This window comes from Meriones unguiculatus, chromosome 14 (genome assembly GCF_030254825.1).
Source record: "Meriones unguiculatus strain TT.TT164.6M chromosome 14, Bangor_MerUng_6.1, whole genome shotgun sequence".
Lineage (NCBI taxonomy): Eukaryota > Metazoa > Chordata > Mammalia > Rodentia > Muridae > Meriones > Meriones unguiculatus.
Genome location: NC_083361.1, coordinates 7319317 through 7434440, shown reverse-complemented (window position 1 = coordinate 7434440; position 115124 = coordinate 7319317). Strand labels below are relative to the sequence as shown.

Sequence of the window (115124 nt, the reverse complement as noted above, 5' to 3'; positions counted from 1 at the left end):
AGGACCTGGATGAGTGAGGGAATTCTTTCCGGAGTTAATGCACTTATGCTCACTAACAGCGCTCTGTGGGAATCAGAGCATGGCCATACCGCAGCCCGTCAGGAACAGACTCATTCTCAGCGCACACCTGCGCCTTCCCTTTGCTGGTCGCGCTGTGGTCGCCAGGTAATTGCCGTTTCTATTTCCTGGCTACTGTGAACAAAGCAGCGGTGAGCATGGACAGGCAGCCATCTCTGCTGTAGCCCTGTACCTCTTCTTCCGAATGCTCTTCCACTCGACTTCAAGCAAGGCCCTCTGTCCTAATAAACCTCATGCTCAAAGGGTAATTCACGATTTATACGCCTCCTTTCTTTCATGAACCGGTTGTGCGTCTCTCTCTCTTTTCTTTCGAGATAGGGTTTCTCTGTGTGGCCCTGGATGTCCTGAAACTCACAGAGATCTACCTACCTCTGCCTTCCCAGTGCTGGGATTAAAGTGCTACCACTCGCGGCTGCTTTCTTTTTTCTTATAGTAAACCGCTAGAAGCAACTCTAACGGGCAGTTCTGTCCTTGCTGGAGGCCAGTATTGCCAGAAGCGTTTGACAAACACTGATTTGGATTCTGAGTTATTTCCTTTTTTTGCTTGCTTTCTTCTTCTTTCTGAATAGTCTCTTCTTAATTATAGGGATGTGTGTGTGTGTGTGTGTGTGTGTGTGTGTGTGTGTGTGAGTGCAGCACCTGGGGATGCCAGGAAAGGGCGTGGCATCCCTGGAGCTGGAGTTGCACTTGGGAGCTGCCCAACACGGGTGCTGGAAACTGAACTAAGGCCCTCTTCAAAGAGCAGTACATATTTTGTTGCTGCTGTTGGGTTTTTTTTTTTGTTTTTGTTTTTTTTTTTTTGGGGGGGAGCATGTTTTTGTTTTTGAGACAGAGTTTCTCTGAGTAGCCCTGGCTGTCCTGGACTCAACTCGTAAACCAGGCTGGCCTGGAACTTACAGAGATCCACCTGCCTCTGCCTCCCTGTGTGCTGGGATCACAGGGGCGTACTCCGCAGCACCCGGCTCGGCACACATTCTTAATTGCTGAGCCATAGCTCCATTCCCCTATTTACTATTTTCTTCCTCTTCTAGTTTTTTTTTTTTTTTTTCATTTATTACTTTGTGTGTCTGTGTGTTTGTGTGTGCAAATTCCTCACATGTGGAAGTTTGGGAACAACAGTTGGCTTTTTCTTACCACCATGTAAATGTTGGAATCAAAATTGGCTCCTCAGGTTTGGCGACAAACAGCTCTGCCCCCTGGACCATGGAGGATGCCCCCCTTGCTGCTTTTCTTAGCGAAGCTCCCTGGAAGCTGGGGTGGGGGGAGGGTTGTCCAGCAGTTCAGTCCAGACACTGGGAGGCAAAGGGACACAGACATTTCAGGACTGCCACAACTGGACAGACCAGGATTAAACCCTGGCAAGGGGCCCTGGCAGCAACCCTTCCCCTGAGCCTGCATTTGCTGTCTGGGAGCCCCTCTTGCTCCCTTCTCTTAAGCTCCCAACTGTGAACCTACACATTATAGTTGTCAGTTAGAAAAACACACCCTCCCCACTGTTCATGAAATTCAGTCCTCGGGTTCCTGGAAGCCTTGGGGCTGGGGCAGCTTTGATGCTCTTGGTTTTCCAGGATCCCAGCCACTGAGCTACTGTTTACCTGGAGAGAGAAAGGACCCCCCCCCATGCCGCTTTCTTTTATCAGAAGAGAGAACTAAGGCAAACCTCTTTCAAATTCTCCTTTTACTCGGGAATCCGGCATTCTCTTTAGAGTTCTTAGTCTCAGCGATAAGAAAAGAGTTTAAAGGTGGCCTCAGGAGGGCGCTCAAGGGCGACTTTCTCAGTGTTTGAGAGAAAAAGAAAAGTGGCAGGAAGAGGGAAAGACAAAGTCATGCCTTCAAAAATTTACATCTATTTATCTATCATCTATATGTGTATGTATGTATATGCATGTGTGAATGTGTGTAAATGTGCGCATGTATGCATGTGTGAGTATGTGTATGCATGTCTGAGTGCCATGACACTTGTGTAGAGGTCAGAGTCCAATTACAGAGTCAGTTCTTTCTTTCCACTATGTGGAAGTTTGAGGACAATTCTATTAAGGTTTATGAGAAAAAAAGAAAAAAAGAGAAAAGAAAAAAAAAACAGGGCAGGCAAGCTGTAATCTTGACAGCTGTCAGTAGGAGGAAGACGGAAAGCCGTGCTATTCGTAAGAAAAAAAGACAAGAGGGTGTGTTGCATCAGAAAGAGTAAGGAAGTCCAGGCTTTGAACTAGAATAAGAATAGAAAAATATTAAAAGTGAAGAGAAAGAAAAGAAATCCTGAAATGCAGGACAATCGGAGGCTCTGCAAGCAACCATCCAGGGTATGTTTTTCTGGGGAGGATGAGCACACTATCTCATTAAAGGGATAATTATTCCTCCCCTCTCCTTAGCATGTCCTCTGGTGAGCCAGCCTTCCTGAGGGGTGGTCTCCTGGCTAGGACTGACAAGCCCAACTGTATTAACTCCTAAGGAAGGAGAACAGAGAGAGTAGGTAATGTCCTATTTTTTTAGGAGCAGATCAGAATGTCAGAAATCTACTCAGGACCAGAGGTGGATTCTATTCTTTTGACCAGAAGGAAGTAGCTTTTTGTTAATGGTCCCCAACAGACCCCTGATACCCATCCTCTATGGCCTCCGAGTTCACTGTACCAGCTCCCCTCAGGAGATGAAATTAGAAGATAAACATAACTTGTAACCAGCATTTCGCTATTTTGTGGGTTCTAACACTAGATAGGAGAGGAAAAGGATAGAGAGGAAAGGGGGTGACACTATCACCAGACTACTTCCTGCTGATTGGGGCCATCGAGCTCCTTGGGGCAAATTCTATCTTTGCCATCAGGATATCTAATTACTCCTCTTCCTCCTCCTCCTCCTCCTCCTCCTCCTCCTCCTCCTCCTCCTCCTCCTCCTCCTTCTTTCTTCTCTGTGCACGACTACTTAACACACTGCAACCAACAACAACCAATAACCTACTATGGCTTCTTGGGGTCCTAGGATTCATATACACTCTGAAAAGTTCCCAGAATTCCAAATATCACACAGTCACAGAAACTATCTGCAGTTGGCAAAGCCATGCCTCTGCTAGAGCACGAGGCAAACCATATTCAGCTGCTTCAAAGCAGCTTCACATCCCCAGCCCTGGGATTTAAATAACCCTATGTTTTTGTAAGATCTGTTTTTTACAATTCCAAAATTCTCATGACAATAACCCTTTTCCACCCTGAACTTGGTTTGTGTGGTTCTAGGGTGGCTCAAGTTAGGGGTTCTATAATAAACACTGTGACTGTCTGAGGGTTTCTATCGCTGTGAAGAGACACCATAATTATAAAAACGTTTTAAAAATTGTTTTGTTGGTTTGTTGTTTTTTTTTTTTTTTTTTCTACAGGGGTTCTCTGCGTAACCCCTGGTTGTCCTGAAATTCACTCTGTTGACCAGGCTGGCCTCAAACTCACAGAGATCCGCCTGCCTCTGTCTCCCAAGTGCTGGGATTAAAGGCATGTACCACCATTGCCTGGCAACTATGGCAACTTTTATAATAAAGGAAAACAGTTAATTGGGGCTGCTTAGTCCATTACTCTCTGGTTTTGTGTGTCAACTTGACACAAGCTAGAGTCATCAGAGAGGAAGGAGCCCCGGTTGAGGAAGTGCCTCCGTGAGATCCAGCTATAAGACATTTTCTCAATTATTTATTGATGGGGAGGGCCCAGCACATTGTGGGTGGGTCCACCACGGCTGGTGGTCCTGGGTTCTCTAAGAAAGCAGGCTGAGCAAGCCATGAGAAGCAAGCCAGTAAGCAGCACCCCTCCATGGCCTCTGCACAAGCTCCTGCCTCTAAATTCTAGATTCCTACCCTCTTTGAGTTTCTGTCCTGACTTCCTTCAATAATGGAAAGCAATACAGAAGTGCAAACCAAATAAGCCCTTTTCTTCCCAACTTTTTTTTTTTGGTCACGGTGTTTCATTGCAGCAACAAAAACCCAGTCACGGTGGGAAGCATGGCGGCAGGCAGGCAGGCTTGGTGCTAGAGAGGTAGCCGAGAGTTCTACATCTGGATCAAGCAAGCAGCAGAAGAGGATGACAGTCGATTTGGCTTGAGCATCTGAAACCTCAAAGCCCACCCGCATACTTCCTGCAACAGAGTACCCCTGCTCCAACAAGGCCACACCTCCTAATAGTGCCGTTCCTTGTGAACCTCTGGGGGCCATTTTCATTCAGACCACCGTATTGACCGGCAGCAATTTGAAGAGGAAAGGTTCATTTGGGCTGGCTGTTCACTTGAAGTGGTTATTGGCTGGACTGAGGTTTCCTGTCCACCCTCCCCCCCCTCCCCCCCAGTTCTAAGAAGAGGTTTATTTAGAAGCTAGAGCTCCTGTTGACACCCCTGGTGTCCAGCAGCCACGCGAGCAAGGGCAGGTCTGGTTTCTGGCTAAGGACAAAAATGGAAGAGACTCTTTCAGGGCTCCTGTCCCCAGATCTGTCTAACCAATTCTACCTCTTGTCTTCACATGGACAAGAGATAGAATGGACTCACACACACACAATACAGTTCTTACTTCAAAGGGGGGAAAGACAGCTTATTCTGGATCTAAGAATGAGTGGTCTTGGCTTGAGAAACATGGGTTTGGACTACTCCAGATTTCTGTATTCCAACTGACAGCAATTTTTTGAGGTTTTTATAGTAATAGAACAAATTCTGTTGGTGGGTGCTTAGGCAGGGTTATAAGCAATGGAATCTCTGCCACAGGCCTTTGTTTTGGGTAAAATCTGAGGTGTACTGGGGTAATACGTTCCAGAAGGTTTCCTGGAGAACCAGAAAGATACTCCATCAGACACAGACTTTGGGCAATGTGTGGCTACTAAAGGGGCTTAGAGGTGGCCTAGGAACGTTTTGGCTCTGCAATCACAAATTCTGATTGTCCACAAATGGTGCAAAGGACACACAGCTCCACACCGCACCAGCCCACCACCGTCTGAGGAATTCTTTCCAGAGACAAAACTAGGATTTGATAAGGTGGTATCCCACTCTGGGCAAGGAGATTTTCATTTAATAATCCGTATCTTCTGGGAAAGCCCTGTCCTTTCGTGCAGAGTGCCCATGTTTAAACTCATTTTGTTGTTTTGTTTTTCGAAGACAGGGCCTTCTCTGTGTAGCCCTGGCTGTCCTTGCTCTGTAGAGCAGGCTGGCTGGAATTCACAGAGATCCTCCTGCCTCTGCCTCCCGAGTGCTTGGGGTTAAAGTTGTGCACCATCACCGCCCATCGGGTAGTTTTGAGAATTGTTTGAGGTTTTTGGGAGGGAGTACTCAATTTTGTGGAGGGAGTACTCATTTTGAACCTAAGCACAATTTTTAAAATTTTATATGGGAGCTGGAGAGATGGCTCAGCTGTTGAGAGCATGGCCATTCTTCCGGAGGACCTGGGATTCGGTTTCAAGTACCCACATAGCAACTGACAACTGTCTGTAATTCTAGGTCCAAGGGATCCGAGTGCCCTCTTCAGGCCTTCTGGGGTCACTACACTCTAGTGTTGCACATATGTGTGTTCATATATACATGTATATACACATACATTCAGGCCAACAATCACATAAATTTTTTTCGTATGTGTGGGTATACATGTGTGTGGGAATGTATTTGGCGGCACATGAGCACAGGGAAGAGAAGAGGATGCCAAGCATCCTTTTCCACTGCTCTTTGCCTCGTTCCCTTGGTATAGTGTCTCTTCATTGACTCTCTAGTTGCCAGGTTTTTGGCTGGACTTGAGGTAGGCAAGCATCGGGAATAGTTTAGCAATCTGAACTCCACTTGCTTTGAGCTATACACACACACCTCTTATAACCACCATCTTTGTTTGAAGTATCTATAAATATGGGCTGAGCAGTAAAGGAAGCTTTCCTTTCTCAGCAGCAAGGGCAGGTCATGTCCTGAGACACAAGGACCACTTCCTCTCCCAAACTTAATTTCCTAAGTCATCTCATTTCCCCATCTTCCCATTCCATCTCACAATCAGCCACCCTTGGATAGAGCATTTTTTTTTTCTTAGCTGGTTAATCCGTAATATCTGTAATACACTGTCCATGTGAGATGCAGCTGTACCTGACAGCTTTTCCTGGGTAATTAGGGCCATCAACTCACCACCTTTGTTTCTATCTCAGAAGAAATTAGGAAACAGATAGAGGGAGAAAAAAGATCTAGTTTGGCCAGACTGAGAAAAGGTCTTAGATTCTCTCTACTTTCCCATGGCAGTCTTACAGAGAGGATGAAAAAAAAAAATCCAGAATGAGAAATGTGTGATGATTTATCTCAGAGCTGTGCGACCCTCTTCCTGAAGGCAAGTGCCTCTCCCCTTGGTGCCAGAACTTGAGCCTTTCCCTCCTGGAGTTCTGCGAGAAGTTTCCACTCTTTAGAGGCTGTTGTTTTGGCCTCCCTGTTTGGCATCTAGTAGGGATTACTTGAAAACAAGCACCACAACATTGTGACAGACCATTAGACAGGGACACTAAGAACCCAGTGAGAGGCTACTGGACAAAGGGCTGCCTCTTCTGGGCATGAGGAAGGACCATTATGATGGTTGGTCTTGACGGCCAGCTTGAATTTAGATTCTCCCAGCAAACGCACCTTTGGGGCGTCACAGTGAAGTGAGACAGGAGGTCTGCCCTCAGCGTGTAACCTCCCGACAGGTGGCCCAGCAGCCAAGGGGAGGAGTTGCTGTCATTTGTTCCTCAAGCCTTTCGGATTCGGAGACAAGCACCTAAGGCTCCGGCCCAGGGCAGCCAGAGGGTTCCCTCTGGTGCAGGTCTGACCTGAAGCCATGCAGTGTGACCACAGCACCCCCGAGGCAGGCACAAGGCTGCTCTAGGTCAAACCTTCCCAAACTTGTTGAGGAGTATTCATTGCCAGCTCTTCAGATAATAAACATGGAAGCGTCTTTTCCTCCAGAGGTCAGCGTTTCGCCAAGGGGGAGAAGTGGCCTGAGTCGTGGACAGAGACATTCTAACTTAAATTCCAGGCAACCTAATGCCCTCTCGGACCTCCATGGACACCAGGCATGCGTGTGGCGCACAGACATGCAGGGAAAACATACATAAAAAAATAACACAAATCTAACAAAACAAAAACTGGTAAGTTACTTTAACAGATTTATTTAGGCTTTCGTATGTTGTTTTTCAAGTTCTTCCTTTGTGACACTGCACACATGCAAAGGTCAAGGCCAAACTGCAGAAGTCAGTGCTCTTCTAGCTGGTGGGCTCTGGGTCCTCAGGTTTGCCAGTGTCTTTCACCTGTTGAACCATCTCCCCGGCTGGAACAACCCAGGTTGTTGTTTCACAAGGGTCAAAGCAGGCAAATCCTCTACCACTGAATTAAAACTTCAACTTGGTTCCTCCATCCTCTTAGCTGAAAAACCTGATAATGAATTCTTGGCAACACAAGACAAGAGATCTTCGGACTCACAACACTAGGGAAACCAGGAATGTTAGGCACACAGGGTTGTTTTTTCAAGGGACAAGGTGTATGACCTATTTTCCACCCAGAAGGCTGGGAATGGGAGCAGCTAATAGCCTAGGCAGCCCCCACACTAGGGCCAGGCCATATCTCGCTCCCCCAAGGCTCACACAACCAGAACCAGAAATAGTTAATAACCTCCGTGCTACTGAGATCACGCCAGGTCCTCAAGGTCGTTAAGATAATACATATAGCTTATCTCCAGAAGCCACCTTCATGGAAGAAGTGACAGTGCTCTCACAAGTCTCTATGTAGTTATGCCTCACCCACCGTGCACACAGGATTGTGTCACACCAGGGAACTTTTTCTTCCGAATGGTATTCTACTTTATTATGCCTAAAGTGAACTGCCTGGTGTCATGAAGTCTGAACCAACACAAGCCACTGAGTCGCATTTCCTTCTTGCCTCATTCGGATGTTACTCTGTTGGCCATGGCATTTGCAGGGGTCCCCACAGTGACAAACAAAAACAGGTGGGGCTTGTTCAACTCGAGGCTAAAATAAGACTCACGTGGACTTAGAGAAATAGCAACATGACCTGAATGAATTTCCCCCCTTCTTTCAGAGTTTTAGGTATGTTCTGTTAAGTCATATAAGCGACTCATAGCCAAACTTTGGGCAGAGTGAAGGGAATCTTATGAAAGAAGGGGGAGACGGAAAGACCTGGACGGGACAGAAGCTCCACAAGAAAAATAAAAATCTGGGCCCAGGGATCTTTTCTGAGACTGATACTCCACTCAAGGACTATGCATGGAGATAACCTAGAACCCCTCTGCTCAGATGTAGCCCATGGCAGCGCAGTGTCCAAAAGGGCTCCCTAGTAAGGGGAACAGGAACTGTCTCTGACATGAACTCAGGGGCCTGCTCTTTGATCATCTCCCCCTAAGGGTGGGGGAGCATCCTTACCAGGCCACAAAGGAAAACAATGCAGCCACTCTTGATAAGAACTGATAGACTTGGGTCAGATAGAAGGGGAGGAGGACCTCCCGTATAGGTTGGACTGGGGGAAGGGCATGGGTAGAGAAGAGGGAGGAAGGATGGGATTGGGAGGGGATGAGGGAGGGGGCTACAGTTGAGATACAAAGTGAATAAACTGCAATTAATAAAAAATAAATTTAAAGGATACATTTCTTATTGTGAAGACAGCAGGGAAAATCTTTCAAACAGAATGGTCAAGTATTCTTAGCTGTGAAGTGTGCAACTCCTGTTATAAACAAAGCCACCCATTCCCTGGTGACCTGCTGGCACCCCACTCAGAGTAAGGACCGTGAAGAATTCCTGTGTGTCCTCGGTGCTGGGCCTGCAGCTGCTGGCACTGAGCCACCACACCGAAGAACAGGGTAGCACACTCTGAGAACAGGCAGGTGGGTACAGAGCCAGATTCAAACACTTGCTGGGTTTACGGCCCTAAGTAAACCATTATGATCTGTCTTCTCTTATCTTTTCTGGAGTTTTCCCTTGAAGTCACAGGTTGTTTTTGGTTTTGTTTTTGTTTTTCTCCCCTCTTTTCCTGAATTCAAATACTCTGTGACTTTCAGATTTTCTACTTAATTGTGTCGACTTTACTGCTGAGGTTGTTTTTGGCTTTTGTTCATAGCAGTTACATATATAGACACCCAAGTTGATGGAACATCCACCCTATTGCTCAACTTAAATGTTGAGCTAAATGTGACAGACGCCTTTGATGTTTTCTTACCGTTTTTAGATGGCTATGGCTGGGGTTGCAGCTCGGTGATAGAATTCTTACTTAGCATTTGGGAAGCCCTGGGTTTAGTCCCCACTGCCGAGGGTAAAGTTGCTGGACAGCCTCACTGCTCTTAATGCGCTCTGGTAGCCAGCCTCCCGGATGACCCCAGGTATCTCCATCTTTCCTGCCATTAACTGGGACTGACCCGAGTAACAGACTGCGGCAAGAATGATGGAGCATGACTTCCAAGGCTAAGTTAAAAGCATCAGCGCCAACAAATCTCCGATCTAGCTATCTTTCTTTCTTTTTCTTTTTTTTTTTTTTTTTTTTTTTTTGAGACAAGGTTTCTCTGTGTAGCCTTGGCTGTCTTGGACTCGATTTGTAGACCAGGCTGGCCTCAAATATATAAGACTGCCATGGACCGGCCCCTTCGGGTGCCCCACGTCCTCGGGAGAATCCGAGAATTCGGATATCAGGAAGGCACAGATAGGCGAAATGACAGTCAGACCCACACCTGGTGGTATTGGTTTGGATCTTCTGCGCTTTACTGAAGTCAAGCCAACACTTTTATAGTAATCTTACAAAGAAGCACCTTAAAGTTGACATATCCCCAGGAACATTTACAAAGTTTATATTTTAACTGAAAGAGTAACCTGGTAGAAGCAGTGTCTACAAAAAATCTTGGTCTAACAGCCTCTTAAGCAGAGCAAACACAGAACTAGTGACTTGTTTGCCAATTTAGCGAGTAGAGGGCCAGGGGCTTGTTAAACTTGTCTGTTTGCGTAGTTTATTGTTAGTTAATTAGGGGTTGTTAATAATCAGAGATAAGATACTTGAGCTAGTCTGTCCATAAACTTATAGTATAATACAAAACTTTTTGACCTCCTATGTTTGCCTATCTTCTTTCTGCCTTATCATAAATACCTGTGTTAGGTAATGGTTTTGTAGTAGCTTTACTGCAGTGGGAATATCCAGAGCATTTATCCTAACAGATCCTGATTAAACATTTTCTTTAGAAAGCCCTAAAACTCTTGTCCTTTTACTACCTACAATGTTTGGTTTTTCCACAAGCAATTCCTGATGCTGAATCTGATTTATTACCTCTCCTAAAATTTTATTTTCCTTCTACTCTTATTTGCTTAAGCTTTTAGTGATCTATTAGAAATGTTTCCTTGAATAGTTAACTGTACTGTTTCAAGAATCATAGAGAAACAGCAATAAAGGAGCTCATCAATTCCAGTCTTGTAACCAAAGAAGCGTGGGACTTAAAATACGTCTTTTGGCTTAGATGGCCATGTGAGGGTTCTTGCTAGGGACTTTCAGGAAGCTGATTCCTGTAGGAAACGTGTCTTCTGTCTGTTTGCATAATTTTATGCTTGCATAACATATTTTTATGCTATACAGATGGTTCTGGAGTTAATGTAGCATAAGACCATCCCCAGCTTCAAATATCCAATTTTCAATCAGCCAAATGGAAATACCCACATGGTAAGAAACTGAAGCCTCAATAGTCATGAGTCTCCAAAAAATGGGATCCACCAGGCCCGGGCAGATGGATGGCACAGTAACTGAAGTCTCATACAGAATAATTCTCAGTCAGAGCCACTCAACCAAGTGTTCCTAAATTCCTTATCCACAGAGGTATGGCAAATCCTTATTGTTTTAAGCCCATGGAATAGTTAATACATAATTGACCCTCTGAGATCAGAGGATTGGATCATATTTATATCTGTCTTGATGTTCAGGGACCACTCTTTGCTTCTGTTCTGATTCTTGGCTACAGTCCAGGATACTGATTCTGTCTCTGGTCTCTTACATAAAACTACTAGGCATCATTACAAAACCTACTGGGTAGAACAGCCAGAGGAGGTGGCTTTGGTTCTGTATTTGTTAAGATCCAGTTTCTTGACATGGCTCATGGTCAAGAGAGCTTGTTGCTCTAACAGAAGATCTGTGTTCAGTTTCCAGAACCCAGTTCCAACAGTTCACAATTACCTCTAATTTCAGGTCCATGGGGGACACACTCTAAAAGAATAATTAACAACTACAAAATACTTAACAAGTCCAGTTTCTGAGTGTTGCTGGTGCACACTTGCAATTCTAGGACTCCAGAGGCTGATGTGGGATGACCATGTGCTTGAGGCCATCTTGGCCTACACAGTTAAACACAGTCTCAGAAAACTACAGGCTGGTGATGCAGTGCAGAGGCAGGACACCCGCCCAGCACTGTCAAGGTGCTAGTTTTAACCCCTAGCACTACACAGATACAGAAACACCACTTCAGCTACTTTGCCCTGTACTCTAGGGCTTGGTCGGCTTGCTCTGGAGTGACCCAAATCTGGGGAAACCAGTTGGCAGGAAAACAAACACTGAGAGCCACAAAGCCATGGAGCAGTATTAGTGAATGTGTCCTTTCTTAATCTCTTGCATAAAAGCTTAGTCACCTGCAGTAATAACTTTCTACCTTATTGGCTGTGGCAAGTATTTCACAAGTAAACTGACAAAGCTCAGAGTGTCTCCTACCTGAAATCATCACTCCTAGATTTGAAAGAGCATCACACTTTAGTCCCTTAAGTCAGAACTTCTCCTCTTCCCCTCCTTTGCTCTGCACAGAGAATCACCATGTTGTGTCCTCTATTTCCTGAGTGCACCTTAAACAATTTCCCTTTCCCTGCTCTACTACCATTCTTTTCACTGAGGCCCTCACCCAGGTTCTTGCCTGGTATATTCTATGGCCTCCAGGCCATGCCCACCTAACTGATTTACTACGCAGTAGTGAGTATGGCCTTTGACGACTCAGGGGCCATCCTGTTAACACCTACAGGGGAGAGGATTTTTTTTTTTTTCATGCAGAGGGCTGGTGAGGGAGCTGGAGCTGGGGGAAGGTAATGGTAATGGCACTTGCAGCCACGTTCGATGCTAAGGGACTCCACTGTGGAGGAGGAGAGCTGACTCTTGCCAGTTGTCCTCTGGGCTCCACATTCACTCATCGGCACTCGCAAATATAAATAATAAATATGAAAACAAAAACAAGTTCCCATAATGACACCTGCGTTCCACAATAGCTTTAGAAATGAATTTCTGATCAAAATTCCTGTCTTGGTACGAAGAGCATGAGTTTAGACACGGGTGGTCTGTTGACTCACAGATAATGGCAGTTATCACAGTAGGGCAGGTGTTGCCCTTCCGGCTCTACGAGTTTCTCCACCTGTGCCCCACTTTCCGTTTCTCAACATGCAGCCAGTACACCGGCACATGGGGCTTTAGGCATAATGTTAACAACAACAAAAGTCAACTTGAAAAAATGATGATGGCGGCGCACACCTTTCATCCCAGCACTCAGGAGGCAGAGGAAGGCCGATCTCTGGGAGTTCTAGGCCAGTCTGGTCTTCATAGCAAGTTCCCCAAAAGCCAAGGCTATATAATGACACTTTCTCAAAACCGACCAACCAAAACACCCAACCAACCACAGAAATTCCATTTCAGACAGGTGTGGGTCCTCCCGTCTGTAATCCTAGCACTTGGGAGAGTTTGGGACCAGGCTAGCTAGGCTGCCTACCCATTCCAGACCAGTCCCTAAACAAACAAACATTTCCAAGCGGCTCAGCAGAAGAATCTTTTTAAAGAGTTACTTTTTATTTATGTGTGGGTGCCTGTCTGTCTGTTCCTGCATTATGTGGTTGCAGTGCCCACAGAGGCCAGAAAAGGGTGTAAGATCCTTTGGAACTGGAATTACAGGAAATTGTGAACCCCCAGACATGGGTGCCGGGAATTGAATTCAGGTCATCTGCGAGAAGCGGCAAGTTCTCTTAAATGCTGAGCGCTCTCTCTAGCCCCAAGAGTATAACCAAACTCATCCAAAAACCTAACAAATAGGTGATCGATGAGAATGGCATTTGCAAGAGTTGGTGACTGAGAGAGAGCTAAAGGGAGACAGAAACAAGCTGTTCCCCGCAGAGCAGGCATGCTGTTCTTAGAAGAGCAAGTTTTCCAGCCACCTAAAAGTTTATGGGAAAGCTCCTAGGCTACGATTAAACATCTCCCACAAAAAAAAAAAAAAAGGAATCACACTAAGATAATTTTCCAGGGTCTTCAAGTGTCCTGGCAATAAAACCCTTAAGACAAACTGCCCCGATGGACAGAGACTCACCAAAGACATTCAAAACTACACAGCTAACTTGGTGTCTGGTCCACCCATTCCTTCCTTTTGAGCACGGCTCGAGTGAGCTTGCGAAGCTCAGACACCTGATCCTGAAACTTCGTAGTCCAACACCCGTAAAGGTAACAGGCCGGATTACCAACGTAGGGGGCAAAGTCCTAGTCACCTGGGTTTAGTGGGGAAGTAAGGACTCAACTAGATTGCGGGTGCCATTCCACACCCTTCAGCAGTTCTGCTTAACGACCCAGCGCCCTCAGGTGGATCACTCTGTCCCCGTCGCTGGCTGGTGTTGGCAGAATGACCCTGACAGCGCCGCAGGGCCCTCGAGGAGGTGTTCTGGCTCGGGAACCACGCTCCTCCCACACTCAGACGCTCCGGAACCGCGAGGCAGTTCTTTCTCGGGCCCTCAAATTCATCGGGCTTCGGGACCTCACTCCACGATCCGGCCACACGGTAAGGGGCATCTGAAGGTCGCCGGCCATGAGCGGCCCGTTGCGATCCGGCCCGAGCAGCTGGCGCCGGGCGGCCACCGTGATGCTGGCCGCGAGCTGGACCCGCCCGTGCCCCGCCGCCTCTGCGTCCGCCGAAGGCTTCCGGCTGCTGTTCCTCCAGCGCTCGCATAAACAGCGCTTCCTGCCGGGCGCGCACGTCTTCCCGGGCGGCGAGCTGGACGCGGCCGACAGCTCGGCCGACTGGCTGCGCCTCTTCGCGCCTCGGCACACGCCGCCGCGGTTCGGCCTAGGCCCGGCGCCGCCTTCGCGGCACCCCTTTCCGGGGCTGTTCCAGGGCGACGCGGACGGCGCGGCGCTGCCTGATGACGTGGCGGTGCGCATCTGTGCCATCCGTGAGACCTTCGAGGAGGCTGGGGTGCTGCTGCTGCGGCCGCGGAGCTCGGCGCCGGCTCCTCGGGAGCCGGGCCTCGCGCTGCCCCCTCCTCCGGGTCTCGCCGACTGGCGCTCGCGCGTGCGCAGTGACCCGCGCTGTTTCATGCAGCTGTGCGAGCATCTGGACTGCACGCCGGACATCTGGGCGTTGCACGACTGGGGCGGCTGGCTCACGCCGTACGGGCGCAGCAGCCACCGCTTCGACACCACTTTCCTCCTGTGCCTCCTGCGAGAGACCCCGCGCGTGGATATCGACCTGGCCGAGATGGTGGGTTACAAGGTAAGGGGACCGCGGGACCCCCGAGATGCGCGAGCCTTACCCCAGACCAGAGGCGTTCCGATTCTCACCCTACGGATTTCCCTAAGCGTCGACACGGCAGTGCCTCCAGCCGTCTGTATAGGGTTCGCTTTCTTCTGCCGTCTTCATCCCTTCTCACTTTCTCCTTTTTCCCACTCCCTTTCTCTTCTCTTCCTCCCTCTACTTTTTTTTTTTAAATAAAGTCTTTAATAAAGGTTATAGATGAGAGGCCTCTACTGCGTCTTTCGATCTTCCTTCCTTGTATTTGCCCTTCTCCTTTCCTACTTACCGAGACTTGGCTTTCCTTTCCAGGATCTTCTTAGTCTTTGTCCTGCTTTAGCCTGATGATAACCGCCTTGCCGGAGTGGGTGGGTGCCCACGTGGACCGTATTCTCGTCGAACTCGCTCATTGTAGGTGGCATCCTTCTTGCTCTACACCTGTACCGCTTTGCCAGTCTGCTGGCCTTTGCGGACACCCCGAACTTTGGAATGGAGCGAACATTATATTCCGTCTCAGCTCTTTGGAAAGAGGGGAAGACATGATCTATCTCTGAAAGTGAGACGGTGCATTGAAATGCCGTTTGCGGTTCTTGCGTTGGTCAGAGGTCACGAAGGGGTTGAACTTCATTTTGTTACCTACAATCCAGCGATGCCTGCAAAAGGAAAGAGTCGCTCTCCTTTTACTTTCTTTCCCTCCTTTTCTAACCCCTTTCTCCGCCTTCTTGCTCCCTCTCTCTCTGTCTGTCCCTCTCTGTCTCCCTCCCTCACCTTCTGCCCTGCCCTCTCTCCTTTGTCTCACTAACATCAGACACAGCTAGACCTCAGGCTTAGACCCCAAGGTCTTGAGTGTGCCACCACTTCAACTTCATCTTCCTCTATTCAAATGTTTTAAACCTTCCGTTATTTTCTTTTTGTAAAACAGACAAAACGATTTACTTTGAATTGTGTGTCTGTGTGATTAGAAGTGTCTGATCACCTGCAGTTGGAGTTGAGGACGGTTGTAAGCCGTCTTGAGTGGCTGCTGGGAACTGAACTCAGGTCTTCTGCAGGATGGTTTCTCTCCACATCTCGTGGAGCCGTCTCCCTGGCTCCCCTCCCCTTGTTCTCTGTAACTGCAATTACACATTTGTTGGACTGCTGAGTCCACCATGGGACACGGATGCCTCATTCACTTGTTTCAGCCTTTTTCTTTCTGTATTTCATTTGAATAAACTCAATTGCTGGTTTTTGTTTTTTTGAAACAGGGTCTGTCTGTGTATCCCTGGGTGTCCTGGAACCGATTCTGTAGACCACACTGACCTTGAACTCAAGAGCTCTGGCTGCCTTTGCCTCCCAAATGCTGTGATTAAGGGCATGCACCCCCCTACCCAGCTTAATTATTGTTTTTTAGGTTTACACTTGTCTTAGGAAATGTCAACTGTAAATAGTGGAACAGCTGCCCGTAGCTCAAGTCCTAGAGGATCTGATGCCCTCTTCTGGCCTCCACAGGCATACACCATAGGTGGTGCACAAATGTCCGTGCAGGCAAAGCACACACATACAAAGAGTTAAGTATAAATTTAATTTAAAAAAATTTGTCTTTTATCATATTTTTTTCTGTTGTCATGTTGATATTTTCTTTACATCTTTGAACCAACGGGACTGCTGAGAACAGGAGCTAGAAAAGATAGTGTGATTGTCAACTTGTCGCAACCTAGAATTCCTTCCAGGAGCCCCGTGGTGCCAATGCTTATGGTATTTCCATGGCAAAGTGTGCAGAGCCTCCCTGTTTCTCTCGAGCCGCTCACAAAGGCCTTTTTCATCTATGGTTTCCTTTGAAGTACTGTCCAAAGCTTGGGTGTGCTTGCTCAGACTCTTGGGCTTTGTCGCTCTTTTCCTCTGAAGCCACTCCCCTATCCCCGATTCTAGCAGGTCACCAGCTAAGCCATAGCTGTCTCCCTTTAATCCACCTGGTCTCCCTTCTGCTAGCACCTGCTGAGATTGATGGCTTGAATACCCTTTGCTCCTAGGAAAATTGTCCTTGAGCTTCTCTCTCTCTTTTAAAGATTTATTTATTCTGTGTATATGAGTGCTCTAGCTGCATGTATGCCTGCCTGCCAGAAGAGGGCATCAGTTCCCAATAGAGATAGTTGTGAGCCACCATGTGGGTGCTGGGAATTGAAGTCAGGACCTCTGAGTGCTTTTAACCACTGAGCCATCTCTCCAGCCTGAGCTTCTCTTTGAGTCTTTTTTAAATTTATCTTTTTTAAAGAAAGATGTGTGAGTTACAAACCACATTTCCCTGTGCTTGACCTGTCCTGAAGTTTTTGATTGCATGTTAGCATTAGTTTTGAACTTTTTTTATTTTGGGTTTTTTGTTGTTGTTGTTTTGAGACAGGGTTTCTTTGTGTAGTCCTGGCCACGCTTTGTAGACCCCGCTGCCCTGGATCCGCCTGCCTCTACCTCCCCAAGTGCTGGGACTGTGGCACTGCGCCAGGTTTAGCATTTGTTTTTAAGTTGTTGAATGCTGGGTTTTGTTCTGCTCCTTTCAGTGTTGCACTTTTGCTGGCTGGCAGTTAAGTTTTTAGAGATGGACTTTATCTTTTTGAGGTTTATTTTAAATGGCTGTTTATTCGGAGCTCGTGGAGCTGTGATTGCATTGGGTGACCTTCTCTGGTCATTTTGAAGGCGCTCCTTACATTCAATTAAGGCATTCCCACTGGCAGGAATACAGTGCTGGGGAAAATTGGGGAAAAAATCTTGCCTCCAAGAAAGCATGAAAACTTTAGTCAGAAACCTTCCTGGTGGTTGCTCTTTCCTCAGTCATTGTGCACTATTGCAGAAAAGAGTCGTTATAGGGCTAATAATGTTTATTATTTGCCTCGTAATTATTACAGCGGTATTACCTAACTCGCTGTCATAATCAATAAAGACACGGAAGCCTGTTAGCTTTGAGATTTGCCTTGCTTCACCTTGGGCTGGGCAGATAAAATTTCACCTGTGCTATCTCATTACCTCCGAGCCCCCTAGCCCATGCCATCTGCTTTAATGAACATTCCTATCTGGACTACTTCCCACCCATAATCCCAAAATTCTTGCTTATATTCTCCATCTGGGCCGTTCCTTTCCACGCCGGCCACATGGTTCTTTTTCTATCCCACGGCAACTCTGCTTTCTCCTCTCTCCTCCACCTTCCTCCTCCTCCTCACAATCCTCTCTCCTGTAGAACCTTCGCCCTGCCCCAGTCACCTTTGCCTGGGCGTGTCAGCATTTTATTGGCCAAACTGGAAGGCAAGGTTTACAGCCTCTATGGGAGTACTTAAGTGTCTGCTTTAAAAAACAGCAGGCAGATGGGGGGGGGCGGTGGAGAGGGAGCAACTACCATTAGAATAAATAGCACCAGACCAACCCCCAACAGTGCACAGGCAAGGAGTTGGTAGAGTCCTGGGGTTCAGTTCTGTGTAGATTTTCCTCAAGTACACTGTTCACCAAATACTACCCTGTGTGAGCCTCCCAAATTTTGGTCTGTGTCTGCTCCCGTCAGTAAGAATGTTAGATGCGGGTGTCCTGTGGTGGCGCACACCTTTATTCTATTAAGCTCTTGTGAGCAAAAGGGGTTTTGGAATAATTGTTATTATTTTGTTAATTATCATTAATATCTTAATTAGCATCTGATAATTGTTGATACATATTATTTAATAATTGTTAACATTTTTAATAAGTATTATTACTTAATACTATTTGGTTGATATTATTTCTGTTCGTTAACAAGCGTGCAGATGACCATGGAGTCCAGAAGAGAGCGTTGGATTCCTTAGAACTTGAGTTATGGGTGGTTGTGAGTTGCCCAGCGTGGGTGCTGGGAACCCAACTCCGGTCCTCTGGAAGAGCAGCAACTGCTTTTGCCCACTGAGCGCTCCAGCGTCTAGTTCTTTCTTTGCGAGACAGGAGCTCACTCTGTTACCGAGGAGGGACCTCAGCTGCTGGACTCAAGCAGTTTCTCTGCTCCGGCAGTACAGTAGGTGTAAGGCAGGGTCGAGGCCTCTGAGTGCCCTCACTGCCTGGGAGAGATCCGGCGAGGCCTCTTAGGTCATTTTTCAGGTCACGTGGATCGTGTATCTCCACCCGGCTGCTGGCTGCCGACTGACTGGTCTCACAGCTTCTTCCCTTGTCTCCTACAGTGGGCATCCCCGACCGAGGCAACCGAACAGTTACAAACACAGAAAATGTTGCTGGCGCCCCCTCAGTTCTATGAAGTGAGAAGACTTGAAAACTTTGTTTCTTTCTCCGATCTGTGCAGATTTTGTTCAGATTGCCTGCCGGAAGGAGCTGAGAAGTGGCTGCCGATCATGCTCTCCACAGCTGACGGCTCCATCAACCTTCTCCCGGGTGAGTGAGGGAAGGGCCGGTGTCCTGAGTACTCACGTTTGGTACCTAGGCTGCCTGGCTTCGCCGCCCAGCAGAGACAGGAGTTACAACCTGCTTTATATCCTGGGCCTGTGTGTGGGACCAAGCTATGGCTTTAGGCCACATGTGCCCCCTGATAGCTCCGAACGCCGCCATCTACTACAAAATCATAAGCTTCCTTAAACCCTTGAGGGATGTTTTGTTGATTTTTTTAATTTTTCTAAGAATTTACTTTTACTTTATGTGCATTGGTGTTTTGCCTGCATGTATGTCTGTGTGAAGATGGCAGGTCCTGGAATTAACAGTTGTGAGCTGCCATGTGGATGCTGGGAATTGAACCCCGGTCCTCTGAAAGAGCGGTCAGTCCTCTTAACCACTGAGCCATTTCTCCAGCCCATTTTGTTTTTTGTTTTTTTTTTTATTTTAAATTTTTGTTGTTGTTCAGCCGTGGTTCTCAGGCATAAACTTTGTAATGTCAAGATATTTCCTGGTACTAATTAAAAGAAGGTCAAAGTGGCCCAGCATGGTGGCACATGCCTTTAATTCCAGGACTTGGGAGACAGAGGCAGGAAGATCTCTGTGAATTAGAAGTCATCCTGGTCTACAAAGTGAGTCCAGGACAACCAGGACTATTACACAAAGAAACCTTGTCTAAAAAAAAATAAAAAATCAAAGGGGGAGGGGGAAAAAAGGTCAGAGTCATAAAAATACATATTTCTAGTTTCACTCTGTTCCTATGACAAATACCATGACCAAAAGCAAGTTTGTGGAGGAAGGATTTTATTTTAGATCACGGGTTTTGGTCCATCACTGTGGGGAGCTAAGAGGCAGGAACTCGAAGGCAGGCTTTCAAGCATTACACACGGCACTGCTTCCAGCCAAGCAAGTTCTGCACGCGCAGTTGGGTCAGGAAGGGCTACACTTAGCGAGCTTTCTTATTGAGTCCCGGACTCGCTGACTAAGGAAGGGGCTGCCCACAGTGGGCTGCCCACCCCTCCATCAGATAACAAGCAGGTTAGTCCTTCCACAGGCCAGTATGATCCGGGCAATCCCTCAGTTGAGACTCTTTTTCTCAGAGGACTATAGTCCTGCCTTCATTACCCCTGTTCCGGGATCAGAGGTGTGCCACCAAAGTTTTAGTTTTATTATAACTAAAAATTCTGAATTTAGAAACATGCATATATGTAGACATGTATATTTTTTTCTGGACATCGTCAAAATTCTTTTCTCATGTGTTATCGCACTTTTACGTTTTTATTTTATGGGAACTTGTGAACTGTCAGCTTGTTTGAATTAGGGAATTTGCTGGTCAGTTACTGTTTGTCAAACTGATTTGTGTTGTGGCAGGCACTGCGTACGACCTGTCATAGTTTGTATATCCCTCTTTGGTTCCTGATGAAATTTGTTAATAACCCTATGGAAGAACAGTTTAGCAAGCTTTGTTTCTTAAGATTTGTTTTTATTTTATGTGTGTGTTTGCCTCCATGTGCGTATACACCCCACTAATGTGCCTAATATCCACAGAAGAGGGCATTGGATCCCCTGGAACTGGAGTTACAGTGATAGTGTGCTGCAGTGTGGGTCGTGGGAACTGAACTCACGTCCTCCGGAAGAGCAGCCAGTATTCTTAACCCCTGAGCCATCTCCCCAACCCCTAGGAGTTTTGATACAAATGATATTAAATCTGAATTAAGTGAGTGATTGAGATATGGCTCAGTAAGTACTTGCTGTGTAAACACAGCATGTGAATTCATATGGCCAGTACTCACATTAGAGGCCAGCCTGTGGTCATTGTAGTCCCGGCTGAACAGGTAACTACGGGAGATCCTTGGGGCTTCCTGGCCCGTGAGTCTCACTAAATGAATGAGTTCCAATTTTGGTGAGAGTCCCTGCCTCAAGGGAAAAAAAAAAAAAATAATAATGTTGAGAGTGATGGAGGAAGGGCCTCAGTGTCATCTGTGACAACTTCTGGCCTCCACGTCTGCACAAGTAAACAGTAAACAGAAGAAAAATTTTAAAATAAGGAAAAAATAGATTAAGATGATCAGAACAAACCCTTATGAAAACATCAAAAGTGCTGTTATTAAAGCAAATATTAATGTTAATGTTTAATAGGCTAAAGAGAGTCACGAAGTAGTCCAAAACTTTCAGATCTTTTGGCTGGACGTGAGAGTTGATGGAGTGCTCGCCTCCCTTGAATCAAGGCCTCAGTTTTATTAATTCTCAGTGCTGCTGAAATATGATAAAAGAATTATAGTTCATGATGGAGATACTATAGGCATCAATTAAAAAAAAATCTTACAGAGCTGGAGAGAAGGCTCAGAGGTTAAGGTTAAGAGCATTGCTTGCTCTTCCAGAGGTCCTGAATTCAATTCCCAGCAACCACATGGTGGCTTGCGATCTGGTGTCCTCTTCTGGCGTTCAGGTGTACATGCAGGCAGAACATTGTATACATAATAAAACAAATCTTAGAAAAGAAAAAGAAAACCACACTTTAAAAATATCTTATTTATTTTATGTATGAGTGCTCTATCTGCATGTATGCCTGCACACCAGAAGACAGCATCAGAGTCCAGTAGAGATGGTTGCTGGGAATTGAACTCAGGACCTCTGGAAGAGCAGACAACGCTCTTATCTGATGCACCATCTCTCCAGCCCATTCATCAGTTTTGATAGTGTGAGGGCCTGAGTTTGGATCCCTTGAACTGGTGCAGAGAGCCAGGCCTAGTGGCAGGCCCTGTAATCCCAGCATTGTAACAGCAGGATGGGAAGCCGTGACAGGCAGATCCCTGGAAGTTCATGGGCCAGCTATCCTGCCCCAGTCGGTGAAATGCCAGGCTAGTAAGAAACCCCATCTGAAACAAGAGGTGGAATGTTCTGGAGGAACACGTGGGATTGTCCTCTGGCCTCCGTTGAGTCCTCATGCTTGCCTGTAGTTGTGCACACACTCGGTAGAGGAAGAGACCCCAGTCTCTCTCTCTCTTTAAAAACATAAAACCGGGCTAGAGAAAGTCGCAGTGGCCAGAGGCTGTGCTGTTTTTCTCTCCCAGAGGATCTGAATTCAGTTCCCAGTATCCACCCACCTCAGGCAGTATACATGCACACAGATACCCACAAATAGATTAATAACAAAATAATTTTTTTTTTCCCAAACAGGATATCCCTGTGTTGCCTTGACTGTCCTGGACTCACTTTGTAGACCAGGCTGGCCTCGAACTCAGAGATCTGCCTGCCTCTGCCTCCCCAGTGCTGGGGTTACAAGCCTGCACCACCATGCCTGGCAAGAAAATAAATTTAAAAATAAAGTAGCAACAAGAAAAACAGCAACTAGTTGCCAACATCGAGCACATACAAAAAGTCCTGCTTTACGTCATTAATAGGTCGTGCCTTGTGGAAATGAATTTTTACTATTTTTCAGGAGATGAGCTGTATGTGAAAGACTCAGACTTCTTAGAGAAGAGTATGTCTACTGACAAAAAGACTGAAGAGATTTTGAAGGAAGGCAAGGTGGTTAACCGAGTTGTGTTTCATGGTCTCCAATGCTGTGAAATCCACGTGAATCTTCCATCCACGAATAAGCACCTGTACCCCAAGACCTACATCATGGATAAGAGCCATGCTGCACGCTTGTAAGGTGTTCTGCTTATGGACTGCTATAAGGAGGAGTGGCTGAACTTGTCTACAATCTAAGGAATACTAAATGCACAATGAGCTGTTTCTTGTGTCATGTGCATTGTGGGAGCATCTGCCATTCTTCAAATGGCACAGCACGCCACAAGTATAAAATATATGAAGTATTAAAGATCTTGTTACCAAGCAAAACATTTTCACAATGGTTGTTTTATTAGCTTAACATTTAAAGAGGGGTCTCCTGCCATCTTCTAACCATCCCATGTATTAGCAGGTTTCCTGGTATGCTGTGGAGACTGAGCCCTGTATCTCTCAGACTTTCTGTAGGAGCTAATGCAGCTAATTAGGCAGTGTTAGAGTTCAGATGGGAGGTGTCCCCACATCTCTAGCTACCCTAGCTGGTGGCACTGTTTTGGCAGGTTGTGAAAACCACGGGCTGAGTTTTAGCTGAGGTGGTGGGTGTTCCAGCAGAGTTGAATCTCTGGTTCCTGATGTGGGGAGGTGAGAGCTGGCGGCCTCAGATTTCTGCCTTTATGACTGTCGCATGTTTCTTTCAGGCCTTTGATCATAGTAAGGAAAAGTGTTAACACAAATAAACAGTGATTGAGACAGATACTCAGCTGGATAATTTATGTACAGTATTTAAAACCAAATGGCATTCATTTCAACATCCAAATCTTATTTTGTATTACTCTTATTTATGTGGGTATGCACATGCACCCGTGTGCACACACGAGCACACACACACACACACACACACACACACACACAAGTGCATCCTGTGGAGCATGTGTGGAGAGCAGAGAATGCCTTACAGGACTGTGTGTGGGTCCTGTGGATTAAGCCCAGGTCGCCAGCTTTGCTTGGCAAAGATGAATTTCAATCTGCATCTGAAACTATAACAAAAACATATTCTCCTAACATTTCTATGTTTAAAAGAACAAACAAACAAGAATTCTCACTATATTTCCCCCTTCCTGTTTTAAGCCATTAATCATTATGTGTTTAGTGAGAAATTATAAACAGACATTTTCAAGGAAATAAGTGCTTCCCTCTTCTGCCTTTTGAAAAGCTCCTGTCATCCTCCTCCGTCACAGTGTCTGAGCCCTTTTGTTCTCCTTTCCAGCTCTGCTTCCAACTCTACCCGCACTTTTTCCAACTGTGCAGCCAACTGTGAAATCCCTTCAAAAACGAGAGACTATCGTGACCCTTTTGGTTGTCCCATTTCATCCAGTTTGTTGATGTTTCTCAGATTCTTTCATTTCCAACTGGGAGCAAAGTGGAGGGGGAGAGGAGGCACACAGGACAGACCTAGTGGTAGCAGCCACAGTAAACTCTGCTGAAGTGAGATAGTCATCCCTTTGTCTCCTGCTGTTTCCTCTACAGCATTTGTAATCAGGTTTTCCATTCTGCCTAGCCACATGCCTGGGCACCACTTGTAGCCTGATTTTTTGGCTACAATAAAGTAACCCAATAAAGGGTTCTTTTATCTACCTCCCTACACGACCCCTATTCCTCCCAAGCCCCTAACACTGGGTAGGAAAGAAAGAAGGTTAGAGGGGAAAGGAGCTCCATACTCCCTGGTAATTAGAGGCATCAAATACCTTGGGACAAATTTGATCTTTTTCATCAGGGTATCTCCAACTAGCAATCCAGCAACCAGCAATAGCAGCAGGGTGGGGAGCAGCAGCCTCTCAAGAGTCCCCACAATTCCAAACATAAACCATCGTCAACTGCCAAAATCATGCCCCTGCCAGAGCACAGGACAAATTCTAGTCGGCTGCTGTGCACAATCTGAAGAAGCCTCATAGTCCACACCTGGGATTAAAACAAAAACATATTACCATAATGCTTCTGTGCAAAAAAAAAGAATTCTTAGTACAAAGATGAAGGAAGCCATGACCCTGGCCACCCGCCTAACGGAAGTCCCAAAGTTAGTGCCAAGCCCACCAAATAGCCTCCGATCCTAAATGGCCAATTGTGTTAAAAGTCAAACTATCCATCAATGAAAAATTGCCCTGTTGCTGTTGCCAAAGTCTGCCTATGTTTGAATGTGTAAAAACCCAAAGCTTTTGTTCCTCTGGGTCGCCTCTCCTCACGGTGCCCAATGGCCCAAGAGCGCTGGCTTCAATAAACCTCTTGCTGTTTGCCTCGATCTTGGTCTCTGTGTCTCTCTCGAGGGTCTTCCCCGGTAACCTAGGACTCCCTCGAGCCTTACAGTACCAGCCAGTGTAACCGAACCAGTGAGCACCGGGTTCACAGAAAGACCCCGTCTGTAAAGCAAAGTGGATTAGCCCCAGCTCCGCCTCACTGTTTGAGATTAGCTCTAGCCTTCATCAGAGAAGCCTCTTATTGCAAAAACCAACATCCGGCCAAAGTGCAGAGGACAAGAGCTGATGCTGAGCTTGGCCCTAAGTGGGACATTTGCAACACCCTCTCCAAGGCTCAGACATTGTGGAAGAGGGGCAGAGAGACTGCAAGAGCCAAAGAATGCGCAGCAAAACCATGTCTTTTGGACATGACATTACCATCACGCTCATGAACTCACTGCAACTGTGGTTCTCTGCACAAGACTTTATAGAACTCACAGCGATCCGCCTGCCTCTGCTAGGATTACAGGCCTGTCAGCATCTCATCACTGATGGGGAGGGGCCCCTCCTGGGGGGACTACTGGCAGTCACAGGTTGCTGGACAACATGGTGTCATTTTCTTCAGCAGTGCCCATCCACCAAGTAAACTCAGTGGGTCTCACCCAAAAACACAAGAGAGGAGGAGAAGGGCTTGTTGGGAAGAGGGGTTTCAATGAGAGAGAGAGGAGGATGGGAAAGGAATAAGGATTAAAATGACTAAAACTCACTGCATATGTTGCAGTGGCTAATTTTGCTTGTCAGCCTGACAGGAAAAGGGAGTTGCCTGAGGAGTTTCCTCCCTCAGTAGGCTTCAGGCACGTTGGCAGGCAGTCTCCTGGTTGCCTGTTGGTGGATGAAGGCCCATCCCACTGCTGACAGTGCTGGTCCTAAGCTAGCTAATGAGTAAGCCAGCAGCCAGGGAAAGCGAGCCACTAAGGCGCGTTCCTCCATGGTCTCTGCTTTCATTCCTGAGTTGAGTTCCTGCCTCGATTTCCCTCAGTGATGAATATGTGTAACCCATGAGCCAAACAAACCATCTCTTCCCCCAAGTTGCCCTGGGCCATGTTGTTTATCGAAGTAACAGAAAGAAAGCAAGAACTTACCTGTATGAAACGGTCAAATAAATAAAAAGACGTGGAAAAAGGTGGAAAGCAGTAAGAGGAAGACGGCCCAAATATCAACCTCTGGCTGCCACACACACACACATCACATACATGCAATTGCACACACACGAACATCTACACACGTTCATGCACACATGCACACACAGAGAATGTGCCAAGTGAGTATATGGTTATTAATTATACCTATAATTTCAGAACTTGAGAGGCTCAGTCAGGAAGGATGCTGAGTTTGAGGCTAGGCTAAAGCTAGCTTGGTCTATAGAGTAATTTCAAAGTCTGACTGGGATAGAGAGTGAGACCCTGCCCTAATAACAAAGAACGCATAAACAAAATAACTAGATTTTAAGGAACAAGAAGTGTTACAAACATTTGCAACCAGTGATGGGATATCTGGACAATGATGTAAAATGCTGGTAGGGGTATGTGCTTAGTAATAATTCTATATCTGTCTCCTATAAAAGCTGTAGAAATAACCATTTATATGTACGCTCTGAAAATCCTCTGTCTCTGAAAAAAAGTCACAAATACGAATTCCATAGATAACTGAAAGGTTAACTTAAGTTTTTTTGTTTGTTTGTTTGTTTTAAATAAAACACCTATATTTTGTGTGTGTGTTTATGTGTACCTGTTTGTGCTGGTACCCACAGAGGCCAGAACGGAACACTTGATCCCTTAGCACTATAGTTACTGGTGTTTGTAAGCAACCTAATGTGGGTGCTGGGATCCTAACGTGGGTCCTCTGAAGAGCAGTAAGCATTCACTTTATTTATTTTGAGACAGAGTTTCTCTGTGTAGCCTTGGCTGTCCTGGATTCACTTTGTAGACCAGGCTGGCCTCAAACTCACAGAGATCCGCCTGCCTCTACCTCCTTGGGTGCTGGGATTGCAGGCCTGCACCACCACTGAAAAATTGTTTTAAAACTCAATCCTGCAGCGTGGGACCTAGTCAAAAGAGAAAGTGATTGTCCTGCACTGCAAACCAAGAGAAGCCTGTTTCCTCCCACCTTCCTACCTGAGCCTTGTGGAATCAACCACGTGTGTGGTGTTTTTTCCCCCTGTCTTTTTTTTGGTCTTTTACCCTCCCGATGCTTACTAAGTAGAAGGGGCTTGCTGGTCATCAAGCCCCAGGGATCTGCCTGTTTCTTCCCTTTCAGCGCCAGGATTGCACCAGCTTTTGAAAAATGGAACCCGAGGATTGACTTGGGTCCTGCAAGTATGTGGCAACAAGCACTTTCCCCATTGAACTCTCTCCAAGCCTAAAACTGGATGCCATGTGCTTGTTGTTTTGCAAACACATGACCCCCTTTCCTTCAGTTTCCACACTTTCTCTTTGCCATCTTGATTCCCTTACCAGATGATTACAATTGAATACAAACTCAAGCCAAAAAAAAAAAAGTTTTTTTTTGTTTTTGTTTTTTTGTTTTTCAAAATTCAACCATCAAATAATTCTTTTGTAAAACTGTTTGGGTAGGTAGAGTCACGGTTCCTTTAATTGTAACGGGCTATTACTCCACTTCCTTCTTTGTCGACGATGCCCGAGAGAGCACTGATAGCTACCCTTCCCTTTCCTTCTGTGTGTCCTTTCCTTCATAGCGTGACCACATGTAACTTAGAACCACTATCTCAGCCTGTCCTAATACGAGATGAGAAAAATTGGCACTTTAAAGAACCCCCATGATGCCACAACAGTAAAATACAGGTGTGTGCAGAACCTGGCTCAGGAGGTGGGGGGCCTTTCCCGGAATGCGGTCAGGTGGAAATGATGCTGGGAAGCCACAAGACCCGGATGGCTAATTAGGAGACCTGGATGGCTAATTAGGAGACCCCAGCATAGCTGCAAACCAAAGTCAGGTACTGATATAGGAGAGAGCCGACGCAAGTGCTGGGATAGAGGAGGGAAGCTGGCCCGAGACGAGTGGAGAGCAGGGCTTCCTGGCAGACAACACTGCTGAAGACTTGGCTTGCAGGCAGCTGCTCCATCCTCGGGGGACCAGTAAGGCCCTGGACAGGTGAATCCTGTAGTTCCCCGCCCCGCCTCAGGGCGGCGCTGTGCGCAGCCAGGCCGTTATCCAGGCGGTTGGCACGCAGGGGCTTTCTAGCTCTCTCGAGCCCTGTGCGCAGGCGCGGCGTGAGCGCGGGCCGTTAAGGGTGCGTGCGGGCACACGAAGCCTTGCGAAGGCTGCTAGCGTGCGGGCCTCAGGCCTTCTTTGTCTGGTGAGGGACGCTCGCTCCCACTCGGTGCGCTGCTGTCTTCCGGCCTGTGTGGCGTGAGCTGCTCTGTGAGAGAAGGACGAGGACTTGCCTGCGGGATGCTCGAGGTCCTGGTCCTGAAGGTGAGGGGCGCCCGAGGCCTTCCTCGAGGAACCTTCCCCATGTGCGGCTGCCATCTTGGCTCGGAAGCCCGGGTGCCCTAGGCTCGCCTTCAGAGCAAGCGAGTGACGCAGTTGCACGCCCTGGTTGCAGATGGCGGTGGCAAATGCATTTAACACACTTAAGCTAGCCGATATATGAACTGGGCTCAGTGTAGCATGCAAGAATGTCGCAGTGAGTTCTGGGCCAGCCTGGGCTACACAGCGAGGACCTACCTCATCAACACCACCTCCCACAATGGAGTGTTCATTGGTGAACTGACCAACAGATCAGTTTAATTGTAACAACTGACTTTATTTATGTAAACTTTGCAATCTTGGGATAGTCACACATTGATTTGTGTGTGTTACCTGTGTTGGGAGTACATGTGTCTTGGTGCACGTATAGAGGTCAGAGGACAGCTGACCTGGACCTGAGGGTTGAACTCAGTAGTCAGGTCTGTTGGTAAGCACCATTTACTGAATCGTCTGACTAAATAATAAATAAGCCCGGCTTATTCTAACTAAATTGGTTTATTTTAGGGCTAACTAATAGGGCTTATTCTAACTAATTGGTTTATTTTAAGCAAGCTCTGTAGCCCTGGTTTGCTTGGTACTCCCTTTGTAGACCAAGAGGGCTTTGAACTTACAGAGATCTACCTGCCTTTGCCTCTCCAATGATGGAATCAAAGCTGTGTCCTGCCACACTCAGCATGTCAAGTGTCTTTTAAAAATTATTTTCTTATTATGTGTCTCTGTCTGGATATAAGCACATCAGTGCAGGTACCCTCGGGGCTGGGGTTCCAGGAAGTTGTGAGCCAACCAAGGTAGGTGCTGGGAACTGATGAGAACTGAATTTGGGTTCTCTGCAAGAGCAGCCAGCCACTCTTCACCACAGAGCTGTCTCTACGCCCATCAGTCATCTTTTCGTGTGGTTATTGGCCCCTGTATTAGCTTCACTGGAAAAATGCTGTTTCAGGTCCTCGGTTCGTTTTTGAAGTGGTGTGGTTGTTGAGTTGAGTCTTGGACGTTCTCCTTAGGTTCTGAGTATCAGTCCCTTACCTGAGAAGCCATCTGCAGCACACTCTTCCATGGTGTGCTGGTTACTTGGAATTGACCCAGCCTAGGATCACCTGGGAAGAGCGGCTCAATTAGGAATCGCCTAGAGCAGGATGGCCTGCGGACATGAGTGTGTGGTGGTTTTGTTAATTGCTGTGGGGAGGCCCAGCCCATTTGAGGGCCTTCGAATGCTTTGGGCCTGGCATCCTGGGTTGTATAATTAAAGTTATCGGAGTGCAAGCCAGCAAGGATCTAGGTCTTTTGTCTTCACTCTGCTCTTGACTGGATGTGATGGCTTCTCTTCCCTGCAGTATGAGCCACCGCTTGGAATTGGAAACCAGATAAGCCCTCTCCTCCCTTACGTGGTCTTTGGTCAGGGTCTTTTATCACAGCAACAGAAAGGAATCTAGGATGCATGGTTCACTGTTACATTCATAGACATAAAATACAATTTTGATAAGCTTAGTAGTTCATTTTTTTGCCGGAGCCAGCCAGCAGAGTCGAACGGTTCTTGAGTCGGGAGTGAGGATTAATATTAATAAAATAAACACACAGCACACAGGAAACATTTTTAAAGGTCCAGACTCGACAGCCACAGCAAAAGGCAGGCTGCTGCAGCAAGCAGCAAGTCTCAAGTCTCTGCCTCCAGCCTTCTGACCTCTTTATTTGTGAGGAGTTACTTTTAGCCAGTAAAACACCTCAGAACAATAGGTTAATTGGCACAAGGAGCCTGAGGAAGAGGTGTGACCCTCACAAGCTATCCCACCTGCTGTCACAAACAAAAGGAGATGGACTTGCAAGTTCTTCTCTGCCATTAGTAAAGGCCTCCTAAAAGCCATCTCTCCGCCGAGATTTAAATATCAAAGCAGGCTGCTGGAGTCACAGCTCCCGACAATTTTTTCTTTTGTTGTATCATAACCAAGCAGCCAATGCCAAATACAACATAAGGCTTTTGTATTATTTACTTCTAAGGGTTTTGTGTCAGACATCCTGCAATTAGGCCTTTGATACATTTTGATTTCGTTTTCTTTTTTTTTTTTTTTTTTTTTTACTGTATGGGTGCATTCATGTTAATTATGAGGAGGCATGTGCCATGGCATACATGTGAAAGTTGTAGAGTTAATTCTCTTCTTACATGTTTCAGAGCATGAACTCAGGTTGCCAGGCTTCCCCAGCAAGTGCCTATACCCTCTGAGCCATCCTGCCAGCCCCTTGAATTAATTTTTCTATATGATGCTAACTAGTAAGTTCATTCTTTGGAATGAAATATTCAGTTTCCCAGTAACGTTTTTGGAAAGACTATCATTTCCCCATGGAATGATTTTGGTGCCTTTGCCAACTATTATTGGGTCACATTGTCAAGTAGGTGGCCCTGGGATTTTTACTCTTCTGGTCTGTGTGTCTGAATTATTATAGCACCACACTGTTTTGATTATTGTGGGTTTGTAGTAAGGTTTGGAAATCTGGCATGAGTCCCTCTAGCTACTTTTGTTTTGATACACTGCAGCTGAGACTGGTTTCCACCTTCTATAGCCTGATGGGCTATGGGATTACAGGCACACACTACCATGGTCAGTTTTAGGTAGTGCTGGGGATTGAACCTTGGACTTACATAGCTCCAATACTAAAAAAAAAAAAAAAATTAGTATTTGATAATGATAAGAATTGAATCTCACTATGTAGCTCTGGCTTGCCAGGGACTAATTGTGTGGATCAGGCTGCCCTTGAACTTAGGAAGAGCTGTCTCCCTGCTGAGAGTGCTGTGCTCCAGAGGTGTGAGCTCTGCCTCTCTTGTACTTGACTCAGTTTCTTTTATCATAATTTTATAATTTTCACTGTGCTTTTAGTATTTTTATAGACTCCTTAGGATTTTCTGCATAGAAAGTCATGCTTATAAAAACTGGCAAGTTTATATTTTTGTTCAGTTTTCCTGACAGTCTTGTCTTACAGTGTTATCTAGTACACTCCAGCCAGTGTTAAATGAAGCAGCGTGTACATCACTATTAGAGTTTTATTTCCTATGTTTCACTTCCTGTCCTTTAACATAGATCCCATTGGTAAATACAGCTGGGTGTTGTGGCACACTCTTGTAAACCCTCTTGTAAGCACTCAGGAGAAAAAAAAACTGTGCTCTAGCAGGTTTGACGCTAGCTTGAGCTATGTGAGTTCCTAGCTAAGATTCTGTAGACACTTACTATAACCATCTGGCCTTCAACTTCTTGAGCATACTGTAAGAGCTACTCTCAAGCCCTTGCCAGTTGAGCATCTAAGCAGCCTGGGTTCCCTCCCTTCCTCCTTTTCTAGGAGATAGCTCTGGACCTTGAGATATTAGATGGGTGTGCACCACTGAGCTATATTCCCCGGCCTGGGGTCACTCTCTAGTGAATGTGTTATCTTGGCTATGTGTCATAGTTTATCCCATCCTGATTATATTCAGCATGAAGGTGATATCTCTGCTATTATGTGACTGCATAATCTGCAGTTACCAAAATCAGAATGACTGCTGTCTTCTTCCCCCAATTATTATAAAAACATTCAAACAGCCAAGCATGGTGGTGCACACCTTTAATCCCAGCACTTGGGAAGTGGAGGCAGGTAGATCTTTGTGTTATGTGGCCAGTTCCAGCCCAGCCAAGATACATAGTGAAATCTGGTCTTAAAAAAATCATAATCCCAGCACTTGGGAGGCAGAGGCAGGTGGCTCTCTGAGTTTGAGGCCAGCCTGGTCTACAGAGCAAGATCCAGGACAGCCAGAACTACACAGAGAAACCCTGTCTCAAAACAACCAACAAAATCAAATATTCAGAAGAGTAGAAAAATACTAAAGCAAACACTCGTATTTCTGCCCTCTGATGTGTAGGGTGAGGTAGGGTACACTTTTTAAAAATCAGTGGTAGTTTTAACTGATGTCTTTAATTTAAATTTAACTTTTTTCATTTTTTTAGCTTATTTCTAAAAATGGTACTTCTGTGGAGTTTTTAACTTTTATATGTGTGGTGGTGTGACTAAGGATGGCTTTCACAGGTTCATAGATTTGAATGCTTGGTCCCCAGGGACTGGTACTATTTGAAAAGATTGGGGGTGGTTTGGCATGGTTGGAGAAAGTGTGTCAGTAGGAGTCTCTGAGGTGTTCAGAAGCCCAAGCCAAGCCCAGTTGCTCTCTGCCCCTGTTACCTGGCGATCTGGACGTAGAACTCTGAGCTACTTCTCCAGCACCATGTCTATCTGTGTGCCACCATGCTTCCTGCCAAAGGCTGGGACATGGTGGCTGTGGGCACTCCGATGAAGCAGCACCAGCTAGGCAGCCAGCAGAATCTCAGTGAGTTCATTATGTACAGCAGGTGAATGAGGAACCCGTAGTCTCAACAGGAGTCTTTGTAGGGGAGCTGTCTGGGGTTGTAGTCACCCAGTGGAGAAAGTGTAGGTGATAGGTTTTCACACACTGTCAATGTCAACAGAGGAAGGCTTGCTAATTCCTCTGGGTCTGAGCCTTGGTTTCCTTGACATGCCTGTGCCAACAATACACATTCACATAGGATCTTACCTGCTCCCTATAGACTCACTCAGGGCTTCCGTGGCTCCCCACACTCATGTTCTTGGTGTTTTCTTTTTTGTTTTGTTTTGTTTTCTTTCATAAAAACAGGTTCTAAACACTGTCTATAACTTACTTGTTTGTGTCATGTATATTTTTTAAATATTGAAGATCAAGGGCGTCTTTTTGCGTTTTATGGGGGCAGAGTTTGGCTTTGAATTTGCAATCCCTCTGCCTCAGCCCCCTGAGTACTGCCATTACACATGTGTGTCACTGTGCCTGGTGCCCTCTTTGCCTTTTGAGTTGTACACATAATTGAAAATTGCTTGCCTCTTCTTGTTAGTGCATTTTCAGATATTATCTTCAATCAGACCTTTTTTGTTTGTTTGTTTTTGAGACAGGATCTCACTTATAAAGCTCTGGCTTTTCTGGAACTCACTGTAGATGAGGCTGGCATCAAACTCAGGTGAATGTGCCACCCTGTTGCCTTCATTTAAGACAAAGGTGCTTGTTAAGGACTTGTTAGATCACTTACGTTAGAAATATTTACTGTATTTTAAGGCTTTATATCCTATGACTCTACTTTTAAATCATACATTGTTTTGTCTTCTTAAAATATTACAGATTGAAGATCCAGGTTGCTTCTGGGTAATTATAAAAGGATGTAGTCATTTTTTGGAACAGGAAGTTGACTACCAAAAACTAAACAGTGCCATGAATGACTTCTATAACAGCATGTGTCAAGACATAGAAATAAAACCATTAATGCTGGAAGAAGGGCAGGTATGTTCCTAAATGTGCTTTGTTCTCAGGGTCTTAAAACAGTGCTCAAAATACAAAATATTCTGCATATAGATAGTAAAAGCCTTTGGAATATTATAACTGTGATTGCTTGGTGCTGGTTGATTTTGTACAAGCTAGAACCTAGTCTTGGATGAGGAATATTAGGCAAGGCTCTCCTTTCATGTTGGTTCTGGGGATTAAACTTGGGCCATTGACCTTGGCAGCAGGGACTTTTACTGGCAGACCCATCTCACCAGACTAACTTTTTATAACATAGGTGAAGGAGACGACACATGATCTAAAACAAGATGCAGAACTGTCTTTTGGGCCCAGCACATACATGCAGAGCCTTCAGCAAACAGGAAATGGGGTTTAAGTTGGGGCTGGTGTGTGTGTATGTCTCTGCCTACCTGCCACTTTGTCAGACTCTCTCTAGCTTTGAGCAATTTATGTTTCTTTATTCTACTTGTTCCATGTCCTGCCCCTCTGTGCTGCAGCATAAACTACCATTGTCTGCAGTCTGGCTTCTTTTTAGACCTTTCTCAGGAAAGTGAATTTTTATAATAGTGTGGTAAGAAAAGACTTATAAGGGTGTTTTGAGAAAAAAACTAGAAAACGTTTTGACTCTCCCCCCATTATCATTAGTAACATAATGTATTATTTTTCATGAAACATTGAATGTTAGCTTCAAAAATAAAACTAGGACAGTTAGTCTTTTTAAAGTGTATGTGTACACATGCGTTTTTATATTTCAGGTTTTTAACTTTTGTCCTTTATATTTTGCATAGACTGATAAGCAAAGCTAAATATTTTGGATAGATTTGGGCTCTCTTTCTCTCAGTAATATTTATGCTGTGAACTTCCTGTTTATTAAATGGAAGGTAAGACTATCTTGGGAGGGGCTAAGAAGCCAGTGGATTAAGGTTGTGACAGCCTGGTCTCAGCCTGGACTTTGTTACAAGTATTTTAGTAGCGGCCACCACTGCCTAGATCAGCTCTTTCATTTGTGTTTTTAACATAAGATTTTTCTCATTCCTTCTGCATCCTGAGTTAGGATTCATTTGTGTTGAATTTTCCCTCATTTATTAACTAATAAAGTATGAAGTAGTTAGCTGGGTATGGTGGCTCATGCCTTTAATCCCAGCATGTAGGAGGAGGCAGAGGGAGGCAGATCTCTATATGAGTTTGAAGCCAGCCTTGTTTGCTCTACATAGCGAGCTCCTGAACAGTGGGGGTTATATAAAGAGATTCTGTCTCAAAAAAACAAAACAAAAATGGAAAGAAAAGAAAAAAATAGTATAAACATTTAAGAATGAGTCTTTTTTTTAATTTTATTTTACATCTGGACCATAGTTTCCCTTCCTCCTCTTCTACCAGTTTTTCCTCTTCCTTCCCCATCCACCCCACCTCCCTTTCTCTTCAGAAAAGGGCAGACCTCAACGAATATTAACCAGCTATGCCACATCAAGTTGCTGTAAGACTAGGCGCCTCCTCTTCTGTTAAGGTGAGACAGTAGCTCAGTTAGGGGAAGGGTCCCAAAGGCAGGCAACAGAGTCAGAGACAGCTCCTGCTCCTACTGTTAGGAGTCCCACCAGAAGATCAAGCTACACAACTCTAACAGATATGTGCAGAGAGCCTGCGTCAGTCTCATGCAGACTCCCTAGTTAGTGGTTCAATCTCTGTGAGCCCCTGTGGGCTCAGGTTGGTTGATTCTGTGGTTTTTCTTGTGTCTTTGACCCCTCTGGCTCCTACAATTCTTCCTTTCCCTCTTCTGAAGTATTCTCTAAGCACTGCCTAATGTTTATCTGTGGGTCTCTGGATCTGTTTTCCATCTATTGCTGGGTGGACAATTTGGGCTCCATGTCAATCTGTGAGTATAGCAGAATACCACTAGGAATCATTTCATTAACTTTTCCTTTTCTTTCCTTCTTTCTGTCTCTCTCTCTCCTTCCTTCCTCCTTTCCTTTCTTCCTTCCCCGTTTGTGTTTGGTTCTATTGTGGGTCTCTGGTCTATCCAGCCTCTGGGTCCTGGGCCTCCAAGCAGTGTCAGGGGTGGGCTCCCTCTCATGGCATAGGTCTCAAGCTGGACCAGTGGCTACTCCCACAATTTCTGTGCCACCTTTACACCAACAGACATTGTAGGGGTGAATTTAGGTCGAAGGTTTTGTGGCTGGCTGTCCCAGTCACTCCACTGGAAGACTTGCGTGGTTACAGGAGATGGCCAGTTCAGGCTGCACATCCCCCATTGCTAAGATTCTTAGCTAGGGTCACCTTCATTGATTCCTGGGAGGTTCTATTGTCCTAGGCTTCTAACTCTTCCCAGAGATGCCCCCCATTTCCAGTTGTCTCTTCTGCTACTCTCTCCCTCTATACTTCCCACACCTGATCCTTCCTGTTTGCATTCCCATCCCTACCCCCACTCCAGCCAGTTACCATACCCCATCCACCTTCAGTTTGTATTCTGTTTGCCCTTCTCAGTGAGATTCATGTGTCCCCATAGCTGACCTCTGCTATTTTGTGGGTTCTTCTTTTTCCCACCCTTTATTCCCTATCTCTGTTTCACCCCCTAACACTTGATAGGAAAGGAACAATGATAGAGGGGAGAGAGGGAATATAAAAATACATGAACCTAATTTCTTTTGTTTCTTTTCTGACCATGGCTACTAGCAAACTGCAACCAACCTCCCTAAACGACCAACAGTTACCAAACCCCTCCCCCACTCCCACATCAGGGAGTGTTTATATACCCTCTGAAAAGTTCCCAGATTTCCAAACATCACACAGTTGGAGAAACTATCTGTAGCTGGCAAAACTGTGCCTCAGCTAGGATGCGAGGTAAATCATGGTCGGCTGCTGCAGACAGTCAGAAGCAGCCCCACATCCTGCACCTAGCATTAAAACACATTCTGTTGTAATATTTTGTGTTTTTTAAAGAAACCAAATTCCAGAATTCTCACTGTGTGCACTTCCTCCGCCCCCAAATCCCTCAGCTCTCCTTGTTGTTTAGCTTCTTTGAGTCTGTGGATTGTAGCATGGTTATCCATTACAGCTAATATCCCTTAGGTGAGTACATGCCATGTTTGCCTTTCTGGGCCTGGGTTACCTCATTCAGGATATTTTTTAGTTTCATCCACTTGCCAGCAAATTTCATGATGTCATTGTTTTTAATAGACAATGGAGTATTACTCCGCTAAATGTGTCCCATTTCCTTTATCCTAATGATTCTTTGTACAGTTTTCATTTTCGTGATTGGTGCTGTTATCCCCTTTGGTGTTCAGTCTTTTTCTTCTCTATTCACTTATTACTTAATTTTTATTTCTATTCTAGAGCTGGAACCCAGAGCTTAATGCATGCCTCTGAACCCCTAGCCCCTTTGAGCTTTATAGTGGCTTGTTGGTCCTTCCTTTTCCTTTTTGAAATCCAGATGTGTCTTTAGATGGCTCCTTGATCCAGGGCTGTTCTTCAGTAGAAGGAGTGTTCTTCTGTAGACTTTGCTTTTCTGCACATGGCTGACAGAAGAGAGAGCAGCAGCCACCATACAAGACTAGTTTGTGCATGGCTCAAGACTGTGGTAATTGTATAGCATCCTGGGCATTTCACATCCAGGAAGTAGGAATTGGAGCCCTGCTCCAGGTGCTGCTTCTTGTGTTTCCTCTTCACCTCTGGCGGAGATGTGAAGGAGAAGGCATGTTCTTGTTGTCTCCATCAGCAGGCTGTGTGTCTGGATAGTGTGTTGGATAGTGGGGATTGAAGCTGGGTTCTTGCATGTAGGTATGTATATTATTAAGCTACAGCCTCTTAATTATTTGTGTTCTTTCTTTTTTTTTTTTTAAGATTTATTTTATTGCCTGCATGTGTGCCCAAAGAAAGCACCAGATCTCACTATAGATGGTTGTGAGCCACCATGTGGTTGTTGGGAATTGAACTCGGGACCTTTGGAAGACCATTCAGTGCTCTTAACCTCTGAGCCATCTCTCCAGCCTGTTCATTATTTGTAATCAGAGTTATGCTTGATAGATTGCGTAAAATAAAACAGTTTCAAAATCTGGCTGTCACTCTGTCAGGGTGTTCCCGTAAGCAACCACAGGCATTCTGCAAGTAGTTTTTGAAGACTGCTATATGGCAGGTATACAATGACCAAACAAACCCAAAAGACAGACTTTATACTGTCATAGAGCGAAGGATTATTTGTGCCAGACCAAAAAAAAAAAGGACATTAAATTGTGGGAAGCCATGGAGTAAAGGAAGCTAGGTTGAAGTTTCTGACAGCTACTTGTAGGCTTTGTCTTCAGACTGGGGAAGAGGGAACAATGCATTTTAACTTGCTTGTTGTACAGACAGCCGGGGGAGTTAAGGAGCTACTCTGCCAAGACCCTAGTAGAGATCTGAGTTACTGAGTTAATTTACAAGTTAGGCATAGGAAGACACTGGCAACAATAATAAGATAACATAATTAAGACAATATACCATAGTAAAGTCTGCTGTACAATAAAGGTTATTGTAACCAATTGCTTCAGCCCTATGTCAGCTGGCCTGATGTCTAAGACAGGATGACTACTAAGTGGTTAAAGGCCAGTACTGTTGATAGAGTATGTGCTGGACAGGTGAGCAGTTCACCTTCTAGGCTCCATGGAGCAAGGTAGTGTAAGAGTTCTTACCTGCGTGGAGCAGGGGACAGTTTAAATTATGAATTGTTGACTCCTGGAACTCTCGTTAATCTCTTCAGGCTATAGTTAACTTTGAGCTACAGAAACTGACTAATGGGAGCAACTATAGTAAGAAAAATTGTCCTGAACCCCTTCCCTCTCAGACACTGCTTGGTGGGGGCAGGTCCAGCTCCTGCCGCTCTGACCTGTGGCGATCTGAGGGACTTTCCAGCTCTCAGATGTGACTGGAGACTTAACTCTGAGCTTGTTTTCACTTTGCAGGTATGTGTGGTGTACTGTCAGGAGCTGAAGTGCTGGTGCAGGGCTGTGATTAAGTCAATCATCTCTTCTGCAGACCATTACCTGGCAGAGTGTTTCCTTGTGGATTTTGCCAAGTACATTCCAGTAAAATCTAAAAAGTACATATGCATTAATTTTGCCTTATGTGCCTTAAGGAGACAAATGACAGTTTTAAAGGAAAATGTCAATAAATGAAATGCATTTAAATCTCGTTTAAAAACTTTTAAAGGTGTCTTTTCAGTTATGTGTACACGTGTTTTGTGTGTATGCATGCACATGTTGGATCCTTGGAGCTGGAGTTAAAGGTATGTGAGGCGCTTGATGTGCTGAGGACCAGATTCAGGACTCTGCCATAGCAGCGTATGTTCTTACCTGCTGCTCTCTGTCCAGCCAACTCGGTGTCAGCTTTCAAAGTAAGGCTCACAGGCGGCCTCTTGCCTGAAAGGGCAGGGCCAGTTGTTCTCTCTGCATCTCTTGCTGCCTTTAGCTTGCTTATGGTCAGAGTAGTTCGTAGAGGAAAGAGAAAGAGGCTCAAGAAAGAGGCTGCCAAGTGGTAGGCATTTTTGTCTCAGAAGAGGAGGATGGGGACTGGCGTTAGGGTCCACAGGGCAAAGTATGCAAGCATGCGTTTTTGGTTATCTTACAGAACAAAGGGAGGTTAGGCTATCTCTTAGGACACAGGAGCCAAATGTCCGTTGGGCACACTGCTCTGATTCTGGGACCATGTGTTATAGTTTACTGGAACTAATGGGTCAGTCTTTGCATTTTGTGACAACCTTTCCAGTTTCGTTCCTAGAGTAAAAGGTACTCAATTAAGTAAATGAGGACCCTTCTTCCCACGGAATGAGGCACTACACCAAGCAGGCTACCGTTGCACGAGTGGCATGTAGCAAACGAGACATTATGGTTTACAAAGAGCACGGTAGCTCATGTCCATGGCTTTACAGCAGCGCTTATTTTTGTTTGTTTTAAAAGAATTATTGTGTTTACCTGTTGGGGACTTTTCTCTTTGTTTAGAATTACATGATAAGTCTAATAAGATGTTTCAGTACAGCCACCATTTTCCTTTTTTTTTTTTTTTTGTTTTCTTTTTGCTTTTTTGAGACAGGGTTTCTTTGTACAGCCTTGGCTGTCCTGGATTCAACTTTGTAGACCAGGCTGGCCCTGAACTCACAGAGATCCGCCTGCCTCTGCCTCCCTGAGTGCTGGGGTTATACATATGCACCACTGTACCCGACTCAGCTACAGTTTTCTAACCTGTCCTAGATAATAAACCTGTGGCTGCCCATGGAGAGTATGGTGGGGACCCAGGAAGAGAACCAGTTGATATTTGAATTGTGTTAGGTTAAAGTGGCCTATAGTTTGCCTGAAGAAGGGTGGAACAAAAAATACTGAACCTGTCATTGGTCAAATCTCAGTACTCCAGCTCTTGGGACAACATCCATCTGTTTACAGAATCTTTTGTGTCATTCTGATCATGTGATAAAACTGACATTTTGTATTTTTGATTTTATTTGTTGTGTGTGGCGGGGTTCATACTTAAGCCACAGTGCATGAGGGCAACGCGCAGGAGTTGGTTCTCTCCTTCCACCACGTGACTCTCAGGCCTGGTGACGGGGCCTTCTCCCTCCGAGGTACCTCACCTGCCTGAATTTGGTGTTTAAAATTTTTAAATAGCCAGGCATGGTGATGGTGGCACATACCAGTGTTCTTAGCAGCTGGTACATAGAAGCAGGCCGGTCTGAACCATGTGAGACCTTGTCTAAAAGAATAAAGCTAAAATTTGAAATAGGCTTCTTCACAGGTTCAGTTATTATTCAGTATTTCTCAGTTTTTGTAGCTTCATTAGAACATTTTTGCCTCAACTCCTATACCATGGAATTTTATAGATTATATATGATATATAGATCTTTATACATAAAACTTAAGTTTTTTGTTTTGTTTTTTTGCTCCTTGGGGATAGTTATGGTCCCTTGGTCAGATGTTCCAAGACATTATTGTAGCTTTATCAGAAAAAGGAAAAATTGTTTTCTAGATAAAGTATATTCTGTAAGTGTGCTTTAAATGAATTTATTGTGTATAATTTTTACTTATAATAGAATTATCTATATTTTACTTTTAAGCATCCGTGTTGCAGTAGAGTCTTTCATGAAGCTTCCTTATAGAGCAAAAAAATTCAGACTTTATTGTACAAAACCTGTGACATTACACATTGACTTCTGTGAAGACAATGCTGAAATTGTGTAAGTACAGCTTTTTTTTGAAAGCTTAAAATATTGGCACTCCTTTTTCTGTATGTGTTTCCATCATTTTGTTGTAAAGAGCACAATCAGAGAAAGCAAACTGTAGCCAATTAAAAATGAGCTCTACTTGCATGCAGGTTTGAACCTGTATTGCCATGGACCTGTAATGCCATGATGTGGTATTGTGAAGCCCCTGTGTGAGGTGGTCCCTGCAGATACCCAGGCAGGGAAGCAAGCTGTGAAGAGATAAGAATGAAAGCCTGGTGCACATTGACTTTGTCAGCCCGGATCAGACGCTGGAGAGTCTAATAACAGTATATTTAAGCCCAGTGATATTAGGGAAAAAAAAAAATCTTGCTGTAATACAGTCCCTGGGGCACAAGGAAGCCTAATTATGTTGAAAGTCAACTCAGGGTACGTATCTTTCCCAAGAAGATGGGTTCTAGAGATATGCTACCTGTACTAGCTTAAGGGCCTAATGCTCCGGCCTGGTCTCAGTCATACAGCTAGTGTAGAGGTCATTTGGGCTATCAGGTACTTCTGGTCCTAGTTGTGGGAGTTGGGGACCCTCTGGCTCTAAGGGATGTTTAGATTACTAGCCACCTCTGGACCTGCTTATATGAGCTTGATATGGCCTATCCCAACAGATAACGCAGGTGACCAGACTACTATTTGCTTCCAGTTCTCAGCTTTCTGAATGGAAGAACAGAGTTTTCATCTTTCCCACTGGAAAGACAATCCTATGTGCTTAACATTCCTGGTTTCTCTAGAAATCTGTGGGCACAAGGATCTCTGTGCTGTGCTTCCATCAAGTGTTCACTCCAGATTAAATGATCTGACAGAAGACAAGTTCACTGAATAAGGGGGTAGGGTTTGGTGTCTTGGTTATCTTAGAAGTAAAAGACAATACCTGTTGACATAGAATACTTCCTAGTCGGCAACATGGAAAATAAGGGGAGAAGGCAATGAAATGTTATGAAAGAAAGAACTTGTGTTGATTTCAGGTGCTTGCCTGTAAGGATAATATGGATTTCTTTTGTTTGTTTTTCAAAAAAATTGACAGTAACTTTACACGCCATCATAATTGATTGTTTCTGAGATGAGTAAAATGGCTGTTCAGGTGTACAGATTTTGTACACGGGGCTCTCCAGTTCCCTTCATTTCTATTTCTTTTGAGTGGTTTTCGATACCACTTAGGCTCATTTGTTAGCAAGGTAAACTGTGGTAAGTTGCCTTATCTCTATGAATTTTTTTCTAAAATTAAAAACGGGGAAATCATCGGGTGCAGTGGCACATACCTATAATCCCAGCATGCAGGGTGGCAGAGGTAGGTGGATCTCTGTGAGTTCGAGGCCAGCTTGGTCTACAAAGTGAGTCCAGGACAGCCAAGGCTACCCAGAGAAACGCTGTCTAGAAAAACACCAAAGAAAACACAAACAAAAATTGTGACTGTGGTAATTGAAGAAAGTAGCATAATAAGCCAGGTGTGACAGTGTATGACTGTAATTCTTGTGCTCAAGAGCCTGAAGCAAAAGGATTGCTTGTTGTCTTGGTAGTACTGTGAGGTCTAGTCGCAAAAGCAAGCAGAAACAATATAAAACATTAGAGAATTCACTCTAACTTCTGGTAACTGTGGTAGTGAAAGTGAGTAAATGTTTCTCAGTTTCATCATTTTATTGAGAAATTTATCAAGAGACACTACCAAATCTTTTATCAGTTGTTTTCCCTACATAAACCAAACTGCTTTGGGTACTATTTGGGTACTAATAAGCCTCCCTGGGTACTATTTTTTTCTCCTTTTACTGAAAATAGATTTTTTTCCACATAATACACGTCCTAATTATGGTTTCAATTTCCGCCCATCCAGATCCACTCTTTTTCTATCTCTCATTAGAAAACAGATTTCTAAGAGATAATAAAAATATAAGTGTTAAAACACAAATACATATCAGAGTTGGACAAGACAAACCAACAGAAAGAGAAGAGCCCCAAGAGAAGGCACAAGAAACAGAGATCCACTTGTTCCCATACCCAGTAATTCCATAAAAACCTTAAACTGGAAGCCATAATATATACACAAAGGGTCTGGTGTATACCTGTGCAGGCCCTGTGCATGCTGCTCAGTCTCTTTGAGTTCATACGAGTTTTGCTCATGTTGGTTTAGAGGGCCTTATTTTCTTGGTATCCTTCATCCTTTTTGGCTCTTTTTCTGCCTCCTGTTTCTTAGGGTTCCCCGATCCCATTTAAGGCTGAATGTCTCAAGGTATCTCACTCTCTGCATGTAGCTGGCTGTGGGTCTCTGTATTCCCCCATACACTGCAGGGGGAAGCTTCTCTGATGGTGTTATACCCAGTTCGCGAGCCCCCAAAAGATCTCCAGGAATCGACTCCGTTGCAAAACACATGAGGGTCTTTTTATTGAAAATTACAAGCTGCAGCTCGGGCTTACACAGCACCCACCGCCGAAGCGGCGCCCCGCGCCCAGGTTAGTGGGGTGATTTATAGATTCTGGCCCATCCCAGCATGCCCAAGGCAGGGGCAATTCCTGCCTGGCAAGCATCTATTGGTCAAGGTGTTACAATTTGAATCGATTGGCTATAGGAAGGTTCTCAGAACATTGACCATGACCAGGTGTCCCTCCCTAGGGGGAGGGTCCAGTTTCCTAGCAACTGTATCTCTCTCTAGTGGGTGGGGAAAGAACGCTGAGAGGTAGCTCTCCCCTCAGGGAACTTACTGTTATACCGCGCCTACTCTACAGTCTTACCAATCGCTGCTACCTTTTTTTTTTTTTTTTTTTTGGTCTCTCAATGGCTGAGCAAGGCATTGATCTATGAGTATAGCAGAATGCCATTTTTAACTACCTTAAAATAAAACGAAACAAAACAAAAAAGACACTTGGGAGGCAAAGGCAGGAAGATATCTGAGTTTGAGGACAGCCTGGTCTTCAGAGTGAGTTTCAGGACAGCCAGGGTTACACAAAGAAACCCTGTCTTGGAAAACAAAACAAAAACAAAAAAGAACAGTATTTGGTTTTATTCTAGGATCCCTGGGCTATCTAGTCTTTGGTTCTTGGTCACCCAAGCAGTGTCTCTAACCTTGGTTTATTCTTCTTTCTCTATTCCTATTATTCTTAGATTAGGTCTTTCCATAGTGTCTCAGATTTTCTGGATATTCTGTGCCAGAAATTTTTATTGTTTTTGTTTTTTAAAATTCAGCATTTTCTTTAGGTTTTTTTTTTTCTCTCCCATTTCTTCTCTCGTGTCTTCGGTGCCTAAGATTCTTTCTTCCATCTCCTTTATTCTGTCGATAAAGCTTGCCTCTGTGGCTCCTGTTTGATTTCATGAAAATTTTCGTTTCTAGATTTCCCTCACTTTGGGTATTCTTTACTGATTCCATTTTCACTTTTAGGTCTTGAACTGTTTTATTCATTTCCTTCCACCTGTTGTGTTTTCATAGATTTCTTGAAGGGATTTTTTTCATTTCCTCTTTAATAACCTCTATCATTTTCATAAAGTTGTTTTAAGGTCTGTTGGGAGCTGCTATCTGCCAGCTTGCTTTAATATTTAGATCTCAGGAGAAAGACTGCTTTCACCCTGGCCTTCACTGGAGTCATTGATGAGTTTCCAAGTCTCTCTCCTTTTGTTGGAGACAGCAGGTGGGATGTCTTGTCAAAGTCACACCTTTTGCTTGACTTCCTTGTGAATTCATTCATTGTGCTGAGGTGCTTTTGCTTTGGCTTAAAAGGAATCTGAAATAAAGCAAAGTGTCTACCTTCTACTAGAGCCTCTTGGAAAGGTCCCATGTGTTGTGTGTTGGTTTATTAATTTCAATCCTCACTCCCGACTCAAGAACTGTTCGACTCCGGCAAAGATCTTTTTCTTGTGCTTCAGCTATGTTGAAATACTCAGGGCCTGCTATGGTAGGTTTTACTGACTCTACTGGTGACATGTCCTGGCTGTTACTGATTTTGTAGTGTCTAGGCATCAGGGAATGGGAATTTTTTTAATTCTAGGTGCTGATATCTGGTATTGTCTTTGTTGGGTGGTATTTTGTTCCTTGGTTTCTGTTGCCCTCTCTTGTTTTTTTGAGAGTGAGGTGACTGTATGTTGCCTGGTAGAAAATTGTTCTGGTGTCCTGATAGTTGTGGCCACTGGGAATTCCAAGTAAAATGTAGTTTTGGGTATTGGAGGCTGACATTTAGGGATGGGAACAGGCTTTGTAGGCTGAAGGGGTCCACAGGAAGGAGGAAATCAGAGTGTTCCACCAGGATCTGCATAGTCCCCAAGTTGGGGAATGGTCCTGGGAGTGGGGGGGGAGAGGCAACAGCAGAAGGTCTGTTAGAGAGCTGAGGATGAGAATGGGGGATTGGACTTTGAGGAATGGAGAGAGAGGTGAAGATCTACAGTTAGCTACCTAAAGTCTCTGGTCAGAGTGGCCTGTGGGTTCCAAGAGAGTGTCTCCTGGGATGAAGCAGTGAACTGGTGGAGGGCACGTTAGAAGGGAAGATCTGTGTGATCTGCTAGAGTTGGGAACAAGGTGAGAGATGCTGCAGCATGTGTTGTGCTGCAGAGCTGACAGTGAATGAGACTGGGGGTTGGATTAGTAGGAGCAGGGGGACAGGTGAAGATCTACACTTAGCTACTGCTTCCCTGGCTGGAGTGCTGTGAGTCCCAGTAAGTAAACCTTGTTATTATTAACTAAGTGAGCCTTGGGAAAAGCCTAAACCAAGTGTATGGGGCTTCTTTGACATCTCATCCACTTTAGCAATGCTAAGCAGTTTCATAGGCCTGTGCTCTCTTCATACAGCAGAATCCCCAGGGCAGCCTCATCCTGAAGGCTGAAGTGAGTAAGTTTCTTTTAGAAGACCTGGGTTCTGTGCTTGTTGCCCTGCTTTGAATTGTAAGAAGTAATTAACTGTAAAGAGAAATGTAGAATCATGAACCATTTGAAAAAGTATATTATCTGAGGGTAGTGTTATTACAGGCCTGTAATCCCAGCTACTTTTGGAGTTCGGAAGCATAGGTATAAGAGTTTGAGGCCAGCTTAAGCAACATAATGAGACATCCTCCCCCAGGAAAATATTGATTGCAATTACTCTCCAGCCCTGTGTCCTCCCTCTTAGAAAGCCTTGTGGTTTTTTTAAGCTCTCGAGATACCCTTGATGGTGTTTATATGCATCTGTATGACAGGTCAATATATGTGCCTCTCCTGTTAGTTTTTAGCCCTTTTCATAAGTGGATATATGTTGTGCCCAAATCGCGAGACCCCAAAAGACCACCACCAGATGTCGAGTCCATTGCAGAACACATAAGGATCTTTTTATTACAAGCTGCAGCTTGGGCTCACACCGTTACCGCCAAAGCGGTGAGAGCCTCATGCTCAGGTTAGTTTGGTGATTTGAAGATTCCGGTCCCTCCCAGTGCACCCAAAGCAGGGGAATTCCTGCCTGGCAAGCATCTATTGGTCGAAACACAAAAGGGGGTGTTGCATTCTGAATTGATTGGCTATAGGAAGGCCCCCAAACCGTTAATGGTCTGGCTTCCCTTCCCAGGGGGATGGGCCAGTTTCCTAGCAACTGTATCATAGTGGGCAGGGAAGAATGCAGTAAGACTAGTTCTTCCCTGCAGGTGGCTGGACATACCTCCACTTGGCTGGCCTAACTTCAGGCTTGTGCTTTAAATTTTAAAATAATAGCCACTGATTTTTAATCCTTTGGTCTCACAATATACTTGTCATGTTTGTATTTAACCTTTTGCTTCTTGAAAGCTAGTTACGTTCTTTTCAAACCACTTGGCATATCCACATAGCACATACAGATATGGTGCACAGACATAGTTCAGGCAAAGCATCTACACACACAGTGATTTTTTTAAGTGTTTCTTTGAGGCGAAAAATACGGTTCATTCAGGAAAGTGCCTGCCTTGCAAACAGATCTGATTTTTGAATCCCCAGAACCCACATAAAAGGTTAGATATGGTGGTGTGTGCCAGTAACCTTAGCCTGGAGGAGGAATGGTGACAAGGTCCCCCAAACGTGTTGGCCGGGCAGCCTAGGAAAACTGATGAGCTTCCAGTTTAGGAAAGACATTTGACATTGACCTGACTTTCCTCACGTACCATAAGCATGTGTGTGCACACTGCACACCTATATCACACAAAATATAAAAAACTAAAAGATTCTTTTAAAAGTGATGTTTTTTTCTATACAATGTTGAATATTAGTGGTGTTGATCTCTCTTAGGTTCTCTTGTGTTTATTCTGTCATACACACATGTAGACAGACAGACAGGTACCCATCCCTATTATATTGAATTTTCTCTTGATGTTGTTGCCTGATAGGAAATTAATATATTTTTTTCTAAAAAAAATTACTAGGAATTTTTTCATGTATAGTATGACTTTTGAAATCATTATCTTTATTTTGTTCTTTTTAGAAATTCTTTGCATTTCTCTTGAGAGTAATATGCTTAATCTCTCAGTGAAAAACAAATATATATTTCTGAATACCAATCATGTCCAGGCACTAGCCATGTGTGTCAATTCATTTGACCTTTAAAGCAGTTGTTGGAGGGCAGTGGTGGCATCTTTAATAACTAAAACCATTGGAAACATGAGATTTTTTTTCTGGTAACTGTAGAAACATGACATTTCTGCTTCTTGGTATGGTTAAGGGGAAGATTTTTATTATAGCCAGAAGCAAGAGAACACGCAGAGGCATCTGAAGAGTCCAAAGCATAGAAAGTAGTAGACCGGGCATGGCCAGCAGACTGGACTTGGCCAGGGCTATCTGCAGGAGAGGAGAGAATAGCAAGGACAGAAAATAGAGAAAACATAGTGAGAGGCAAAAGCAGAGCATAAAGGAGGATGGTGATGGTGGGGCATAGCTGAAATAGCAAGGGTAAGGAGAATGAGTTGGGAATGGGTTACATGGGCCGTGAGCTGAAGGGGAAGAGGTGAGAAGGCTAGGATGGTGAGTTTTCAGATACGTAACAGGTCCTTGCAATGCCGAGGGAGGCTGGAGGCTGGAGGCCAGCACACAGTTTGCTGTGTTAGTAGGCATGGCAAGAAGCCGTAAGTCTCTTCTGCCAGAGGTGAGAGAAATGATTCCTTTTGAGAAAGGAGAACCAGTTTCACAGTTCGTAAGGAATGCTGGCTTTTATTTAACCACCAGAAGATCCCCCTGTAGTCCCAGGTTGGGCCCATTTCTGGGTTATTTGGACTGCCTTTTGAAGTTTGGGAAGTTGGAGTTCCTGTGTACCTAACAGTAAAAAGCTTTATTTTACTTTTGTTGTTTCTAAGCACCACTTTGTCCTGTTTTGCAGTGCCTACAAGCCTTTCTCTGACATCCTTTGTGAAATGTAGACAGAGCAAGCTGCTGAAGATGAAAAGGAGCTGGGGCCAAAGTGCTAGAGTCTTGCAGTGAAGGCTATGCAGAGAGCGTAGTGGCTTTCTCATGGCTGACTCTGGAGTTGGCTAATTGGTGTTTCCATTCTCTGTGGCAGCCAGTAATGGAGGGTGCACACTTGGGCTCTCTGCAAAGAACTTGTACTGTATTTGGGGGAAATGGATTTGCTGTAGGTAACTGGGGACAGTGGTACTGACAGAAGTCGACATACATTGCGTGGGGGGAGTGTCCTCTCAGCAGGGCTTCTGCCCTTATCTGTGTTGGGAAGGTGCCAGTGTCTGCTGCATCTGGAGCCTGTACCCTGAAGGAGAATTGGCACAGGCTCCTTGTTGTCTGAATTGGATGCTTGATATTTAGTATCAGAAACACTCATTAACAAAATGAGTGTTAACACCCAGCTAACAAAATGGCAGTGCTGTATCAGCCTTTGTTTTTTACTCACATTAAATTCTGTTTGCTGTTCCAGACCTGCCACAAAATGGGACAGTGCAGCTATCCAGTACTTTCAAAATATTCTAAGAGGTAAGACCAGGGTATTTTTGCAGATTGTTTTAATTGATAACCTATGGTGTTTACACTTCTGTTGCCACATCTCTGAGATCTGCATGTTTAAATGTTTGGCCCTCTTCATGGGGCTCCTTAAGCTACTTGGAGTCCCTTTCATGCCTGCTATCACACTGACTTGTGCCCCTGTAATTCTGCAGGTGGATTTGAATGTCAGTAATTGTCAGCTGAAATAGTGAACTGAATTGTGCAGAGGACCCTCTCACAGCAATAGTGCCTGCCTCTCAGATTGTTTTTAAATGCTGAGGGTACACAAATGAATATGTGTGTATTTTCAGCAGTTAATTAAAACAAAAACAAAACGCTTCTTTTACTGAGCAAGGGATAGCAAGTGGACATTTGTTGTATAATAATCAAAATTTAAAGCATGTAAATATCTTTAACCATTTGTATTGGCAGCTGTAAAGAATGTGTGTTTTGTACTATCTGTTCTAACCCTTGTCAGTCTGTATATTCCCATGGCTGTGCCTACCTTTTGGGACTGCTCTGAAGGGTGAGTGGACATGAAAGACGCACATGTTGCTGGTTCCTTAGCGAGGCCACGCTTGCTTTAAATAAACCTTGACTTCAGCTCACTTGTTTGTCCATTTATTGCCATTTAGCAACTACGCAAGTAGAAGCAAAACTATGTGCTGTGGAAGAAGATACTTTTGAGGTTTACCTTTATGCAACAATAAAAAATGAAAAAGTAAGTGAAAGATTTTGGGGAGTTGTTTTCTGGTTTTAGGTTTTTGAGTCTTGTATAGGCTAGGCTAGCCTGGAGCTTTCAGTGTTGCTGAGGATGACCTTAGATTGTTGTTAATAAAATATAAAAAGATGTAACAAAAACACATAGGAATTGGACAAAACAAATAGAAGGAAAAGAGCCCAAGAGAAGGCACAAGCTGAGTGTGTTGGTGCACACCTTCAATCGCGGCAGAGGCAGGTGGATTTCTGAGTTTGAGGCTAGACTGGTCTACCAAGCCAGGACAGGACAGCCAGGGCTACACAGAGAAACCCTGTCTGGAGGAGGAAAAGGGGGAGTGGGTACAAAAAACAGAGTGCATTTGTTTCCACATTCAGGAATCCCATAAAAACCTTAAACTGGAAGCCATAATACGTATATGCAAAGGACCCGAAGTAGACCTGTGCGGGCCCTGTGTATGCTGCCTCAGTCTCTGTGAGCTCACATGAGTGTTGATGACACAGATTGAGAGGGTCTTCTTGTCTTGGACTTCCATCCTTTCTGGCTCTTATGCTCTTTCTGCTTCTTGTCCTGAGCCCTGAGAGGAATGATTTGATAGAGACATCCTATTAGGGCTGAGTGTTCAAAGGTCTCTCATTCTTTGCATGTCTGGCTGTGAGTCTCTATTTGATTACATCTGCTGTAGGAGGAAGCTTCTCTGATGCTGACTGAGCAAGGCCCTGATCCATAATTGTAGCAGAATGTCATTAAGAGTCATTTTGCTGCTGCTGCTGCTTCCTTCCTCCTCCTTCCTTCCTCTTCCTCTTCCCCCTCCTCCACCTCCTCCAGTATTTGGTTTTGCCCTTGGTCCCTGGACTAGCTACTCCTAGGTTCTTGGTTACCCAAGCAAGTGGATGACCTTATATTTTTAATTTTGCCTCTACTCCCAAATGCCCCAAAGGCATGGGGCCACCAAACATAGCAAGATTTAAAATTTGGAAAGGTTTATCATTATTTTAAATTTTACTTTAATAAAACTAATTCATACAGTGGGGGTTATTTTAATCTTCGAAGGTCTAGCTTGGAGATGCTAGTAGGACTATTCCTTATTCATTTCATGTGAGCGTGTTTGTGCGCACGCACAAGTGAGAGACAGACAAGACCCATGGGGCCATATACTTGCTAGTACTCCAGCTACACTTCAGGTGCGGAGTCTGTCTTCTGTTGATGATTAGAGACACTGACCAGCCAGCTGTTGTGGCGCATGCTTTTAATCCCAGCATTGGGAGGTGGATCTCTTGAGTTCAAGGCCAGCCTGGTCTATAGAGTGAGTTCCAGAATAGCCAGGGCTATACAGAGAAACCTTGTCTTGAAAAAACCCAAAGCAAAGAACAAAACCATTGACCTAACCTAATCATTGTATTGAGACAGCATTTTTACTTTCTTAGTTAGTGCGAGTACAAATGGCGTGCTTGTTCACGGGTATGTGTGTATGGCCAGAAGTCAGAGTTGGTTGTTCTACCGTATTGTTTTGCAGTCTATTCTGATTGCTTGAGACAGGATTTTACTACCTACTCAGGCTGTCCTGAACTCACTATATAGACCTGGCTGGTCTTGACCTCACAGAGCACTCGGCCTTCAGAGTGCTGGGATTAAAGGCACTACCACACTCAATTGGAATTTGTTTCTTCAGTGTCTTAGAGGTTTCATTTTAGAGGTCTCTCACCTCCATTGTTAAGTTTTTGTAGGCTGACTTTTGTGTGTATGTGGTGTGCATATTTGAATATGCAAGCACATCTGTGTGCAGGTACATGGGTGCCATTGCTCTGACCTTTATGAAGAACTAGCTCTTCCTGTATGTGACTGTGAGAAAGTGTATTATCCAGTAGCTTATTTTGGACCTGTGATTTGTGTCCAGTTAGTACTCATGGAATAGTTTTTCTCTAGGTGTACAGGTTCTTCTTAGGCAAATATCTAGGGGTCTGGATAGTATTGTTGACACTTGGAAGGTGCCATATTGTTTGCCAAAATAACAGACCGTTTTACATCTGTCTCAGCAATGTGTGAAATTTCCACTTTCTCCACGTGCTCACCTGTGTTGGTCTTCCCAGCCGGTGTGAGGAGGCATCTCCTAGTGGATGAAATATCCACTTGTTGACTCACTGGAGATGCTTTCACATGCTTTCTTGATAAGAGGATTCATACTTTGCCTAACTTTGGATAGTTCTTTCTTGTAATTTTTATGAATGTCTGTGTGTGTCTTTGTGTGTGTGTATGTTGTGTGCATTGATGCATGTGGAGGCCAGAGGACAACCTTGGGTTCTTCAGGAATGCTTTTCACCTGGTTTAAGACACAATTTCTTTCTCAGTGGCCTGAAACTCACTAACTAGACTATATGATCAGCAGGCTCTGGGGATCACTTTCTCTGCCTCCCAGGTACTGGGATTCCAGGCACTGATATCATGCCTGGTTTGAAGCATTTTTATAGTTGGCTTGGTTTGTTTTCTTTTTCACTTTTCGGATGGTATCTCTGTGTAGCCCTGGCTGTCCTAGGACTCACTCTGTAGACCAGGCTGGCCTAGAACTGAGATCCTCCTGCCTCTGTCTCCCAAGTGCTGAGATGAAAGGTGTGGTTTTTCATTTTCCCCTTTTATTGTTAGTGGCCTACTGTCAAATCTGACCCTGACCAGATGGAGTTAGTTCCCTCTTCCTCCAAGGTACATCTTGTACTTCATGAAGCTTATTGCTATTTTCTCATAAAGGGGTTCATGAAAATAATTTAATTTGTTGCTTACATAGCAGGAACCAAGTATTGTTGCTGTCAAATTATGCTTCATAAAAGTTTTTTAGTAATTGGGGCTGAGTTTGGAATATTGACTTTGTGTACATTGACTACATCCATCTGAATGGTAACTTAAAATGTTTAACATTTTATAGGTTTGTGTTAATGATGATCTTGTTGCAAAGAACTTTGCTTATTATGTGTCACCCATGGGTAATAAAAACCTCAATACTTTGGAGAAACCCAAGCTCAGTCTCAGTTCGGTGCCCTGCTCAAGTAAGCTCAGCCCATCACTCACTCTGTGGCCAATGCTTTTGCAAGGGAAAGACTGTCACGGAGTGGAAAGTGAGTATCACATGTTGCTTCATCCTAGCAAACTAAGTTCTGTCTAAGCTCCTTCCTACTTGTAGACAGACTTAGACTCTGTGCTTAATAACTGAAGTTTACTTCACAGGGGCCTGAGACCAGGAAATTCTAGACTTCCTATTAACATTGGACCACATTTTCAGAAGTTCAGATAGCATGTTCAGACATGTGGAGAGCTGTTTATTACAAATGATACTTAGTGTGGACCATTGCTATGATTTTAAATGTTCCTTTCTGTTTTTAAATTTTAGTATCCCATACTTCTGTTCCTTGCTAGGTCTCCTATAACTTTACAGCATAAGCAAGAGCATAAGAAGTAAATAATAAGGACTTGAGTTCATTTCATGGTTTAGTTTTGAAATGTAGTATGTTCTTTCAGATTCACAGGGCTTAGATTTTCTGGCACAGTCTCTCCGGCATACATGGTGTAAGGACGTTGTCAGCAACCTAGGACCACCTGCTGCAGTACTGGGTGAGTCCTGCCAGTTTGATTTCTTTTATAGCCAGCACAAAATCACACTCTGTGGAAGCACTGGAGAGTGAACCTCGGGCCTCACACCTGCGTGGTCACTGAGCTTTATTAAACCTCAGCCCATTTTTGTCATTTTCAAAAGTAGTTCTTTGTTGTTTTTATATGGGGTTAAGTGTTCTTTATCTACTTTGGATGATAGTCCTTTATCAGATGTATCTTCTGCAGTCATTTTCTTCTAGTGTATGGCTTATTTTCTTATTCTTTAGTGTTTGATTTGATTTGTCATTGCTTTTAAAGAAAATTTTGCATCTATGTTCATAAGACATAGTGGCCCTTCATTCTCTTGAAATGTTTTTTCTGGTTTGGGCATAAGGATAGTGAGGGTCTTGTAGGATGAAGTAGGAAGTGTTTTCTTGCTTCTGTCTTCCGAAAGGGCTTGTGGGATTGATACCATTTCTTCCCTATATGTTCAGTAGACTTCATCAGTGAACCCATCTCAATTTAGAACCCTTTTTGGGAACCTCATTAATTCCATTTCTTCAAAACTTAGGTATTCTTGTTATCTAGTTTTGTTTGGAAACGTCTATCTTTAAAGGAATTTGTTTCATCTAGATCAGTGGATCCCCTTTGGGAGTTGAATAACCCTTTCACAGGGGTCACAGTGTATCAAATATACTGTATGTATATTAGATATATACATTACAATTCATAACAGTAGCAAAAATTACAGCTATGAAGTAGCAACAAAATAATTTTATGGTTGACAGTGCTCTTAATCACTACAACTTGAAGAACTGTATTAAAAGGTTGCAGCCTAAGGAAGGTTGAGAACCATTGCTCTAGATGATCTAGTTTTGAACATGGAGGTGTTCATTCCACTATCTCTAAATTTCTTGATATGCTCATAAACACAAATGGAGTATCCTTTATTAGTCTCTCAATGTCCATGGGTTAGTAGTCATGGCCCTGCTTTCATTTCTCTCTTTCTCTTTCCCTGCTTATCTCTTGATCTCCCTTCCTCTGCCCCCTAAGTTAGAGCCTTAGCAATTTTGTTACTCCTTTTTTTTTTTTTAGCTTGTTTAATTTTATCTCATATGCATGGGTGTTTTGCCTGCATGTATGTCTGTGTGAGGTGTCAGAGCCCTGAAACTGGCATTACAGACAGTTGTGAACTGCATGTGGGTTCTGGGAATTGAACCAGGGTCTTCTAGGAGAGCAGCCAGTGCTCTTAATCACGGAACCATCTCTCTAACCCCTTTCTTTTCAAACACATGCTGTAGGCTGTATTCTGTGTTCTCAGGACTGTATGCTACAGACCTGCCCCTCAGTGTGGCTGTTTGCATACAGGGTCTTTATGAGAGATTAGCTCAGGGATGGCATAAGGACAGCCCCATAGAGAACCAGAACTGACTTTCTCCCCAGTACCATGGACTTAGTAAGATGATGGCTAGCTGTACACCAGGAAGATAGCACTCCTGAAACCACATTGGCCAACGCTTTGATCTTGGATTTGCAGCCTCCAGACTATAAGAAAATTAATTTCTGTTGTTTAAGCAACTTACTCAGACTGATGCAAACATTTTGAAGTTGTTTCATAGTTCTTGGATATATCCGTTTAAACAGTTTTTTTCTTCTGTTTGCTTTTCCACTTTGGAATTTCCTGTTATAGTTTGTGGGGGTAAGAATATAGATGCTGTGTCTCCCCCCACCCCCCAGCAAGGTTTCTCTGTGTAACAGCCCTGGCTATCCTGGAACTCACTCTGTAGACCAGGCAGGCCTCTAACTCACAGAGATCCAGATTAAAGGTATGTGCCACCACACCCAGCTAGATCCTAGATCCTTTTTCTTGGTGAGAGTCAGTTACACTGCATTAGGATTAAGTTTATAGGAAGAAATAAAGGGCAAGAGTTTAGATAACCTCAGCAGCTGAAGCAGCTTCAATAACCTGAGAGGTGGTGTCTGCCCGGTGGATTATAGGCTTCAAGCTGGGACCTCTGTAGCTGCAGGTAGGGAAAAGGGAAGGGGTATTGTTAGGGTAAGAATAGGAAGTTAGCTGTTTTCCTTAGGCAGCTGTGTTTGAAACTATAGGGTCTGTTGTCTATCTGCGACTATCTGGCTGCTTTGCTTCTGCAATCTCCAGGGTTGCCAGATCACAGGCAGCACTTTTTAGCGATTCCTAAATAGCTGGTTTGGAAATCTGAGCTCAGATTAGAGCCTTGGCTTTTTTTCTTTTCTTTTTTTGGGTGGGGGTGGGGGCCTGTGTACATTGTAGGAGAAGCATATATGTTGGAGACATAAGTAGCCTCCTTTGGAAAGTACAGTCTGCCAAGTTGGGAAAATTGTTTTATTCTTTTTAAGTTGGTATATGAATTTCTACTACCCTTTTAAAAAGTGATTGAAGCAAGATTTTTAAAAATTGCATTGATCTAGCATGTACATATACATATGAGTGGGCATATATATACTGTAGAATGCCTGTGGAGGTCAGAGAACAACCTACAACAGTCAGTTTTCTCCTTCTGCATGTAGGACTGGGGATCAATCTCGGGTCACCAGGCTTGGCAGCTAGTGCCTTTATGCAAGTGCCTTTACCTGATGAGCCATTTTGTTATTCCCAAAGCAAGATTTTTAAGTTTAATCCCTACAAGTTTAATATAAAATCTGTTTGACGGTAATTTATGTGTTGAAACTTTATAACAGTACTTGTTTGTATTATTTTTGTCCTATTTTATATAGTTTTCAATAGCTTTTTATTACTATCTTTATTTTGCAGATAAAGCTGTAAACTGTAAGGATTCCTTGGGAGACTCGCCTAAAATGATGTTTGAGAAGAAACAGCAGAGCCTCCCTGTAAAGCACATGGATAAGGTTGTATGTTTAAATGCCTGATGAATGTAAAGCTCACATGACATTGATATCCTGTTACCAGCAAAATGTGTGCTTCAAAGTAGTCTTATCCATGAACAGTGTAGTTTGTGTGTTTGTCTTAATGGAGCAAGATTGCCGGCTCCACCTTGTTGAGCTTTTGTTTCCGGTGAGTAGAATCCTATCTATAAAAGTGTTCTTAAGCTCACTAAAGATAGATGTGGTCCTGTCTGGACTTGGGGAGCGTTCAGATAATTAACTTCAATTCTAATGTGCCTTAGAGTTCTTTTGACAAAGACATGTAAAAGTGATTGTAGACATTTTAAACACTCATGTGAAATGCCAATTGCCTGTTGTTTGATGTTTTAATCTAACGATTATAGTGACAGTATAACTAACTTTGACTCTCCCCCCCATCTGTGTGCATGAAAACTTTCTGGAATAATTGTTGATGAAAATAATTATCACTATATTTTGGTTCCAAAAAATACAAATCTTAAAAAAAGTGTATATAACCCTCTCATTTCTTCCTCATTCTCCTTTTCTCCCTTTCCTTCTTCCCCCTCCTTTCTTCCATTCTTACAGTGTGTTGAATCTTCAGTGTACTGGCCAACAAAAAGAGGCATAACCATATATGCTGATCCAGATATTCCAGCAACAAGGTATGATATGAAGATTCAGTTTAGCACACTAGAGCCCTAGGACAGTGTAACACAGTCTTACATAAATAGCCTTCATATTAGGGTGGGAGTTTGGGGGGCTTAGTTCCATAGGTTTGAGACTACTGAGGCTATCCAGCTGTGTGTACTCAGATCCAAATAAAAATGTGTGATATTTACATATAATCTATGCATATTCTCATGTATTTTTAAGTAACCTCTAAATGACTCCTAATACCTAATACAATGTAAATACTATACACGTAGTTATTATAGTATATTGTTTAGGGAATAATGTCAAGGAATGAAATGTAAATGTTTAATACAGCAGTTTGTTTTTGCCAAATATTTCCAGTCTGTGGTTGGTTGAATGCACAGCTGCAGAGACCGTAAATACAGAAGGCCACGTTACAGTAATCATGTAAAAGGTTGATGACAGACTGGAATACCATACCTCCCCTCCCCCCCAAAAATAAAAGTTGGTCTGAGAAATTTTGGCTCAAAATACACTACTTAAAAGGGGGGAAAAATCTTATATAAACTGATTAGCTGGCAGTACGGTGGACTGAAGGCTGGTAATGGGATAGAGGAAGGGAAAAGAGGAAATGTCTGGAATTTTGTTTGTTTCTAGGTTGTTACTTACCCTACCTTGCTGCTTCGGTTCTCCCATCAATTTTTAATTGTAGAGCTAACCCAGATCCAGCAGCAGAGAAGCCGTGTGGCCAGCGCCAGGCAAGACCCCATCGTTAGTGCTTGGCCCTTGCTCTCGTAGGAAGGGGTCTAGGTAGAGTAGGTGCTTTCTTGCTGGCACTTCTTAAGTGTCCCCAGAAATAGTTATCTTTGTTTCCAGCACAGCCTCGGCCTCGTTCTGAAGCAGTCGCTGAGAGCTGCTCTGTCCACTATTCCTCCCAGGGTGGAAAAGGAAGACTGCAAGGGATACAAACGGGTACCTTGTGGATTCAAGACTAACTGCCTTAAACAGGATAAAACAGTGTAAAACAGAGTGCCCTGACAGATTTAAATGAAGCAGATATGAACTCTCAGGAGCAGCAGATGCTAGCTGAGTGCCATTGCACTTAGGGCGAGGCAACTAACTAAAACTCTGAGGCTCCCAGAGAGCCTTGACATGCCAGTTGAGAGCTGTCCCTTGGCAGAGCAGGCCTGTGGGTCAGGAGTAGCAGGAGGACCAGTCTTCTGTCTCCAGCAGGTCTCTGGAACAGCAGGTCTTAAAGCCATGAACCTCTAAAGCTGCAGGTCTGGAAGTTGGAGTGGCTGAAATCTGAAGCAGTGGGTCTTGGAAGCTGAAAGCAGCTTCAGGAAGAATTTCTGTCCATAGCCCAGCAGATGAGTACTAGAGGCTGAGGCAGGAATGTGTCCCTAGGGCTGGGAGCTGGCTGAGTGAGCTCAGGGTTGAAGCCTTACTCAGATGAGCCCTGACAAGTCTTGAAGACAGACCGATGATGAAACCAGCTGGTTATTGGCTCTAAGTCTTCCAGCTTCTTACTCCTAAGAAACCAGAGCCCCTGGGGCTATGCCCTGGTGTCTTCTCTTTCTCTGCAAGCTCCCACATCAGCTCTGCTTCGAAGCCCTAGCACTGAATTTATATAACTGCCATCTGGGTCCTGATTGGCTGGATATGGGAAGATGAAAAATAGGAGCACCAGGAAAGAGATGTTAGGCCTGGTGGAGGGAAGGCTAGGGCTGAGCTCACAATCAGGTACCCAGGCCTCTCTGCCTTTGCAGAAGGAGGGAAACTAGTAAGGAAATTGCTGTTCACTCCTGGTTATTACAGCAGTCTGTAGGCCACCTGCTGCTCTCAGGATGCTTCGTTGTTCCACTGGGGATTTCACACTGCTTGGCTTTTGTTGGTTTGTTTCTGTTCTTATTTCTTTAGCAGCTACTCCTCTTCTTGAGGCTTCCAGCTGTCAGAAAGCCTCATGGGGTGGGTAGACAAGGCACATGGACAAGGGCAGGCCCAGACCCCTAACAATTTCTCTGTGTCTTGTGATGGAGGCATGTGGCTTCCTCAACAGCAGGGTCTTATTATCATCTAGGTTCTAGTGAGCAATCTATAGCAGAGGCTGTCTTAATGTGTGAATAATCTTTTCATGTGTTTTGGTTTCTAGTGGGTTTACCCAGAAGCCAAATGAGAAGCCACTACGGTTAACTGAAAAAAAAGACTGTGATGAGAAGAACGGCTGTGTAAAGTAAGGTTTGTTTGTTTGTTTGTTTGTTTGTTTGTTGGGTGGTTTATTTCTTCCCTGACTTGACTTGTTTATTGAAATATTCACATAATATGCTAAGTAGGAAGAAATTCCATTTATTGTTGTTGACCTCAAATGTCTGTTCCCATAAAACAGCAAATATCCGGAAAGTCCCCTGGAGGTTTTTAAGCTATGTCGGGATGGGGTCAGGTTAAATCTTGAGTCTAGTGTAAGGGTTGTTTTCATCCTGATTCTTTCAGTGAGGTAGACCGCTTTTAATGGTATTAGGTGAGTTTTATGCATCTTATGGCCATTGGTTTTCGTGGGTGATTCTTGCTTTCCTTCCCAGTTTTCTGATGTTAAATGGGGCTACCTCGTGCTCTCTTAACAGCAGAGGAACTTCTTTTGATGTTTGTTTAATTCATAGAAGTGTTCAGTACCCATGCTTCCTAGACTCCGAGTTGACTGGCTGCTCTGTAGTTTCCAGGCTGACAACTTAAAATAGTTTGTGTCCATGTTGTCTTGCTGTTCTTTACTACTGTCAGTCTGCTGAGCCACCTTCCAGAGCCACCCCATTCCCTGTATGGCCTCTGCTAGCAGAGGTCCCTCAGTGTTGAGTCAAGTGCATTGAAGCCTGGTGTGGGGCTCACTGTGGAGCTAATGATCAATAGCCCCTCCCAGAGAAGCTCTCCTGCCTAATGCTTGATGGATTTGCTATTATAAGTGTCTTAGAGCTTTTATTGCTTTGACAAAACACCATGACCAAAAAGCATGTTAGGCAGGAAAAGCTTTATTCTGTTTACTCTTCCCATTGCTGTTCCACACCAAAGGATACAGGGCAGGAACACAAAACAGGGCAGGATCCTGGAAGCAGGCGCTGATGTACAGACCATGGAGGGGTGCTGCTTGCTGGCTTATTCCCCATGACTTGTTCAGCAGAGCTTTGAACCATGTGTGTCCAGGAAGTGCTGGCAGGCAGTGAAAATCCTGACAGAGTGAGAGTCGCTGGCTTACATCAGCAGTGGCTTGGGCAACAAACGCTTTCAGAAGAGGCCACACAGGACCTGAAGTCCCGTGTAGAAGCCGTAACCAACCACACAGCAGTGTTGTGTGGCACTCACTGTTCCTGGGAGACATGAGCAAAAGGCTGCTTAGCCCCGCTAGGAAGCCAACAGCAGACAGAAGTGCAGATGCCACCAGATCCCAGCTGCACAAACTAGTGAGTTCGTTGCAGGAGCAGTAATGACTCAAGACAGCCAAATCACGAAAAGCCCACCCCAGCATTGCTAACAGTTCACAAAACCTGGAAGCCTGGAGTACGCTGCAAAACCTGCAGGCGTCAGCAGGTCCAGTGTCCTTTTCAGGTAGCTCAGCTGCTCTCTGCTTCTTCCAGGCAGCTTTGCTGGTCTGAGGGTGTTTCTCGATAATCCTTGCAACTTAGATATACTTGGGGAGGGGATTCCTGGAGCCTTTGAGTTGTTTACTTTCTGAATTTCCTGAGTGTCCATGAAAGATGGAATGTTTTACCTTCCCAGAGAATGCTTTTGGTTTCATCCGCTTGTAAAAATGTGTCCTGGAGATTTCATCCTATTGTTTCAACTTTCTCCTATTATGTCTTAACTAACTTTCCTCCAAGATGAGGGTTTCAGTCTGTGAGTAACAGCAACACAACAGACAGATTTCTTTAGGGGTGTAGGTGTTGTATTAGGCCCCCAGTCTGTTCCTCTGAGGGCCTCTGGAAATACCAGGTACCTTGTGTTGGACCTAAAGCATAGTTACAGCCTCTTGCCAACTTCATCAGCTAGCCTTGGATTTATGTGAGATGAAATTCCACTTAGTTTTGTGGGTAGTGGTTCCCTGTAGCACTTTTCAAACATAGTATTTATACATCATAAAATTTACCATCTTAAAGTGCAGGGTTTAGTGGTTCAGGGTAATATTTATACTCATGTAACTATTACCAGCAATCTAGTTTCTTACCATTTTTGTCCCTTCCCACCATATCAAAGTCACTCTCCATTTCCTTACCCTCTGGCTGGCACTAATTGGTCGTCTGGGTTTTTCCTGTCTGGGGTATTATACATCTTTAATCCCAGCACTCTGGAGACAGAGGCAGGTGGAGCTCTTGGAGTTGGTCTACAGAGAGTGTGCCAGGGCAGACAGTTCTAGGACAGACAGACAGAAACTCTGTCGTAACAACAACAGAATTAATTATTTTTTCAAAATCTGTAGACAGGAAAGGAAATACTGCGGTTCACTGTGTGACCACCATGCTTCACCCTGACTTCCTACTTCAGAAAATGGTGTGACTTCTCTGCTGCTCTCACCAGTCCTTACCCATGAGTCAGTGACTCTGGGTAGAAAGAAGAGCTCTTTCAAATTACTTCTTTTCTTTAGTAGTTGAGTTTAAGTTCTCATCTGGTATTTTCTGACTATAAAATAAAGCTAATGATTAGACCAGTGGTTCTGACTTTAGCTGAGCCCCCTTTTAGATACTGTACCCTACAGGACATTGGTGGCAGGTGTGGCGGCCCAGATGCCAGCCCAGGTTTTGAGTGGGAAACAGGAAACAGGTGTGACCTCCGTGGTCCTTGAATCCTAGTGAGGCCAGCAAGACAGAGCACAGTGTTTGCCCAGATGTGCCCTGGGGTGGATGGCCACTGTATCTCCCTCCACAGGGAAAAGTTAAAAAGGATTTCAGTGGGGAAATGTAACCACTTCCTTCTTCAAATTGGCCTTTTAACTGCTTTACAGATTACTGCAGTTTCTAAATCCTGATCCTTTGAGAGCTGATGAGATCTCTGACCTGCACCAGGTATTACAAACCATAAAAACAGGTCAGACAAGAGAAACTGGTAGTGTTATGAGGCCTTCTTTCTCTCTGAGATGGGGCATCTTCCCAAGACATGGCTTTAGTAGAGTCTAGAAAGCCACTGCTTTAGTGGCTGTGTTTTATTTGGGGAACAAATGATCTTTAATTTGGGTGGTTTATGTGTTTTCCAGGAAGCACGCATCCCTAGGTTTTTACATGGCAATGTTGTGTTTTCGTCTTGGTAAAGCCCTGAATACTCTATTGTCCACTCAAGGGAGACCTGGCTGTGCTTGTCTAATGTCTGTGTTGGTTAGTTGCAGAAGGTGAAACTGGGTGCACTACAGCCTGGTGTGGTGCTCCGGAACAGGATCGAGCCCTGCCTGACCGTGGATAAATCACCTCTGTCGGCAGACCTGAAGAAGGTGAACGTGTTCTTAAAGCCAGACTCCTGAGGAGATGCCAGCTTTTTCCAACAGAAGGGTTACTTTGTTTTGCTTTGTCTGTTCTGCTCTAAGAGCAGTGGGGATGGAATCCAGGGCTTCATGCATCCTAGGCATGCATTTATCACTGAACCATACCCCAGTCCCATAGGAGGATTTTAAATAAACAGTTCTAAGGCTGCACTGCATACTTCTTGCTTCTGAAATTCTCTTGGAATCTTTGTGATTTATTTCTCATGTGTTTGTAAGTCCAGATTAACTTCCCAGAAGATTCATTCTTTTGTAGAAAAGCCCATTGTGCAACTGTCAGTCCTTTTCTAAAGTAAGTTTTCTTCTTTATCTTTTTGGTTTTTGTTTTGTTTTTTGGTTTTTTGAGACAGTTTCTCTGTGTAGTCCTGGGTGTCCTGGAACTCACTCTGTAGGCCAGGCTGGCCTTGACCTCACAGAGATCTGCCTCTGCCTCTGCCTCCTAAGTGCTGGGATTAAAAGCTTGTTTGTTTTTGTTTTCTGTTTTCTGATTCTAGAAATTGTCCTAGATTGTGTCCTACCAGTTTGTATTGTTCTAAGTGGGGGTGGGGCCCCACTAGAGCCATGTTCTAGAGAGCAATTTATGATAATATTCAAAACTGTCCTAGTCAAAATGCCAGCTTGCTACCTGTTTTTCTTCAGTGTTACAGTTCATGATGACAAGATTTGCCTCACCCTCTGAGCTGCTTCTTGGGTTTCAGTGGCTTTTCAGTATGAACAAACTGGTGATCATAGACACATTGAAGATTATCTTTCCCCCAAAACAGGAGTAACCAAATCAAGTTTTGTGCAGGGAGAAGAGACTGGTAGAAAGTGTGCATCACTGTGTGCTGTGCGGGCCTGCAGTCCCAGGGACATGGGAAGCCGAGACACAAGGGTTCTTTGAGCGCAGAACTTTGGCGTCAGCATGGGCCGCATAGTGACGCTATAAAAAAGAAAACTACCCCAGAGACACAAGAAGATCCTGCATTGATTTAACGGCAACAACGGTTTCTGTTGTATTTCTGCTTTTGGGGTGTGGACACGTCCTTTCAGCTGGACAAAGGATCTTGCCATAATTGACCATAGTGATGAACAGAAAAGGAGAGCAGGAACACATGCTTGCTGGATGTGCCCCAAGGCTTCTAGGGAACATGAAGCTGATGCTCACTGATGGCATGGTCTTCAGGCCCTCTAGGAAACATGCAGCTGTTCCTTTGGTTATGTCTGTGCAGATCTACCAGAAGGGTCAAGGGAAAGGGCTATTGTTCAAAAGGAACACTCATAAATGCTACCACAGCAAACCAGAAGCAAACCATTCAGCATGCTGTTGGCATTGTTGTAAACAAGCACAATTCATGTCGAGAATCAATGTGTCTTGAACATATTAAGCATTCTGGAAAGCTGGTTCGTTCCTGAAAGAGGTATAGGAAAATGAGGTTGGGGGAGAAGCCAAAGAGAAGTGTATCTGGTTCAGCTGAGGTTCCATCCTGCTCCATCCAGAGAAGTAGTTTATGGGAGCTAACAGAAGAGCTGAGCTACTGGATCTGTTCCCTATGGCTTCATGGCTAGCTGTACAAGGAGAAAAGGACCTGGATTTTAAAGAGAGGACTGAGGTAGCTCATAGTATAATCTCAGTACTTGGGAGATAGAGGCAGGAAGATCAAAATCACAGCTTGAGTTACATGAAACCCTCTCAGAATACAAAGTTGAAGGAAAAACATTCAGAAAATAGAAATAAAAGCATTTTTCTAAACAGTATATTTGAAGTATGAAATGCAAGTGAACTGAAAGAACAAAGATGAAAGTAGAATAAAGTTTAGGGTTTAACTTGAAGTCCAAAAAATTGGATTTCTAAAAAAAAGAAAAAGGATAAGAGGTTCTCTGAGGAGACATTTGTGGACTTAAATGACATGAATCCACATGTTGGCAGTCAGTCCCTGACTGGTACAAGTGAAAAGACTTTCATTAAGCACATGGCTGTGACCCATCTGAGCTCAGGTACCGAGGTCGTGAAAGCCTCAATGGAAGAAGTGATCCCACCACAGAGCAGGTTTCAAAATGACCTTGGACTTGAACATTCAGTCGTTCTAGCTCTACAAACAGGTCTATACTTGTTTTCTCAGTGAGCTATGTGTGTAGAAAGATATTTCCAGGTTTGTAAACTCTAAAGAAAATGTACTTCCTCTTCCCCATGTGCAGAAACCACTGAAGTCTCTGCCTTCCTCACAAGAGTGTCAAGAATGAAGATCACATGAGATGCAGGCAAAGGAGCAAGCTGTCAAATTCCCCTTCAGCTCAGCTGGAAGCGCTGGGCTTTGGGGAAGGGGGTAGTACAGAGAATTCAATGCCCTTTGAAAGTGTGTATTATTTGGTTGCAGACTTCTGAAATATTCAAGTTTTAGTAATAGTTGAAAAGAATTATATGCCAGTAAAATGTGCTTTTTAAAGATGTTAAGGTAGGTGAGGTGGCATGTGTCTGTAATCCCAGCTCCTGGGAATCTGTGGCAAGAGGATCAAGAGTTTGGGGCTGGAAAGATGGCTCCATAGTTAAGAGCACTTGATGCTCTTGCAGAAGACCCGGTTTGTTCTCAGCACCAGCAAGGTGGTGGCTCAGAATTGTCTTTCCAACAATTGTGTGCCCTCTTCTGGCCTCTAGGAGCACTGCATGAATGTGGTACATAAGCAATACATGCAACCAAAACACCCATACATGTGAAGAAAAAAAGTTTGGTGCCCTGGTGCTGAGAGTGAGGTGAATGGAGCTGTGAAATGGGGTGTTTTCTTTGTCATTTATCTCTCTCTTCCCCCACCATTTTCTCCATAGGCTCTTCAAAAAAATAAGTTCCCGGGACCCAGCCACACTGCATCTTACTCTTGGCCTCCTATTGCCCGTGGCTGTGATGTGGTAGTCATTTCTCACTGTGGAAATGACCCTTTGTTGTACCTGCCACCACTGCTCACGGTTTTGCAAATGGGGGGCTGCTACAAGTCATTACCAAGTAGAAATGGAGTAAGTTGGAGATAATTTTGAAATGGATTAAATGTTTATTTTCAAGTGACACACTTTTTATCCTAAAGCTGAGGTTATTTTACTCAGTTTTTCTCAAACTGCTGGACTGGAAGCCAGGCTATCAGCCTGGCTTGGTGGCACAGTACTTGCGGCACTGAGGCAGTAGTATCACATGTTTGGGGCCATCCTGGGCTACCTGATGAATTTGATGTCAGCCTTGGATATGCGTTAGGACCGTGTTTGAAAAAGACAAACCTGGGCCACTTGAAAGTAGCCTTTGCTGTCTTAGTGTCACTGAGTCCTTGGTGATCCTTAACTGTGATGCTTACCTGTGGCCTCTAGCTGGGCAGAAGAGCCATGGCTTTTAAAGTTGAGTATAGAGTTTGTAAAATGATGTAACCTTAATCCACACCACCTGGATAAGATGGTCAGACCGTGTCTTTCTACTGTCTCACATGAGAACATTGAGTTCGTGGAAAGCGGTTGGCTTACCTGACCAGTGGTGAGTGATTAGAAGTTCAGTTTCTGTTGTCTCTTCCCACATTTTTGCTTCATTGTACCCCACGCTGTTAATATGCTTTTGCCATGGATAAAAAAGATAGAGGAAATGGGACATAAGGACAAACTGGTGGTGGGTAGTGCCTTGCTGGGTTTTGGCTATCTAACAGAAGGTCCCACCAGGCACCATAAAGCAAGTGCGGCAAGGAAGCATGCTCAGAGTCTAGAAGGATACTGGGTTTGGGGTTGTTGGGTTGTTTTCCTATCCTACCATGCAGTAGAATTTCTCTGGAAATTGCACTGGTTATGTATTGACTTCATTGAGTGTATTTATACCCTGAATTAAGCTAGGCAGCTAAGCCCCACTGACGATGGAAGTGCCATTTTGTGCTGAGATGGGAAGAAAGTGACATCCAGCCCTTACTCTTGTGTTTCCCCTGCTTTCTCCTTGCCTCCACAGGCAGCTTGCTTTCAGGCCTGTGGAGAAGTTGGCACTTGTCTGGACCTTTCTAGAGGAAGGACACCAGGCTCTTCACAGTAGGAAGCATATGCCCATGAAATGTTAACAGGCAGGTCACCTGGAGAGTCTGGGCTGACGAAGAGCTGAGTTTAAAAGGCAGTCTCCTAAGGAAGAGTCAATGGCTCTTTCAAGGCATTCATTCACCCTAGTGCTTAGGAGTAGGAAATGGAGCCAGACTTCTGGGTTCTTAGTTTCTTGCTGATGTATTAGCTGTTTAGCCCTGAGGACTGACGTCACGAGTGTGTTAAGGTTTAAATGACTGAGGGAGTGCTTTAGTTCGGCTTAAGAAGAACTAGTTCAGTGTTGCCAAACCCACTCATGAAAATGCTCACTTTTCTCCTCTGTATCATGATGATAGCTAAAGACTACTCTATGCCAGGGAATGCTCTGGATAGTTCACATATGGTATGTTTAATTCCTAACAACTGTCCACAATTATTTGAATCTGTTTGTCTTTGCAGCCTCTTGCAGTCATCGTGTGTCCTGGGTGGAAAAAGGCCCAGTTTATTTTTGAGTTATTGGGAGACTATAGCATGTCCTCCAGGCCTCTTCATCCTGTGTTATTAACAATTGGACTTCACAAAGATGAAGCCAAAAATATGAAGCTTCCAAGGGGGTGTAAGCATCTTTCCAAGCTGTTTGGTTTTCTTTACGGAAGACAGTGAGCTTTCGTAGGCAGCCTGGGTCCTCAGTTGCTGGCCACTGGCTCTAACTTGACTTCCTAGTTACTAGCGGGTGTCAGTGGTGAAGGCTTAGTCTTGATGCATGTCTTTGAGAAAAGTGCATGATTTTGTTCAGTTGTCATATGCTACTGACTATTCACTATCAGAGGCTGAGCACAGGGCTGAGGAAATCTGCCGTTCAGGCAAGCAGAGCCTCTGGCAGCTGGGTGTGGTCAGAGACTACAGCTCAGACAGGGTGGACAGGGGCTTGCTTTGCTCACTTAGTAGAGAAATGGCTGCTGAGAAGGAAGTGGAATCATGGTGAAGGAAGTACTGGAGAAACCTGTAGAAAACCTAAAAGATGTTCACTGTTTTTTTTTTTGTTTGTTTGTTTTAATGTAGGCGATGTGATTGTCACGACTCCACACAGCCTTGTGAGGCTTCTCACATACCGAAGCCTATTATTTCTTAGACTCTGCCACCTAGTTCTGGATGAAGTGCAAGTACTGTTCTTCGAAGCTAATGAGCAGGTGAGTGTGGACGCACTGGGTATTGGTGCTCCCCATTACGAGAGCATGTGTGTTTCTAAACTACGTCAGTGTTTCCCTGGTCAGGTAATCACGGAATATCCAGTTGACAAATCAATTGGGTAATATCTATAATTTAGAAGAGAAAACATTTAGCTGAAATGTCCTTTCTAATGGTGAACTTTTACTTGAAAAGAAATTCTTAAGGAGATTTGTTAAATAATTCATGACTATCTAATTATAGAAGGAACATTTTTAGAAGAGAATTAAGAAATAGAGGAGCACATGAAAAAAAGATTCACTATCACTAGTCTTATTCTCAGAGATAGTCTATTTTGTGACATTTCCTTCTTTATAAATGACTTTTTATTGAAACATACAGTTAATAGCAAAAGCTAATTAGTGCTAATTTAAAACTTAAACTTTATAGTTAACACTGTGCCAACAAGATTGTTATTGTACCCAAGTATGACAACTTCCTTGAAACCTGTGCTCATGCATGCTAGAGAATTGGTTTCCTGCTGAGCTACACCCCCTTTGACACATTTATTAGAAGTAGTGTGGCAAGCTGACCAAGAACGATGTTTGAGAGTGATGGTGGCCCTCAGGTCAAGTTCAGGCTTTCTTACTGCTGTGTGGGCTTCTTTGAATCATAGTGCATATGACCAAGCTGGCTTCTTATATGAGCAGCCTTGTACCATTGCTTTTCTGAAGCAGTGGGCAGTCTGTGTTGTGTTGTCAGCATGCCATCACACCATGCGTGCTGCTTGCCTGCCATGTGGAGCCTGGGCCTGGCTTATGTTTTCTTTGCCAACTTGTAAACAGTGGGTTCCTATTTCCTTGGCTAGTTTGGTTGAAAATTAATGCAAATTGATCATTATATCTATTCTTCTGTGTTGGTTGTTTTTAGTTGATGGTGTCATCATTCTGTAATTGAGTTTTGAAGTCTTTAATATAAGCACGTTAATCCCTTGTTAAAAACATATAACAAGATGCTGTTTGTGGTTTAATTCTGTCCCTGTGAATTTTACACTGTTTGTTTATCATGCATTTTCTTCTTCTGAAACCCTTTGTTTTTTCCTTATCTTTGGAAAGGCTTTAACCACACTAAAGACTTCAAATGGACAGCCCTCAAATTTTATGTACTAGCCAATCCTTTACTCTATTTGAAACAAAGGTTGCTCATTTTTCAGATGTTTGCCATATTAGATAACTTTAAAAAAAACGTTGAAGTGGAAGAGCGGGAGTCTGCACCACACCAGATTGTAGCAGTGGGTGTTCACTGGAACAGGCACGTGGACCACCTGGTCAGGGAGTTCATGAAGGACCCGTGCATCGTGATCACCGCCCTTGAGGAGGCCGCCCTCTATGGCAATGTCCAGCAGGTGATGGCGAGGGGCTGGGAGCACAAGCAAGTGACTTGTTCATGCTGCCTGTTAGACTGATAACTGTGGTTTCATCACAAAAGTGTAAGTGTGAGTTAGATTTATGTTAGGTTCCTATGCGTTCTTTCTGTTACAATCTCTCTGGGAGAAGTGTAGGTGGAATGCTTTGACCTCTCAGAAACCAGCTGGTTCTGTGTTCATCGGCAGGTAGTGCATCTTTGTCTGGAGTGTGAGAAAACCTCCACTTTACTCCAGATTCTTGACTTTGTTCCAAGTCAGGCCCAGAAGACCTTGATCTTCACCTGCTCTGTAGCGGAGACAGAAATTGTATGCAAGGTAAGCCTGTCCTCATGCCAGGTCATTCTCTCCATGGGTGGGAGCCATCGCTGCATCTGCTGGGCAGAGATGGACTGAGAGGGGGAGGGCAGTGCAGTCTCACGGTGTGACACCAGGCTCTGGCGGAGGGCTGGGCCGGGAAGCGCTGAAAACAGGGACCTGGTACGGAGGAGGAGCAGTGCTGTGTGGCTGTGTCATGTGAAGTGTGAAAAAACGCCAGCATCTGTGCTCTCAAGAAAACCGAGAAGGTGGGATAAGGTAATGTCACATAGAGTGCACTGTAGACAGAAGAGCCAGAGAAACTGCCTTAGGATTCATTCTACCAATCTAATTCTGTAAGCATTCGTTCTTAAAAAAAAAATTAGCACCAAGACGCTACAGCATACAGCTTGAAAGGCCTTACAGTAGCACACATAATTGGTTTAAGCATACACGTGTGCGCGCACACACATGAACGTGCTATTTAAAAGAAAGGGGAGTAGCTTTGCAAATAGTGTTTCATTGAAAGCAGATCTTTAGACCAAACCTAAGAATCATGGGGGTGCATTTGTCTTAAGTTGATGGCCTCATTCTCATTTACACCCTTGCTGGTAATTTAGAGTTGACACTGGTAGTTACCAGTAGAACCACTGACTGAACTTCCATGGACCTAATGCTCATGTCTCTGATTTCATTTTCAGGTAGTAGAAAGCAATTCAATATTTTGCTTGAAAATGCATAAAGAAATGGCTTTTAACTTAAAAAGCATTTTAGAACAGTGGAAGAAGAAGCTAAGTTCTGGCTCTCACATTGTATTAAGTGAGTATTTTAATGTATATTTATATTAGACATGGCTACACTAAAAGGGGACATGTCTTCATTCATATACCTCACCTTCAGACTTCACACTGTTGTTACGATTTCAGAATTCATTAGTAATCTTCATTTCAGGTGAAAATTAACCACCTCCCTACAAGGTAGATCTAGGGCTCTCAGCTGAGCAGGCAGGGTTCCCCTTGGAGTCCCAGTTTGGGTTCACCTGTGTAGAAAGTCTGTTAGTCTGCATCTGTCCGCCTGTCAGTCCATCCATTCATGCACACACCTGTAACAATACTAAGGTTAATAACAGAAATATAAAGGTCAAAATGCACAGAGCAAGTGAAAACTCTATGGGCAGGCTGATTAATAGAGGAAGGAATATTTTTTGAGCTAAAAGAACACTGACCTGGAATTTTGTCAGTAGGCTGTAGCACTTTGGGGGACAAAAAGAGAAAGATGGTATTTGCATATTTGCATATTGAAAGTGTGGCGCAGGGCTGTGGGTGTGGCTCAGTGGTCGAGCTTTTGCCCAGCGTGCATATGGCCTGGGGTCCATCCTCTGCACGTAAAAAAAGGAAGTAAAATGTAGTACAGAAACGTGGTACTGTGTGGGTGCTGGGCCTGCTGATCTGAGTTCATACAGAAACACCATTCATGAGACCTTGTGGACATTTTCCTCAGCCCTAACAGACGACTGCATACCACTCCTGGCCATCACCGACGCCACGTGTGTAGTTCACTTCAGCTTTCCCTCCTCACCAAAAGTGTTTGGTGGACGCCTGTATTGCATGTCTGATCATTTTCAGAATTTAACTGAACAGGTTTGATCAATTTTTATTCTATTTCTTGTATGTGTGTGTTACTGGCAAATTCAGAGCCTACACAGCTTCATTGAGTAAGATCAGATTGTTATGGATGATCTGCATCTTTTATTCACTCCCAATTTTAAGGGTTCTCCTGCAGAGCAGGGAGATAAGAAAACTAAATCTGTCTTGCTGCTGACTGAGAGAAATGCAAGCCATGCGGTTGGTGTCCTGCGATACTTGGAGCGAGCAGATGCCAAAATCCCATCAGAGCTCTATGAGTTTACTGCAGGGGTCCTAGAAGCCAAAGAAGACAAGAAGGCCAGAAGACCTCTTTGTCCATATCTGAAGGCATTTGGCTTTTGCAAGTAAGTCAGTACTTTTTAAAATTGAGTAGTAATGTACATTGAAGTTCATAGGTAACAAACTTGGTCCTTCATGAAGATATCACCCTTATGTCCCTGTGTCAATACAAAAGGAGCACTCAGAGGTTCCCACATGGTCCTCCAGAAATGACTACCTTCCCATAGCTGTTTGTACTGGCAAGCTCTGCTTTTTTTTTTTTTAGGTGACACATATTAATAGAATTCAGTGTGATATTTCCATACATGTATATAGGGTACACCAGCCAACTCTAACCTACCTTATTCTACTAACCTTCCACATACCCTTCACAATTGCTAGCAATCACACTTTTGCTTTCTGATCCACTTGACTTTTAAGTTTTCACTTATAAGAGAACAAAGTGCTTGTTTTTCTGTAGCTGAATTGTTTTCATTATTTCCTCCTTTTGCTACAAATGACAGGATTTTTTTTCCTTACTGAATATTTATTTCTATGCTCTGTGTGTTTACCCCATTTTTAATGTTAATTTATTAATGAGTGTTGTATTAGTTTGCTTTTCTGTTGTATTATAAAACATTCTGATTGAAAACAACTTAGAGAAGAGAGGGCTTGTGGTCCTTTGAATGTAATTAGATACCATAGGCTCATAGGAAGTGGTACTATTAGGAGGTGTGGCCTTGTGGGACTAGGTGTCATTGTGGAGGTGGGCTTTGAGTTCTCATATATGCTGACACCAACGCCCAGTGGCACAATCTTTTGCTGCTGCCTGTGGATCAAGGTGTAGAGCTCTCAGCTCCTCCAGCACCAAGTCTGCCTACAGGCTGTCATGCTTCCTGCATGGTGATAATGGGCTGAACCTCTGAAACTGTAAGCCAGCCTCAAAGAAATTGTTTTCTTAATAGGAGTGGCCATGGTCATGGTATCTCTTCACAGCAACGAAACCCTAGCTAAGACATGGTTTGTTTCAGTTTATCTGTATTTTGTGGCTTTGTATTTTGTTCTGTGACTACATTGCCATGTGTGTATCCACTTTTAGTTTATGGGCCTGTGGCAGTTTGCAGTTGGGCTGTTACATATGGTGCAGTTCTCAATGTTCTCATCCATGTCTTTCTAGGAACTGTGTGTGTGCTCCTCTGTGTGACATGGTTAAGGAGGGGCTCTTGCCTTAGAGGTCAGTTGGCCTTTCTTGCAGATTATGGTGCTGTGTCCTGAGGGGCTGGAGAGATGGCCCAGCAGTTAAGAAGAGCATTGGCTGCTCTCCAGAGGACCTCTGTTGGATTCTCATTAACCCAACAACTGCTCACAACCATCTGTTACTCCAGTTTCAGGAGATCTGATGCCCTCTTCTGGCCTTTGTGGGCACCAGGCATTCATGTGGTGCACAGACATATATGCAAGCAAAACATCCGTACAAATGAAATAAAAATACAAAATTAAAAAAATAAGAATGTGTTAAGGAATAATAAAGAACTCCTAGTTCATCCAGTGTTGATTAAATAGTGGAGTTATTCTTACATGTGCACTGTTGGTGTCCTCTTCAGTCTTAAGCAACTTAGCATTTAAATGTTTGAAATAAAACTTGAGTGTACCTGCAGGTCTATTTCTTGGAAATGTCTTAACATTTCGTGTTAACTTATTTTCTTCTTGTTTTAAAATCTAGTCTTTTTTTTTTTTTTCCCCAGAGACAAAAGGATCTGCCCTGACCGGCACCACGTTAATCCAGAAATGGACACCCCAAGGAAATTATCCAACAAAATTCTGCCAGTGTTTGGACACATTAGGGTACGTTCTGCCTGCATATTTTGTCTACTGGTTAACAGTAATTTTCATAAAGACTTTGTTTTAATTTTTTATTAGTATTTTTTGAGAGTTTTATACAACGTGTTTTGATCATAGTTATGCCCCTCCTCCACCTCCCCTCAGATCAGCTTCTTGCCTACCCAGCTTTGTGTTGGAAAAGCAGAACTATAAAGTCCAGTTGTGCTGCCCACACATCCTTGAATGTGGCCCTCTGCTGGAGCATGGTGGATCTGTCAGTGGCTGCACTCAAGAGAAAACAAATGCTGTTTTTAAAGCAGCAGGAAAAATGAAGCACTGTGTGTTGAGTTAGCTTTTTAGGGTTGCTTCAGCAGCCAGAGCTGGCGACTCGTAACAGCAGCTGCTTTCTCACAATGTATGCCCAAGTATGGGCAGTATGCCAGTGTGCACAGGACAGTCTAATCCTTGTCTTTCCTGTCTCTCCCAACCCCTGCTGCCTCCTCCCAGCCTCTTCTGCCCCGGGAACCTTGCGACTTGATATGTCTTGATTTGGAGTTGCATGTCTCTTAGCCTGCTTCTTCAAGTTGCTGCTTCTATATTCAAGTAGGCGTCTCTTCCCTCTTTTCTCTTATTTAAAAAAAAAAAAAGAAAGAAAAGTACTTGTTACTGGGGAGAAGGCCTACCCATTTGTCTAAAACTATTTCCTTATAGAACTTCTGTTGTATTCAGACGTTCTACCTATTAAATGGCTATCTGTGCTTTAGATAGCCTACCATTTAAGGACTCCTTATGTAGAGTAAAATTGCGTGTGTCCTTGTGGTGATAATTATATTTGCAGAGACCCTTTTTTCAAAGAAGGTCATGCTTATTGTGACATTGGGTGTTAGAATGCCCTTTAAATTTTTTAATGTTGCTGTATGTTAATGTGTGTGTGTTTGTACATGTGTGTATGCGTATGACAAACAGAATAAAAATCAAAATGTGCATATAGAAGTCAGAGGACACATTGCTGAGGCAGGCACTCTTGTTTCTGCTTTGTCGACTTCAGGCTAGCTTCCAAGTAACAGTTTTCCTATTCCCATCTCCCATCTTACTGTATGTGAACACCACTTATGCCTTTTTAACATAGATTTTGGGCTCAAACTTGGGCCTTTGGGCTTGTAGGGCAGGTGCTATTACCCACTGAACATCTTGGTGTCCCAGTCTTAAAATTTAGGGTATTATACAGACATTTTTGAGGGGTCATCATTCCAATCCAGTGCAGTTTTATTCTTGTCATTTTTTTTCTCTAATTTCTAGTTTTTAAACTCATTTTAAAGTTTTCCTAATTCACATTATGTTATTTATTTATTTTTTTTTAGAGGACAGTGCTGAGGTGTGATTCTAGAGCCTCTTAAACATTGCTACCATGTAGTGCTGAATAACCCCACTACACTTTAGTTTATTCATGTAAAATAACCTTTTAGATTATGGTCTTACTAGATGATGTCTCGCTGTGAACTCTGGCTAGCGTGGAACTCCCTTGCTGGCCAGCTTTCATAGTGCCAGGAGGTTTCATGCAGGCTGCCATGGGAAATTGTCATCAACAGTCTTAGTTATGGGATGTTTTTTAGCCAGAAAGAAGAAAGAAATTCTGTTTTGTAGAAAAGTGGATGTACTGGGAGATAATCATAATAAGTGAATTAAGCCAGTCTCAGAAATACAAATATCATATATATTTTCCCCATTGATTTTATAGAGTCATATAAAACATGGATGTGTATGTTAAATGAAAATAGAAGTGAAATTGTCTAGGAGAACAAAGGAGATAAACAGGAGAGAGGAGGGGCAAAAAAGGGGTGGGTGGGGATTGGGATGTGTGTGAGTTAATATGTTCAACATATTATATATACCTGTACAAAAATTGTAAAATACATACAGACCTTTTTAAAGAAATGTATAATGATTTCAGTTAAAAAGTAAACAGAGGAGCCAGGCAGTAGTGGTACATGCCTGCAATCCCAGTACTTTGGAGGCAGAGGTAGGCAGATGTCTGTGAGTTTGAAGATAGCCTGGTCTACAATAAAGCAAGTCCGGGACAGCCAAGGCTACACATAGAAACCCTGTCTCAAACCACCCTGCACAAAACCAAAGTCCAAGTGGATCAAAGATCTCAACATAAAACCAGAAACACTAAACCTGTTAGAAGAAAAAGTGGGGAAGAGCCTTGAACTCATTGGCACAGGTGACAACTTCCTGAACAGAACACCAACAGCACAGGCTCTAAGAGCAACAATCAGTAAATGGGATCTCATGAAGCTGAAAAGCTTCTGTAAAGCAAAACACACTGTCAGAACAAAACGACAGCCTACAGACTGGGAAAGGATCTTCACTAACCGTATGTCTGACAGAGGGCTAATATCTAGAATATATAAAGAACTCAAGAAGTTAAAAAGCAACAAATCAAGTAATCCAATTTAAAAATGCGGTACAGAGCTAAACAGATTTCTCAATAGAGGAATATCGAATGGCAGAGAAACACTTAAAAGAAATTGTCAGTGTCCTTAAGTCATCAGGGAAATGCAAATCAAAACAACCCTGAGATTTCACTTTACACCCTCCAAAATGGCCAAGATGAAAAACTCAAGTGACAACACATGCTGGAGAGGATGTGGAGAAAGGGGAACCCTCCTCCACTGCTGGTGGGAATGTGAACTTGTATATTCTGGAAATCAATTTGGTGCTTTCTCAGACAATTAGGAATAGAGCTTCCTCAAGATCCAGCTATACCACTCATAGGCATATATCCAAAATACGCTCAAGGATACAACAAGGACATTTGCTCAACCATGTTCATAGCAGCTTTGTTCGTAATAGCCAGAATCTGGAAACAACCCAGATGTCCCTCAGCTGAGGAATGGATACAGAAATTGTACATTTACACAGTGGAATACTACTCAGCAATTAAAACAAGGAAATCCTGAAATTTGCAGGCAAATGGTGGGAACTAGAAAAGATCATCCTGAGTGAGGCATCTCAGAAGCAGAAAGACACACATGGTATATACTCACTTTTAAGTGGATATCAGACATATAATACAGGATAAACATACTAAAATCTGTACACCTAAAGAAGCTAAGCAAGAAGGAGGACTCTGGGTAAGATGATCAATCCTCATTCAGAAAGGCAAATGGGATAGACATTGGAAGAGGGAGGAAACAGGACAGGAGTCTACCACAGAGGGCCTCTGAAAGACACTACTCAGCAGGGTATCGAAGCAGATGCTGAGACTCATAGCCAAACTTTGGGCAGAGTGAAGGGAATCTTATGAAAGAAAAGGGAGATAGAAAGAACTGGAGGGGACAAGACCTCCACAAGGAGAGCAACAGAACCAAAATACCTGGGTCCAGGGGTCTTTTCTGAGACTGACACTCTAACCAAGGACCATTTATGGTGATAACCTAGAACCCCTGCACAGATGTAGCCCATGGCAGCTCAGTCTCCAAATGGGCTCCCTAGTAAGGGGAACAGGGTCTGTCTCTGACATGAACTCATGGGCTGGCTCTTTGATAACCTCCCCCTGAAGGGGGAGCAGCCTTACCAGGCCACAGAGGAAGACAGTGCAGACACTCCTGATGAGACCTGATAGGCTAGTATCAGATGGAAGGGGAGGAAGACCTTCCCTATCAGTGGACTAAGGAAGGGCATGGCAGGAGAAGAGGGAGAAAGGGTGGAATTGGGAGGGGATGAGGGAGGGTCACCACAGCTGGGAAACAGTAAATAAGTTGTAATGAATTTAAAAATAAATTACAAAAGTGAACAAAGGAACACATAACCAAAATCAAGGTTTTAATTTACTTACTGTGTGTATGCATATGTGTGTACAAGTACAGGTCAGATCAAAGGTCGTTCTCTCCTTCCACTTTGTGGGGTCTGGGATTGGAAGATCCAGCTCAGGTCTTCAGGGCTGGGTGCAAGTACCTCTACCAGCTGAGCCATCCTTCTGGCCCTAAAGTGAAGCTTTTGAATGATAGAATTTTCTCTAAAAATCCTCTGTTCAATTAAATGGAGACTGTAGTATTTTTCTTGTTTTGGTTCAGTGTTTGGCCTGCTTCCTCGTTTATTCTTCTGTCCTTCTGTGCATACCTTAGGTTGTTAGCACATTTGCTGACTTCTGCAGATGACACTTGTGCAGATTGTATTTCAGTTGTCTTCCACAGTTGTTCATTGCATTTATTTCAGATAATACCTTTTTACATTTCAAATGCAACCAATTACTTTGGTCGTATAATTGATAAACAAATGGATCTTTATGCAACTCTCAATGTGGAAATGAATGAATATTTTAAGGATCCCAGTAATAAGGCAGCTGCTGAGAAGGTGGAAAATTTGGGGTTGTATGGATTAGAAGAAAAAACACTTTTCCAGAGGTAAATTATCTGTTATCCTCTCTCTACAGTTGTGAGACGTGAGTAATTTAAGCAGTGTTGAATGCTCATTCTCACCATGGTCTGTTGTGTGAGTGTCTGTACCCTGAGCCTGGCCACCTCCCAGGAAGGTGGAGCTTGCCCACTGCTCAAAGCATCTGGAACACATGTGCATAGGGCACTCTACTAGTTCCTAAGCATGGAGTACAGTAGCCATATTACTCCAAATATTTATTGATCCAGCACTGTGAGTAGTACATACACGCCTCTGCAACTGATTGAATTTCTCTCTGATTCCTATAAAAGAGGCATTGTTTTCAGTTTACAGAAAAGCAAATGGAGCCCTGGCTTTGTTGAGTAATTTGTCTAAGCCCATCTCAGTGGGTGGCACAATTTGTGTTCAGCCTGGCCACCCAACCCATGTATGTATTTGCACGTACCTTTCTGAATGCACATGGCCCACACTGTTGGTATCAGCCTCGTCTCAGAAACCTAGTCTTAAAAAAAAAAAAAAAAAAAAGAAAGAAACCTAGTCTTTGCCTTGTCCCATTAACTTTTGTTCGTTTATCAGAGACAGGGTTTGTTCTGTCAGAAGTGTGCATGCTAAGGACTGCTGTGGTGTGGAGTAAAACTGCAGTGTAGCAGAGTAGAGAGGCTTCCTGATGTCCCTGCTGTTCCTTAGGGTTCAGGTGTTGGAGGTGAGCCAGAAGGAAGACACCTGGGGTTTGGGGAGTGTCCTGGTGAAATTCATAGATGAAGGCAGGACCAAGCTCATTGCAAGAGATCAGTTGCTGCTGCTCCCAGAGAAGTTCCACACTCTGCCCCCTCAGGCAGTGGAGTTCATTGTTTGTAGAGTTAAACCAGCTGACAGTGAAATTGAATGGAACCCAAAGGTGAGTTACTTTAGCTTCTTATGTTTATTGACTTAGACAATACAGTTAACCCAGGATATACTAAAAATTGGTACATAGTTTCAGTGTGTATATGTGTTGGGGGAGGGGCTTGTTTGTTCTTAACATGGGGGACTTACTATGTTGCCATAGTCATTACTGTTCTGCCTTAGAATGGGAGTCATGGTAAAAACAAACGAACTTCAACTTGAAAAAGAAAACTGAGTACCTGTGAAAATAGGGATACAAATTTTGGATATTCCCTGGAGAGGTTAGGTGATCCTGTCAGGATTGGTAGTGTGGATTTAAAATGAGAGAGATAGGTGGCCAGAACAGGTCACAAAGACTTTTTTTCTGGACCCCGTGGGGTCACTAGAATTTCATCAGTCAGATGGGGTACCAACAGCAAAGAAAAATGCCTGTTCCATGCAGTGTAACATAGAAGGCTATTCCACTCAGACTCACATGGCAACCTGAGGTGGGTGGAGGGGCCTGATAGATCATCCCATTCTTCACCAGAGCAATGAGTTCTATTCATGATAATGCATCTGAGTCTAAAAGGTCAAGTTATGGAAGCTGGTTAATAGGAGATGAGATAAGCCATTATGATGAGCGTTGGAAACTGGCTGAGTTTTAAGCAAGATTAAATAGTACCTAGGCAATAAGTCAGTAGCAATAAGCAATGGCCTTTTTCAGCTGGAAATCTCCCTCCTTTGTTTTAATAAGAACTTAGAGTGTTCACTGTGTGTCAGGGGCCATACTGAGTTCTGCACTCATCATGAGGAAGGTATAGTGCTTGTCCTTTGGTCTGTGAAGGTGACTTGAAGGACAGTCTACTGTAGAAACGGGAGGTTCTAGTCAGGCTTTCTGTTGCACCACGCTCTAGAGGAAAGGGTTTGTTCGGCTTACACTTCTGCAATATAGTCTGTCACTGAAGGAAGCAGGGCTGGTACCTGCAGTCACGAGAAGATTTTCACAGGCCGTGGGTCCTGCTTATCGGCTTATTCCTCACGGCTTGCTCAGGCTGCTTTCTTATACAATCCAGGACCACCGGTCCAGGGATACTACCACCCACAAGGGGCTGAGCCATTCCCTGTTAATCCTAATTAAGAAAATGCCTTACTGCCAGCTCTTAGGGAGAGAAACACTTTCTCAACTGTTTTCAGATAGCTCAGCTTGTGTCAAGTTGATAGAAAACCAGCCAGCACATGAGACAAGCTCTCCTGCGAGTTGTTGCCAATTCATTCACTGTCCCAAGAACACTGAAACAATCTCGCAGCAAGGACCAACTAACTCTTTCCTGTTCTGCTCTATAGGGATTACAGTAAGCACAAGAGATAACTGAGACAGGTCTTGACTGCTGTGGCCTTCCTGAGAGGAGAGTGGTCATGTTCCTGTGAAAGAGCAAGGCCCTCAGTTGTACGCCACTGGCTGCAGAGAGCTCTGTGGCCATAATGCCTTCTAGAGAAGCAAGTAGGACTTCTGCTTCACTCCCTCAGCTGTCAGGAGAGGAACTTCCAGATGCTGTAGGTATTCTGAGGGTCGACAGAGGAGCTGAGTCCACCAGCTGTAGTGAGAAATAGCATTACAGGTCCAAAGGCATAGACCTCTCCTGTTCTCGGGACTCACATGAGGTCTTGGGCCGGTTCCTGCATTTTCACACACCTGCTGTTGCTAAACTCTTCTGCACCTTTAGGAAGAAAGGAGGCAGATGCATGCCTATGGTCATAGAGCTGGTAGGAGAAAGAGGTGTAAAGTGTAGGATGCCTTACGTACTGAACAACATGGAAAAGATGAGATGCTAGCAGGCGTGGCGGCACATGCCTGTAAACCCTCGGGAGGCAGAGGCAGGTGGATCACTGAGTTCGAGGTCTGGTCTACAAAGCAAGTCCAGGACAGCCAGGACTACATAGAAAAACCCTGTTTTGAAAAACAAAAATACAAAAAACAAAAAAGATGAGCTGCTTGCCCAAAGGCTCAGTTGAATAACAAAAGTACTTTGTTTCAGGTTACTAGATATATTCATCATAAAATTGTTGGGAAAATACATGATGCCAAAGTGGTACTGGCTTTGGGAAATACTCTGTGGATTGATCCGATGGTAAGTGTGCAGTTTTCTTCAAAAGAAGTCTTCTCGGATAGCTCCCAGAAATGATGTAAAGGATTACAGTTTGTTGGTAGAAATAGAGGTTTATTTGAGGTTCTATGGTGTATGTGTGTTGGCGGGGGTTGTTATCTTGTTATTTGGGTCATGAGTTTGGTGTGGGTTTTGTTTTTGCCTGGTGAGGTATTTTTCATGGTGACAGTGCATGTGGTCATTGTATATAATGCACATCTATACCATACATAACTTGAACCGCATATATGATAAGTACCAAACATACATAACATGAACCTTTCCTCACTGCACATGACATTGTCCAGTTTTACAGTGATGTTTCATTTTATCCTTTGAATTATGAATCGCAGATCATTACATGGGTTTCTGAGCCTCCTGCCCAACCCAGAGCATAGGTCAGAGCCTGCAGCCAGCGTGCTTGCCTTTCTAGTTTCTAACGCTCTTGGCCTTGCTGGCCAATCACTGATGAGAAGCCCTGTCCTGGCTTCAGAGCTGTCCTCATGTTTATAGTTTCTGCCTTGTTCCTTCTTCATCAGTTGAGCTCCCACTATGTGCTTAAAGCCATCTTGCACCCTTAAGTTCCATGTGTGGGAAAAAGACCCTGTGGTGCCAGTATGGAGAAGAAAGTGTGACATGTGGCTCTGGCAGCCTGTAGGATTCTTCACAGTTGTACTGCATTAGACAAGCCTTATTTGTTACGATCACTTATAATATATAATGGAATTCAGTTCCCATCTTGTTAAAAGTAAATTTCTTAAAGTTGGAAAAGCTTTAATACATTACAGTGGAAGTTTAGGTATAAGATTTATGAATAAGAGAAAAAATCATTTTTCAGAAAGAAAAATTTCAATTACCAGAACAGGTAAGCAGAGATATTTAGGATTCATAAGTTGTTTTGTTATAGTTAGGATTATAGTTGTCCTTTATTAGAGAAGAAAAAAAGATTAAGCAAGGTTTTTTTTAAAATACCATCAGAATAAGAATCAATAAAGAAAACCCACTTGAAAACATGGTTGTTAGAACTGCAGAGTGTTGGGCAGTGTCTGCGGACATACTGAAGGGAGCAGCGCCCCAGCTTGTCCTCCCGAGCAACTCCCCTTCGCTGTGAGGGCTGACTCTTCTATGCATCCCTCGGTTGGAGTGTGCCCTCAGCAGGGTCAGCCTGTTCTCATCCCTGTCCTTCCACAAAATGGGGCACCTGACCTGTGTCCACGCTTTTCCACATAGGAATTCCACTGTTGGACTTTTCATGCTTGCATAAATTGAAATGCTTTGGTGGGAGAAAAGACAAACAGATAAAATGGTGTAGAACACAGGACTTGGAGCCTTGGCATGAGGAGTCCTTTAGAGGCGCTTGAGGACTCTGAGCTTTGTCAAAGAGGCCAAAGGAGACTAAGAAAGAAGAAAGCACAAAGAGTGTGTATCTGGTTACAGCACCCCAAATTGTTGGGCACCAGGGTATCACATCAGGGCTCTCCTCATAACTCAGATATCTCACAGTGTGGGATGAGACTATAGCAGATTCTGCCGTCACTTTGGGGATAAAATAACTGGCTGTCCTTGCATACTGAGACCGGTATCCAAGTCATGTGACTTTTAGGAAGCCTTGAGTGGCTGTTAGAGAGCTTGTGATCCAGGCAAGATTCAGAATGTGACTCTTACAAATGTTATGTATTTTTCCCCCTTTGGTTGAAGGTGCATGTTACAAAACTTTCAAATCTAAAAACTTCTATCATTGATTATAATGTTCGAGCTGAAATTTTATCCATGGGAATGGGTATTGATAATTCAGAACATGTAGAACAACTGAAAAAACTATACAAAGAAGCTAAACTGCCAGCTTTCGAGGACCTTCCGGGCCAGACCTCGTAAGTCCATTTCTGTCTCCCTGTGGGAAGCTGTTTGGTTTCACGGAAACATAGCAGTGCTGAGATAAAGCTCCATGTTCTAGCACGCAGCTTTCAGCACTTTCAGGGTTCAGGGCATCTTGTTCTACACACCAGCTTACCTCTCTAGTGTTGCTGGAGCGGTGTAGACAAAGCCGAGCATTTTAACTGTTTCTTTTACAGAAAGGACTTTTATTGACATTTTATTTTCAGGTAGCTCCATGCGCAGTTTATTAGCACACTTGGGTATACTCAAGGTACACTGTGGACACCAGGGGAAAACAGAGATGGGGCTCCCTAGCTTTGCAGTTCATTTGAATGGACAACATATGTGCTTTGTCTGTCCCATGTCTGGCCACACTATCTCACACTGACCATACATACTGTGTGTGGAACTGTAGATCTAAGTGTGCACTCTGTGTCCCTGTGAAGTATGTCCCCATGCTCACTTGGTGTGCAGTTGACTAGGCTTGCACATTTGCTGTGCTGCAAGATGGCGTCTGCCATCATGAGGAACTGAGTGTGGTTACTGCGACTGCCCACTAGGTTTGTTTTTCTTTTTTTATTAATTTGTTTGTTCATTTTACATCTTAGTCATAGGCCCTTCCTTTCCTCTCAGTCCCACCGTCCTTCCCCGGTTTTTCTTTTTTATGTATTGCAGGAAATAATGGGTTTCATCATGACGTTTTCACACATGCACGTAATGTTCTTTGATCATATCTCTGTTGCACTTCTGTCTCTTCTCCCCCTTGCCTCTCATTCTCCTCCTCCAGATAGTCCCTTTTCTACTTTGACATCTCTCTAAAAATCTAGATTCTTCACTTGAAAGAAGAGAGATAATGTTTGTCTGGGTCTGGCTTATTTCACTTAGTACAGTGATTTTCAGTTTTATCCGTCTTCCTGCAAATGCCATGGTTTCAAGTTTTACATATGAATAAAACGCCACTGTGTATGTTCTCCACGTTTTCTTTATTTCTTCCTCTACTGATGGGCAACCCTTGATTCCCTGGCTTGGCTACTGCAGGTAGTGTTGAGGATACACAGATGTGATCACTGAGCAGTTCTCCATACTGGCTGTTGCCAGCTTAAACACCCCCACAAGGACTTGCAAGTTGGCTCACAGGGTAAGGGCACTTGCCACCAATTTGGTCCACAGAACTCAGTTGGTAGAAAGAGGACATCAGTTCCTGAAAGTAATCCTTTGCTTTCCACATGTGTGGAATGGGATGCAGTGCCCTCCACAACATGTAAAGTATAATAAATGTAAATATTTCCCAATAGGTAGAGCAATTTTTTAAAATAACCATGTGTAGTGAAGTCACTCTGAGAAGTGTTAATCCCACCATGTGAGAATAAAACCACTACCACAAATGTGAAGCAAGCTTTAGTTAAATACTGGCCAGGGTGAGGGGCTCTGGCCAGGTCCATTCTGGAGTTCCCGGAAAATGGTGAGGAATCAAATCACATTTTGCAAAGACTTACATAAGGGCTTCCACATTTCCCTGCCAGATCCAATCAGTATATCCTAATGTACTTCCTGCCTGCCACCTTCTGCCTACGCATGAGCAAGCACATGTGGTGCAGTTGGGTCAAGCAGACTTGCTTTAGGAAGCAAAGACGTGGCTTGTTGTTTCCCATAAACATTAGCCTCCAACATCTCTGGAAGGATCTATCCTTGGGCCTTTAAAGGTTAGATACATTTTGTTTTGTGGATCTCTTAGGCATAGTAATTAAAATGTAAAACATAACTTTGGCTCTCACAGAAGGTTCATGTGATGATTAATACTGACTGTCAACTTGACAGGATCTAGAATCACCTAGGAAAGAGACAAATTGCAGGACATGTGTCTAAGGGATTTTTGAGATGGGTTAGTTGAGGTGGGGAGATGTGCCTCAATGGGAGAGCACCACCTCATAGGCTAGGGCCCAGACTGAATAGAAAAGAGAGAGAGCTGAACACCAGCATCCACTCTCTGTGCCTCCTGACTGGGTCAGTAATGTTCCTGGCTGCCTCACGCTCCTGCCCCATGCCTTCCTCCCACGGTGGACTGAACCCTCATATGAGGCAAATAGCAACCTTTCTTTACATTGATTTTATCAGGTATTTTGTCACATAAATGAGAATAATAGCTAATGGGGGAAGACATACACAGCTGTGTGAGCGCCAGAGGATTTGTACCAAGCTGGGCTTGCTGGCTCATGCCTTTAATCCAGGATTTAGGAAACTGAGACAGGAGGATTGCTGTACATTTGAAGCCAATCTGGGCTACAGAATAAAGTCCTATCTCAAAGGAAGGAGAGGGTGTAACGTTGTATACCAAAAGCTCTTATCAGAGAGAAAAATATTCTCATCTCACTTACTAGAGATGAGGACCAAAGACTTGCATCTCTACCTGATAGAGTGCAGTTACTAGGTGGTAGGAGCATGGGCTCTGCTTACTTGACAGCAGGAATGAGCAAGTAAGAGCTGCGGGTAGGGAGCTGGCTCCAGGGAGGGCTCAGGAGCCAAGAGCTGGCTCCAGGGAGGGCTCAGGAGCCAAGAGCTGGCTCCAGGGAGGGCTCAGGAGCCAAGAGCTGGCTCCAGGGAGGGCTCAGGAGCCAAGAGCTGGCTCCAGGGAGGGCTCAGGAGCCAAGAGCACCTATTGCTCTTGTAGAGGACCTCCGTTCAGTTCTGTGTAACTCTGAAGTGGTTTCCATAGTAACTGCACGGCTTTAAATGCATACCCACAGGAACCACATACTCACCAGAATTTGTGGTCTTTGGTTTTTAATAGTCATTCTGACAGGGTGAATGCAATCTCAAGTTTTAATTTGCATTTCCCTGACCTCTAAGGATGAACACTTTTTCCAAGTATTTATTGGCCATTGGTATTTTTTTCTTTTGAGGGTTGTCTGTATAGTTCATCAGCCCATTTATTAACTAGATAATTTTGTTGCTTTGTATTTAATTTTTACAATACTTATACATCCTGGATATTAGTCTCCTGTCTGATGTATAGTTGGCAAAGATCTTTTCTCTAATTTCTGTAGGCTTTCTCTTCACTGCAGTGGTTGCTGTACAGAATTAAACTTTTATATAATCTCATTTGTCAATTCTTGGAATAATCTTCTGTGCTTCTGGAACCCTGGCCATGACATGAGGACCCACTTGATCCCTGGGTTTTACTGCTGTGATCCTCTGTGATCTCAGAAGGTTATTAAATTACAGCCAAAAGGAGAATAGGTGGTCAAAGCATCTGGCAAAGATAAAAATAGTTTGAGATGTGAAGTGGTTTTAGCTCTTTGTCGAAGTAAATTAGATACTAGTGGAGTTAGGATAATAGTTGTTTTCCTCACAGGTCAAGGAAACAAAAGTTTCTGTTACTATAAGGTATTCTTTAAAAACAAAGATGTTGTTACTGTTGGGATTTATTCCTAACTCTGAGTAGAGGCTGTGCAAGTCCTCTTCACACAATGGCCTTGGAATTGAGCAGAGAAAATCTTGGTTGTGGTCAAGGTGGAGACAGATGCAGAGCCTTTGGGGTATAGGATGAAACAGTCTGGAAAAAGAGGCCTATTACATAGTAACAGGTTTTTCCTGCTGATGAAATGAGCCAGTTCAAGTCTGATTAAAGCATAAAGCCAGGTTTATTACATACAGCTCTTGGGTAGGTTCTCTGGTCCTGAGGGAGGTTGCCATGGGGGGGGGGGGAGGGAGAATGAGTGTGCTCTTGCAGAGAGAGTGAGGGAACCAAAATATCTGGATTTTATAGGGAAGCCCGCCCGTGCACTGGAAAGCTCAGGATAGATAGAGAGGTATGCCAGGTATTCCTGTTACCACACCCTACCAGGTAGGGGCTGACGGATGCCCGGAGAACCTAGAGGTCAGGTTCACTTTGGTATTTAAATAGGCCCCTCAGCCACTTGTCCCAGCGCTGAAACCCAACACATAGCACGTAGATTTTCAAGTTCAGGGTGATTCTGAGAGAGGGGAATGGTGGCCTTTGGTAAGAGTTCAGGAGCCAGGCAACTTTGGGGCATTAGAGTCATAGTAGATGGTAGAGTATGAGTGCGCAGGTTTGGCATCTTTGCCTGTGTAGTTGGACTGTGGGCATGACAAAGGTATGCAGAGCTCTTAAAACAACTGGAAGCAGCATGTGGGAATGAGGAGATACGATGATGCTGAGGGAGATAGGTTGGCAGGTGGTAAGAGGGGGATAAGGCACTGCCTGATGGAGCTGTCACAGGACTGAGGGGCTGACAGATACAGGGATCAGGATTCTGAGATAACACTAAGCCAGATGGTTGGGTAGGGACAGCTCATTAGAGGCAAAGCCCAGAGCTGGCTCTTGGATATGTTAAGTTTTAAGGTTATCAAAAGGAAGCAGCTTGGCCTGCTGACACTGGGGCGGGAAGGGGGCCATGCTTGCATCTAGTATGGGAGGTCTTGTATCTAGTATGGTGGTGACAGTGATGGAGGCCCTCAGCCAGTTCCAGAGTGGTGGCCCAGGTTCATATAGATGGATCAGAAGCCCCCGGAGACAAAACTAAGCCCTCTCCCTCTTTAGAGGTGTCAACTTAAATTCTCTCTAAAAGCCTGCAGACAGTGAATTATATTGTCATCCATAAGCAAGGGAGCAGGGTTGCAAGGAAGTGCTGCCTTGTATATTTTTATTTTTTATTTGACCTACATGACTGCTATGCTGGTTGTTCTTGTCCACTTGACACAAACCTAGACATAGCTAGAAAGACAGAACCTCACTAAGAAAATGCTTCCATAAAATGGGCAAGCCTCTAGGGCATTTTCTTAATCAGTGATTTTTGGGGGAGGATCTAGTTCTCTGTGGGTGATGCCACTCCTGGGCTGGTAGACCTGAGTTGTATAAGAAAACAAGCCGAACATTCCATGAGGAGCAAGCCAGTAAGCAGCACTTCTGCATGGCCTCTGCATCAGGCCCTGCTTCCAGGTGCCTGCCCTGCTCTCTTTCACTAATGGACTGTGGTATGGAAGTGTAAACTGAAAACAACCCATGTTAAAGTATCTTTTATTCACCTGATTTAATTGTCGTCTCAGAGGTTACTGCCCCGGTCTGCTAACCTAGGCCTATTCCTGGAAGCTTCTAGCCTCTGTACAATCTAATCTAGACCTAGAATGTTTTCAGCCTCTGAGAGTTAACTGTTTAATAAGTTCACCCTTTGTAGTTCTTTCTGAACTCTGGCTGGCTTGTTCAACTCAGCCGTTTCGGCTCAAATTCCTCTCCAAGCTGACTGATTCACTCTGGCTTCTTTCAGTTTCTGACTTTTTGCTCTGTGTGGTCTCAAACTTACTCTATTCTAATCTTCTGGCTCCTTTTCATTCTCGGGCAAATCTGTCTTTACCTGTGTTTACCTGTTTTCTCTCTGCAACCTGCCTCTGTCCCGGTAAAACTGTCTCTTCCCTCTCTCCCTCTGTGCTGCTCTCCATGAAGAGTTGGGCATATCCTGTTCTGCCAGATCTTTGATTCATCACTTTGTCTGCCACTCAGTTAGACTTCACTTTCAAACATGTGTCTTTCCTTCCACAAACTAACTTTCCCTTCATTGTTTGGGATTAAAAGTACGCACTAAGGGCATGTCTGTATTCCAGCCAGATTGCCATGTTGCTGACTAAAATTCCTCTGCATGTCATGGTGTTCTGTCACAGCAGTAGAAACCCTACATTAAGACAACTGATTGTCTGCTTTAAGAGCCAAAAGAATAGTGATACATAGTTTTAATTTTTTTAAGACAAGTTCTCTACATAGCCCTAGCTGTCCCTAGAATTCACTGTGTAGACCAGGCTGTCCTTGAACTCAAAGATCTGCTTGCCTGTGTCTTCCAAGAGTTGGCATTAAAGGCATACACCACCACTCCTGGCTTTGTGTGGGGTGTGTGTAAATTTTCTTGAAGAGATGGTCACCTGAGTGAAGTGCAGTAGTCTCTAATTGGCTAGTAGGCAAAATCAAAGGGAGATGTGTTGGATTTAGTGGGTGTCTGTGTACATAAAAAGATGTAAATGGAATATAAAATTTTTTCTTATTTTATGTATACTGGTGTTCTTCCTGCTTGTATGTCTGTGTGAGGTTGTCAGAGCCCCTGGAACTGGAGTTACAGACAGTTGGGAGCTGCCATGTGGGTGCTGGGAATTGAATCCAGGTCCTTTGGAAAAGCAGTCAGTGCTCTCAACCACTGAGCCAACTCGTCAGCCCTAATATGTATATTTTGGAAGCCTCATCTTAGTCTTTCCTCTGAATCTTAAAGCTTGGAGCTGGAGCGCCACCTCCACACCCCCACCCCAGTGAGGTTTACTTTTTTTATGGAAACAGTATTCTAGAAGTTAGCCTACACTGCTAACAGCATAGACTCCAGGCAGACACACTAGGAGACAGGTGGGGAGGAAGAGAAACCAGCTGTGCACCTGGCCTCTCCTGTCTCGTGTGAGTGAGGAAACTACATATGCTCCTCTTCCCAGTTCAGTGAGCTTGAAGGACAGGCTAGCTGAGCAAATGAGAGCGCGCCTTTCTCTGATCACGTGTCCCTCATCAGATGTGCGTGTTTGGAGCAAGAGCACTGAGCAAAGCTGACCAGCCCTATGCTACCATTGTGCATGGATCACACAGGCTCCAGGATGACAAGCACCTCAGTTGTTTAATGTTGTGGCCTCCTTTGCCAGAGTCTCCTCAAGTTCACTTAACCTCTGCCTCTTCTGGTTAGGATTCCTACCACAGTGGAAGACGCCATGTGTTTGCAGGACACTCAGCAAGGAGATGGAGGTACCGAAAGAGAGGCCGATTCCCAGGTGGACTCAGACAGCCAAAAGCCTGGTTAGTGCCTGCATGTAAAAGATGCTTAACTCGAGTTAGGATTCACATATTTAGGCTTTTTGTTCACTGTGAGAGATGGAACACAGAGCAGCACACACCAACAGCACTGACCTGTGCTGGCCTCCAGGGATTCTTTTCAGTAGTGCTTTCTCTGTAGGTAGTAGGTCATTTGGTTGGTTGGTTGTTTTTTGGGTTTTTTTGTTTTTGTTTTTGTTTTTCTGAGACAGGGTTTTACTGTGTAGCCTTGTCTGTCCTGGACTCAATTTGTAGGCGATGCTGGCCCCGAACTCACAGAGATCTGCCTCTGCCTCTCTTGGGATTACAGGCATGCACCACCACATCTGGCTTATTGGTAGTGTTTAAGCAGTGATGTGAACACGGTTAAGGGTTTTGTCCCATGTGTGTACCTCTGTCCACACTTAACTCATCCTGGCTGACAGCTTCCAGCACCCTCCCCAGTGATCCAACTTTGGTTTTGCTGAGTTGGAAGCATGTAGCATACACTGTGTTTCCTCCAGTCTATAGCACTGTAACCAGTGTTGTTTTTTAATTGTTAGGTTATATTCTATAATGGGAATATACCAGGGCTTTTTTGTACCAGTAGTTTACTGGGAAACACCAAGGTTGTTTCTCAGTAGGGGCAATGGTGATTAAAGTTGCTCAACACCTTTTTTTTTTTTTTTGAATGGTAACTTTAAATGTTTTAGGTAAAGAAGCCTAAGTTCATTGTCTCAGAAAAGGTATGTTAGCAGTTGTTCCATCTGCATGTTGGTGTAGAAGCCTGCAGGCTGAGGGAGCACAGGCAGCCTGGATATCTACTCCACGGCAGTCACGTGGACAGCAGCCACCTTCAGTAGAGCAGCTGCTTTCCTGAGTCTACTATTTGAAGTTGATTATAATTTACATTATTGTGTCATTTTCCTAAAGGATGTGCGCTTTAGTTCGAATTAATGTTACTCAAGACCTAAGTTTTAATGAAATTTATACTGTTTGTTTTGTTTTGTTTGTTTTGAGACACAGTCTACATATCTCTGGCTGTCCTGGAACTCACTATATAGATCAGACTGGCCTCTGACTCACAAAATTGGCCTGCCTCTGTCTCCCCAGTTCTGAGATTAAAGGTGTGCACTGCCACATCCAGCTGGAGTTTATACTCTTGACATAACTCTGCCTGTAAAAGTTGCCTGCCTTGGGCACAAACTCGTGCGTACGTACGTGTGTTGTATATAAATAACCTGTGGAATTTTAACGTTGACTTTGTGTAGAAGTTTTACCTGAGGACACTGGCAGAGCTGACCTCAGCAGAGCTGCACAGCCACATGTGAAAAGGTGTGTATGTATGTGCCCCACCTGCCAGCTGCCAGCTGCCTGTCCACTAGGCTGTGTGCTGACAAGTGCAAAACCCTTCTCCTTTCCTTTTAGCTTTCACCCACAAGTCAAGTGGTTCCAAAAAGATGATGTGCTCATCTTAAAGATAAAGATAAGGAATGTCAAGGATTATAAGTGCAAATTCTTTACAGATAGAGTCGTTTTCAGGTAGGAGTGTGTATGTGTCTGATACAGTAAAATTGAAATCACATACAACATTTTAGATGGCCAATTTTATTTCTTATTGAAAACCTAGTGCCTGGGTAGGAGACAAGTTTTACTTGGCTGATATGGAACTTCAAGGTGACATAAGGAAAGATGATTGCAAGTGCATAATCAAAGATGACGAACCTCTCATCACACTTGCAAAAGAGAAGAGGGCATGCTGGTGTGGCCTCCTCAAGCAGAGGGTGAGTTGGTGTGCCTGTGACTGGCTGGTCCTGCCCTTGAATGCCTTGTACTTACTCACCTGTGTCCGCTCTTGTGTCACACAGAATCCTAACGTGGCTTTTGACTTTGACCACTGGGAAGAATGTGAAGAGGACAGCCCCTTCTCCAAGGGTGAGATGAGCAGACCCTGCTCTTCAAGTGGGGGTCGGGGACAGGGAAGTTGGCTGGACACACCGGCTGTTGTTAGGGATTCTACCTTTCAGAAATAAGCTACTAATGAAATTCCCTAAAAATTGGTGTTGCCCTTGGTGCTAAGTGTTCTGGTGTGCACATGTAGCGACCCTTAGTGATGAGCATGTTTGAGTATTTTGAGTGCAGGGGTGGAGCCCATAGCTTCGTGTATAGTGGGAAAGCATTCTACCACTGAGTTTCTAAACACTCCTTATAAACTCTTTCATGATGTTCCTTCTTAGAACTGTTTAAGAGCAGCCGCATCTTACCTGCTCACTGCTTGCTTAAATAATTTGAAAGAGCTAGAGCCACGGGACATTTGCTGCATTGACCAAAATAATGGGGGTGGGTGGTTACGCTGTACTAAACCATTTTTAATAATACCAATTCTTCTAGTTGTAAGTTCTAAAAACCTGTCCTGCAAAGTGGCAGCCTTGGCTGAGAACAGCGGCAGCTCTTCAGACACTACTGACGGCAGCGAGAGCGAATGAGAGTGTGAATTATCCAGAAGAGTGAGAAGATGAACAAACTGATAAAGCTGTGCGACTAGAAGATAAGGAAACAAGTCATATCTAAACCTTTCACCTTTAGAGTGAACTATCACTGCGGCACTGGGATGGATGATGATGAGAAACTCTTAATTGACATCACTGAAAGTTGGGGGGGGCATACCCGCTGATAGATTATGATAAGAGTGTCAGCAGACAGTTCAGGAAGGCTCTGTAGTCAGAGACACAGAAAGTTAGGGACACTTTTGATCCCAGCACTCAGGAGATTGAGACAGGAAGACTTCAAGTTTGAAGGCAGCCTGGCATATATAGGGAGATTCTGTTGAGTGACTGTTCCCAAGAGTTTATTTCTTTTTACATCAGAAAGTACTGATGTTCACAGTGGGCATGGTGGCCCAAATCTATAATTCCAGCATTTGAGAAGGGGAGACCAGGAAGTTTCAGGCCATCCTGGGCCACATAAGACCTAATGTCAAAAAAACAAGAAAAAAAAAAAAAAAAGAAAGAAACACATGTCCAGGTTTCAGTAGCCCTAGGAATGAACTGCTGCACACTTTCCACAAAGTCTCTGGGCTTTCTGTGCCAGCAGCAGGCCTGGGCCCACACTGGTTCTTGGTTTTCTCATCTGTAAAATAAGACCTGAGCACATGCAGCCCAAGAGAGTCCACGGGATTGTAGGGTGGGCAACTAGCTTTCACAGCAGCTGGGAAGAGGGTCAGACTTGTATCCAACAGTTGGAGGCTGCCGGACTGCACATCTGCCAGGAACACACATCCTTTGTGATGCTATGACTCTCAGGTTGATTGGCAGGTACTAGAGTGGCCATAAAGCAAAGTGACTCTTGAGGCAGCGGAAAGCACACTGTCTTGCTGGAACAATTCAGCTGTGGGCCGGGCTTTGTCGGTGTCCGTTCATACAGATGCAGGTCCACCAGCTGGCGGAGGGCTGCTGTGGCACTGGGCACAGTGCAAGAGGCAGGCTGTCTCAGAAGATACATGGAAACCGTGGGGACACAGCTCTCTTTAAATCATTTTTTTCAGATGGTCAAATTTTCCACTATGTAAACCTCTGAGCAACATTTTGTAGAACATAGGAGGCTGGCTATGCAAACAGTCGGCTGTTGATTTTCTGTATTAACCTGTTCTAATTGGGGTAAATTTCTGAAATGTGAGGTGAAATGGAAATACTTGAGTTTGTGCTCTATAATTGCTCCCATAGAATTGCATCTTTGTGGTGAATCATCAGTAAAACTGCAGTGTTCTTTTCTTTTTTTTTTAAAATGTACATTGGTGTTTTGCCTGCATGTGTGTCTGTATGAGGGTGTCAGATCCCCTGGAAGTGGAGTTATAGACAGTTGTGGTCTGCGATGTGGGTGCTGAGAATTGAACCTGGGTTCTCTGGAAGAACAGCCAGTGCTCTTAATGGTTGAGCCCAGCTCAGTTCCCCCAGACATTTGCAGGGGCCACAGACCAGCCGTGCCCAGGACAGGATAAAACATTGGGAGTGGCAGTGGGGGCGGAGGGGGGGGGACGACGACATATATTTAAAACCCCTGCCAGTGATCTGTGGATCTGAGCAGCACTTTGTGTGGACTTGATTGCCAGTTGCTCCTGTCATCTGCAGAAACAAACACAGCGCCCTGCCTGTGCTCAAGAGCTACCGCTCCAGCTTCGCCCTGTGCCTCATTAAATAGCATGTCTGCAGTGCAGCTTCCCCCACCCGTCCTGTCAGGCAACATCCCCCTTTCACTTTTGAGTTTCTGTGCTTTATTTTAAGGCATGGTTTCAGCGTGGCCTGCAGTGCACTCAATAGACCAGGCTGGTCTCAGTCACAGAAATTGGCCTGCCTCTGTGTCCTCAGTACACCTGATAAGTCTGAAAACATCTTCTCGCCTCTATGGAAGACCCCTATCGTACAGAATTAGGGATAGCTAAAAATAATACTAAACAAATACCTGAATACATGCTTTCATTAAGAAAAACACCAGGAAGAAATAACCACAGATAATTGCTTACAAAAATAAATTGATTGCAGCTTTGGGCAGTGAATGATGGGCTTTTCACTCCGGGTCCTTCTCTGGGGGGACGACTTCCATCAGCATCTGCAGGTGCTTGGTGACCGGACCTGGAACGAAGCCAGGGCATACGTTCAATTAGAACAGTGTGGCCACAGGGCTTCACTGTCGTGACGGTAGCGATGGGTCATCTAGACCCAGCAGTAAGCGACAGCTCACGTTCACATTGATCAGAACTGCCTAGTCGCTGCATTGGTTCTTCAGAGGTAAGTTACTTCCTACCCAAGAACTAAGAACTCTGTATTCTTTATTCTCTCCAATGGTTTGCACCCCTGAAAAACATGACTCAGTTACATGTATTTGCTGCTCAGCACTGATGCATCTTAAGAAACTAGGACAAAATTTTAAAATACAAAGTTGTTCATTTTTCTTTTATCACCGTGAACCAATTCAATGTTTTTTGTGGTTTGTTTGAGACAGGGTGTTGCTGTGTAGCCCACGCTGGCCTCAGGCATACTCATGATCCTGCTGCTTCAGCCTCCTGAAGGCTGTACTTACAGTTGTCTGTCATCAGGCCTTCTAGAGTGAGCAGCTTGGTTCTCTAGGCTGTCAGTTGTCCTAGCTGGATGAGCAACTGCAAGTTCACGCTACCTTTCCGCAGGCTGAAGAGGCTAGGAGCCAGTGATCAGGAAGGGGAAAGATCGTATTTTACTCTGGTCAACAGGAACTAAATTCTTCCTCCTGGTTCCTGTACCACTGTGAGGTAAGGGAGGTACCCGCTCTTACTGCTTGTTGACTAGGTGTGGGCAGGGAAGGTCTGGCTTCGCTCCAGCTGAGGGCGGCCTTCCCCATCTGTAGCCCCACTTTACCCCTGTCTAAGTTGCCCATGTGTCCATGCAGGTCTGCCTGGAAAGGCCAGAGTGGCTCACTTGAAAGGCAATATTTCTGTTTTGTCTCTGTGTAGCCTTCCTACCCAGCCTCAGTACTGGGATGGCAGGCTCACACTATGCCCGGCTTGAAGAGGCCTTTTTGTTTGGTTTGTTGGTTTGGTTTTCTAGAGAGGGTTTCTCTGTGTAGCCCTGGCTGTCCTGGACTAACTTTGTAGACCAGGCTGGCCTTGAACTCAGAGACCCACCTGTCTCTGCCTCCCAGCGTGCTGAGATAACAGGCGCTACCACATGCAGCCCAGAGAGACATAGCCACAGTGTGAACTGATTAAAAAATATCACACAACACCCTGTGCCTGACCCAGAAGTAAACTGCACAGCCCATCCCTGTCCACAAGGGACACCAAACAGGGAGGAGACATCTTAGCGTCCCATCACCACCTGCTAGTGTTCAGGAGCCCTGAAACTTTTGTAAGTAGAGTTTCTTGGGACCAAATTTGCTTTAGACTTTAAAAGTAAGGCATAGCCCAGTGCAGTGATGGGCATCTATAACACCAGCACCATCAAGGCTGAGACAGATCATGAGATGGGACGTCAGCCTAGGTTACTCAGTGAAACACAAAACCAGTCTCTTGTCACTATTGTTTGGCACCTTACTTTCCATTTAGAGGCAGGGCTAATGCAGGTAGCTTTTTAAAACACTCGTCCAAACAGCTGAGGATCAGGACAGCAGGACACAGATGTGGGCCTTGGTGTAGGGGGCTCAGGCCCTTGTCCCGTGCGTTTCTAGCTATCACTCTGGGATATCTTTGGGCTGTTAGTGAGCCTCTTAGATGCCTGCGCCAAGTCTGTCAAAACAGTGGTGAGGACTACACAGTGAGATCCTGCTTCAAAACAACAGTAAAAGGCTCTGTCCTGGGAAGACCTCAGCTGATGAGACTATATAGATGTTCTAAAACTACACCCTCAAGGGTGGTCTTAATGGTAAGATGCTATCAATGTGTACTTGGCAGTACGAAATAAACTGGGAACGGGACACCAAGGGTGGATCCAGAGGTGGTCACTGGGGAGGGTACAGTTCTGAAGAAGAAATGGTTGTGCTGGAAGTGAAAGGCCCTGTGCAGTCTGGAGTCGTGTACTTTCCTTACAGCCCTTCTGCTGATACTTACTGGAGATTCTCTGGGCCCATCGGAACTTGTAGTGGACAAAAAGGAAGTAGAATATAAGTCCACTCAGTATGAATAACACACAGTAGAGATACTCCCAGGCTGGCTTACTGATGATCGGGGCCAGGACCAAAAAGACAGATACGAGAATCACAACGATGGGGATGAAGATGGGCACCTGCAAGTGGAACAGCACATCAGCTTGGCACTGCTCATGTGACCCTTGAAACAACAATACCAGTGTGGAAAAGTCCAGTGCAACTCTGTCATTTCACCTCTTCCATCTTTGTCTTTGCTAGAATATAACAAAGGACGCAGCTGGGTCCTGTGGCATGCGCCTATAATCTGAGGTCTCTGTGAGTTTGAGGCCAGCCTGGTCTAGGACCAGTCCAGGACAGCCAAAGCTACACAGAAACCCTGTCTCAAAAAAAAAAAAGTGGATGCTTATTTGAACTATAAAAAGTGCATCTCTACCAAATTAAGGCTTCCTGCTTTCGAATTCCATATTGCTTCCCTTGTCCTGTCACAGAGACTGGGTGATTGATAGATACAGTGTCCAACTCGTTAGTCTCATTTCCTGCGAACAGATGTTTGGAGGTAAAAGGAGCACTTCAGTTGGAACACTGTTAGGATAATCACATCTGACGGTTCAGACCCAGAAGTGAGTGCCTAAGCTCTGAGTCCAGGCTGCTCTGAATCCCCCTTGCTCTAGTCTTCAGGCCTTTCAGTTTCCAGTCATGGATCTGGACCTGATGAAGACTGGGAGGTGCCTGTAAGTTGCCTGTTAGTGTGTTTGATTCTGTTTCTTCTGCAGCTTTGTGAACACAGCTGCACAGAGTAGGTCTCCTAGCTGTTATCTCAGAGTTGTGCATTCTGGCTTCTAGCAATGTGTTGCTTTTTTTTTTTAATCTTTGCCTTAAGCAATGCTTTTGAGTGCTTTAGGTGTTTGATAAGATTACAACACACTTGCCTGATATTTCTCCCTCTACCCTAAGACAAGGTCTCCTATAGATAGGTGTATCTCTTGTTGGATTGAGCGCCCAGCAGTCTTCCCCCTCTGCTCCCGTAATCACACGGCCTGCGTCCTTTCATGGGGCTGTTCTTCAAGGTCACTGGCTACAGAGGAGACTCTGGCTTGCATTGCCTTCTGGTCTGAGTAGTGAACAGCCCTGCTGCTGCTGTTGTCTTTCACCCCCTCCTGTAGAAGTGAATTGGGGATGGAGGCAGGGACAAGAAAGAAGTGGAGCCAAGACAGTTTTAAAGCTCCATAATTGCACCAAAAAATATTTGTGTTGCTTACAGTACCTCTGGCTTTGCCCTCAAAGGTCCCCTTTCACTGTTGGCTGAACAGTGAAGTCCTACCTCCAGCCATCCTTCCCACCCCGGGGACGTACAGCTTTTAGAATTGCCCACTTCTCTCTGCTCTCCAGGGACTCTTATGCCTGAATTAGAACCTTTTTTTTTTTTTCTCCTGTTGGCTTACTCATTTTCTTTTGAACAGTGCTTATTTTTGTCTGGTACTTTCTCCTCCTCTCCATTGCTGGTTCTGTGCTCTTGTGCCCTTCCTGTTTTTTCCTGATGTGTTTTGATACTCAGGTGTAACATGGCCTCCCTGGGGATTTCCTCCACAGCTGGGTCCTGATGCTCTTCTGTGTTTTCTGTCTCCAGCAGGTGTTGTCTTACTTGGTTCCAGAAATGCCTCTGTCCTGGAAAGGAGGCTTTGTGGGGACTTCCTTAGACCCTGAAGGGTGAAGGCCGCTACATTGCTCTCCCACTTCCATTAGTGGACTGGGGGGTTCTTCCTACTGGGGTCCCACCCAGTGTGCCCTCCTGGAGGATGTGGGCCTGGGTAACTGGTGTTTCCATCCCCAGGCAGGTTGTGGCAATTGCTCATTTGCTTATATGCTGGTGACACTAGCTGTGAGCTTTCCCCTTAGCTGTTCTATCACTGTCTTAATGAGGGGGTTTGTGAAGACTACTGCCACTGTGATTTGTTGCTGGAGATGTGGATGGATGTGACTAACAGCTCAGATGCACCAAGACCATCAGACAGCTCTATGCAGCAGAGTCTACAGCTAATTGAGCCCTCTTTATCCTGCTCCTGGCCATGGCAGCCCTCCTTTTGCCCACATTTTTCTTAGATCTGTGTGTATCCATAAATTAACATGGTTCAGCCTCCTTCATGTGCATGTAGGCATCAGCCATGGGGACATAGGGGGACTGGAGCATACTGTGCATGTACACAGGCTGGGACCAGGGCTAGTTCCAAAGTCCCCATCAGTGTGTTAAGCATGTCGAAAGGCCAGGGGATGGGTGGGATGCAGGTTGGTATACAGCTAGAGTGCTGCAGGGGCTTCCTGGGTCATGAGCCACACCAAAGCTGCTGTGACAGCCAGACCCAGCTTACCTTGATGGGCCTTTTCAGGTCTTTCCTTGTGAATCTCATCACGATGAGTCCTAGGACTGTCATCCCATAAAACAGCCACGCAGCAAAACTGAAGTAGTTGACTAAGGAGTTGATGTCACCGGGGATGATGTAAATGATGGCTATGGTGCTCTAGGCGAAAGAAGAGTGATGTTTTAGGTTGTCAGTGCACACAAACATTGTCCTTGTCCCCTCAGAAGGCTGAAAGAGCAGCCTGTCCTGCCCAGACAACGTCTGACTCCTACCAGGCAGGCTGAGCCTGGCTGACATGACATGTTCTCAAGGCTCCACAGAAAGAGCTTGGTCAATCTTTGAGCCTATGAAGTTGCGCCCCTGCGTTTGTGTGCTCACATACATGCACATGTGCACAGTCCGCCCAGACTGGCCTGAAACTCATGATCCAACTGCCTTGGCCTCCTGATGCCTCGGCTTCCTGAGTGCTAGGATCACAGGTATAGACCACCATGTCTGACTAGAAGTCATGATTCTAAACAAGAAGAGACAATGGACAATGTGTGTGTGTGTGTGTGTATGCACAGAGCAGCTTTGTAAGGATGACTTTAACGTTGGGACAGTTTTCACTGGGTAGGTGTCCAAGGAAGTCAAGGTCTCATCGTGACTGCATGTGTAGGCTTGTCCTGGACTTGGCTCTGTTTACTCATCTTCAGAGTAAGTGGGAAAATGGACATGAATGTAGTGTTCAGGCCCTGAGCCAGGCCTACGTATCCCCGGGGGTCCCTGGAGCTACAGGCCTTCAGATCATTTGCTTCCGAATAGATCAGTACATACATGTAAGAAGCAGAGCATATAAGCTGGGAGGATTCTGGGTTGTGTTGGGGAATAAGGGAGCCTGGCTCACACAGAAAGCCCTGGGCTCAATAGCACAGCTCTACTTCATATCAAAGAAAGACCCTCTGCTTTCTCAGTCGTCACCAGGTGAAACACATACTTACATAAAATATAAGGGCGGGAGCAGGCGTGAGGCGCCTAACACTGATGTACGAGAGCACTTTAAGCATGTGGCCTTCCCGGCCAGCCACATAGATGAGTCTGAAAGAACAATGGGGGGAGGCACTGAGGATGTATCTGAGGTGCACCGTTGAGGCCGCTGGCAAGGCCACTTCTGGTAGAGTGTCCTCAGGAAGGGGCTGGAGGACCATGTGATGGTCAACTGCACCTCTGAGGAACACATCCTGGTACCTGGAAGTCAGTAGGGCAGAGGCAGGGTGGACACAGTTTATGAGCAGATGCCTGCTCAGCTCCCTAGAGTTATGCCAGAATAAAGTGTGGAAACTAGACCAGGGTGTGGAGGCCAGGGCCAGGAAGCGAGGGGCCCCTACCCCTTAGAGTCCCCACGTTCCAAAGGCAACATTAGGGCAACTGAAAAAGATTCGAGTGACCCCTTCCCTTCCCCAGTTCTTCCTCATCTGGCAATCAGACAGTTTAAAATATGAAGCAGAGAAAAAGAAAAGATCTAAAGTATAAGAAAGTTGCCATACTTAAGAATTTAAGAGCACTGGCTGATCTCCCATAGGACAGGAGCTCAGTTTCCAGTACCCTTGGCTGGCGGCTCATTGCCTCTGACGCTAGTTCAAGGGGACCTGACACCTTTGGCACCCCCCCCTCCACACACACACACACAGAAGAAATGAACTGGGAGCTGTAGAGATGGCTCAATAGTTAAAGGGTGCATTCTGCTCCTGTAGAGGACCCAAATTGAATTGCCAGTACACGTGCTGTGTTGGTTACAGCTAACTGGCTCCAGCTTCCATGCGTATTCCACTCACATGTACATACTGACACATACATAGAGCAGAACATAAAAAGCTAAATATTTCTCATCAAATATTCTTTGATGTCAGTAAAGAGCACAGTTTCTAGTTACAGTGTAGTAAAGTTACATAGGCCAAAGATAACCATCCAAAGCACTTTGGCAGCCTCCTTGAAGTAGCTACTCTGTGGGCTCTTCTTTCCACCCTTCTCCACCCCTTTTCTTCTTCCCTTTCAACCCCCCAACACCAGATAAGAGAGAAAAAGGATAGAGAGGAAAGAGAAAAGATCCCCAAATAAAGTCAGGGGTTGGAATCAGGAGTGGGGATGGGGGAGGCAACCTTAACTACTACCTGCTGATTAGGGGCATTGGGTTTCTTTCGGGCAAGTTGAGTCTTTGCTGCCAAGATATCTAATTTCTTGTTTCTTCTTTGTGCATGACTACTTAACAAACCATAACCAATAGCAACCCCAAAACCCATCTGTCTGGGTGCTAGCAATTATAACCTCTGAAAAGTTCCTAGAATTCTGTCACACAATCACAGAAGCTATCTGCAGCTGGCAAAACCATGCTTCTGCTAGAGCACGAGGCAAATCACAGCTGCTGCAAAGTAGCCCCATATCCCCACACCTGGGATTAAAATAAAAACATTCCCATAATATTTCTGTTTTTAAAGAAACCAAAATTCTCACTACAGTCATAATTTAAGAAGAGGTACTGACTACATAAAGGCATATGCTTCAATAAGTTTTTGATAAGGGAAATTTCTACAGCATAATTTTCAGAATTTTATAAGAAACTAAGAAAATCAGCCAAATATTATCAATATGCTGGTCCTTTATTGTTGTAGGAATAAAATCAGGACTTTGCATATGCTGAGCACAGGCTCAGGCACTGAGCCACACCTTACCCAATTCTGCTGCTTTAAGTTCATAAACACAGGTTTTACTTTTCTCTTCCAAATACACAATTGGGGTTCTATAACCTAAATAAACTTGTAGAGTTTAACAAGATAATCAACTTATGTGAGCAATTCTATTAGGAATTTGCCCAAGATGAAAACAAATATGTTCCACATAAAAATACACACATGAAAAATACATAGATGAGTGTTCATAACCATATTATGCTTAACAGACAAAAATAGAAATAACACAAAAAAGTTTAACTGGTGATAAACACTACTTATCATACAATGGAGTACTGTTCAGCAGGAGAAAGAAAAGCACTGAGACACTGCAATTTGGATGAACTCAAGAACACGGTTATCTTGAAAGAGTCAGTTACAAAAGTAATTTAGATGAAAGAGCTGGAACGAGCAGTTGCGGAGGCAGGAAGCACGTCTGCCCAAAGTGAGAGATGGAAGGACACTCTTGGAGTGCTGGGTATGTTTTAGAACTGGGTTATGGATGATGTCTGTGTGGCTGTACTTCCCACAAGTAGTGACAGTGCAAGAGCAAAAGCTTAGGGAACGTGTAACAATACAGATGTCAGAATTTTATCTGTAAACGAGGGCTGGTGGCGCACGCCTTGAATCTCAGCGCTTGGGAGGCGGAGGCAGAGGCAGAGGCAGGCAGATCTCTGTGAGTCTGAGGCCAGCCTGGTCTACATCGTGAGTTGTAGGCTAGCGAGGCCTTCAAAGTAGACTCAGAATATTTTTACCTATATACGCTGCCAAGAAACGATTGGAAAATCGTTTAAAAAACTATTGACATTTAAAAACTAAATGTCATAATAGTGTAAAATGCTTTTTTAATAGCAATGCTTTGTAATAAACATGACAAAAGATGTTTGAGAACTGTCCACTGAGAACTAAGCCCAGTCTGGTATATATAGTGAGTTCCAGGACAGCCAGGGCAATGTAGGAAAACTCTTTCGATAGGTAGGTGGACAGACAGACAGACAGACAGATAGAATTAGACTAGATTTTAAAGAAAAGCAGAACTCACCCAACTGTTGCCTCTGAGAAATCTATCTCACCATAAAACACACATGATACTTTAGGGTGAAAGGCTGGAAAAGATATTTTCAAGCAAAAGGTATGGGAAATAAGCAGGTATTGCTGTTCAAATGTGTAAATTGACTTCAAAGTAAAATTAGAAGAGACAAAATCACAATACTGATTAAGGGAGCCCATAAAGTGACAGCAAAGAGAAACCACAGCATACACACAAACCCATAGAGGTTAAGCAACACTGTGAATGAGAGTAGAGGAAAAAAATGGAAATGTAAAAATCTCTAACCTCAATACCCTACTTTCACTCATTTACAAGTTATCCTAGCAAACATACAGAAAAAATATCTCAATTAAATGACATATAGAACAAATGGACATACTGTCTATAGAACACTCCATTAAATCTAGCAGAACACAGTCTTCCCAATGAGCCATGGAACTTATCGAAAATAGACTTCATATTAGGACATAAAACAAGTCCTAACAAATAGGAAAATTGAAGTCATTCCTTGTATGCTGTCTGATCACAACAGCAAGAGAAACCTATAGAACACACACACACATAGAGATGAAACAGCACACTACTGAATGGTGAATGGGCTGATTGAAGAAATAAAAAATGAAAAAAAAATTCCTAACATGAAATGAAAGGAAAACATACTATATTCTAGGGGATACGTCGAAGATGCTCTGTAAGAGAAGTAGATGGCTCTAAATGCCTACATTAAGAAATCGGAGGGAGGTGGGTGGGGGGCACATGCCTTTAATTTCAACACTTAGGAGGCAGAGGCAGGGGGGTCTGTGAGTTCCAGGCCAGCCTGGACAAAACGAGAGCTACCCAGAGAAACCCTGTATAAAAAAAAAGAAAAAAAAAAAAAGAGAGAGAGAGAGAGAGGCTGGTGAGGCGGCTTAGGGATTAAGAGCACTTACTGCTCTACAGAGGATCTGGGTTCAGTTCCCAGCACCCCACATGGTGGCTCACTAGCACCCACAGCTCCATCCCCAGTGATCCAACACATCTTACGACCTCCAAGAGATCCTGCATGTATGTGATGTACATACATTCAGGCATGCGTGCACATGCATGCGCGCACACACACGCACGGGGGAGAGAAAGTTCTGTTTAGAAATGCTAAAAATATTCACTAGAGAAAATGCAATAGTGTTAGGAAAACTGGAGATCCATATGTAGATGAATAAAACTAGATATTTAGCTCAGTCTACACAAACATCGACTCCATAGCTAGGGAGGCGACGCAGAGGATAAAGTGACTGCTGTCAAGTGTGAGAACCTGAGTTTGGTCACACAAGAAACAGCTGCTACAGGGGTAACTGACCACTCTAATTGGACGAGAGACAAAGTCCACAGATAGGAATATATTCCTGACACACTGGGCCGCTCTGAGCCTTAAACAGAGACACTTCTCTTTGCAGTGAGTGGAGGTGAATGCAGAGATATGTGGCTGCTCAAGGCACTGAGAATAATACAGGCTCAGCCAGCTCTAAACAGGATAGTTATACCCCTCCCCCAGAATAATACAGGCTCAGCCAGCTCTAAACAGGATAGTTATACCCCCCCCCGAAGAGTCAGGAGACTCTAGGAAGAAGGGAGTGGAAAGAATAGAAAATCTGAAGACGGGGAGAAGGGCTGTGTATCTTCCAGGTGTGATACAAGAGTTCAAACACGGTCTGTGCAGTTGCAGCTTCCTGTTGTGGGCCTGCGTGAGACTCCCTGTCAGCAGTTTATCTCAGGCTGGGAAGGGGCCTTAGGACCTCTTCTTCCTCAGCTATTGGCTACTGATCGATTCTGTGGGAGAGGAAGACATCATTTTCAGTTACATTCTTATTCCACCAGGCTCCAATGGCTGGTTGGTTCCAAACACAACCGCAAGGGAGGTGGCCCTGAGGGTGTGAGCGTGGGGGAGCTGGCCCTGGGGTCATGAGACTGGGAGAACTGGCCATGTCCCTCAGCAGCTGCAGCACTCAGGAGAGCAGGCCCTGGACATTGCGTAGGCGGCAGGGTAAAGCTCATCGTGGTTGATGGGGTTTCGGGTGAGCCACTGACAAAGGTGTGAAAGTGAGAGAGCCAGGAGGCTGACGAGTTCAGATACCTCTCAGGCCCAGATCCAGGGCTTTGAATGATGGGCCACCCCAACATCTACCCCATTGCTGAACTGCTGGCGTGTAGGAAGGGTCCAGTCCTACAGATCCAAAACTACAGGATCTCTGTGACACAGGCCAACAACAGGATATCAATGAGATTCCAGAGAGATAGTGCAGCAGAAGCCAGTGGCCTCCTACCAGACCAACAAGTCAGTGAAATGAGCCTTTGCAAGCAAGGAAATGTGGGCAAAAGTATACTCTGTGACACACTGCAGCTCCCACAGTAAGTTTTTTTTTTTCCCTCTATGAGGTGGGTAGGGGTTGCAAGGGTGGAAAGTGGGGTGCATAATGTGAAATTCATAGAGAACATAGAAAAAGTCTTTTTCAAAAAAGTTGAGGGGAGAAAAGCCAGGCCTGGAGGCACATGCCAGAGGGAGAGCTGGCTCAAGCATTAGTGGCTCAAAGACCTTACTGTAAGACATGAACCTGAAAACCTAAGAGGGGGAAGTAAGGAAAACACTCTAAGAAACAGACACCGGGGAGGACTCCCTCCAAAGGACTCTAGTCACTCAAGAAATAAAACTAAAACTGACAAATGGAAAATAATGAAAGCCAAAGCCTCTGTACAGCAAAGGAAAATAGTTAACTGGACGAAGAGGCAGCCCACAAAATGGGATAAATCTTGAAGCCAGCCGCAGAGGCACACGCCTGTAATCCCAGCACTCAGGGAGGCAGAGACAGGAAGATCTCTGGGAGTTTGAGGACAGCCTGGTCTACAAAGTGAGTTCAGGACAAGTCCAGGACAGCCATGGCTACACAGAGAAACCTTGTCTTGAAAAACAAACAAACAAAACAACAACAACAAAATCTTGGCCAGCCACATACCTGACAGTGGATAATATCTAGAATACAAAAAAAAAAAAAAAATCACTTAAAAATGAAGTTGGAAACATTTTTTTATGGGATAATGAGGGGCTGGAGATATGGCTCAGCAGTTAAGAGCACTGGCTGCTCTTCCAAAGGTCCTGAGTTCAATTCCCAGCAACCACATGATGGCTCACAACATCTATAGTGAGATCTGGTGCCCTCTTCTGGTAGAATGCTGTATAAATAACAAATAAATAAATCATATATATATATATATATATATATATATATATATATATATAAAGAGGGATCATGGGAGCTGGGCATGGTGGGGGCACATCTTTAATCCCAGGGAGGCAAAGGCAGGTAGATCTCTGTGAGTTCGAGGCCAGCCTAGAATGACCTCCTCCTGCTGCCAAGCCTAGCAATGGAATCTGATTCCTGGGGCTCACAAAAGGAGAGAACTGACCCCTGAAAGTTGTACCGACCTCTCCGTGTGTGCCATAGCACTCGCATGCCCACACAGATACGCACGCGCACATATACAGACAAATGTAATAAAATCAATTTTAAGTTCTCATAGAAAACAAAAAATGCTTAACTGAAAACTACTCTGAGATTCCATTTACTCCAATCAAGATGACCACTGTCAGGAAAACAAATACCAACAAATGCTGGCAAAGGTGTGGGGGAAAAGGAACCCTTATTCACTGTCGTGGGCCTGTAAACTGGTAGTCACTGGAAATCAGACAACGAAAACAAGATCTTCCATCCAGCTCAGCGCTCACACTCGTGGGTGCATCCCGAAGCATCTAAGGATCATGCTGCAGAGATAAGTTCACATAGACGCCTGCTGCTGCTTTACTGGTGAGTACCGCAAAACTGCGAAGACTTGATGTGGAATGTTCTCACCAGAAGGAAGCAGTGAGCGTGGAAGGTGATGGATAGATTAATTTGCTCATTTCTATAGTACATACAGGTATCAAAACATCATCCCATTGTAGCTCAGAAACACGTGCTTTTGTTTGCTAATTAGAAAAGATAATTTACACATAAAGACCCCTAGCCTAGCCAAAAGTGGTTTTCTTTCACCTCTGTCTCTCTCCCTTCTTTCCCTGCCTTGCTAGGGATGGACCACAGGACCTGGAGCACAGGGTGCAAGCAGTCTACCCTGATCTGTGCCCCGAATTCAAAACGCTCTGTGAAAAGGTTTGGGGACAGAATCTATACACACTTCCCTGAAGCCTTGAAAGAATTGCTTTGCGGTGTGTATTCATTTCAACGTGTGACGTTTGGAGCATCACTGGAAAGTCTGTTCATTCAGAGCATGAACCTGAGCAGAGATGTTCCGGAATGTTTCCCCCACAGCAGCGTGCAGAGACACCCACGCGTGGATACCAGGGGTTTTGTTAAAGCATGTGCCTTGCAAAGGGAAACAGCACAGCTGTTAACTGTCCGTACCTACTCGGGTGCCCAGCCCAGCACTGTGCGGGGCCCCACGGAGTAGAGCTGTGATAGGGACTGGCACCGGCTACAAGCCTACAGCATTGGCATCTGCCCGTTTTCAGAAAGGTCTGTCCTGGCCAAGTTTGGGTATCTATTAGCAGGACAGAATGTTCAGGAAGGATCATCAGGGGAGAAAATGAAACCTAGGAAGTGCCACATGGAAGCCAAGCATTGTTCTCTTACAACAGTCCCTAGGTTAGAGCCCAGGACCTCTGAACTGCACAAGCCACGGCCAACTCCATCCAGCATGGCTGCCCACCCCGTCCTGGATGCTTTACTTTGAGGTTCAACCCACGTAGGCGGTTCAGCCCCCACGTGGGGTTTAACCTGCCCGAGCCCTGAGGATGTAAGGGGGTCCACTTTGCTGCCCCATGCCCACCCTGCGACTGTGAGAAGGTGGGGTCCCCTACCTGCCCGCTGTGAAGCAAGTCCCATTAGCAGCACCGATAGTTGAAAATGCCACAAAAAGTGGGACCACCCACGATGCTGGGTAGAGAACGCGGTCTCCGAAGGTCTGGAGGAAAGCAGAGAGCAACCCTGAGGGGTTTCACTGGGCACCCACATCCCCATGTCACTTCACTGTGCACAGCCTTTGGGGCCCTCTACTGGAGAAAAGGGGTCCTGTCATCAACAGAGACTGGGCTGGCAGCCCAGTCTCTGTTGATGACAGGACCCTTGCCCTGGCACTCTCAGTCATCTTACTGCCCTGCCCCTCACTTCCTGGTCCTACTTCACTCACCTCAGCTCCTGGAGGAACCTCACTTATCTTCTTTCTTGGCCCCACCTCACCTTAATTACATCAATTGCTGGCCCCACCTTTTTACTTCTTTCTTCCTTGATCCCCTTACTAGGCATGACCTTGCTTTAACCACCCTTCTCAGGGTTCATGGACTTTTCTACCATCCTAACTACCCTGGCACCCTTACTCAGCAGCGGTCCCACAACCCATTGCTAAAATCACCTCCTCCCCCTCCTCTCCTTTCCCTCCTCCCCTCTTTCTCCTCCTCCTCCCCTCCTTCTCTCCTCCTCTCCTTCTCATCCCCTTCCTCCTTCCCCTCCTCTTCTTCCCCTCTCCCTCTTCCTCGTCCTTTCCTTCCTTCTCTCCTCCTCCCCCTTCTCCATCTCTTCCCCTTCCCCTCTTCCTCCTCCTCCTCCTCTCCTTTCTCATCTCCCTCACCTTCCTCCTCCTCTTCACTCATTTGTACTCTCCTTCCTAGCCCTGGGGACTCCAGCCCAGGGTCCTTCAGCCGTTGCTACATGTGCTGGGAGGGAGGCTGAGGACCCGGGAACCATGGCCAGCTCTGTGTTGGCAGTATAACCCACTACCTTTGGCCCCCAGCCTAGATGTGTACCCTATCTGTCTGTCTTCTCTCCTTCCTTCCCAAGGTCACTGCCACAGCCACTTACCACAGCCACAGCCTGAGACTGCAGAAGCTCTGTTGGGGTCATCACCGTGAAGTAGGCAATATTCATGAGGATGTAGCACACTGTCACCAGAGGGATCCCGATGACAATGGCCATGGGCAGGTTTCTGAGAGGGACAAAGACACAGGAACCCAGGGTCACACCGGAGCACCCTGGGAAACTGGTAGGACTGACTTCTCATCTAGTCCGTTCCTCCCTGCTTCCACTCTGGAGCACAGTGGGGTCCCAGGTATCCTTCTTGGGGGCAGCAAGCAGGGATCTGTGATGAAGTGGCCCCAACAGAGACATTTTTCAAAGGCTCCTTCAGGGCAGGAGGACATAGTGGCTTAATGTGAAGTAAAGCAGAGATAAAGAAAGTCACTGTTTTCCTTCCTACTCCCAGCCATGCCACTGGCCAACAAAGACAAGCGCACTAATGGGGACATTACTGAGCACATGGGGTACTGCTGTTTACCCAGCGCCAGGGGCACGGCCCATGGATAGAACACTTGCTGGCATGCTCAAGGCCCTGGGTTCCACGCCCACAGGGGTAGAGAGTGGGAGTCTAGTGGGCAGAAGAGGGTCATGAAATAACAGAACAGTAGGAGGAGGCAGCAGCTGCACTTTCTGCCTCACAGAGGAAAAATGTGCTGTCAGAGCACCACCTCCAGCTCTGTGCAATGCTCCTACCTGTAAGGGTTTCTGAGCTCTTCAGTGATATAGTTGAGTTGGTTCCTAGACAAAGAAAAGGAACAAGGGTGTCACTTGCTACAGGACTTTCTTGGCTAAGTTTGTGGAGCAATGATAAATGATGGCTTATTTTAAGATTTCTACTGTAGGAGCTAAAGGCATGGCTCAGCATCAGAGTGTCTGCCTAGAATCCTGCAGGGAGGGGCTGGGGGCATGGTTCAGTGATAGAGCACCTGCCTAGAATCCCCCAGTGAGGAGCTGGGGGTGTGGCTTAGCAATAGAATGCTTTCCTAGAATATGCAAAGTTCTGGATTCCATCCCCTAACATTAAAAATAGAACAAAATAAAATAATACAAGGAATGGTAATTGCTGAAGAAAAAAAAAAAAGCCATAAAGAGCTTTTCCACAACAATGCAGAGTAACATCTGCCCCATAGATCCTAGTGGTGACAGGCCTCACAACTGCCAAGAGCTAGGTATCTGTCACAGGGTGAAGTCTTTGTTCTCTGTGAAAATCACGTGAATTTTCAAAACTATTCAGGGTGCTTTGAAAAACTGGAAAGAGGTTGAAACCTATACCAGTGGGGAGTGTGGGGCAGGGGATGGGGGCAGCATCACCGTGGCCATGCTTCTGCTTTGAGGGACACACACACAGTCCATCTCATGTCTTCAGGAATGCCGTGGTAGGGCTGTTGAACACCCTTGGTCTTATCAGGTATTTGGGCAGCCCGTGCTGCCTCTATTCGGCTCAGACAGGATTCTCCTGGTAAAGATTCTAAACAGGGCTTTGCTAGCCACCCCCTCATGAGGCACTGTCAGGAGCTGGTTCCAGTTCCAGGCTAGGAAAGGAGCAAGGGTCTTGACCCCACGCTCTCTCCACGAGGTCAGAGTGATACGGGAAGGTCACATAAAAGAACTGTGAAGGCAGAGCTAAGAGGATGTCACTGAACCCAAGAAAGGAGACATCATTGATCCTAAAAGACATCGTAGGAGACTTGGGGTGTTTTAGGAGACCTTACCACCCATCGTAGGCCCACAGTCCATTGTAAAATGCCAGGCTGATGGCGCCCACAGAGGTCTGCACACCCTCGAAAGAATTCTGAAAGTTCTTTGTGTTTCCTGAAATTAAGCCAACGAAGAATGAATGCGTTGCAGGATATCTGACCCCATTGTGAACCCTGGAATTGTGAACCATAAAAACCTGTTTCTTGTTTGGTGTGGCTCAGCTCTAGCACACACCCTAGGTCAAGAGGCAGAGTAAGAAGCCAGCTGACAGGAATTAAGTAGAAAGGAGGGACTTTGAAAGAACAAAGCCTTTTGGCTTCTTGGGCTTTGAGCTTTGAGTTTTTGGTTTTTGGCTTTTTCCTTCCGGATGTGAGCTGAGAAGGAAAGTCAGCTGGGCACTTTCTCTGCCTCTCTTAGCAAGCAGATTTTCATCTGGCTCCTACGTCTTTAACTGGTAAAATCAAACGATTTGGGATTTTTCCATTCTTTAAAACAATGTGAATGTCAGCTGACCAAATGCTGACTTCCTTCCCCTCTCTACCAGAAAGAAGGGTATGACTTATGACCCCTGTTCATTAAAGGAACCCCAACTACGCATGGAAGCACATTCTGTCGTCCCAGGACTCAGGATACTGAGGCAGGAGCATCTCAAGTTAGAGACAAGCCTGGCCTATATGGTGAGTTCCTATATCAGTCATAAATAAATACATAAATATCAACAAGCAGGCACGGTGGCGCACGTCCTTAGTCCCAGCATTCTGGGAGGCAGAGGCAGGCGGATCTCTGTGAGTTGGAGGCCAGCCTGGCCTACAAAGTGAGTCCAGGACAGCCAGGGCTACACAGAGAAACCCTGTGTAGAAACCAACAAGCACGCATAAATACAAAAAGCACACATGCTCATGGGCGAGATTGCTCAGAAGACAAAGAGTCACAGCCAGGTGGGGCCCGCTGCCCCAGCCCACCACAGCTCACCTTGGGCCAGGAAGACCAGTCCGCTGACAATGATGATGGCCACGATCACCAGCTTGGCTGCCGTGAAGATGTTCTGGATGTAGCTGCCAAGCCGCACGCTCAGCGCATTGACTGTAGTGATGAGCACTGGGAAGGCCCAAGTAGGGTAACCTTCTGCATGCATGGCTTTTCCCAAGGTCCTGAAGATTCCCTCTTTTCTATTCCTCCACCCTGACCCCCCATGCCCTCGACGAAGGGAGCGGAACTAAAAAAGCTAGCATCAGCACCTTTAGGACACACCCGTGTTGGCCCCTGAAATCAAGCCCAGTCTCACACCATGAAGGAGAAGCAGCCTGGTCCTGGACAGGAAGAGCCCAGGGGAGCCCCCTCCCTGCAGCCCCCACAGGCCCCACGGGGTTGCCCAATGCCTGCTGGGATAGTCACCAGCCTTCGCAGGGCTGCCGTGCCTCTCCCTGAACAGAGAGGCGACGCTGGTCTCCCAGAACCACCCCACCCTCCCCAGCCTGGTACTCACAGATGGCGGCGGCAGCCAGGAGTTTGACGACCACCTGGGGAGGCTTACAGCCCGAGTAAAAGGCTGCGCACACATACTCGGAAAAGCTGAGGCAGATGATGGCGAAGGACGAGGGCTTCATGACGATCAGGCTGGTCCAGGAGAAGAGGTAGGCAGGGATGGGGCCAAAGGCCTCCATCAGGTAGGGGTACTCGCCCCCTGATTTGGTGATCATTGTGCCAAGCTCTGCGAAGCACAGGGCGCCTGGAACACAGAAGAAGGAGCCCACGCCTCGTGAGGCGTTATCCCACTCCACGCAGCCTTCCTCCTCTGGGTGCTCACATTCTGGCTGCTGGGCCTTTTACTGCAGCCAGATTCACCATATTCGCCACACACCCCCTGGAAGGGACCCAACCAGGCAGGGTGCTGCAAGCCTATAACCCTGGCACTTGGGAGGATTGGCAATTTGCGAGCAGCCTGGGCTCTCCTCCGTGCTTGTGTGTCTCCACCGTCGATGGGGAGAGGGGGGCGGTCATCGGGGGTTGTCTCTTTACCAAGTGTAGCCAGGATCCCACAGGCTGCCCATATGATCAGACAGGGCCCCACGGATTCTGTGTTGGCCAGCACAGACTTGGGGGAGATGAAGATGCCGGAGCCGATGATGGTGCCCACAATGATACAGATGCCGCTGATGAGGCCCACCTGCGTGTGCAAGGATAGAGCTCATTCTGCCAGCAGGGAGCTCACGGCCACAGGTGACTGCCGACACACATAGCCGGTGTGGCCAGAACAACCCCCTCCACACACACAGCCCGGTGTGGCCAGAACACCCCCACACACACACACACACAGCCCAGTGTGGCCAGAACACCCCCACACACACACACACAAACACAGCCCAGTGTGGCCAGAACACCCCCACACACACACACACAAACACAGCCCAGTGTGGCCAGAACACCCCCCCACACACACACACACACAGCCCGGTGTGGCCAGAACACCCCCCCCCACACACACAAACACAGCCCAGTGTGGCCAGAACACCCCCCCAAAAAACACACACACACACACAGCCAGGTGTGGCCAGAACAACCCAGAGGGCCTCGGGTCCCAGGCATGCCACCCTGTGCTGCTGCAGTGGGAGCAGCAGGCCACTTTCCTCAGAACCCCCCAGTGCTATCCCCTACCACGCCCATTTCAATGAGGGGGAAAGTGAGTCGGACAGCAGGTGGTTCCCGCCTTCCATTTAAACACTGATTCTGTCAACAGGCTTCCAGAAACAAGGGCCTGTGGGAAATGCCTCTTTGTTGGTCAGAGCAGAAAAGAGTTCTTCAATGGGCCTGATGAGGGACACCAGCAATCCCAGCACTGGGGAAGCAGACCTTAAGGCTAGCCTAGGCTACATAGTGAAACTCTCTTAAGAAAGAGAAGGGGGAGGGAGTGAGGGAGGGAATGAAGAAAGAAAAAGAAGAAAGGAAAGAAACAAAGAAGGAAAAAAGGAAAAATCTGCACATTTTAATTTGTCTAAATGTAATACCAACTAATGAGTCAAACTAAGTAAAATGAAAAGTAAAAACAAAGCTGCCGCAGGTCTCTGCCTAATACCACTGGCCCTTGGAGGCTGCCCCAGGCCCCTGTGACCGTAACTAGAGAAGACGGAGGCAGCAAGATCAGCTTTAGGCTGAGCGAGGCTGCCTGGGCTTCCTTTCCATCCTCGACCTTCCCACGGTGTGGGCGTGGCTCGGTGGCACCTCGGGGACCTCCAGAACCTTCCTCCCGCAGAGGGACTGGTCATTTCCAAAATGGACACCAGCATCAGATGCCATTCAGCGTCCGGCTGCCTAAGCGTAGACACCCAGCTTGCTGGGCTAGGTGGCAGCAGGTCACAGGGTCCCAAGGACACTGCTGGAGTCAGGACGCACCCTGGCAGGAAGGACAGCATCTGTTCAGAGCCTGACTGCCGGAGGTGAAGACTCCATGCTGACCCACAAAGATTCATGCCCCATCCAGCTCCTCCACCCACCAGGCCATGGGACCCCGTAGTCTCCTCCCACCAAGGCCTCAACCCCTCCCCCCCCAGCGTGGCCCTTGAAGCCATCTGAAGCTCAGAGCCTATCTTGAGCTGCTCTGAAGGCCTGGTTCCTCATGTATGAGCCTAAGAGCCCTCCCGGCCCTTGTCTGGCTCCCGCATTGTGGGGCGTCCACTTCCAACCGACCCCCACTCCACCGCACAGCACCTCAGCTGTGTGCATCCGACTGTGTCCCACCTGTCAGCCCCTCCCTGCTCACTTGGGTTCCCTCACCCACCGCAGCACAGTCGCTGGAGGCTCCCCCCATGCCCAGCACCACAGCTGGGACAGAAGAGGGCCAGCTGCCGCGAAGAGGCTGGAGTCCTGGGGGAGCCAGCCATCACAGGGCCCCCTGACCCTTTATGAAACACCATTGGTGTATGCTCCCCGCAAGGACAGATGTCCTGCTGACACCTAGAAACGCATGCGTGGACTTCACGTTCCTAACTGTGAACTTCAGAAGAGTTGACGAAATTCACTGGTGAGTGTGCAAGGGGCAAGTCCAGAGGATCGCTCCTTTTCTAAGGTGCTTTGCAGAAATCAGCAAGGGTGCTGGAGGGCAGTTAAGAGAGAGTGCTGCTCCTGCAGAGGGCCCACATTCTAGTCCCGACACCCACGTGGTGGCTCACAGCTGCCCGGAGCCACAGCTTCAGGGAGATTTGACACACAGACTCCAAACAACAAAAACAAACAAAAAGCCAGAAAACAACAAGAACAACAAAAACAGCCAGGCACGGTACTGCACGCCTGTTATCCCGGAAGACTCTAGTTCTAGGCCAGCCAGCGCTACACGGTGGGACCTTAGTTCCGTAAACAAACAAGCAAGTCCTGTCCTTCTAGGAACCAGAGGAGCCAGCTCCGCCCAACTTGGGCTGGCCACCAACCCCACCCCTGCCCCATCTCACCTCCTTCTGGAGGTTTGTGGTCCTGGCTGCATTACTCTGGATGGACTTCTCGTCCTCTCTGCGCTTCCTCAGGCTTGGCTCCTCCATTGTTCCCCACTGCTCGTTCCAGGGCCTGGAAGGAGAGCCTGGACTTAATCTTGGGTCAGCGGATACAAGCAACATGCAAAGGCGACTTCATTCTGAGGTCTGTCTTGCGCTTGGGCATCTAGGTGATTGCGAGGTTGCCCCAAAGCAAGGAGCTGCTCCCGCTGAGCAAAGCACAGCCCTCAGTCTCCCAGTGGATACGCTGTTCCTCCAGGAAGAAAGCCAGACATGGGCGCTGTCTGGGCCCCAGAGCTTCCCGTACCGCCTCCCTTCTGTCCCTAGGACAGTTAAAATACACTCTTCTTCTTCTTCTTCTGTGACCCCGTGTCACTGTTTTTCAAAACTAAAAACAGATTGTTACCCATTGCATAAATAATAGCACATACCTGAACTCCCAGCACTGGGGAAGTTAAGGAAGGAAAATAGTAAGTTCAGGGCCAGCCTGGGCTATCCAGCAAGTCAAGCCAATGTGGGATACATAGAAAGACTCTGTCTTTATAAAAGAAGAGAGAGAGAGAGAAAAATTAAACCAAAATTGAAACCTACTGAAATGTACGAAAGCAGGGATGGTTTGTTGGAATAAAACAGCTCAGGGTACATCAAGGCAATGGGCACAACTTCTGTCCAAAGCCCTTCTCTATCTAGACCCCAGGAAGGAAGAAGTGGGCCTTACCTTGGACGATGCTCACCCAGCTGACGACTGCCCAGCCTGCAACTGAAATGCCAAGCTCCAGGAAGGGCCATGTCTTGTGCCCAGGCCTTGAGGAAGCCAGAAGGTACAGAGGTCAACAGAGGTAATGATTAAACACCCATCTCCCCCTTTTTTCCCTTCTAAGCAACAAAGAATAGACAGACAACATCTTACACAAAAACGCCCAGCTTCCCCCCCAGGAATATTTTGGTTTTGTTTACCCATGCCTAGATCATTTTTATAAACTAAATAAATAAATAAAAATAAATGGGTTCCTCCCTCTTCCAGTGAGGAGAAATCTCTTCAGAGGGTTAGGAATGGAGAGTGTGCATATATCCCAGAATCATAGCAGGTAAACTTTGGAACCAGCTCACTGGGCTGGCTGGGCTGGATGCTGAGTCTGTGATTTCCCTTCCCACATGTTTTTCTTCCTCAACCAGGAATTTCCTTCAGGGAGTTCTGGTGCCCAGAGGGAGTAGGCAGAAGGCTGGGTGAGGCCTTGACATCAAAGGTGGGGGCAGCAAGGGGGGGGACCTGGACAGGACTCACACGAGGTGTTCCATTTTTACCAGGACTCCAGCCAAGTGCCCTCAGGTTCCCATCACGAGCTTGGTCACGGGACCATAGAAGAGGAAAAGGAAAGCAAAGATGGCATCTGTTCCATCTTCACTCCCCAAGGGGAAACTGAGGCCCTGAAAGAGCCAGCAAAGGGAGGCTCTAGGGTCCAATCCTGTATCTCCAATCTGAGTGGGAGGAGCCAGAGGTCCCCTGGCTGGGCTCAATGGGAATCTTAGCTACTGGTCCCACGGGCCCTCATCTGGCACCAGGAATTGGAGCCTAAACTGC

General features: G+C 45.2%; 3 protein-coding genes across 6 annotated transcripts; 2 read left to right on the top strand and 1 right to left on the bottom strand.

Annotated features, from left to right (window-relative positions):
• The first annotated feature begins 12867 nt into the window (after positions 1-12867).
• On the top strand, positions 12868-22792 carry Nudt19 (nudix hydrolase 19). Its single transcript, XM_021642064.2, has 3 exons — positions 12868-14566; positions 18745-18952; positions 22389-22792. The coding sequence occupies exons 1-3, from the start codon at positions 13883-13885 to the stop codon at positions 22601-22603; spliced, it is 1107 nt and encodes a 368-aa protein (XP_021497739.1). The 5' UTR covers positions 12868-13882; the 3' UTR covers positions 22604-22792.
• Positions 22793-28161: 5369 nt separating this feature from the next.
• Positions 28162-91540, top strand: Tdrd12 (tudor domain containing 12). Its single transcript, XM_060366722.1, has 31 exons — positions 28162-28185; positions 33416-33574; positions 38503-38639; positions 40644-40763; positions 48633-48688; positions 49333-49418; positions 52333-52522; positions 55789-55883; positions 56466-56542; positions 58666-58746; positions 61498-61558; positions 61870-61977; positions 64829-65014; positions 66494-66650; positions 67097-67224; positions 68415-68606; positions 68814-68942; positions 69623-69740; positions 70422-70561; positions 70691-70911; positions 72571-72670; positions 76868-77055; positions 77735-77945; positions 79951-80043; positions 81757-81929; positions 88659-88768; positions 90034-90097; positions 90191-90304; positions 90393-90546; positions 90631-90697; positions 91154-91540. The coding sequence occupies exons 1-31, from the start codon at positions 28162-28164 to the stop codon at positions 91246-91248; spliced, it is 3834 nt and encodes a 1277-aa protein (XP_060222705.1). The 3' UTR covers positions 91249-91540.
• A 53-nt stretch (positions 91541-91593) lies between these two features.
• Positions 91594-114378, bottom strand: Slc7a9 (solute carrier family 7 member 9). Of its 4 annotated transcripts, none has more exons than XM_021642053.2 (15): positions 114261-114378; positions 113974-114080; positions 113504-113615; positions 111081-111228; positions 110548-110790; positions 110034-110159; positions 109076-109175; positions 108057-108101; positions 107370-107493; positions 106373-106476; positions 98712-98808; positions 97741-97890; positions 95337-95511; positions 93282-93390; positions 91594-92883 (listed from the first exon to the last, which is right to left on the bottom strand). In XM_021642053.2, the coding sequence occupies exons 3-14, from the start codon at positions 113588-113590 to the stop codon at positions 93326-93328; spliced, it is 1464 nt and encodes a 487-aa protein (XP_021497728.1). In that variant the 5' UTR covers positions 113591-113615; positions 113974-114080; positions 114261-114378; the 3' UTR covers positions 91594-92883; positions 93282-93325. The 4 variants fall into 4 exon arrangements, with proteins under 4 accessions (XP_021497728.1, XP_021497710.1, XP_021497718.1 ...); XM_021642035.2 differs by having other exon boundaries at positions 91594-92245; XM_021642043.2 differs by having other exon boundaries at positions 91594-92222.
• Positions 114379-115124: the final 746 nt, after the last annotated feature.

Coding starts and splice junctions, on each gene's coding strand:
- Nudt19 (XM_021642064.2), top strand. CDS start 13,883: ATGAGCGGCCCGTTGCGATCCGGCCCGAGCAGCTGGCGCCGGGCGGCC. Junction 14,567..18,744: donor CCGAGATGGTGGGTTACAAG/GTAAGGGGACCG, acceptor TGTCTCCTACAG/TGGGCATCCCCGACCGAGGC. Junction 18,953..22,388: donor CTCCATCAACCTTCTCCCGG/GTGAGTGAGGGA, acceptor ACTATTTTTCAG/GAGATGAGCTGTATGTGAAA.
- Tdrd12 (XM_060366722.1), top strand. CDS start 28,162: ATGCTCGAGGTCCTGGTCCTGAAG. Junction 56,543..58,665: donor CCAGATATTCCAGCAACAAG/GTATGATATGAA, acceptor TTTGGTTTCTAG/TGGGTTTACCCAGAAGCCAA. Junction 61,559..61,869: donor AGATCTCTGACCTGCACCAG/GTATTACAAACC, acceptor TGTGTTGGTTAG/TTGCAGAAGGTGAAACTGGG.
- Slc7a9 (XM_021642053.2), bottom strand. CDS start 113,590: ATGGAGGAGCCAAGCCTGAGGAAGCGCAGAGAGGACGAGAAGTCCATC. Junction 95,512..97,740: donor ACCTGAAAAGGCCCATCAAG/GTAAGCTGGGTC, acceptor TTCCACTTGCAG/GTGCCCATCTTCATCCCCAT. Junction 93,391..95,336: donor ATGGGCCCAGAGAATCTCCA/GTAAGTATCAGC, acceptor GCTTCGTTCCAG/GTCCGGTCACCAAGCACCTG.